General features: G+C 48.7%; 3 protein-coding genes across 4 annotated transcripts; all 3 read right to left on the minus strand.

The window, feature by feature from the left end:
• Positions 1–13,550: 13,550 nt before the first annotated feature.
• LOC149352384 (uncharacterized) lies at positions 13,551–29,389 on the minus strand. Its single transcript, XM_089581544.1, has 2 exons — positions 28,322–29,389; positions 13,551–15,267 (listed from the first exon to the last, which is right to left on the minus strand). Exons 1-2 carry the CDS (start codon positions 29,041–29,043, stop codon positions 15,210–15,212), a joined length of 780 nt encoding a protein of 259 aa, XP_089437670.1. The 5' UTR covers positions 29,044–29,389; the 3' UTR covers positions 13,551–15,209.
• A 9,677-nt stretch (positions 29,390–39,066) lies between these two features.
• On the minus strand, positions 39,067–74,340 carry LOC149352385 (calcium-activated chloride channel regulator 1-like). Of its 2 annotated transcripts, XM_089581545.1 has the most exons (13): positions 73,971–74,340; positions 71,151–71,418; positions 69,979–70,129; positions 66,294–66,414; positions 64,291–64,418; positions 57,595–57,712; positions 54,837–55,076; positions 51,588–51,872; positions 49,053–49,259; positions 48,736–48,870; positions 45,379–45,535; positions 43,234–43,545; positions 39,067–40,453 (listed from the first exon to the last, which is right to left on the minus strand). In XM_089581545.1, exons 1-13 carry the CDS (start codon positions 74,154–74,156, stop codon positions 39,315–39,317), a joined length of 3,447 nt encoding a protein of 1,148 aa, XP_089437671.1. In that variant the 5' UTR covers positions 74,157–74,340; the 3' UTR covers positions 39,067–39,314. The 2 variants fall into 2 exon arrangements, with proteins under 2 accessions (XP_089437671.1, XP_089437672.1); XM_089581546.1 differs by lacking the exon at positions 51,588–51,872.
• A 5,812-nt stretch (positions 74,341–80,152) lies between these two features.
• LOC149352386 (uncharacterized) lies at positions 80,153–96,825 on the minus strand. Its single transcript, XM_089575692.1, has 14 exons — positions 96,815–96,825; positions 95,938–96,032; positions 94,555–94,581; positions 94,061–94,090; positions 93,557–93,589; positions 92,247–92,294; positions 91,102–91,443; positions 89,937–90,083; positions 86,949–87,208; positions 84,867–85,000; positions 84,301–84,412; positions 83,177–83,338; positions 82,529–82,651; positions 80,153–80,302 (listed from the first exon to the last, which is right to left on the minus strand). The coding sequence occupies exons 1-14, from the start codon at positions 96,823–96,825 to the stop codon at positions 80,153–80,155; spliced, it is 1,674 nt and encodes a 557-aa protein (XP_089431818.1).
• Between the last annotated feature and the right edge of the window lie 16,388 nt (positions 96,826–113,213).

The raw sequence follows: 113,213 nt of genomic DNA on the forward strand, positions 1-113,213 counted from the left end.
TAGGCACTGACAGAAAAAAACGAGACACGACGGGCGCTGGCTAGTAGCGTTCGTGTAATCTTTTCTGTCCATGCTTGCCTGAAGAATTGTAGCATTATTTAGTTTCCATTGGATTAAACCCAGCGCGACAGCGAGTCTTGATAATGAGTGGCGTTTAAACAAGGCAAAACTATTCAAATGCTTTTTTTTTTTTTATTCGAGCTGTTTGCCATCAGGCATAATGAAAAAGGAGAGAAAATTATAAAAAGGAGTGCAAACAAACCTCGCTTAAAAAGCGGCACAAGTTCGTGATATAGCGATTATCTAGAGTCCACTTGGTATAGTCGTCTGCAACGTCCCATCGCAGGCCAACCTTTCTTAATAAACGTCGTCTCACGGAAGCTGTAGCCGGGCAAGTCCACAGCAAGTGTTTTTCATCACACAGGTCGGGCGCAGCACCACAATGGGGACACTTGTCTGTCACTTCGCTATTGCCGAAATACGCGACCATTGTTGCTAGCTAAAAGTGAAGAAAATTGTCAAAGAAATTTCTGTCTACAACCCGTATATTTTATTTTCATTACATCTTTTGACGCTGTTTCACGAAAACCTTGCCCATGAAATTAATTTGCGTGCTCTTTCTATGCGCAACGACACGACACTGGCAAATACGAGTGCCCCTTGTTCATTAGACAGACTGCTAGCAAACTGCTGCTCCAGTATGCCCACGGAGTACTTTATTTGAAAACGCCGGCAGAGATGCGACGAACGACTTAAGCGTTTTTACCGACGCTCAAGGGACACAAGTAATGCCTAGACATTTGCAGCATAGTCGTGTCTGTCAAACTTCTTTCTTTTCTTTCTTGTGTGGAATACGTTTCGCTAGCATGCAGTGGGCTCCAGTGGCAGGGCATCTGCAACGGGCTGGCATTTCTGAGAAACGTCCACGCCGCGGCTGGAGCTAAACGACTCGGTCGTAATAATCGCCGCTGCGCTTTCGCGTGTGGTCGCCGAAGCCAGGCGCTCTGCTTCCTTCCGTGCGCCTGGACCTGTCGGAGAGCCTTGTGGTGCGCGACGAGGAGGCGTTGGACCTCTTGGATGAGCGCAGAGACCCCGAGGGCCGGCGCTGCAGCAGTGGCTCCGGCCCGGAGGAGGCTGTCACCCTCTCGCCTGAGTTGTTCGCCCTGGACTCGGACACCACCGTGCGAATGCTTCGAGGCTTGTCCCTAGCTACGCTGCGAGGCATGGCGCTTGGGGCGCCGGAACTCGGCGCCCGCTCTTTCAGGGGCTCGAGGGCGATGGGTGCTTCACGGTCGGACGCCTTAACTGAAGGCTGCGCCGCCTTAGAACAAGTGTCTGGGGAGTCCATTGAACGCGTGCCCGAGTCCCCGGTCGTGGCGTTATTTGCGCCATCTTGACGCTGGGACAGGTTGGATAGTTTCTGGCGTAGTGCTCCCACGTTTCCTGGTGCATCAAATTTCCTCTGCTCATCGTAGGCATTAATGGGCTTATCGGAGCCAACAGCATTCTCGATAACGACGCAGTCAGTGTTACGGCGCTTGTCTTTCGACTTCCTGCGCCGTAAGAATATCAGGCACACGAGACAATTGATGAGGAGGACGAGCAAAACGAATCCGCCAGCTACACCGGCAACTACATAGTTTAACTGCTCCTCCGTGATGCGGTTAAAGTACAAAAGAGCCGAGGATGACTCATTGCCTTCCGTAGTCGTCTTCAGCAGTGGCCCTGCCGTGCTGTTGGACCCGCCCATCATGGAATCTGTTGACGCCTCATCCGTGCCGGTAGAAGTGCCATTGGTATTGACGTTTTCATCGGTACTCGTACTCGAGAGGCCTCCAATTACTTCAGTCACTACGTTGGAGATGTCGCTGTAGGGGTGCGCCACGTTCTTCGTGCGGAGAGCGAAAAAATAGACGGCAGTGTTTTCATCTTTGCCCTCCAGAAGCTGTACGGTGGCCCAGTCAAGATCTCCAGGCTGTTTCTGCTGGTAAAGTTTGTAGGGTCTGCTCGCGGGCAAGTCAAATCCCGCGCCGCTCACCGCGGGTAGCCTGGGACCCCGTCTTCCCGAGTGGGGGGGCGGGGGGAGCGAGGCTGGGAGAGAGCCTTTATAAGGCGAGACCGGGCAGGCTCGCGCTCTCTCGCTCCTGGACCAGCCCTGCCAAAAGGACCACCTGACCCAGCTGCCACGACGACGACCGGCCCCCCTGCCATGTGAGAATAAACCGTTTGTACGAAGTCCTGCCTCGAGTGACTGCCTGTGCGTCCCCGCGCAGAGGAATTGCCCACAAATAATGGCGCCCAACGTGGGGCCCGAAAACTACATAAATAACACAAGACCCCTAACAAATTTACAACACTGCACAAGTCGCTACCCCGCGAACATTCCGCCTGACCCGCTCCTTAACCCTATCGGTCCGGCGTGGCCCTGAACAAAGAGGGCCTGCCACGAGTCTGGCTGCACGTCCCAAAATCGGCAGAGAAATCGTCCACAAGGTGTTAATTAAAGCCCCACGTTGGGCGCCATTATTTGTGGGCAATTCCTCTGCGCGGGGACGCACAGGCAGTCACTCGAGGCAGGACTTCGTACAAACGGTTTATTCTCTGCCCTAGCACTACGTCGAGAGCGCGGCGCGATGGAGGCGCTGCCAGCCGACTTTCCAGTCGATGGCGGACTTCAAAGATCGTTTCCGCGCCGAGTTCTTGCCGCCTGATTATGAGCGCCGGATGCTGGATGAGCTCGCGTTGCGCACCCAACACCCAGAGGAAAGCCTCCTCGAGTACGTACGCGCAATGCAAGAGCTGTACAAGAGGGCAGACCCGACGGCAACCGACCGAGATCAGGTTGCGCGTGTGATCAGGCAGTGCCATCCACGCTTCAAGCCGTATCTGCGGGGCCGCAGTTTTACAAACCTCGAGGCCCTAGCGCAGGAGGCCAAGATCGTGCAGGCGGATTTACTCGCCGAACTGCGCTACCGGCCGCCCCCCAGGCCGGCCGAATCGCTAGAACCGGGATGCGCATGGGATGGAGGCCGAGAATGCCCTACTCGACGCGGCGGGGCCTGCGCCCCCTCCGCTTTCGCAGTACGCGGCAAGGCTCCGGGAGCGCCTGGAGGCAGCGCAGCGAGCAGCCCGTGAAAACCTCGATGTGGCGCGCATGGAGCAGGCGGATCAGTACAACAAAGGTCGCCGTCACGTCGTTTTCAACACGGGCGACTTAGTACTCAAGAGAACGCACCCACTTAGTAACGCAGCGCGCGGTTTCGCCGCGTCGCTAGCGCACAAGTGGGCGGGGCCGTACGAAGTTACGGCACGGACTACGCCGCTCACCTACCAGTTGCGGTTGTTGACAAACGGCGAAACCGCCGGTCCGGTGCATGTCGCTGATTTGAAGGCTTTCCACCTTCGCAAGGACGATGGCTGCGAAGCGGTGGAAAATCAGCGCGATGCGGCGATCTCACCCCCGGGAGGACGAGCAGGTAGCGGTGCGGTTTGCAACCGACGCTACAACCTGAGGACCAGGTAGCACCCGTGTCTCTCGATCAATTATCACTCGCAGTGCTCTCGCCCTCTCAGTATGTCTTCTAGGAAGCTCCAGCGGACCGACGCCCGTGGCTCGGACTCCAGAAGGCAAGGCAGACCACCGTCGAACGGTGGCCGCCATCAAGGCGCGCCACCCGGCTGGCGGCAGGAGCCGCGCGAGTGGCGCAGGTTCCACGGCCGCGGTGGCCCCCACCGCCCGCCAAACCACATGCCTAACCACTGGAGAGCACCTCCCAGTGGTGCAGGCCAACGCAAGAGGGCCAGTGACGACCAGGCGCAGGGCCCCCCTCAGCACCCAGCCGGCGCTTCGGCCGCCGAGCAGCCGCAACCCAAGCGGCCCAGGGTCCTGCGGCACGTGGCCACCTGGACCACGGTCGCCAACGGAGCGGCCATCTCTTACTGCGCGCGGTCCAGGTGGCGGGACCAGGCGCAGCCCCTTCGCGGCGGAAAAGCGCTTGGCGGCTGCAGCGCCTTCCCCCGCTGCGCCACTGCAGAGGGGCAGCCCGGAGGCGGCCCTCCGCATCCTCCAGTCCAGCCGCCCAGACCTGCTGTCCCCGGCGGCCGAGGAGCTGTGGAGGGCGCTGCCGGCAGGGCCCCCAGCGGAGCCAGGCGCCTCGCCCCCCCGGGCGGCTCGTGAGGAGCCCGTCCAGCCAGCGGTGAACGGCCCCCCGGCGAGCACCCCTCCCCCCTGCGACGACTCTATGGACCCGGACCCGGAGGTCATCGAACGCCTGCTGGCGGACCCCGGGACGGACGTTTGAGGGGGGGGGGAGATGTAGGGTCTGCTCGCGGGCAAGTCAAATCCCGCGCCGCTCACCGCGGGTAGCCTGGGACCCCGTCTTCCCGAGTGGGGGGGCGGGGGGAGCGAGGCTGGGAGAGAGCCTTTATAAGGCGAGACCGGGCAGGCTCGCGCTCTCTCGCTCCTGGACCAGCCCTGCCAAAAGGACCACCTGACCCAGCTGCCACGACGACGACCGGCCCCCCTGCCATGTGAGAATAAACCGTTTGTACGAAGTCCTGCCTCGAGTGACTGCCTGTGCGTCCCCGCGCAGAGGAATTGCCCACAAGTTCCAAGCCAGGCTGGCCGGCGAAATTATCTGACAAATGGCGCCGATCTTGGGAGTAACGAAGCTCGTAGCTTGAACCCGCACCTGCAGCGAAGCAGGGAAATGGAAAAAAAGGGAGAGAACTATCATGAGCAGTTGCAATTTCTGTGCACCGGTATATATCCGGTGAAGGAATCAAACTAATTTGCTCTTTATCTGTTCGACGAGCTTCGAGATGTTTTGTCAGGTGCTCGTGGATAGTAGCTTAACTCCTTAATCGATTTGCGAATCTCCCTGTCATGAGGTAAGCCGCAGTACAAAGCTGCAAGTTAATTTCGACCACCTAGGCTTCTGAAACGGGCACTGATGTCTCGGTAAAAGTGGGTATTTGTTTTAGGCCGCCATCATATACAGTAAAGCGGAAGACTGGGGCTAGTTGGTTTGCCATAATTAAGGAGCAGCGCACCAGAAAAACACAGACAGGAATAAGGGTCAAGCGCTTGTCCCTTAACTCTTCCTGCCTGTGTTTTGCTGGTGCTCTGCTTCTTAATTAATCATATACGAGGCTGTCGGGGCCTGGTATCGAACCCTGCAGTGTGATGTGACAAAACGCCGCGATTGCTGAGCCACAGCGTCAGGTATTTTCTTCTATTTTATTTTACATGGCGCATCGGTTCCCTGCTCTATTATTTGCGTTGCTGCAAGGTGGAATTTGTAAGACGAGGCATGAAGGACGCACATGCGTTCAGTCCTTCGAGCACATGCACGCACGCACGCACGCACCTATGCTCAGTGTATACAGTGCGCCGTTCCGCGTTCGGTGCTTTTAGACATTAAGACAAGGGAAATAATCGTTCAACTGTGAAACTGTGTGCTTCGGTTCTACAAGGACTAAAATGACTACACAGTAACTAGTGGAAAAAATTGGAGGGGACACTTAAGCTCCACCTTAAGGGTATGAGAGATATATCGTTCATGGATTAACGTCCGTATGTGCGAAAATGGTCATTTCTGGCATCCATAGATTCCTGGGAGTCCTCATATCCTTCCTGGCGCAGTGGTACAGCGGTTAAGCGATCCGTCACTGCCTTGCCATGGCAGGTGCTGGCACAGGTGGGGCTTGTGAGACCCAGGTTGCTTTTCCCGAGCAAACTTTCGCGACCAATCATTGATCTAACTTTTGCCTCCCACGGTGGTCAGTTTTCTCACAATGCGGTGGGCAGGTTGTGATGGCGCCATAAGGTGACGTGATCTAGTTGGCCCACCTAGATTGCTTCTCCAGGGATATTACGCGCACAAAGCCGACGCCGACGACGGATTTTTGTTTACAGATGCTCTTCATGTTTCATCTCCGCCTGACTGTACAGTCAGACCGGAATGAAACGCGAACAGGGCATGTCAAGAAAACAAAATATTTTGCCTGCCTACTTTCAGCTGAAGTGTACAACTAGCCTGATTCATGTGTCTGGGTAAAGGGCCTACTGAAATGCATAATCAAAATTAGGTTGTAAAGGAATATCTCGCTGCAAAGCAGAAATGTATGACATATGCGTGTTCGCGTTTCATTGCGGCCTGACTTTACATCAATATTTGGCCCAAAATTACATAGCACAGCTGCAGGATTATCTCTCTATTTTGCATTGTTGCTGTTATTTCACAGTTCACATTTTCTTTTACAGGCCACTTATCATTCACCCATTACTCGAAGGTGCAGTTTTATTCTGCTTTTGAGTGACCACAGCAAGTGGACAGACTGAAATCTGACTTGTCTTGGGCATAGTTTGAATCATGTACAACTTCACCTCTCTTTTCTTTTGACATTTCTTGAAATAAAAGTGCTGAAAAGGACGGAATCGAGTCAGTTACTTCTTATAAGAACATTGGCTTTTAATTTTTTGTTATTGAGACAAGAAAAGAAAAGTTGCTTTATCGGGCTGTCCATCTCTCATGTCAAATCAAGGACATGTAACTTTCTTCTGCTCCACAAAAACAATCTCTCTTGTCATGATCTAAAACTTGCTTACAAGAACCCCAATATGAATTGATCAATTCAGAAGTCAAGCTAATGCATCCTATTTTCATCGCAGTCACATGAACTCATTTGTAGCATGCCAATATCGCGGTGCCACCCTGTCTTGAGGCACTAACTCCTACTAACTCCACTAACTCCATTCACCGCCAGAACTAACCTATTTAAATACTCCTTCTTCCCCCGCACCGTAACTGAATGGAATGCTTTGCCTATAACAGCACTATGTGACATTGACTCCATTGAAGAAATAGGAGATTGACGCCATCTAACTTATTTGCTTTGTGTTTCGAATTTTATTTCAGTATTTTATTTTTGTATATTCATTTTGCACTGTATTGCCCCTCCTGCTAGGGCCCAGAAGGGCCTGCAGTATTCTGTGAATAAATAAACTATGCAGAGGGTGTGAAAAGTGCTCCATTTTATCGTTATAGGCATCGCTTTCTGTTTGTTCAAATTTGTTCGTGATGCCTGTCTCAATTGCTGTGCTGGAAATCATTTTTTTAGAGTGTAAGCTCTACTTCACGACCAAAGCTGCAAAAGCCGTTTCATCGCGGAAGCCTGACCTTCACACTTTATGTTAAAAGAATAAAAAAAGCTTATTTGACCTCAGCATCGCAACAGCCATGGAATGACACAGAATGGTCGCGTGCAATGCTGGCAGTAATAATTGACTTATACTGACTAGAACTTTGTCTTGAAAGCAGCAGATACAAGAGGTTTTTAGAATGTATAAAAAACAGCAGACATTTATCGCAATATGAATGGTGTAAAATAGCTTATGCGCAAGGCACAGGAAAATTTATCAATGCCTTAAACAAAAAATTAGGTGCTCCTCCCATTTAAAAAATTGGCAGTGGTTTAGCTCTGGTTGAACCTGGAGGATTGCGAAAGCAACGAGGAGAGAGAGAGGCAATGGAGAACGCGCGGCGGCACCCCTGAGTCACCCGCGCAGCGACGGTGGCGGCACGCCAGATATATGCCGTGTGACGTGACTGCTCCTCGCGCATGCGCAGTATGGCCTTTCGTCAGCTCCGCGAAATGGCTCGGCAACTCGCGTAGTGTTGCTTTCGCAACAAAAGTAATTTATATAATGATCCAGATTTCATTTCACATTTCATTTATACCTGGAACTTGCTCGCTCGAATGCTGGATGAAGACATCTTGGTATACATTTAATTTTACATGAGTCAACTATAGCTGTTGTATTTTATACCCCAAAGAAACTTGAATTGCATCACCTTGAGCTCTCACTGCAAATATTTCGCAAAAACATTTACGGGCATCTACGGGACGCCCACAGAACGTGTTACGAATCACATTATAAATAACAATAATCAGTATCCCATAAAAACATCCTCACAACGTTCATCAGGCGCACACGGCTCCTCACGCACTTCCAGAAACAATTTGCGGACGTCCCACCAATCTACACTCCAACTCGTGGATGTTGAACCAAATTGTGACATCCCTTGGAGATAAGTGGTTGGATGGGTAGCTTAACATACCAGCGGTGCTGACAGTAAACAGAGTACCTTAGAAACAACAGAACATTGCAGGGCCAACAAGAGCATCAGGAAAAAAATTTCATGTTTGTTTTTGCTGTGTTTATTTTAGCCTCTCAGGGATAGGTAACAGGTGCTTTGAAGGCGTTGAGTGGAGCGCCCTACCATCTCGGAGAGGGGCAACGTTATATATTGGTTTCTTTGGCTGATGGCGCTCGTAGTGCATTCGTACGGTGCCGCATGTCTGGCTATCCGCCACTCATGCGGTGGTGCACGTTCTGAAGGGGCGGAGCATGGCACGAGTGCATGGAACTGTGTGTGCCACCGTGAAAAACGATGGTGGTGTTCAGTGCAATTTCATTGTGCAGCGCGTGCTAGCAGACTCCTCAAGCAACACGTACGACACTGGCGATGTATCATTGTGCCAATATGCAATATCAGAGCAGAATCATTGTGCCAATATGCAATATCAGAGCAGATAGAGAACACATTATGCCCTTGTAACACTGCCACTACCTCCCCTTATTCCCTTACTTTCCCTCACCTACTGAAGTCCTTGGCATTGCTTGATCTTGGCAAATAAGCAATGGGCCTTGGCGCAACAAGCGCTCTTTTTCACAGCCTCGAGTGACATTTTTAACACGAGACCCCGTGCTCCAGAAAATCCAGTGTCTACTTTGTGAGCGAAAAATCACGAGCATGGCTCTGGCAGTTGCATGGTCCCCAGAGAGCAACCTAGAAGGCAGGTGGTCGGCCACCTAGGTCGCGTGACCTTACGGCGTCATCACAACCTGCCCACCGGATAGTGAGCAAACTTCCCACCGTGGCAGGTGGCACTTAGTAATTGTTTGCTCGGAAAGAGCAACCTGGGCTCCACAAGGCTCCACAAGGCTCACCACTGGGAGCAACTGAAATCGCAGAGGCGCATCACTTAACCGCTGCACCACTCTCTCAGGACAGGTACGAGAACTCCTAGGGATCTATGAGTGCAAAGTAGAGAATGACCTTCTGCATATATATGGGAATTAACTCACGCTATCGCGTCATGCGCTTAAGGCGGAGCTTAAGTGTCCGCTCTAATTTTTCCTGCTCCTTCTCCAATAAGTATTATTGTTCAGTTATCACATCCCATGCATACATAGTGTATGGCTAGAAAGGGTAACATCTCGATTTTGCCAGATATGTTGCATCGGATGCCGAATAGCAAGTACGCAGACAGCAGCATCGTGATAGCGTGTCCTTGCGTCTACTACATACCGTATTATTAACACCGTGCCTCTGGAATAGGCATGCCTGCCACATATTTTGCCCAGTGGAGCACTTAAGGTGGCGGTTCCACTGCCGCCATCTTGCGAGTAGTTCAGATTTTGCCGCCAGGCTACGACACTGATCCATGACTGCCGTGTCTACCCGTCTTGCCCCCGAGTGGCCCGAGACTGGTTTTGGTTGAGATGTTGAGATGTGTGTCCGATCCTTATGTGTCCGGACCAGGGGGAGCTAGTCTCCATCGCCAAAGCATCGGTGAAATCTACTGGAGTCCTGAACTGAGGACCCCATCCACAATCCGCTCCGATCTCCTTTTACATAAATGTTTATTCTCTCTCTCTCTCCAAATTTGAAGCAATGGGTTATATATCGTTGGAGAGAAGTGTTGTGAGTAGGTGGAAGCACAACACGCTCCTTTCGGGAACAAAACCCCGCGCACACTGTGCTAATGAAATAAACACAAAAAGGCCCTTTAGTGCTATTTATTTAAAATATGTGCACCCCGGCAAACCGACGCTTCCGTCCTATCTGACAGCACCTAGTGGCGGGTTCTTTGTTATTTTTCCTCACATTTCTCCTCCTTCTGTCAAATGTCTCTGCCCTTTGAGACCTGCTGAGTCGCGTAGCTTGAAGGCTGCTGGTGCTAAGGGGCGGTCACATGCCAAGCACACCGACCTCCATGCGAGTCTTCGAGACATCTTCCTGGCCGTCTGGGGTTTCGGCTCGAAACTGACTGGCGGCGAGGTGGAGAGACCGGCCCAGCCTGTCTTCAGCCGCTCGCAGAGGAAAGCGCAATGTGAGAGCTCGTTGCATTTCGTGGGACTCACTGGTATCCGTGCCAATGGTGTTTGCTGGTACACGGGTGGCTGTGAGCGAAGCGGCGTCGGTGGGCGGCATGCCCTCGGTGGATGCCATGATGCAGGTGCCGTTGGCCGTGCTGCCACCGCGGCCACAAATGGTGCCGGCCGCGGTGGAGTAGGAGGCGATGGTGGTGGCGGCAGCGTTGGAGCACAGATGTGGCCCCACCGGGACCGCCCGCAGCTGAATGGCCTGCGCCAAGGACCCTTTCGCTGGCGCAGCCACGGGCAGCGCTGAGGCAGCCTGGAGTATCCGCCTGGTGCTCGGCAGGCTCCTATCGCAGCTACCAAACGTACCGGCAGCGTTTTCAAACGAGGACGGAGGAGGTGTCGGAAAACGCTGCCGTACTGTTAGAATGCGCTTCTTCTTCTGGGTCCGTGCTTGCGCGTGGCGGTGCGCGAGGAACTCAGAGTCTAAATGCGCGCAGAAACTACCGCCGCGCCGCATAAGACGCAAAAAGAATGAAGTGACCCGCCTCCGTGAGTAACACGCCGACGAATGACGAGTCTAATGCTCCCTTACAGCTTGGTTCGGGTGTCCACCGAGATGTGAGACAGTTACTGCGCAATTTCCTTCCCTCAACAACCAATTTCTTTCAATTTTTCCGATGCTGGAGGTATTCGGTCAGAAAGGACCATGCACGGGAAAAGATTGGTTTTGCCAGGTTCATTGATCATATCTTATGCAGCCACCGACTGAATGGACCATGCACGGGAAAAGATTGGTTTTGCCAGGTTCATTGATCATATCTTATGCAGCCACCGACTGAATAATGCAACGAGGGCATTGCTATTAGAATGAAAGAAGCGACGTCAATGAATCATCATCATTATTTCTGCTCTCGTTCGCGCCCTTTATTCTTATTCTTTAAGTGCGAGCGCGCCCATGGAAGACATCGCAAACAGGAGCATCCCAGTCTTGCTAGCGTAATCAGCCACTGCAAGCCACGTGGGGCAACAGTGCATGCCCTACGGACCTGCGCTTCTTATACGAAGGCACTACAAAAGGTGCGCAGGTGCTGATACGCAAAGCTCACACCGGTGCTGCGCTCGCAAAGACGTACTTGACCGACAGCATGAACTGCCCAGCAAACCAAAAACCTCTCAGAGACGTCCAGCTAGACGTCTCTGAGAGGTTTTTGGTTTGCTGGGTGCACTATACCTGCGCCACTGATCTGCCGCTGGACCTTATTTCTGCCCGCCATCTCCTATAAGGCTGCAGCGCGTCGAAACCTCGAAGGAGACAACGTTTCGACCACACTACCTGTAATCTGCAAGTCTGGCTCGTACCGGAAAGCGCCGCACACGCCCAAGAGTCGCTGTTCCCTCTTGAGGACGTTGGCGCGCATTCCACTGGCATTAATTTATCACCGGGTGACAGTCAGTCACTCAGTCAGTCTATTCGCCACATGGTGTATCTGGCACAAACTCATTCATTCATTCATTCATTCATTCATTCATTCATTCATTCATTCATTCATTCATTCATTCATTCATTCATTCATTCATTCATTCATATTACCCTAAAGGTGCACCTGCACTGTCCAATTTTACTCCACATTCAGCAGCGAAGCTGGTTAAAACTGCGAGAAAAGCTGCATAAAACGCCTTTATGTGAGACAAATCCATAATCTGGTGACGTTCAACAGGGCACAGTCATCGCTGTCTCATATGGTACTGATTTTTATAGGGTGCCTCGTTGGCATCGAGGCACCCTATGATTTTTATGAATTCGACAGCCACGCTGCGGTGATTCCTCGAACTAGTCCGAGGAGTATTGGTACGCGCGCTGAACAACGCTGTTTCCTCCGTCGCAAGTGCTTGTGCAAAACGGACGCAAAATGGCAACAGATGAGTCAGGCTGCGCCTGGTCTACGTATTCAAGCATGCTGAAAAAAACAAGAGGGTAGGCGTATTACCTTTACTGCACTGCCGTCTCGGAAAAAACGGCGAAAAGTGCACGAGCGGTGCGCCGCAAAGCAACAGGGCGCGCAGGTTCCTGCCTGGCGTGGCCGCGACGACGGACAGCAACGAAAAACGCCCCCCCCCCCCCCCCCCCCCAATCTGCGAGCTCCCAGTTTCAAAGGAAAAAAAAAAAAACATACAGGACCCTTCCATAATTCTCTCAGTTGGTCAGTTAATTGGCTCCTAGTACATTTGCCATGAGGCGGCGCTCGTGAAGGACGCGCTCGTTATATGACTAGTACGCGGGGCTACTACATGCTTCACCGGGGCTCATTAAGACGTTGTTGTCCGAGTTTTCCTGTAACAATATACCTTAGGAGTGCTGCTATGTTGTATGGGTGTTCGTAAGCTAACCGTATAGAAGAGCCTCTATAATTGCGTAAGTTTTATGGTGCCAGCAGCAATACACATAAAGCATGAGAACAGGAAGTCTTCCCGCTGCAGCGAAACGCAGCCACCAAGCCTATATTTCTAAATAAAAGATATGGCTAGACTAGAAGGGCCTATGCAAACACGAGGCGCTATTTGTTCAAAAACATTCCTGAACACACGACTTGGGGCACATCTCAAGCGTGAAGGGTTGGTTCTGTGCGCGAGTCTCTGTAGTGAGCTAGACTAATGGCAGGCTTCATTACGGCACGAGTGTATGGTGATTTGTTATCCACTGAAACTGGGTGGGGGATATGATATTCTAGTTCGATTTGATTCTGATGATTTTCGCAATTCGTTATTGCTCAATGCCATCGCTTTCGCGGGAGTCAGTTATTCAGACGGGCGGATGATAAGAATCTAATTGAATCGAACAAATAGCATTGTTTCAAAGCAGCCTTACATTAATTGCATGCCTTCCATCCATTGCTTGCAAACAGAGAGCACAAAACACGGTTGATTTCTCCGAGAAAACAACGCGTGGAGATGGCGACCTCGTTGCTCTCCCTTTCCGCCTGTACATGCGATTAGAAATCTCCATTCATATCTTTTCTGGCCGGAATTAAAAGCGACAATTTTCATGAACAGGAACACAAGCTATTGCGCGATTTTACCATCACCGCTTGTTATTAACTGGCGTAGTTTATGGGTTCATATCATGTGCTTACGCGTAGATGCCGTATGTTATGCTCCAACAATATCGAATAGCGTGTGTGCTCATGGTCGTTTCAGTTTACCCGTTCACATGTCACTCCGCATTGATAGCACCCGCGTATAAAAAGTTCTAACCAAAACTCAGTGTTTATTCTTCGGATAAGCACTGACAGAAAAAACAAGACACGACGGGCGCTGTCCAGTAGCGTTCGTGTAATCTTTTCTGTCCATGCTTGCCTGAAGAATTGTACTATTATTTAGTTTCCATTGGATTAAACCCAGCGCGCCACCGAGTCTTGATAAAGAGTGGCGTTTAAACAAGGCAAAACTGTTCAAATGCTTTTTTACTATTACCGAAATACGCGACCATTGTTGCTAGCTAAAAGTGAAGAAAATTGTCAAATAAATTTGTCTATAATCTTTGGCCCAAAGTGAAGTACCCGTATATTTTATTTTCATTACATCTTTTGATGCTGTTTCACGAACACCTTGCCCATGAAATTAATTTGCCTGCTCTTTCTATGCGCAACGACAAGACACTGGCAAATACGAGTGCCCCTTGTTCATTAGACAGACTGCTAGCAAACTGGTGCTCCAGTATGCCCACGGAGTACTTTATTTGAAAACGCCGGCAGAGATGCGGCGAACGACTTAAGCGTTTTGGGCCGACGCGCAAGGGACACAAGTAATGCCAAGACATTTGCAGCATAGTCGTGTCTGTCAAACTTCTTTCTTTTCTTTCTTGTGTGGAATACGTTTCGCTAGCATGCAGTGGGCTCCAGTGGCAGGGCATCTGCAACGGGCTGGCATTTCTGAGAAACGTCCACGCCGCGGCTGGAGCTAAACGACTCGGTCGTAATAATCGCCGCTGCGCTTTCGCGTGTGGTCGCCGAAGCCAGGTGCTCTGCTTCCTTCCGTGCGCCTGGACCTGTCGGAGAGCCTTGTGGTGCGCGACGAGGAGGCGTTGGACCTCTTGGATGAGCGCAGAGACCCCGAGGGCCGGCGCTGCAGCAGCGGCTCCGGCCCAGAGGAGGCTGTCACCCTCTCGCCTGAGTTGTTCGCCCTGGACTCGGACACCACCGTGCGAATGCTTCGTGGCTTGTCCCTAGCTACGCTGCGAGGCATGGCGCTTGGGGCGCCGGAACTCGGCGCCCGCTCTTTCAGGGGCTCGAGGGCGATGGGTGCTTCACGGTCGGACGCCTTAACTGAAGGCTGCGCCGCCTTGGAACAAGTGTCTGGGGAGTCCTTTGAACGCGTGCCCGAGTCCCCGGTCGTGGCGTTATTTGCGCCATCTCGACGCTGGGACAGGTTGGATAGTTTCTGGCGTAGTGCTCCCACGTTTCCTGGTGCATCAAATTTGCTCTGCTCATCGTAGGCATTAATGGGCTTATCGGAGCCAACTGCATTCTCGATAACGACGCAGTCAGTGTTACGGCGCTTGTCTTTCGACTTCCTGCGGCGTAAGAATATCAGGCACACGAGACAATTGATGAGGAGGACGAGCAAAACGAATCCGGCAGCTACACCGGCAACTACATAGTAGAACTGCTCCTCCGTGAAGCGGTGAAAGTACATAAGAGCCGAGGATGATTCATTGCCTTCCGTAGTCGTCTTCAACAGTGGCCCTGCCGTGCTGTTGGACCCGCCCATCACGGAATCTGTTGACGCCTCATCCGTGCCGGTAGAAGTGCCATTGGTATTGACGTTTTCATCGGTACTCGTACTCGAGAGGCCTCCAATTACTACAGTCACGACGTTGGAGATGTCGCTGTAGGGGTGCGCCACGTTCTTCGTGCGGAGAGCGAAAAAATAGACGGCAGTGTTTTCATCTTTGCCCTCTAGAAGCTGTACGGTGGCCCAGTCAAGATCTCCAGGCTGTTTCTGTTGGTCAAGTTCCAAGCCAGGCTGTCCGGCGAAATTATCTGACAAATGGCGCCGATCTTGAGAGTAACGAAGCTCGTAGCTTGAACCCGCACCTGCAGCGAAACAGGGAAATGGAAAAAAAAGAGAGATAACTATCATGATCAGTTGCAATTTCTGTGCACGGAGATAGTTCCGGTGAAGGAATGAAACTAATATGCTCTTTATCTGTTCGACAAGCTTCGAGATGTTTTGTCAGGTGCTCGTGGATAGTAGCCTAACTCCTTAAACGATTTGAGAATCTCCCTGCCATGAGGGTATATTTTACAAACACAGGTATAAGACATCCTTTTTTTGCAGCTTTTGCTTTTGTACCGCATGTATATATAATTTACCTTGGGGTGGTGCATACACAACAAACACTATAGACAACACACACAAACACTATAAACACCTAAACACAATGAACTATTTACATATGTCTATGAACATGCTGAGATGAGATATTTACACATGAGAGCGGCGTCCGCCAGGTGCCGCATATTTGGTTGCCGTCATCACTACCGCCACCAGTGGCGCCGTATATATACATAGTATATATAATGCTATCGGCGCCATTAATGCGCACACATAGAGAGTGTACATATATACATTAATGAATGAGGATGAAGTACATAAGCATGTTACATACACTAGAGCACCACACTGACGCATGTACAATGTGATATATACATGCGTACACCGCTACCGGCTCAGAGGTACACCCACCCTACCCTAACCTCCGCCAACCTGGGTCACCATCACCGGCTCCCCATTGGTGATCCACCGGCCATGAGGGAGGCTGCAGTACAAAGTTGCAAGTTAATTTCGACCACCCGGGCTTCTGAAACGCGCACTGATGTCTCGGTAAAAGTGGCACCATCTGTCGGGCTAGTTGGTTGCGATCCATATGTATCAGCAGCGCGAACACCACACAGGAAGAAGAAGGAGAAGAAGGTAAAGAGCCAGCGCTCTTTACCTTCTTCTCCTTCTTCTTCCTGTGTGGTGTTCGCGCTGCTGATACATATGGTAAAAGTGGGTTTTTTTTGTTAGGCCGCCATCATATACTGCAGTAAAGCGGAAGACTGGGCTAGTTGGTTTGCCATAATTAAGGAGCAGCGCACCAGAAAAACACAGACAGGAAGAAGGGACAAGAGCTTGTCCCTTAACTCTTCCTGCCTGTGTTTTGCTGGTGCTCTGCTTCTTAATTAATCATATACGAGGCTGTCGGGGCCTGGTATCGAACCTGTGATGTGACAAAACGCCGCGATTGCTGAGCCACAGCGTCGGGTATTTTCTTTTTTATTTTACATGGCGCATCGGTTTCCTGCTCTATTATTCGCGTTGCTGCAAGGTGGAATTTGTAAGACGAGACATGGAGGACGCACATGCGTTCACTCCTTCGAGCACATGCACGCACGCACGCACCTATGCTCAGTGTATACAGTGCGCCGTTCCGCGTTCGGTGCTTTTAGACATTAAGACAAGGGAAATAATCGTTCAACTGTGAAACTGTGTGCTTCGGTTCTACAAGGACTAAAATGACTACACAGTAACTAGTGGAAAAAATTGGAGGGGACACTTAAGCTCCACCTTAAGGGTATGAGAGATATATCGTTCATGGATTAACGTCCGTATGTGCGAAAATAGTCATTTCTGGCATCCATAGATTCCTGGGAGTCCTCATACCACTTCTGGCGCAGTGGTACAGCGGTTAAGCGATGCGTCACTGCCTTGCCATGGCAGGTGCTGGCACAGGTGGGGCTTGTGAGACCCAGGTTGCTTTTCCCGAGCAAACTTTCGCGACCAATCATTGATCTAACTTTCACGTCCCACGGTGGTCAGTTTTCTCACAATCCGGTGGGCAGGTTGTGATGGCGCCATAAGGTGACGTGATCTAGTTGGCCCACCTAGATTGCTTCTCCAGTGATATTTTGCTCACAAAGCCGACGCCGACGACGGATTTTTGTTTACAGATGCTCTTCATGTTTCATCTCGGCCTGACTGTACAGTCAGACCGAAATGAAACGCGAACAGAGCATGCCAAGAAAATAAGATATTTTACCTGCGTATACTTTAAGCTGAAGTGTACAACTAGCCTGATTCATGTGTCTGGGTAAAGGGTCTACTGAAATGCATAATCGAAATTAGGTTGTAAAGGAATATATCGCTGCAAAGCAGAAATATATGTCATATGCGTGTTCGCGTTTCATTCCGGCCTGACTTCAAGCCCCAACTCCAACGACACTTCCTGGGCGTACGCGCCCAGCATCGGCGCTCTTCGCGTACGCCGGAACGGGCGTCGAAAAGAGGCATGCATTTCCATGTTCCTGATGCTGGCTGGCTCCCTGTCTCGAGTCGAGGGAAAGAATTTCAAGCCGCGAAGAAAAAGGGTTGGGGGGCGCTGAAAGGACGAATTAAACCGCGAAGAAAAGTTCGGGGAACACGAAGCTATGAAGAAAAGAGTCCCCGAGAGCCCCGCTTCCGACGCGTGCGCCAGCGCCTGTGCGCTGGCGCCGATATCTAGCACGGACAGATATCGGCGCCTCGCCGAGGTTCGCTGGCGTCTCCTGCAGTGCGCATGCGCACAGCGGTTCTGGCGTACGCCAAGTGCGCCGACGCTGAGCGCGTACGCCCAGGAAGGGCCCTTGGAGTTGGGGCTTAATATTTGGTCCCAAATTACATAGCACAGCTGCAGAATTATCTCTCTATTTTGCATTGTTGCTGTTATTTCACAGTTCACATTTTCATTTACAGGCCACTTATCATTCACCCATTACTCGAAGGTGCAGTTTTATTCTGCTTTTGAGTGACCACAGCAAGTGGACAGACTAAAATCTGACTTCTCTTGGGCATAGTTTGAATCATGTACAACTTCACCTCTCTTTTCTTTTGACATTTCTTGAAATAAAAGTGCTGAAAAGGGCTGAATGGAGTCAGTTACTTCTTAAGAGTATTGGCTTTTAATTTTTTGTTATTGAGACAAGAAAAGAAAAGTTGCTTTATCGGGCTATCCATCTCTCTCGTGAAATCAAGGACATGTACCTTTCTTCTGCTGCACAAAAAGAGTCTCTCTTGTCATGATCTAAAGCTTGCTTACAAGAACCCCAATATGAATTGATCAATTCAGAAGTCAAGCTAATGCATCCTATTTTCATCGCAGTCACATGAACTCATTTGTAGCACGCCAATATCGCGGTGCCACCCTGTCTTGAGGCAACTAAGCAGAGGGTGTGAAAAGGGCTCCATTTTATCGTTATAGGCATCGCTTTCTGTTTGTTCGAATTTGTTCATGATGCCTGTCTCAATTGCTGCGCTGGAAATCATTTTATTAAACAGTGTGCTCTACTTCACGACCAAAGCTGCAAAAGCCGTTTCATCGCGGAAGCCTGACCTTCACACTTTATGTTAAAAGAATAAAAAAAGCTTATTTGACCTCAGCATCGCAACAGCCATGGAATGACACAGAATGGTCGCGTGCAATGCTGGCAGTAATAATTACATTATACTGACTACAACTTTGTCTTGAAAGCAGCAGACACAAGAGGTTTTTAGAATGTATAAAAAAACAGCAGACATTTATCGCAATATGAATGGTGTAAAATAGCTTATGCACAAGGCACAGGAAAATTTACCAATGCCTTAAACAAAAAATTAGGTGCTCCTCCCATTTAAAAAATTGGCAGTGGTTTAGGTCTGGTTGAACCTGGAGGATTGCGAAAGGTGGTGGTAGTGGTTTATTTAAAAATAAAATAAAAAGTGAAGCAAAAGAGTGTTGCCGGCCGCGGCAATTGCTATCTAATATCTTAAGCACCCGAGCTGCAGCCGGCGGAAACGAAAGGGAAAGGGAGAGGATAGTGAGGAGAAGTATAGAGGGGAGCGACAGCAAGAAAGGACAGGGGAGAGCTTTGTACACTATTTACAAAAGATTGCGAAAGCAACGAGGAGAGAGAGAGGCAATGGAGAGCGCGCGGCGGCACCTCTGAGTCACCCGCGCAGCGACGGTGGCGGCGCGCGAGATGATGCCGTGTGACGTGCCTGCTCCTCGCGCATGCGCACTATGGCCTTTCGTCAGCTCCGCGAAATGGCTCGGCAACTCGCGTAGTGTTGCTTTCGCAACAAAAGTAATTTATATAATGATCCAGATTTCAGTTCACATTTCATTTATACCTGGAACTTGCTCGCTCGAATGCTGGATTAAGACATCTTGGTATACATTTAATTTTACATGAGTCAACTATAGGTGTTGTATTTTTTACCCAAAAGAAACTTGAATTGCATCACCTTGAGCTCTCACTGCAAATATTTCACAAAAACATTTACGGGCAATCGCGAGACGCCCACAGAATGTGTTACGAATCGCATTATAAATAACAATAGTCAGTATCCCATAAAAACATCCTCACAATGTTCATCAGACACACACGGCTCCCCACGCACTTCTAGAAACAATTAGCGGACGTCCCAGCAATCTGCACTCCAACTCGTGGATGTTGAAACCAAATTGTGACATCCCTTGGAGATAAGTGGTTGGCTGGGTAGCTTAATATACCAGCGGTGCTGAGAGCAAACAGAGTTCCTTAAAAACAACAGAAAATTGCAGAGTCAACAAGAGGATCAGGAAAAAATTTTCATGTTCGTTTTTGCTGTTTATTTTAGCCTCTCAGGGATAGGTAACAGGTGCTTTGAAGGCATTGAGTGGAGCGCCCTACCATCTCGGAGTGGGCAACGTTATATTGGTTTCTTTGGCTGATCGCGCTCATAGTGCATTCGTACGGTGCCGCATGTCTGGCTATCTGCCACTCATGCGGTGGTGCACGTTCGAAAGGGGCGGAGCAGGGCACAAGTGCATGGAACTTTGTGTGCCACCCTGAAAAACGATGGTGGTGTTCGGTGCAATTTCATTATGCAGCGCTTGCTAGCAGACTCCTCAAGCAACACGTACGACACTGGTGATGTATCATTGTGCCAATATCCAATATCAGAGCAGATAGAGAACACATTATGCCTTGTAACGCTGCCACTACCTCCACTTATTCCCTTACCTTCCCCCACCTACTGAAGTCCTTGGCATCGCTTGATCTTGGCAAATAAGCAACGGGCCTTAGCGCTACAAGCGCTCTTTTTCACAGCCTCGAGTAACATTTTTAATGCGAGACCCCATGCTTTAGAAAATCCGGGTTCTGCGTTGTGAGCGAAAAATCACGAGCATGGCCCTGGCAGTTGCATGGCCCCCAGAGAGCAACCTAGAAGGCAGGTGGTCGGCCACCTAGGTCGCGTGACCTTACGGCGTCATCACAGCCTGCCCACCGGATAGTGAGCAAACTTCCCACCGTGGCAGATGGCATTTAGTAATTGTTTGCTCGGGAAGAGCAACCTGGGCTCCACAAGGCCCACCACTGGGAGCAACTGCCATCGCAGGGCAGGGGCGCATCACTTAACCGCTGCACAACTCTGCCAGGACAGGTATGAGAACTCCCAGGGATCTATGAATGCAAAGTAGAGAACGACATTCTGCATAAATATGGGAATTAACTCGCGCTATCGCGCATACACTTGGGGCGGAGCTTAAGTGTCCCCTCTAATTTTTCCTGCTCCTTCTCCAATAAGTATTACAGTTCAGTTATCACATCCCATCCATACTTAGTATATGGCTAGAAAGGGGAACATCTCGATTTTGCCAGAGATGTTGCATCGGACGCCGAATAGCAAGTATGCAGACAGCGGCATCGTGATAGCGTGTCCTTGCATCTACTACATAGCGTATTATTAACACCGTTCCTCTGCAATAGGCATGCCTGCCATATATTTTGCCCAGTGGAGCACTCAAGGTGGCTGTTCTACTGCCACCATCTTGCGAGTAGTTGAGATTTTGCCGCCAGGCTACGACACTGATCCATGACTGCCGTGGCTACCCGTCTTGCCCCCGAGTGGCCCAAGACTGGTTTTGGTTGAGATGTTCAGATGTGTGTCCGATCCTTACGTGTCCGGACCAGGGGGAGCTAGTCGCCATCGCCAAAGTGTCGGTGGAATCTACTGGAGTCCTGAACTGAGGACCCCATCCACAATCCACTCCAATCTCCTTTTACATAAATGTTTATTCTCTCTCTCTCTCCAAATTTGAAGCAATGGGTTATATATCGTTGGAGAGAAGTGTTGTGAGTAGGTGGAAGCACAACACGCTCCTTTCGGGAACAACACCCCGCGCACACGGTGCTAATGAAATAAACACAAGAAGGCCCTTTAGTGCTATTTATTTAAAATATGTGCACCCCGGCAAACCGACGCTTCCGTCTATCTGGCAGCACCTAGTGGCGGGCCCTTTGTTGATTATTTTCCGTCACATTTTCTCCTCCTTCTGTCGAACGTCTCTGCCCTTTGAGACCTGCTGAGTCGCGTAGCTTGAAGGCTGCTGGTGCTAAGGGGCGGTCACATGCCAAGCACACCGACCTCCATGCGAGTCTTTGAGACATCCTCGTGGCCGTCTGGGGTTTCGGCTCGAAACTGACTGGCGGCGAGGTGGAGAGGCCGGCCCAGCCTGTCTTCAGCCGCTCGCAGAGGAAAGCGCAATGTGAGAGCTCGTTGCCTTTCGTGAGACTCACTGGTATCCGTGCCAATGGTGTTGGCTGGTACACGGGTGGCTGTGAGCGAAGCGGCGTCGGAGGGCGGCATGCCCTCGGTGAATGCCATGATGCAGGTGCCGTTGGCCGTGCTGCCACCGCGGCCACAAATGGTGCCGGCCGCGGTGGAGTAGGAGGCGATGGTGGTGGCGGCAGCGTTGGAGCACAGATGTGGCCCCACCGGGACCGCCCGCAGCTGAATGGCCTGCGCCAAGACCCTTTCGCTGGCGCAGCCACGGGCAGCGCTGAGGCAGCCTGGAGTATCCGCCTGGTGCTCGGCAGGCTCCTATCGCAGCTACCAAACGTACCAGCAGCGTTTTCAAACGAGGACGGAGGAGGTGTCGGAAAACGCTGCCGTACTGTTAGAATGCGCTTCTTCTTCTGGGTCCGTGCTTGCGCGTGGCGGTGCGCGAGGAACTCAGAGTCTAAACGCGCGCAGAAACTACCGCCGCGCCGCATAAGACGCAAAAAGAATGAAGTGACCCGCCTCCGTGAGTAACACGCCGACGAATGACGAGTCTGATACTCCCTTCCCAACAAACACAAAACCTCCTCAAAATCTCCCAAAAATGACCCATCGGGACATCTGGAATCTCCCCAGGAGGTGCTCATTTTTCCCGAACACATCTAAAAAACGTCCCCACAACTAGCAATGTCCAAAAAGTAGTGCGTCCCATGGAAAGCCCCAAAAGGTTAATGCTCGATTTCTCGGCTCTGGTTCAATAAAATTATTCCTCCTTTTTCATGCAGCCTGCAGGCGTTCAAGCGCACATATGTGTCAAATTTCAGGTGCACACTTACGTTACAGGTGGTGTAATCCACCTTTCCACTCGTCTGAATGCGTGCTGGCTCGGCCGTTCTGCACTTATCCGTTTACGTGAAATGTCCTAGCATTTTGCACACAAAGGAAATATGAACTCAAAAAGTAACCCGATTTGGCCCATATAAGAGCAAATAGCAGCGCTATACAGAAGTAATTTCAGTTTACTAGCTGTGCTCTTAGCAAGAATTGCATCCTGTCGTCCACGCCGGCGACCGCACCATACACCCCCACAATCAAAATGTATTCATGTTTCAGTCAAAGAAAAACAATACAGACCGAATTGAAAGTCCGTGCCGAACAAAACTTACGTTCAACGGCGCAAATCTGAATGAATACAAACAGCAGACGCAAATGTATGCACCATTTCATACACAGTGTACATAACACTACGGCGCCATGCATATAATGATGGCCACTTTTTTCTCCAGCCCTGAGAAATCTGCAATATGAAGCAAGTAAAACAGAACACAGGCTGAAAGTTGATGCACCTTAAACGAGCATTCTAAGGGCTACAAAAGAAGATATGCACAAGCAAAAGCAAACGTATGTAAAGAGCAACTTAGGTGACAAAAGAAAAGACGAGATGGGCGTACGCTGCAGACACGCAGTTTCAGGTCACGGATTTTCTTCAAGTTGAAACCCCCCTCACGCTTAGAGACTCGGAGCAAGCTTCAGCGACGTGTTATCAAAACAGAAAAAAAATATTAGTTCTACTAGGCTAAAATAAAAAAAATTGCGAAAAGGACCTGCAGTATGCTTAAATAAATAAATAAATAAATAAATAAATAAATAAAAAGCACACCTTGACGACGTTGCCTACGGAAATCCAGGGATGAAATACAAGGCTGCAACAGCTGAAACCATAAATTAAACGCGGCTTCTGTCCTGCGCCTTCTCGCAGCACAGCGAGCGCTCAAACATACGCATTACACCCTCGTAAAGATCCTGGGAGTTTTATTTTCTTGTGACTAAGTGTGGGGATAAGACTGCTTGGAGCCAGGCGGGAAGGTGAACGTGCTCAGGTACGTGCGGTGGCGCGCTGCATCCATGGTGCGGCAGACCGCGCATGCGGCACAGTCCAGCTTGGGAGTCGAGATCAAGGCACGATTAATCCAGTGGGAGAGAGTCAATATAACCACGCGAACACTGCACAAACTATACCGCTGCGGCAGGATGGCTGCGCGGTGGCGAAGTAGGTAGAGCAGGCTAATCCATGGGCACTCGCAGAAAGAGAGTGGTGGGTCTCCGAAGGTCCTTCCCGCCTCAGACCGTAGTAGACGGCCACGCTGCCACCACCAACGTGCTGCAGTCGTCCGGTGCGCTGATGAATGCAGGGTGCGTGCGAGGAGTCACCTATTGCCACGGACTCCGCTGCCGCGAACACCGCCTCGAACAGCGGCATCAGTAGGGCCGTGGAGCTGCGCAAAGAACTTGCGATGCGCCGCCGCGGCATCAGTTCCAAAAGGAATGGTGTGGGCACGCCGAGGTGCGCGGGAAAACTTCCGTGAATTCGTAGCTAAGAAGTCCACGACAGCCCAGTTGGCGCAGTGACGAGAGCAAGAACTGCCGCGCGCTGGGGCTTGTGCTCGAACGTCTCGGGCAGCGCGAATAAGCGCGCGCAAAATGGCGTCCGTCCAGCGAGGAAGCCGGGCGAGCGACGGGAGGCCATTACTGCACTTCTGCTAGAAAGCGGCACAGCGAGGAGTGCCGATAGTCGGAGACGCCTGGAGGGACCACCACATAATGTTGAAGTTGGGCGCAAGCTGGGAAAACGCTAGAAGACGTGAAAGCTGGCGACCGCCGCTGCCGGCGGCGCGATGAAAATGCAGACCGCCGCCGCCTGCCTGAAGCATGGAGCCGAGGGCCCACGTGCGAGAAACGCATGCGCCGAGAGAGATGCGGGTTAACCGTTTCCTTCGGCTGTTCGAATGAAACTGGTGTTTCATCTCTCAAAACGTCGAGTGCAAGAGGAAAACCTTCTCTCCCCGCAGCTTGTGGCGCGAGGGAGAGAGAAAAGAGAGCGAGCTGTCAATTTTTATTTCTTGTTGAAAACCATTGGTCCCGAAAAGGTTATACCCAGTTACCTTCCTGGGACCAAAATGCATTAATTCTTTTTTGTTGCTGCTTAAAATTCTCGAAAGAACGTTTCTAGACCTTTAGTGGGAGCACTGCCTTTTTTCTTGTGTTTCTATGTCTTGCCTCTATGATCTGGAAACATTTGATAAATGCTGTACTGGGACTGGGACATTCCATCCTTTTTTGGAGTTTCTGAGGAGGTTTTGTGTTTGTTGGGTTAGGGCTTGGTTCGGGTGTCCACCGAGATGTGAGACAGTTACTGCGCGATTTCCTTTCCTCAAAAACAAATTTTTTTCAATTTTTCTGATGCTCGAGGTATTCGGTCAGAAAGGACCGTGCGCGGGAAAAGATTGGTTTTGCCAGGTTCATTGATCATATCTTATGCAGCCACCGACTGAATAATGCAACGAGGGCATTGCTATTAGAATGAAAGAAGCGACGTCAATGAAGCATCATCATTATTTCTGCTCTCGTTCGCGCCCTTTATTCTTATTCTTTAAGTGCGAGCGCGCCCGGGGAAGACATCACAAACCTGAGCATCCCAGTCTTGCTAGCGTAATCAGCCACTGCAAGCACGTGGGGCAACAGTGCATGCCCTACGGACCTGCGCTTCTTATACGAAGGCACTACAAAAGGTGCGCAGGTGCTGATACGCAAAGCTCACACCGGTGCTGCGCTCGCAAAGACGTACTTGACCGATAGCATGAACTGCCCAGCAAAGCAAAAACCTCTCAGAGACGTCTAGCTGGACGTCTCTGAGAGGTTTTTGCTTTGCTGGGTGCACTATACCTACGCCACTGATCTGCCGCTGGACCTTATTTCTACCCGCCATCTCCTATGGGGCTGCAGCGCGTCGAAACCTCGAAGTGGCCAACGCTTCGACCACACTACCTGTAATCTGCAAGTCTTTCTCGTACCTAAAAGCGCCGCACACGCCCAAGAGTCGCTGTTCGCTCTTGAGGACGTTGGCGCGCATTCCACCGTCATTAATTTATCACCGGGTGACAGTCAGTCACTCAGTCAGTCTATTCGCCACATGGTGTATCTGGCACAAACTCATTCATTCATTCATTCATTCATTCATTCATTCATTCATTCATTCATTCATTCATTCATTCATTCATTCATTCATTCATTCATATTACCCTAAAAGAGCACCTGCACTGTCCAATTTTCCTCCGCATTCAGCAGCGAAGCTGGTTAAAACTGCGAGAAAAGCTGCATAAAACGCCTTTATGTGAGACAAATCCATAATCTGGTGACGTTCAAGAGGGCACAGTCATCGCTGTCACATATGGTACTGATTTTTATAGGGTGCCTCGATGCCAGCGCCGCAGTTGAACGGCGGCGCTGGCATCGAGGCACTTTATTATTTTTATGAAATCGACAGCCACGCTGCGGTGATGCCTCGAACTAGTCCGAGGAGTATTGGTACGCGCGCTGAACAACGCTGTTTCCTCCGTCGCAACTGCTTGTGCAAAACGGACGCAAAATGGCAACAGTTGAGTCAGGCTGCGCCTGGTCTACGTACTCAAGCATGCTGAAAAAAAAAACAAGAGGGGAGGCGTATTACCTTTACTGCACTGCCGTCTCGGAAAAAAACGGAGAAAAGTGCACGAGCGGTGCGCCGCAAAGCAACAGGGCGCGCAGGTTCCTGCCTGGCGTGGCTGCGACGACGGACAGCAACCAAAAACAGCCCCCCCTCCCACCCCAATCTGCGAGCTCCCAGTTTTAAAGGAAAAAAAAAACATACAGGACCCTTCCATAATTCTCTCTGTTGGTCAGTTAATTGGCTCCTAGTACTTTTGCCATGAGGCGGTGCTCGTAAAGGACGCGCTCGTTATATGAATAGTACGCGGGGCTACTACATGCTTCACCGGCTCATTCAGACGTTGTTGTCCGAGTTTTCCTGTAAAAATATGCCTTAGGAATGCTACTATGTTGCATGGGTGTTCGTAAGCTAACCGTATAGAAGAGCCTCTATAATTGCGTAAGTTTTATGGTGCCAGCAGCAATACACATAAAGCATGAGAACAGGAAGTCTTCCCGCTGCAGCGAAACGCAGGCACCAAGCCTATATTTCTAAATATAAGATATGGCTAGACTAGAAGGGCCTATGCAAACACGAGGCGCTATTTGTTCAAAAACATTCCTGAACACACGACTTGGGGCAAATTTCAAGCGTGAAGGGTTGGTTCTGTGCACGAGTCTGTGTAGTGAGACTAATGGCAGGCTTCATTACGGCATGAGTGTATGGTGATATAGTGATTACTGAAAGTGGGTGGGTGATATGATATTCCAGTTCGATTTGATTCGGAGGATTTTCGCAATTCGTTATTGCCCAATGCCATCGCTATCGCGGGAGTCAGTTATTCAGACGGGTGGATGATAAGAATCTAATTGAATCGAACAAAAAGCATTGTTTCAAAGCCGCCTTACATTAATTTCATGCCTTCCATCCATTGCTTGCAAACAGAGAGCACAAAACACTGTTGATTTCTCCGAGAAAACAATGCATGGAGATGGCGACCTCGTTCTCGCTTTCCACCTGTACACGCGATTAGTAATCTCCATTCATATGTTTTCTGGCCGGAATTAAAAGCGACAATTTTCAAGAACAGGAACACATGCTACTGCGTGATTTTACCGTCACCGCTTGTTAATAACTGGCGTAGTTTATGGGTTCATATCATGTGCTTACGCACGTATGTTGTGCTCGATCAATATATCGAATAGCGTATGTGTTCATGGTCGTTTCAGTTTACACGTTCACATGTCACTCCGCATTGATAGCACCCGCGTGAAAAAATTCTAACGAAAACTAAGTAGTGTTTATTCTTCGCATAGGCACTGACAGAAAAAAACGAGACACGACAAGCGCTGGCTAGTAGCGTTCGTGTAATCTTTTCTGTCCATGCTTGCCTGAAGAATTGTAGCATTATTTAGTTTCCATTGGATTAAACCCAGCGCGGCAGCGAGTCTTGATAAAGAGTGGCGTTTAAACAAGGCAAAACTGTTCAAATGCTTTTTTACTATTACCGAAATAACCGCCCATTGTTGCTAGCTAAAAGTGAAGAAAATTGTCAAATAACTTTCTGTCTATAATCTTTGGTCCAAAATTAAGTACCCGTATATTTTATTTTCATTACATCTTTTGACGCTGTTTCACGAAAACCTTGCCCATGAAATTAATTTGCGTGCTCTTTCTATGCGCAACGACACGACACTCGCAAATACGAGTGCCCCTTGTTCATTAGACAGACTCCTAGCAAACTGCTGCTACAGTGTGCCCACGGAGTACTTTATTTGAAAACGCCGGCAGAGATGCGGCGAACGACTTAAGCGTTTTGGGCCGACGCTCAAGGGACACAAGTAATTCCAAGACATTTGCAGCATTGTCATGTCTGTCAAACTTCTTTCTTTTCTTTCTTGTTTGGAATACGTTTCGCTATAGCATGCATTCAGTGGGCTCCAGTGGCAGTACATCTGCAACGGGCTGGCATTTCTGAGAAACGTCCACGCCGCGGCTCGCGCTATACGACTCCCAGGTCGTAATAATCGCCGCTGCGCTTTCGCGTGTGGTCGCCGAAGCCAGGCGCTCTGCTTCCTTACCTGTCGGAGAGCCTTGTGGTGCGCGACGAGGAGGCGTTGGACCTCTTGGATGAGCGCAGAGACCCCGAGGGCCGGCGCTGCAGCAGCGCCTCCGGCCCGGAGGAGGCTGTCACCCTCTCGCCTGAGTTGTTCGCCCTGGACTCGGACACCACCGTGCGAATGCTTCGTGGCTTGTCCCTAGCTACGCTGCGAGGCATGGCGCTTGGGGCGCCGGAACTCGGCGCCCGCTCTTTCAGGGGCTCGAGGGCGATGGGTGCTTCACGGTCGGACGCCTTAACTGAAGGCTGCGCCGCCTTGGAACAAGTGTCTGGGGAGTCCTTTGAACGCGTGCCCGAGTCCCCGGTCGTGGCGTTATTTGCGCCATCTCGACGCTGGGACAGGTTGGATAGTTTCTGGCGTAGTGCTCCCACGTTTCCTGGTCCATCAAATTTGCTCTGCTCATCGTAGGCATTAATGGGCTTATCGGAGCCAACTGCATTCTCGATAACGACGCAGTCAGTGTTACGGCGCTTGTCTTTCGACTTCCTGCGGCGTAAGAATATCAGGCACACGAGACAATTGATGAGGAGGACGAGCAAAACGAATCCGGCAGCTACACCGGCAACTACATAGTAGAACTGCTCCTCCGTGAAGCGGTTAAAGTACAAAAGAGCCGAGGATGATTCATTGCCTTCCGTAGTCGTCTTCAGCAGTGGCCCTGCCGTGCTGTTGGACCCGCCCATCACGGAATCAGTTGACGCCTCATCCGTGCCGGTAGAAGTGCCATTGGTATTGACGTTTTCATCGGTACTCGTACTCGAGAGGCCTCCAATTACTACAGTCACTACGTTGGAGATGTCGCTGTAGCGGTGCGCCACGTTCTTCGTGCGGAGAGCGAAAAAATAGACGGCAGTGTTTTCATCTTTGCCCTCCAGAAGCTGTACGGTGGCCCAGTCAAGATCTCCAGGCTGTTTCTGCTGGCCAAGTTCCAAGCAGGGCTGCCCGGCGAAATTGTCTGACAAATGGCGCCGATCTTGGGAGTAACGAAGCTCGTAGCTTGAACCCGCACCTGCAGCGAAGCAGGGAAATGGAAAAAAAGGGAGAGAACTATCATGAGCAGTTGCAATTTCTGTGCACCGGTATATATCCGGTGAAGGAATCAAACTAATTTGCTCTTTATCTGTTCGACGAGCTTCGAGATGTTTTGTCAGGTGCTCGTGGATAGTAGCTTAACTCCTTAATCGATTTGCGAATCTCCCTGCCATGAGGGAAGCCGCAGTACAAAGCTGTAAATTAATTTCGACCACCTAGGCTTCTGAAACGGGCACTGATGTCTCGGTAAAAGTGGGTTTTTGTTTTAGGCCGCCATCATATACTACAGTAAAGCGGAAGACTGGGCTAGTAGGTTTGCCATAATTAAGGAGCAGCGCACCAGAAAAACGCTGACAGGAAGAAGGGTCAAGCGCTTGTCCCTTATAACTCTTCCTGCCTGTGTTTTGCTGGTGCTCTTCTTCTTAATTAATCATGTACGAGGCTGTCGCGGCCTGGTATCGAACCCTGCAGTGTGATGTGACAAAACGCCGCGATTGCTGAGCCACAGCGTCGGGTATTTTCTTCTTTTTTATTTTACATGGCGCATCGGTTTCCTGCTCTATTATTTGCGTTGCTGCAAGGTGGAATTTGTAAGACGAGGCATGAATGACGCACATGCGTTCACTCCTTCGAGCACATGCACGCACGCACGCACCTATGCTCAGTGTATACAGTGCGCCGTTCCGCGTTCGGAGCTTTTAGACATTAAGACAAGGGAAATATTCGTTGTGAAACTGTGAAGATATAGCTTCGGTGCTACAAGGACTAAAATGACTACGTAGTGATGTGCTCGGTGGAGCCGGACCCGGGGTCTTCACCGCATTAGGGCGAAGCAGCCAGACTACGGAGGGAAGCCTTTGGGAGGAATAGCAAAGCTGGAAGGTTTATTTTACATTTTGTACAGTAGCAAGTAGACCAAAGTCAGAAAATGGAGGAGGATGATCTGGCACCCCACAGATGGCTGCTTAAATGCAGTTCAGATTCCCCAGGCACCCAGCTAGGGAATCTGATCTCTGGTTGAGCGTCCAATGGGCCGCCAGCGTCTTCTTAGGCTCCGCCTTCCCCACGTGGCACCGCACACCGCACAGACACACACACACACACACGGGCAAGGAGGAACTTGGCGTCTCTGAGTCGCGAACTGTTTGACCAGGCCCGAAGGTCGTTCGCTGCTGAGTGACGATCCTGATCGATGGGGACGCGAGCGCTGACCGCTCACACCGGTGACCTCTTCAGTTCGGTGGAAGGGACAAATCAGCCGTGTCGCCCCTCCGCCTTGTCTGCTGCCCAGTGCGCACGCGGGTAATGAGTTAGCGGCGCCATGCCCCGCCGTCGTCGCCACTGGGTCTCGTCCGTCGGTCCACGGGCAGTCCGGGAGAAACACCGCGCTCAGCCTTCCCGGCGAAGCGGATTAGACGCCTTTGTGTACGCCGACGCCGTCGCCAGTAGCTGCCCCACGCAGTGTCTCTTTTGTCTCCCCCGAACAGCAGCGCTTTCCGTCGCAGTAGCCTGATGACGCCGGACTGGCTCGCCTGTTTCCGCTGCCAGTCCCCATGAGCGCAGTTCGGCACCAGAGCTGCAGTCAGCATCGCCGGCGAAGGGAATTACAGCCTTTGTCCGCCGACGCCGTCGCCAGAAGCCGCCACCAGGCACCCTTTCCTTGCGTCTTCTCCGAAAAACAGCAGCGCTTTCGGCCGCATACCTGACGGCGCCTGTCTGGCTCGCCGTTCTCCGCTGGCTGGGCCTCCGATCATTACAGTAGTAACTAGTGGAAAAAATTGGAGGGGACACTTAAGCTCCACCTTAAGGGTATGACAGATATATCGTTCATGGATTAACGTCCGTATGTGCGAAAATGGTCATTTCTGGCATCCATAGATTCCTGGGAGTCCTCATACCAATTCTGGCGCAGTGGTACAGCGGTTAAGCGATGCGTCACTGCCCTGCAATGGCAGGTGCCGGCACAGGTGGGGCTTGTGAGACCCAGGTTGCTTTTCCCGAGCAAACTTTCGCGACCAATCATTGATCTATACTTTCACCTCCCACGGTGGGCAGTTTCCTCACAATCCGGTGGGCAGGCTGTGATGGCGCCATAAGGTCACGTGATCTAGGTGGCCCACCTAGATTGCTTCTCCAGGGATATTTCGCTCACAAAGCCAACGCCGAGGACGGATTTTTGTTTACAGATGCTCTTCATGTTTCATCTCGGCCTGACTGTACAGTCAGACCGGAATGAAACGCGAACAGAGCATGTCAAGAAAACAAAATATTTTACCTGCCTACTTTCAGCTGAAGTGTACAACTAGCCTGATTCATGTGTCTGGGTAAAGGGCCTACTGAAATGCATAATCGAAATTAGGTTGTAAAGGAATATCTCGCTGCAAAGCAGAAATGTATGACATATGCGGGTTCGCGTTTCATTCCGGCCCGACTTTACACCAATATTTGGTCCTAAATTACATAGCACAGCTGCGGGATTATCTCTCTATTTTGCATTGTTGCTGTTATTTCACAGTTCACATTTTCTTTTACAGGCCACTTATCATTCACCCATTACTCGAAGGTGCAGTTTTATTCTGCTTTTGAGTGACCACAGCAAGTGGACAGACTAAAATCTGACTTGTCTTGGGCATAGTTTGAATCATGTACAACTTCACCTCTCTTTTCTTTTGACATTTCTTGAAATAAAAGTGCTGAAAAGGGCTGAATCGAGTCAGTTACTTCTTATTAAGAATATTGGCTTTTAATTTTTTGTTATGGAGACAAGAAAAGAAAAGTTGCTTTATCGGGCTATCCATCTCTCTTGTCAAATCAAGGACATGTAACTTTCTCCTGCTGCACAAAAACAGTCTCTCTTGTCATGATGTAAAACTTGCTTACAAGAACCCCAATATGAATTGATCAATTCAGAAGTCAAGCTAATGCATCCTATTTTCATCGAAGTCACAAGAACTCATTTGTAGCACGCCAATATCGCGGTGCCACCCTGTCTAGAGGCAACTAAGCAGAGGATGTGAAAAGTGCTCCATTTTATCGTTATAGGCATCGCTTTCTGTTTGTTCAAATTTGTTCATGATGCCTGTCTCAATTGCTGTGCTGAAATCATTTTTTTAGAGTGTAAGCTCTACTTCAAGACCAAAGCTGCAAGACCCGTTTCATCGCGGAAGTCTGACCTTCACACTTTATGTTAAATGAATAAAAAAAGCTTATTTGACCTCAGCATCGCAACAGCCATGGAATGACACAGAATGGTCGCGTGCAATGCTGGCAGTAATAATTGACTTATACTGACTAGAACTTCGTCTTGAAAGCAGCAGACACAAGAGGTTTTTAGAATGTATAAAAAACAGCAGACATTTATCGCAATATGAATGGTGTAAAATAGCTTATGCTCAAGGCACAGGAAAATTTACCAATGCCTTAAACAAAAAATTAGGTGCTCCTCCCATTTAAAAAATTGGCAGTGGTTTAGCTCTGGTTGAACCTGGAGGATTGCGAAAGCAACGAGGAGAGAGAGAGGCAATGGAGAGTGGGCGGCGGCACCCCTGAGTCACCCGCGCAGCGACGGCGCGCCAGACATATGCCGTGTGACGTGACTGCTCCTCGCGCATGCGCACTATGGCCTTTCGTCAGCTCCGCGAAATGGCTCGGCAACTCGCGTAGTGTTGCTTTCGCAACAAAAGTAATTTATATAATGATCCAGATTTCAGTTCACATTTGATTTATACCTGGAACTTGCTCGCTCGAATGCTGGATGAAGACATCTTGGTATACATTTAATTTTACATGAGTCAACTATAGCTGTTGTATTTTTTACCCCAAAGAAACTTGAATTGCATCACCTTGAGCTCTCACTGCAAATATTTCACAAAAACATTTACGGGCAATCGCGGGACGCCCACAGAATGTGTTACGAATCGCATTATAAATAACAATAGTCAGTATCCCATAAAAACATCCTCACAATGTTCATCAGACACACACGGCTCCCCACGCACTTCCAGAAACAATTAGCGGACGTCCCACCAATCTGCGCTCCAACTCGTGGATGTTGAAACCAAATTGTGACATCCCTTGGAGATAAGTGGTTGGCTGGGTAGCTTAACATACCAGCGGTGCTGAGAGCAAACAGAGTTCCTTAAAAACAACAGAAAATTGCAGGGTCAACAAGAGGATCAGGAAAAAAATTTTCATGTTCGTTTTTGCTGTTTATTTTAGCCTCTCAGGGATAGGTAACAGGTGCTTTCAAGGCATTGAGTGGAGCGCCCTACCATCTCGGAGTGGGCGACGTTATATTGGTTTCTTTGGCTGATCGCGCTCGTAGTGCATTCGTACGGTGCCGCATGTCTGGCTATCCGCCACTCATGCGGTGGTGCACGTTCGGAAGGGGCAGAGCAGGGCACGAGTGCATGGAACTGTGTGTGCCACCATGAAAAACGATGGTGGTGTTCGGTGCAATTTCATTATGCAGCGCGCGCTAGCAGACTCCTCAAGCAACACGTACGACACTGGCGATGTATCATTGTGCCAATATCCAATATCAGAGCAGATAGAGAACACATTATGCCTTGTAACGCTGCCACTACCTCCCCTTATTCCCTTACTTTCCCCCACCTACTGAAGTCTTTGGCATCGCTTGATCTTGGCAAATAAGCAACGGGCCTTAGCGCAACAAGCGCTCTTTTTCACAGCCTCGAGTGACATTTTTAACACGAGACCCCGTGCTCCAGAAAATCCAGTGTCTGCTTTGTGAGCGAAAAATCACGAGCATGGCTCTGGCAGTTGCATGGTCCCCAGAGAGCAACCTAGAAGGCAGGTGGTCGGCCACCTAGGTCGCGTGACCTTACGGCGTCATCACAACCTGCCCACCGGATAGTGAGCAAACTTCCCACCGTGGCAGGTGGCACTTAGTAATTGTTTGCTCGGAAAGAGCAACCTGGGCTCCACAAGGCTCACCACTGGGAGCAACTGCCATCGCAAGGCAGAGGCGCATCACTTAACCGCTGCACCACTCTCTCAGGACAGGTACGAGAACTCCCAGGGATCTATGAGTGCAAAGTAGAGACTGACCTTCTGCATAAATATGGGAAATAACTCGCGCTATCGGGTCATGCGCTTAAGGCGGAGCTTAAGTGTCCGCTCTAATTTTTCCTGCTCCTTCTCCAATAAGTATTATTGTTCAGTTATCACATCCCATGCATACATAGTGTATGGCTAGAAAGGGGAACATCTCGATTTTGCCAGAGATGTTGCATCGGACGCCGAATAGCAAGTATGCAGACAGCGGCATCGTGATAGCGTGTCCTTGCATCTACTACATAGCGTATTATTAACACCGTTCCTCTGCAATAGGCATGCCTGCCATATATTTTGCCCAGTGGAGCACTTAAGGTGGCGGTTCCACTGCCGCCATCTTGCGAGTAGTTGAGATTTTGCCGCCAGGCTACGACACTGATCCATGACTGCCGTGGCTACCCGTCTTGCCCCCGAGTGGCCCAAGACTGGTTTTGGTTGAGATGTTCAGATGTGTGTCCGATCCTTATGTGTCCGGACCAGGGGGAGCTAGTCTCCATCGCCAAAGCATCGGTGGAATCTATGGAGTCCTGAACTGAGGACCCCATCCACAATCCGCTCCGATCAGCTTTTACATAAATGTTTATTCTCTCTCTCTCCAAATTTGAAGCAATGGGTTATATATCGTTGGAGAGAAGTGTTGTGAGAAGGTGGAAGCACAACATGCTCCTTTCGGGAACAAAACCCCGCGCACACGGTGCTAATGAAATAAACACAAGAAGGCCCTTTAGTGCTATTTATTTAAAATATGTGCACCTCGGCAAACCGACGCTTCCGTCCTATCTGACAGCACCTAGTGGCGGGCTCTTTGATTATTTTCCCTCACATTTCTCCTCCTTCTGTCAAATGTCTCTGCCCTTTGAGACCTGCTGAGTCGCGTAGCTTGAAGGCTGCTGGTGCTAAGGGGCGGTCACATGCCAAGCACACCGACCTCCATGCGAGTCTTCGAGACATCTTCGTGGCCGTCTGGGGTTTCGGCTCGAAACTGACTGGCGGCGAGGTGGATAGGCCGGCCCAGCCCGTCTTCAGCCGCTCGCAGAGGAAAGCGCAATGTGAGAGCTCGTTGCCTTTCGTGGGACTCACTGGTATCCGTGCCAATGGCGTTTGCTGGTACACGGTTGGCTGTGAGCGAAGCGGCGTCGGTGGGCGGCATGCCCTCGGTAGATGCCATGATGCAGGTGCCGTTGGCCGTGCTGCCACCGCGGCCACAAATGGTGCCGGCCGCGGTGGAGTAGGAGGCGATGGTGGTGGCGGCAGCGTTGGAGCACAGATGTGGCCCCACCGGGACCGCCCGCAGCTGAATGGCCTGCGCCAAGGACCCTTTCGCTGGCGCAGCCACGGGCAGCGCTGAGGCAGCCTGGAGTATCCGCCTGGTGCTCGGCAGGCTCCTATCGCAGCTACCAAACGTACCGGCAGCGTTTTCAAACGAGGACGGAGGAGGTGTCGGAAAACGCTGCCGTACTGTTAGAATGCGCTTCTTCTTCTGGGTCCGTGCTTGCGCGTGGCGGTGCGCGAGGAACTCAGAGTCTAAACGCGCTCAGAAACTACCGCCGCGCCGCATAAGACGCAAAAAGAATGAAGTGACCCGCCTCCGTGAGTAACACGCAGACGAATGACGAGTCTAATGCTCCCTTACAGCTTGGTTCTGGTGTCTACCGAGATGTGAGACAGTTACTCCGCGATTTCCCTTCCTCAAAAACCAATTTTTTTCAATTTTTCTGATGCTCGAGGTATTCGGTCAGAAAGGACCATGTGCGGGAAAAGATTGGTTTTGCCAGGTTCATTGATCATATCTTACGCAGCCACCGACTGAATAATGCAACGAGGGCATTGCTATTAGAATGAAAGAAGCGACGTAAATGAAACATCATCATTATTTCTGCTCTCGTTCGCGCCCTTTATTCTTATTCTTTAAGTGCGAGCGCGCCCATGGAAGACATCACTAACCTGAGCATCCCAGTCTTGCTAGCGTAATCAGCCACTGCAAGCACGTGGGGCAACAGTGCATGCCCTACGGACCTGCGCTTCTTATACGAAGGCACTACAAAAGGTGCGCAGGGGCTGATACGCAAAGCTCACACCGGTGCTGCGCTCGCAAAGACGTACTTGACCGACAGCATGAACTGCCCAGCAAACCAAAAACCTCTCAGAGACGTCTATAGCTGGACGTCTCTGAGAGGTTTTTGGTTTGCTGGGTGCACTATACCTGCGCCACTGATCTGCCGCGGGACCTTATTTCTACCCGCCATCTCCTATGGGGCTGCAGCGCGTCGAAACCTCGAAGTGGCCAACGCTTCGACCACACTACCTGTAATCTGCAAGTGTTTCTGGTACCTAAAAGCGCTGCACACGCCCAAGAGTCGCTGTTCGCTCTTGAGGACGTTGGCGCGCATTCCACGGGCATTAATTTATCACCGGGTGACAGTCAGTCACTCAGTCAAGTCTATTCCCCACATGGTGTATCTGGCACAAACTCATTCATTCATTCATTCATTCATTCATTCATTCATTCATTCATTCATTCATTCATTCATTCATATTACCCTAAAAGTGCACCTGCACTGTCCAATTTTCCTCTACATTCAGCAGTGACGCTGGGTAAAACTACGAGAAAAGGTGCATAAAACGCCTTTACGTGAGACAAATCCATAATCCTGGTGACATTCAAGAGGGCACAGTCATCGCGGTCTCATATGGTACTGATTTTCACGAAATCGACGGCCACGCTGATGTGATGCCTCGAACTAGTCCGAGGAGTATCGGTACGCGCGCTGAACAACGCTGTTTCCTCCGTTGTTGCTTGTGCAAAGAGGACACAAAATGGCTGCGCCCGGTCTACGTACTCAAGCATGCCGAAAAAACAAGTCGGGAGGCGTATTACCTTTACTGCACTGCGGTCTCGGAAAAAAAACGGTGAAAAGTGCACGAGCGGTGCGCTGCAAAGCAACAGGGCGCGCAGGTTCCTGCCTGGCGTGGCCGCGACGACGGACAGCAACCAAACCCCCCCCCCCCCCCCCCCAATCTTCGAGCTCCCAGTTTCAAAGGGGAAAAAAAACATACACGACCCTTCCATAATTCTCTCTGTTGGTCAGTTAATTGACTCCTAGTACTTTTGCCATGAGGCGGCGCTCGTGAAGGACGCGCTCGTTATATGAATAGTACGCGGGGCTACTACATGCTTCACCGGCTCATTCAGACGTTGTTGTCCGAGTTTTCCTGTAACAGTATACCTTAAGAGTGCTGCTATGTTGCATGGGTGTTCGTAAGCTAACCGTATAGAAGAGCCTCTATAATTGCGTAAGTTTTATGGTGCCAGCATCAATACACATAAAGCATGAGAACAGGAAGTCTTCCCGCTGCAGCGAAACGCAGGCACCAAGCCTACATTTCTAAATAAAAGATATGGCTAGACTAGAAGGGCCTATGCAAACATTCCTGAACACACGACTTGGGGCACATCTCAAGCGTGAAGGGTTAGTTCTGTGCACGAGTGTCTGTAGTGAGCTAGACTAATGGCAGGCTTCATTACGGCACGAATGTATGGTGATTTGTTATCCACTGAAAGTGGGTGGGTGATATGATATTCTAGTTCGATTTGATTCTGATGATTTCCGCAATTCGTTATTGCTCAATGCCATCGCTATCGCGGGAGTCAGTTATTCAGACGGGCGGATGATATTAATCTAATTGAATCGAACAAAAAGCATTGTTTCAAAGCAGCCTTACATTAATTGCATGCCTTCCATCCATCCCAAGCCAAGCTCTCTGCCTTCCAAGCAGAGAGCACAAAGCACGGTTGATTTCTCCGAGAGAACAACGCGTGGAGATGGCGACCTCGTTGCTCTCCCTTTCCGCCTGTACACGCGATTAGAAATCTCCATTCATATCTTTTCTGGCCGGAATTAAAAGCGGCAATTTTCATGAACAGGAACACATGCTATTGCGCGATTTTACCATCACCGCTTGTTATTAACTGGCGTAGTTTATGGGTTCATATCATGTGCTTACGCGTAGATGCCGTATGTTATGCTCCAACAATATCGAATAGCGTGTGTGTTCATGGTCGTTTCAGTTTACCCGTTCACATGTCACTCCGCATTGATAGCACCCGCGTATAAAAAGTTCTAACCAAAACTAAGTAGTGTTTATTCTTCGGATAGGCACTGACAGAAAAAAACGAGACACGACGGGCGCTGGCTAGTAGCGTTCGTGTAATCTTTTCTGTCCATGCTTGCCTGAAGAAGTGTAGCATTATTTAGTTTCCATTGGATTAATTAAACCCAGCGCGGCAGCGAGTCTTGATAAAGAGTGGCGTTGAAACAAGGCAAAACTATTCAAATGCTTTTTTACTATTACCGAAGTACGCGACCATTCTTGCTAGCTAAAAGTGAAGAAAATTGTCAAATAAATTTCTGTCTATAATCTTTGGCCCAAAGTTAAGTACCTATATATTTATTTTCATTACATCTTTTGACGCTGTTTCACGAAAACCTTCCCCATGAAATAAATTTGCGTGCTCTTTCTATGCGCAACGACACGACACTGGCAAATACGAGTGCCCCTTGTTCATTAGACAGACTGCTAGCAAACTGCTGCTCCAGTATGGCCACGGAGTACTTTATTTGAAAACGCCGGCAGAGATGCGGCGAACGACTTAAGCGTTTTGGGCCGACGTGCAAGGGACACAAGTAATTCCAAGACATTTGCAGCATTGTCATGTCTGTCAAACTTCTTTCTTTTCTTTCTTGTTTGGAATACGTTTCGCTATAGCATGCATTCAGTGGGCTCCAGTGGCAGTACATCTGCAACGGGCTGGCATTTCTGAGAAACGTCCACGCCGCGGCTCGCGCTATACGACTCCCAGGTCGTAATAATCGCCGCTGCGCTTTCGCGTGTGGTCGCTGAAGCCAGGCGCTCTGCTTCCTTCCGTGCGCCTGGACCTGTCGGAGAGCCTTGTGGTGCGCGACGAGGAGGCGTTGGACCTCTTGGATGAGCGCAGAGACCCCGAGGGCCGGCGCTGCAGCAGCGCCTCCGGCCCGGAGGAGGCTGTCACCCTCTCGCCTGAGTTGTTCGCCCTGGACTCGGACACCACCGTGCGAATGCTTCGTGGCTTGTCCCTAGCTACGCTGCGAGGCATGGCGCTTGGGGCGCCGGAACTCGGCGCCCGCTCTTTCAGGGGCTCGAGGGCGATGGGTGCTTCACGGTCGGACGCCTTAACTGAAGGCTGCGCCGCCTTGGAACAAGTGTCTGGGGAGTCCTTTGAACGCGTGCCCGAGTCCCCGGTCGTGGCGTTATTTGCGCCATCTCGACGCTGGGACAGGTTGGATAGTTTCTGGCGTAGTGCTCCCACGTTTCCTGGTCCATCAAATTTGCTCTGCTCATCGTAGGCATTAATGGGCTTATCGGAGCCAACTGCATTCTCGATAACGACGCAGTCAGTGTTGCGGCGCTTGTCTTTGGACTTCCTGCGGCGTAAGCATATCAGGCACACGAGACAATTGATGAGGAGGACGAGCAAAACGAATCCGCCAGCTACACCGGCAACTACATAGTAGAACTGCTCCTCCGTGAAGCGGTGAAAGTACAAAAGAGCCGAGGATGATTCATTGCCTTCCGTAGTCGTCTTCAGCAGTGGCCCTGCCGTGCTGTTGGACCCGCCCATCACGGAATCTGTCGAGGTCTCATCCGGGCCGGTAGAAGTGCCATTGTTACTGACGTTTTCAGCGGTACTCGTACTCGAGGGGCCTCCAATTACTACAGTCACTACATTGGAGATGTCGCTGTAGCGGTGCGCCACGTTCTTCGTGCGGAGAGCGAAAAAATAGACGGCAGTGTTTTCATCTTTGCCCTCTAGAAGCTGTACGGTGGCCCAGTCAAGATCTCCAGGCTGTTTCTGCTGGTCAAGTTCCAGGCCAGGCTGGCCGGCGAAATTATCTGACAAATGGCGCCGATCTTGGGAGTAACGAAGCTCGTAGCTTGAACCCGCACCTGCGGCGAAACAGGGAAATGGAAAAAAAAGAGAGAGAACTATCATGAGCAGTTGCAATTTCTGTGCACGGAGATAGTTCCGGTGAAGGAATGAAACTAATATGCTCTTTATCTGTTCGACAAGCTTCGAGATGTTTTGTCAGGTGCTCGTGGATAGTGGCCTAACTCCTTAATCGATTTGAGAATCTCCCTGCAATGAGGGAGGCCGCAGTAGAAAGCTGCAAGTTAATTTCGACCACCTGGGCTTCTGAAACGCGCACTGATGTCTCGGTAAAAGTGGGGTTGTTTTTTTTAGGCCGCCATCATATACTACAGTAAAGCGGAAGACTGGGCTAATTGGTTTGCCATAATTAAGGAGCAGCGCACCAGAGAAACACAGACAGGAAGAAGGGACAAGCGCTTGTCCCTTAACTCTTCCTGCCTGTCTTTTGCTGGTGCTCTGCTTCTTAATTAATCATATACGAGGCTGTCGGAGCCTGCTCTCGAACCTGTGATGTGACAAAACGCCGCGATTGCTGAGCCACAGCGTCGGGTATTTTCTTCTTTTTTATTTTACATGGCGCATCGGTTTCCTGCTCTATTATTCGCGTTGCTGCGAGGTAGAATTTTTAAGACGAGACATGAAGGACGCACATGCGTTCACTCCTTCGAGCACATGCACGCACGCACGCACGCACGCACGCACGCACCTATGTTGCAGTGCGCCGTTCCGCGTTCGGTGCTTTTAGACATTAAGACAAGGGAAATAATCGTTCAACTGTGAAACTGTGTGCTTCGGTTCTACAAGGACTAAAATGACTACATATTAACTAGTGGAAAAAATTGGAGGGGACACTTAAGCTCCACCTTAAGGGTATGACAGATATATCGTTCATGGATTAACGTCCGTATGTGCGAAAATGGTCATTTCTGGCATCCATAGATTCCTGGGAGTCCTCATACCACTTCTGGCGAACGCAGTGGTGCAGCGCTTAAGCGATGCGCCGCTGCCCTGCGATGGCAGGTGCTGCCACAGGTGGGGCTTGTGAGACCCAGGTTGCTTTTCCCGAGCGAACTTTCGCGACCAATCAGTAATTTAACTTTCACCTCCCACGGTGGGCAGTTTTCTCACAATGCGGTGGGCAGGCTGTGATGGCGGCATAAGGTCACATGACCTAGGTGGCCCACCTAGATTTCTTCTCCAAGAAATTTTCTCTCACAACGCCGACGACGGATTTTCTACCCAGTAGAAGCCGTAACGTTCTCGCGTTAATATAACAGGGGTGGTACCTGGCGTCTCGTTCCAAAAATAAACACGCGCACTTATTGCCGTAATATTCAAGAATTATCGTTATTCTCTTCTCTTATATCAATAAATTATTTCTAGCAGACCTAACCCCGGTACTTAACACTACAGGCTGAGAGATGATTTCACGTATATTTCTTTTTCCGTGCCCTGATAAAACACACTCGTCTTTATACACGGCGTTTCACCTAAGACACCTAAGATTTTACACAATTTTTAAAAATAGGCTTTTTGAGTTAGAAGAGCGCTTTTTTCGGCATAGCGTTGTCAGCGGTGTAGTACGTCAGCATGTCGCTAAGACATGCTAAGTGGCAGGCTGGTTAAAGAATATTCAATAGTTAACTTTTTAATGATTACTGTTAGGGTCCTTAATTATCGAGAGGAATGTAGCCCACCGTAAGTAATATCCATATCAGTTTTAGAATTTCGAGAACGATGTTACCCTCGACGCTGTGGCCCAACAAATTCTGGCTGTTTCGACGAGTTACGTGCACTAGAGAGGTTGCTTTGCCTGCAAGCTTGCGGGAGCGCGTGTATTTTGGCGCGATGGGGCAAAATTTGTTCGGATTCATTTCGACCGCCTCGCGATCTTTAACGTGCGATGGAGTTCGGGTGCTTTATTGAGGAACGGGACGATTATTTCTGCGTTGTTTGCGCAATCACCTCAGAGCTGCCGCTGTCACATATCCTCAACAGATATTGCGCCTTCAGGCGTTTATTTTTCAACAGTAGAATTTTTTTAGAGAGGTACTTCATGAGCAGCGAGCGATTGTATCCTACCATTCAGGTGTTATAACTTGACATCTCAAATAAGTAAATCAAAAAGAAAATATCGTTCTTCATGTTTTGTTCTGGGCGAGTATTTAATGAGACTCATTTAATTCGATTCTGTCCCAGTTTTTTATGAACTGTCGCACAAAGCGACACCTTCTGGTCTTCACGACGCAGGTCCGCTCGATCCAGCGGGTGAGCGCGTAGGTATTCGATCGAAATAAAAAGTCGAAGCGAGTCACTTTTGCAAAACATCAGTGAGATCAACTGTTCAGTATTTAAAACTCATGTGTCATCACAGGCGCTAGGTGTGATAATTTCCGGGCCTTATGTATGTTCAGTAAATAGCGCCACTCCTCTCCCTCAAAACTGAAACCGGATTACATCCAACCGAATTATGCCTCATCTGCCACCGTGATAGTCGAGAATCACGTGCGCGAAATGAATATTTCTTTTCCGGATTGGCCACCATTGATCTACGAATATACCCGGCAGCTGCACCTGTTGTTGCTTCGATATATACATGAATTGACCTTTTGGACTACGTACTCCCTTCGGTCCTCCCGCAATGAATGTGCGGGTTCATTTCCTTCCCACTGGCGATTCGTTCTTTTCTATTCTTTTGCCCGTATAGCCCGCATCGGAGTAATGGTATTAATATATGGAATGAAATGATTGCCAGGACAGGCATACCTACAGGCATGTCTGCAGAAACTGGCCTTACCATCTCCGCTGTCGTACTCGCTTCCGGGAGCCGTCCACTGCAAGGTGACGTTAGGCAGCTGGACGCTGCTGACACTTAGGTCACGGACAGTTCCCGGCGGAAAGTGCACGCCGCCTTGGCCAGCGTAGGCAGAGGACCAGAAGGAACCGACGAACTCCGCCCGTTGAAAGCTGGCAGCGATGCTGCCGTTGGAGCCGGCGGGCAGCGCATGGCTGCCAGTGGCAGTCACGAGAACGCTGTACCAGCCGCTTTGCCGCGATGCAGCCAGGAAGTAGCCGCTGTACACGCCGTCTCCCTTGCTCACGTCAGGTTCTGCGTAGCGCAACGAAAGTACCCTTTCACTGTTAGGGCCAAAGTCTTGTGACCCGCAGCACTCTTTTCCATCTCTTCCTGTTTCAACATAGCATGTGTGGAACCGAAAGCCAAGGTACAACTCAAAAACGGTATCAGAGCTAGAGTTACGAACACACGTTCTCTAAGACAAATCTGGCCGGCGGCCGAAGTCACGAGGTGTGCAGTTGTGAAGTAGTTTCCGCTCTCTTTTCTCTGCGGACGATCCACCCTGTTCGAACAGTGTGCAGCGGCCTTCGGGAGTTGGCAGGAAGCTGAAGAATTGAGCGTCTCTAGCATTCGCTGTTATTCGACCTTCGTTCATGTCCTAATGCTGGTGTTTTTAAGGGCTAAGTTTCCTTATGCGGAAATATTGGTTTGGTTTACTGGGGTTTAACGTCCCAAAGCGACTCAGGCTATGAGGGACGCCGTAGTGAAGGGCTCCGGAAATTTCGACCGCCTGGGGTTCTTTAACGTGCACTGACATCGCACAGTACACGGGCCTCTAGAATTTCGCCTCCATAGAAGTTCAGCCGCCGCGGCCGGGATCGAACCCGCGTCTTTCGGGCCAGCAGCCGAGCGCCGTAACCACTGAGCCACCGCGGCGAGGCTGGAAATATTGTTACTAGCACGATGCCGCTTACAGCAGAGCACGGACGTTGCCCTGCAACGAGTAACAGTTGTGCTGTGCCTCACACCTTCAAACTGTAGCTTCTGCGCAAGGCCCCCGACCCTCTACCATGTGGTCTGGAATGCGAGAGCATCCTCAACCCACCCATTCATAACCGATCTGCTGCCCAGTCACAAGTCTCCGCTGGTACGCCGCGCGCGTAAATATAATGAAAGAGGCCGAGAAAAAAGCTGCTTAAATTCAACTTGAGAAGCCCTCGACCCCCTTTAGAAGCGGCAGCACGGAGATCCACTGCATGTAAAAAGCACTTGAGTGGTTTCGGAAGGGAATCAATCACACAAATAATGAGCATAGGAAATGCTTAGGTTGCTTTTCCCAGAAAAATAATATACGGCTGGCATAGTGAAAAGACACACAGGACAAACGTATCGATTGACATTTGGTGAAATATAACAAGTACAGCAGAAAAGTCTTAAATTCTGAAGGATTCATATCGCGGACAACAACGCCTATTTTATTCAGGGAATTTAATTTCAGCGCAACGTGTACTTTAGGCAGATATATTCTGACAAAAGTTGGCGACTGCCACCGGCGTAAAATTATCTACACTTCCAAACTTCTCCATACTTCCTGAGATGATGTCGTGTTTGTTACTGAGACAACGATTTTACGGCTGCGCTGCATCTGACTGACAATAGCTGTTATTTTTCAGGTGCCTTGTGGATATAAATGCGCGCTTGTCTTTCCAAATAAAATGAAGTGACAGTCAGCGCCTCTGTGTCTTAAACGCTTCTTGCCTGTCTCGTCCTTTGCTCTGTTTTTCTGCAAGTTTGGGATGCGCAAACAACTATTCCAAACTCAAATTTTATTGCCCGAGCAGCGTCCGGAACTCACGGATGCTTTTGGTGCCGCCGACTTTTTGAGACAACCACACCTTGCGCATGTATCAGCACAGCGCTGAGCTTCCAGAGGTTATTTAGAACGCTGCGGTATAACACTAGGAGGTCATTAAAATAGAAATCCTGTTTATTAGAGTGAAAAAAACTGTTTGTGTTTCTTTTCCTCTTCTCCATGCTTTCGGTTATTTTCTCTGCTGAACTCTTCAGAGGTAAACTTGGCGTCCCAGGACAGCGTCACGGACAGTGTACATGTGGCCACACAATGACGTACCCCGTGCGACGTACCCAGAAGTCCGTTGTCCCGAAGTTGGACGACTGTAGTGGTTACAGCGTTCTGGGCTACGTGGTAGACAACTGCCTCGACACGGGCTCCTTTCACGGGTTGTTCGCCGTACAGGAGCTCGGCGTAGATAACTTGCGGAACCGCAAACGGCACTTCTACCTTAGAAAGAAATGCACAGATTTGAGTTCCGGAGTGCACAGACCATGCCGCTGAATCTGTAATACTTTATGAAAGGCCACTTTCATCAAAATACACAGTAAAAAAGAAACAAAAGAAAAAGAGATAGGGCACGTAAGAACGCAAAGAAAGCTCTTTGAAAAGTAGAGCCCAAGGGGTTTGCTTCTAGGCCATGCTGTGTGACTCGTTATGTATCGGCAGCTTTCCAGATCTCTTGAAGGTGAGTCCAACTCTCGTCCCCGCCTCTACGCAAGTTAAGCCTTCCATGGCTGCTACACGGGCCCCGCAGCAGCACAGCTTGAAGCAAACACCTTGGTCTCTTTACTTTTGGCAAAGGCTGTGCATCAGACCATGTGCTTTAGCATATACGTCCTGGGAAAAACTGTGAGCCTTCTTAATTATCGCTACAAGAGACGCTCAACTGAGAAATCTGAATAGATAAGTTTGGACGGTGGGATGTAAATATCAATTGTTTAATGTCCCTAAACGACACATTGGCTACGAGAGACGCCGAAGTGGAGAGCTGCGGATTAATTTATATCACCTGCGATTGTTTAACGTGCGCTGGCATCGCACAGCACACCGGCGTTTTTGCAGTTCACTTCCATCTAAATACGGCAGCCGCGGTCGGGATCGAACCTGCGACCGTGGGATCAGCAACCGAATGCCAAATTCACCGAGCCACCGCAGAGGGTCCGACGGTGTGATCCGTGGTTGTCGATTTTATTTGTGATATTGGAGCGTCGTTTTCTCATACGTAAGTTCATTTGCACCAGAGGACAACTGCATTATGCGCGACGTGTACAACCAAGGTGATGTGAACGGGTCATATTCGCACTGAATTACGCAGATTCTGTATTCCCGATCTTCAAAGGAACCCTGAAATGATTTCGATGGGCATATTCTAGTGCAAAAGGTCTGTAGAGGTGTCTGCGTGGGTATTCTAGTCAAATTTTAAAGCTCTGCATGGAGCCTATAATTTAGTAATAATTTTTTAAAAAATGGCTGCTCGCAGTACCTGGCAACCAATTAGGGCGACTCACATCAACACATGACCCCTACCTCGATGACGTCAGTGGGCAGAAGCGCCAGCCTTCAAGCTCGCCCCGTCTGCCCACTGACGTCATAGGGGAAGGGGACGTACGGTGAAGTGTGTCGCCCTAATTGGTTGCGAAGTGCTGCGAGCAGCAATTTTTAAAAATTATTGAAGAAGCGTAGCTTGTTGGGCCAGTTGGTGCATGGTACGTAGAAAACCGGCGAAAAGGACGCATTCACTAGGAGGAGAAGTACACAGGACAACGCTGGAATTATTATGTCTATTTATAGGCTCCACGAAGAGGTTTGAAATTTGACTCGAATAGCCACAAAGGCCACCTCTACAGATCTGTTGCACTGAAATATGCCCATCAAAATCATTTCAGGGTATCTTTAAAGGAATATAAAAACCGTGTCTTCAAATTTTGTTTGTTTTTTTTTTTTTGTTGGTAACAGTGCTCTGGGCCATATAAATGGCAGAACGGGAGATCTGCCCGATAGGGCTTTATATATTTTATTATAGCACTCATTTTTTTAATGGACATTTGGTTTCGGTTTCTCTGCACTGTGACATCAAAGGCCAGTACACAAGTGGCGTACTCTAAAAAAACTGTGACGCATTCTCTGCTTCGCTGCTTGCTACGAGAACACGTGATCACAGCATACGACGGGGTGGCCAGCGTCACCGTTTTCTGCGATCGCTTTGTGTCCGCTCTTTTAAAAGTGAGACGATGGTTGAACTATGCCCAAGCGCGAATCATTGATACGGGTGAATGGTTGCGTTAATCCTATCCAGTGCCGAGCTAGTTTTACAGAACTTGTGGGCTTCTCATCAGGTGGCGCAGAAGTGCTGGAAACTAGCAGCAGACTTTTCATGTCGCTTTTCGCCGGGTGAAGTGTTTCTCTTCTAACCTTCAAAGCATAATATCTATTCTATCTTTAAAAAAAAAGCAAAGATGTAAACAGTTTAATGCGTGTGGCACGCGCATTAAACCGGCTGCCATGTGGCGTTCGATCGTTAAAACATTTGCAGTAATGCTTGCTTATGGGAGAAAATGGCGATGTCCTAAATGAGAGCAGTGGACTACGAAGTATACCACAATACAAGACACTACTGTAGGGTACTGGTCCTTGACTTGATGCAGGCGTGACACTTCACAACTCTTAACAGCTTGTAATCTTGCAGTCAACGATTACTCTCTAGTCAAATCATCGCAATGGCACTTAAATAAATAAATGCGTTGCTCGGTATTGCTAGTTCACTGCAACATTGTACGAGTACTGGAGCCAGTGCTGAGCCGGTAGCTTTTCTTAGCAGTTAAACACATAATATAATTACATTCTAACACTACGATCCGAAAACGATACGTAGGTTTGCTGATAATATTCATTACGAAATGCTCAATGCATGCATGCACAAGACATGCGCCGGTCCAGAACTACAGCTGAGTTCTGCACAGAAGCCTGACCTGGCCGTCAGTTTCATTCTGGCCTCGCGAAGGGCTGTAGGCGTGATGGAGCAAGGTCTAATTGGGAAGTGTGGGGCGTTATACTGGTCCGAGGCCGGGTCGCACTGAGCCTCGTACAGGCTTTTCGCGTGCGACGCGAGAAGCCATAACGCAGGAACTAAGTTCAGCGAACCTAGACGAAAGCCGTAGGAGAAAGATAACGGCCTCAATGTTGTTTTCTTTACGACGCTTTTACTGACCGCAGCAGATAACCGCATGATTGGGACTGCGGCAAGAGTGCAGTGACGGCGCCAAGCAGAGGCGAGGGGTGACGACCGCCACCACAAATATGGCAAGCCGCACAAAATATTTTCTGAGCGCTTCCTTCACACCTTGGCAAGGAGGACATTTCGCGATAGTGAAGCCCGCATTAAGCTCCTTCGCTGGCGAGCGAGTATGCGAAGCTCGCACCGCTGCATTTTTTTCAATTTATTTATTTTATTCTTGTGGAAAGCAAATTCTCACACAGGTGTCACAGGTGCCTGAAATTTTATTCCTCTCCCCCCTGCTGTTTATTCCCGCCACACGCTAATGTCCTGGTACCGTCCTTGCAGCAGTTTGGGTGGAAGTTAGAAAGACATAGACTTTCCGAAGTAAAGTGGAGCATAGAAGAAAAAAAAAAGAAAAAGAAATGCGCACTTTCTTTCGTCGGAACCATCCACGTAGACGAACTCGTGGCTCTTGCACAGATCCGCGAATGCTGGCCATGAACGAACAGCGTTGACTGCTTTTCCGTGCCGTCAACGCATATGGAACGCTCACGATATCTGGATCCTGCGGGTCGATGGGAGTAAGTCGATACAGACTCTCTGATGAGAGGAAAAATCATAAATAGAGAGGAAGAGAGAGCATTTATCGTTTATCAGGCTCTAACTGAGAAGCGACTCATCCGCCTCTATAGGGCAAAAGCCTCGTTCACAAATACAAAATGCGTTTATACGCGACAAGATCCGCACCTCTGGAAGTTGCTGTTCCGTGGCGAACATGGACATCTTAACCCGGTAGGATGGCACCACCGTCCCGTTGAACGTGACATCGCTTTCTTCAATGCTGTACACGTCTGGGCAGGCGACGATGAACGAGAGCACGTTAGATCCGAATGACTTGAAGTTGAAGGTGCCTGTGACGCCATCTTGAAGAAGCACATCCGTCCGTTGGAAAACCTGCGATGAGTTGCAGCAAAAACCATGTACGCTTCTTTTTAAATGCGTGGAGAGGATTAAGAATGGATTTCATGTTTTTGTTTTTATAATGCAACAGTTCTGCGTCCTTCTGCTCCTTCACCTGCATCGTCTGACACACACGCACACGTACACGCGCACGCACGCGCACGCGCACGCGCACGCACACGCACACGCACACGCACACGCACACGCACACGCACACGCACGCACGCACGCACGCGCGCGCGCACACACACACACACACACACACGCACGCACGCACGCACGCACGCACACACACACACACACACACACACACACACACACACACACACACACGCACGCACGCACGCACGCACACACACACACACACACACTATCTGACCCTGAATAAGGAAAGCGATAGCTTTTTCTGGGGTGAAATTAAACGAAGACGAGGGCTCTGATGTTTGCTTGTTCTGAGCAGTCTGCGATCCTGGCCGCTAGAGGATCAAACTGTGAAAATGTCGCATTTTACAGTGACAGTTACGGCACTTACGTTTAGCGATGCTAAACTGAGGGACTGAAGGATTGGCTATACGCGCCTGGCTTCAGGGCTTCACCCAACGGCCGAATCGCGCAGCCGGAGGTTTTGTCTTTACATCGCTTGCTCATAAAAATGCGAATTAAGGACTTCGCCTAATTTTATAGTTATCTTACTAGATTCCGTTTTGCCTCTTTTCATGTACTATCGCGCTCAATATGAGTTGCAACGCGCGGTCATCGACCGGGGCTCGTTCCGTGGTGTGCCTCCTCCAAACAGTCGCTCGGAATTCTGGGAGAAACTTTTTCCTGAGCGGGGGTGCTGTTGTTTCCTGGAACAGCAGTTTCTCCCAGAATTCCGAGCGACTGTTTGGAGGAGGCACGCCACGGAACGAGCCCCGGTCGATGACCGCGCGTTGCAACTCATATTGAGCGCGATAGTACATGTGTTCGACATCTAAACGCGAGTTACGCGCTAGATTTGTGCGTCTTTTCGAATTCTTTGGAATTACATGGGAGTAAAGTATGGTTGGTTGGTTTATGGGGTTTAACGTCCCAAAGCGACTAAGGCTATGAGAGACGCCGTAGTGGAGGGCTCCGGAAATTTCGACCACCTGGGGTTCTTTAACGTGCACTGACATCGCACAGTACACGGGCCTCTGGAATTTCTCCTCCAAAGAAATTCAACCACCGCGGCCGGGATCGAACCCGCGTCTTTCGGGTCACCAGCCGAGCACCATAACCACTGAGCCATCGCTGCGGGCACGAGTAAAGAATCGTCTGTGCTGTTGTGCCGAGCGCATCGTCGGTGGCGTCGGCCGTACCGCCTTACAGATCTGCGATTGCCCGGTTGGCCGTCTCACAGGCCCATTTTCTCTCAGTGCACATGCCCCATACGCTCCGCCGCGGTGGCTCAGTGGTTACAGCGCTCGGCTGCTGACCCGAAAGACGTGGGTTCAATCCCGGCTGCGGCGGTCGCATTTCGATGGTGGCGAAATTCTAGAGGGCCGTGTGCTATGCGATGTCAGTGCACGTTGAAAAACCCCAGGTGGTCGAAATTTCCGGAGCCCTTCACTACGGCGTCCCTCATAGCCCGAGTCGCTTTGGGACGCTAAACCCCCATAAACCAAACCAAACCGTCTCACAGGTGACTGCCAAGTTGGGCAGCTCACAGGCAACTGCCCGGTAGGGCTTCCCACAGGCCCGTTTTGGCGTCTCTCAGGTGACTTCCAGGTTGGGCGTCTGCTCTCGCTGAATATACACCAACTAAGCCTCAAGCTTAGCTTAGCCGGTCTTTCTTTTTTTAATTGCTAGACCCCTCGAAAGGCGCGCGGCATCGCTGCGCCGGCACAATGTGTGGTTTCAGTGGTGCATCTTCTCCACCGGTGTTTTGTGACTTAATCGGAGTCGACTTCCGAAGCTGCACTTGGCGATCGCTCTGTGTTGTGTCTCTTCATCTCTCCCCCCTCTTGTGTCCCCTCTCTTGTTAGTGTCCTTGTTGAGCCGCCGTTCATTTCATCATGCACCAACTCGCCCCTCAGGCCATTCTTCTCTTCATCTCTGTCCCGTCTGTCCCGTCTGTCGCGCTGCAGTTATGGGTCACCGTGAACACCAACTCGCCCAACACCTGGTATTGTCTGTACTTGGCGCGGACCGACTAGCAGCGTAACGTCATCTTCGGGCACAGCGTCGAAAGAGTTCTCGGCGATGAGGAACAGAAGGAACGCGGGAATTTTACGAGGCGTAAATGGCGCCCTATTCCTGCGATAGAACGCGACTTTATGAGCAGCGCAGCCCGTGCCTTGCCTTGACCACGTCTCCATCCAGGTCCGCCGTTGCATGGTGGGTCGTGTGCAAGGCGAGGTCCACCAGAGCCGCCATGGTCTCCTGGCTCGCAGCTGTGGGCACCATGAACAGCTGGCTATCTCGGAGTGCCGCCGACCTCCAGGTGGAGTCCGGGGGAGCGCCCGTGTCGAACAAGATCAGAACGAGACGCACCGTGTCCGCAGCGGCCAGCGCGTCGATGGCTGCCGCAGTGGCCGAGCGGCTGTGCAGCAACGCAACCACCGTTGTGGCTTCGTTCTGCGCCACCTGGGTGTTTCAAAGCTCCCATCAGGTTGTCTGCCTTAAAAATAGCTTTCCAGCTCGCACGCCGGAAGCAGTACACGAGGACCGAGTCGCTATGGCTGTCTGGCGATGGCTGCCTGATATCATCATCATCAGCCTGACTACGCCCACTGCAGGGCAAAGGCCTCTCCCATGTCTCTCCAATTAACCCTGTCCTTCGCCAGCCGCGGCCACCATATTCCCGCAAATTTCTTAATCTCATCCGCCCACCTAATTTTCTGCCGCCCCCTGCTACGTTTGCCTTCTCTTGGAATCCACTCCGTTACCCTTAAGGACCATCGGTTATCTTGCCTTCGCATTACATGCCCTGCCCAAGCCCACTTCTTCCTCTTGATTTCAACTAGGATATCATTAACGCGCGTTTGTTCTCTCACCCACTCCGCCCGCTTCCGATCTCTTAACGTTACACCTATCATTTTTCTTTCCATAGCTCGCTGCGTTGTCCTTAACTTAAGCTGAACCCTGTTTGTTAGCCTCCACGTTTCTGCCCCATAGGTGAGTACCAGTAAGATACACCTGTTGTATACTTTTCTCTTGAGGGATATTGGTAAACTGCCATTCATGATCTGAGATAACCTGCCATATGCGCTCCACCCCATTCTTATTCTTCTAGTTATTTCCCTCTCATGATCTGGATCAGCTGTCACTACCTGCCCTAAATAGACATATTCTCTTACTACTTCCAGCACCTCGCTACCAACTGCGAACTGCTGCTCCCTTGCTTGTTGAACATTACTTTGGTTTTCTGCATGTTAATAGCAATAGCCGTATTTACACCGTCGAAGGCATCGTCTTGTGTGCTTTTTCCGTTGTGCTCTCCGTAACTTTTGAGCTGACGCTTAGGATATATGCTCAAAATGGCTCAGTTCCAGCTTATTTTGCATCAAATTATAAGACAAGTAAACTGTCCGCGAATTGGCCACAATCAAACGGCTGGTGCGGGGAAAAAAAAGCGATTGGAGACTCTCTGAAGAGTTATCTCTGCCATGCGTTAGCACGCGTGTCTACATGTATACTGGCCAGCGAAGCAAGTATTATTAGGTATTCTTTATTAATAAATTAACAATGGAAGGTAAACACGCTGCTAGCCGCGCCATTTGCCATTGAAACATGAAGCACCTGAGCTGCGGCTAGCGCACGTAAAAGGACAGGAAGAAGGAAAGAAAGGGGAGAGCGATAGAAAGAAACGATAGGCCGAAGCAACACACGGAGTGAATAAGCTGCAGCTGAAGCGTCAGCGTCCTCTTCTTTCCGGCGTCAGTCAGCGGCTTACCTCAGCTAACTCTTCGCAACATTTTTACGCCGGCTGACGCCATAACTGGCCGCATACTCAATTCAGTACATTTCTTCAACGTCATGGGGATGTTGGATGCTCCGACAAAAGGCCAGTGTAACGACTTGACAGAGGTCGATGCACCCTACAAAGACTTGAAAATAGTATCATATTCGCGCACACGAAAATTGCAACAAAGCCCTTGCAGCCAAAAAAGCGAGCACAATCCCAATGACATAAAAGAATCTGCAGTATCTACCTTTAAATAATTTCGGATACATGATAGAAAAAGTGTCCTACAATAACACTTTCTCTGAGTGCATTTGACCAGCGCAGCTATGTGGGCTTTTGCTAATCCTGATTTTGCTTTTTGCGAATAAATGAAAATATTACACCAACGCCTCCGCGGAACGCACTCGAAACTCGAAAAGCTCCTCGCTGCCGTTGAAGTTACCAGTCACGTGACAGTGGCGTCACGATCGCGTGGTGTGTTACGTCAACGACGCCGCTCTCATCACCAATGAGTCACTAGCAGTTTTATGCACTGTAATAAATGTGTAATAGTGTAGTACAACATTTCGTGACCATAGTTTGTGCGGGTTTTTGGTACAAACTATCTAAAAGCGGTGTGTGCAGTGTACATCAGTGTTTATAGTTTAATGATGAGAGGCCTATAATACAATAGTTATTTTGTTCAATGCTTGCTTTATACCGTTTTAAGAGTACAGTTTCATACAGTTGTGGAAAGGGGGTGACGCCAAGTGCCGCAGAGATCGGTTCGGTACGTTCCAATCGCGGAACATTAATAATATTTCGAAAAGTTTGCTTTAGAAGTAGGTGCAGCCGTTTAATATTGCTGAATGACATAGTACCCCATACAAAAAAAAACAATAATTAGCAACAGAAGAAAACAGTGAATCGTAGAGCATCTGCTTAATGCTCTTGAAAATTAAATATCGCAGTCGGGACAAAATAACAGCAACCCTCGATAATTTGCCGTCAACCATATCACGTGTTCATCCCACAGCAAATTAGCACTAAAAATGGCGACTAGAAATGCTGCAGCAATTCAAATGAGTAATGAGCCCATCCTTAGGTAAAATGGCGGGTGTACACGAGCTTATTACGAGGCCTGAAAAGCTTGGTTTTTTTTTTCGAAGTATATAATTAGTGAATTAAATTCGGACCATTCTTGAAGCAGGTGTTAACAATATGAGGCTTTTTGCTCGAGCTCTGGCACATGTGCAGCTCTGAAGCATAGAGCGGTATCGTCTGTGTAAGTGGCAGAAGCTTGCGTACATGACTGAGGAGTTCGTCTGTGAACCTCTTTTTGAACTGCATGTTCTCCGCCCCTATGGGAACTCTAGAGGCTTGCAATGGGCTTTTTTTACGCATTCAGCCGCACTTGCCTTCAGAGACCGCAGCCCACCCTCCGCGTAGTACAGCCAGGCTTACTTGAGTCCTGCCTTTAGGAAGCTTAAGGAAGCCTTTAGGAAGCTGCAGGAAGCTTAACCCTTCCTGCCTTTCCCGTCTGCCCTTCTCTACTCGTTCTGTTTGTATCTCTTCCGATGTCAGTTGTTACGAACACTGTTCTTATCATTAATTATACCAAAACTCGTCTAAAAGAATTTCCCTTGAAAAAAAAATGGCCTCACCTTCAGAATACTTCTAAAAGCGCTTTCGACGCCAGGCTCCACGCAGGTGTACTTGATGTTCCTGTCCAACTCTCGGAGGTACTCCCACCGAGCCTGCCACGTAGTATTATTACTGTCAAAGTCAGGTTCGGCAGGAGCGCTCACGTTGCCGCCGTCCAGGAGGACCAGATTCCACCGCGAAGCGCGCGGTGCGGCGTAGAGAAAGCGTCGCAGCCCTTCATTCGCCGACGCCATGATTTTCTGCGCCAGGAGACCAGTGAGCCGCATTCAGGGCAGAAATTAACCGTAGTGGTCGTCACAGCTCAGTTGGCATGAGACACTGCAGCATCTATAACAGGGCGAGAGCTTATTAAAGGCAAAACTTGATCAACAGAACTCACGTATTGCTATACGGTTTATGTAAAAATTAAAAATTTTATGTCTGCTCGCCCCGGCACCTAACGCTTGGTTGATCCGCTTTGAGCTATCTTTTCAGTACGTGGCGATATTGCGTTCACTGTGCGTTTGTCGTCTGACAAAAGCTGTATGGACAGACTCAGTTATGCAGGGCGTGCCATAAAAAATGAGCCAAGGGTTATTTCCAAAAGCTGGTACTTGCTGTGGAGTTGACATTCAAACAGTACTGCCGGCGGTCCGCTAAAGAATGCAGGACGAGTTTTTTTTTTATATGGCGCTAACTTCATTAACCAGTTATGATTAATTAATAAGTTAAGCACTGGAAAACTATTAACCAGAAAGTTGCAGCGCGCGAAAGGAAGCCCGTAGTAGCGTAGCTAGGTTTATTATAAACTGTAGTTTCTCAACTTGCTCCGAACAAAGCGCGCGAAACACCGTTGCGGCAGAGGATTGTTGACGCTTGTCGCGAGCAGCCGCCGTGGTGGCTCAGTGGCTATGGTGCTCGGCTGCTGACCCAAAAGACGCGGGTTCGATCCCGGCCGCGGCGGCTAGAATTTCTTTGGAGGAGAAATTCTAGAGGCCCGTGTACTGTGCGATGTCAGTGCACGTTAAAGAACCCCAGGTGGTCGAAATTTCCGGAGCCCTTCACTACGGCGTCTCTCATAGCCTTAGTCGCTTTGGGACGTTAAACCCCACAAAACCAAACCACAAAACCAAGCTTGTCGCGAGCAGATAGCGAATGCGGCGGCGCCAACTTGCACCGATCAAGGAGAGAGTGTTCCATGCGCGGCATGTACGCGCTGTTGACGCTGCTTTTATACTAGCATTGGCGTTCTTTTCCAACGGCGCAAAACGTTTCTACTTCAAAGGTACGCTAGAAGTATATTATGCCAGTGTGAATTCCTTTTGAGGCCCTGAAACTTTCCGAAAGAGATTTTTCACTGGTCATGAACAGTTCAAGATATGTAAAGTTATTATTAATAAAAGTTGAGAAATACTCACACCAACTTCGCTCCCTGCTGCTAATTCTTCGCCTATCAATCACCGCTGAAGAAGGGACTGCCTTAGACTCGAAACGTTGGGCTTAAAATATATTATTGGCTGGTGTGAGTATTTCTCAACTTTTATTTCGAACCCAACCAGACGGACTTCCGCGGAAGATGTTCTAGTTCAATTTAGTAACAACCCTGTATTCCAGAAATAAAAAACGCCCTCAGTACATTCAAAGCACCTTGAAAAACATTCGAAATTCATTACGACTGTTCGGAGGCTCAAAGCTAACGTACTACGTAAGTATGTACAGTCATCGGCAGAAGTCTGCAGCATGCGGGTTCGCTAAAAAAAAATATTTCTGCGTGATCCGGCCGACTGCTGGTCAATTAAAAGTATTGAAGCACTAGGAGAAATGCGGGCTTCATCATCTGGAAGAATACTAGCTGCATGACTAGTGTTGCAACGCAGAAACATTTTTTTTTCGCGATTGCGCATCCTGCAAACTTTTCTGCATGACTGTGCATACACACATAGAGCAAAGCGAATCGGATTCTAAGTTACAGCGTTTTTGTATGCAACGCAGCGCGCGAATGCAATTGCATGGGCGATCTAATTGATGATTGTGGTTTGGAAGTCGCCAGTATTACATTTCCTTCACTTCACAGTAGCTGTAACACAACTTTGCGATGCTGTCAAGGGCCTCTACGTACCTCTGCTCCTGCTTTAAGCGCTAACGTTATACCTATATGTTTCAGTCCCACGCGGCAACTGCCATGAAAGCTGCGCTCTCTCTATACTTTTCGGAAGGGCTTTCGCGAACCATGAACTCGTTATGAGACGTCTGCTGGGACTTATGAAAACAGTTTTGTGAAATGTGTTAAAACATTCAGGAAGAGGCCATTTAGGCATAGTTGCTCAGCCTGCTGTCGTTGAAATTCGCTTTGCAGGTGACGGTAACCGCTCTCTCAGATTTTTTTTCATTACGATTTTTTTTCACGCGTACGTGAACGCCGGTGGACGTTTCTTTTGTGTGTTTGTATATGCACGCAACTGGAGCTTAGTGAACCGGAGGCATGTCCCGCTGCCGCTGTGGGCACGCCTCCAGTATTTTTTTTTTCTCAAATGCTTATGCGAGCAATAACGAATAAAGGCACATGATTTATTCTTGAGGCATTGAGAACGAATGCAGGGAACAAGATGTGAGCGCTAAAGTTAAAGGAACAAATGCAGAGACCGAGAGTGCCTAAATGTTTCATTATCGTCACCAGACGCTATGCGTGCATTGTAAGACGCAACGCAAACGGGAGGCTGAATGAACTAAACCTTTCAGTATAGTGGATGCTTTTGCGAATAGGTCGTCGGCACTTACGGTGTATGTTTGGGTCGTCAAATCAGGTGCGCATGCCTGCACAACGTAGAAATATCGATGCGTCCGTGGCTTGACGTAGTCGAATAGTGTGGCCGGCTGGACGGATAGACTTGGAGCACTGTAGGAGAGGGATTTAGAAGTCATTCGAGCATTATCTACAGCTGCTCTGTTATTATTGTTACTATCACCACTTAGGTCACTGAAAGGTATCACGCGCTGCCTACCTCGCCTCACAAGTAGAAGTGTTCTTTGAAGTGCAGAGACGAGTAATAGACAGCAGGAGTGCATTTGAAGGTATGGGAGTGTCTGGAAGCTTAGAAATGAGATATGCTGATTCCAACTTCTGCACTGTGCCTATACTATAGCACGGGTCAGTACAGAAACTACTTGATTAAGATGCGCTAGAGAGAAGCACAAAAAAAGAATAAATATGAACATGTCTGCAAAAGCGGTGTACAAAATGCAGACCACGTTTCCGCGTGCATGTGCAACATATATATATATATATATATATATATATATATATATATATATATATATATTGTAGGGGTGCGTTTATTAGGCGTCCTCAAGAGACCGAACCGCCGTGCAGGATCTGGCAGCGTAGACGGGCGTAGCCAGCACCAAGAGAGCGGGGCAACTTCGTCGTCGTCAGGCGCAGCGTAGTGTCGGCGCATAACTTCGTCGTCGTCAGGCGCAGCGCAGTGTCGGCGCATGGCGGTAGCGGAACCTGTCACAGTTGGCACACTACAGTTTCCCCCGGGTGAAAAGGAGCCATCCTGGCGTCTTAAGGGGAAGGAAGAACAGAGGGGTCGTAGTACGGCTTCAGTCGGTCGACGTGGACGGTTTCGCGGCCACGGCGACGCAAGTCCGCAGCGGGTGCAACAGGCTCAACAATATAATTGACCGGAGATGTTTGCTTGAGAACCCGGTAGGGACCATGATACCGATGCAGCAGTTTCCGCGAAAGGCCGGGAGTTGTGGGAGGCACCCAGAGCCACACAAGGGAGTCGGCAGGGTAGGAGGTAGAGGCCGCGGAAGTGTCGCGGTCATGTTTTTGCTGCCACTGGGTCTGCGTGGTAAACGAGCGAGCAAGCTGGCGGCATTTTTCGGCGTACCTGGCAGCGTCGGACAGTGGCGTGGACTCGGAAATGTCGGGTCGGTAGCGAAGAAGAGTATCCATCGTGCAGGGGGGCTCGCGGCCGTACAGAAGAAAGAAGGGAGAGAATCCAGTGGTGGTTTGTGTCGCAGTGTTATATGCGTAGGTGACGAAGGGAAGAACTTGGTCCCAGTTGGAGTGGTTGGCGTCGACGTACATGGACAGCATGGCACTGAGGGTTCGGTTGAAACGCTCGGTCAGGCCGTTGGTCTGAGGGTGGTAAGACAAGCGGTTCGATGGATAATGCGGCATTCCTTGAGGAGGGCCTCAAGAGCGTCAGACAGGAATACGCGTCCACGGTCGCTGAGCAGTTCTTGAGGAGCACCATAGCGAAGAATCAGGTTCTTTAGAAGAAAGGAAGCCACGTCGCGGGCGGAGGCAGATGGTAATGAAGACGTTTCAGCATAACGTGTGAGATGATCCACGGCCACGATAATCCAGCGGTGACCAGCGGGAGTGGGAGGGAGGGGGCCGTAGAGGTCTATGCCAACGCGGTCAAACGGGCGGGCAGGGCAGGGTAACGGCTGCAGTGGAGCAGGCGAGGTGTGAGGCGGACATTTACGCCGTTGACAGGATGGGCAAGATCGCACAAAGTGGCGAACAAAGCGGTACATGACACGCCAGTAGAATCGGAGACGCAGACGCGTATAGGTTTTCAACACGCCGCCGTGGACACACTGGGGGTCCGCATGGAAAGCGGCGCAAATGTCGATGCGTAGATGGCGCGGGATCACTAGGAGCCATTTGCGTCCGTCGAACAGGTAATTGCGACGATAGAGGAGACCGTCCCGAATAGAAAAGTGACGGGCTTGACGTAAGAGTGAACGGGACGAATTATCAGTCGTAGGACTCGAAAGGAAGTTAATAAGAGTGGCGATCCAAGGGTCTTTCCGCTGCTCGGTGGACATGTCGGCAGGGGCAAGCGAGGACAAGTCGTAAGCAGACACAGGAGCAGGCGATGAAGCACTAGGTAGTGGTGAGCGGGAAAGAGCGTCCGTGTCATTATGCTTGAGGCCAGAGCGGTAAATGACATGAATGTCATACTCCTGCAATCGCAGAGCCCAGCGAGCTAGGCGGCCTGACGGGTCTTTGAGAGAGGCCAGCCAGCACAGGGCATGGTGGTCGGTTACTATACAGAACGGGCGACCGTAGACATAGGGACGAAATTTTCCAATGGCCCAAATGATGGCCAAACATTCTCGTTCGGTAACAGAATAGTTGGCCTCCGCTTTGCTCAAGGTCCGACTGGCGTAGGCGACCACATATTCACGGAAGCCAGGTTTGCGTTGAGTGAGAACGGCACCCAGTCCAATACCGCTGGCGTCAGTGTGGATCTCAGTAGGCGCAGTCGGGTCAAAGTGGCGCAGGATGGGAGGCGAAACCAAAAGGCGGCGCAAGGTGTCGAAGGCGTCATCGCAAGCAGGCGTCCAAGCGGAGAGGTTGGAGCTGCCTGCGAGTAGCTTGGACAGAGGAGCGATGATCGTGGCGAAATTCAAGATGAAGCGACGGAAGTAAGAGCAAAGGCCAACGAAGCTACGGAGCTGTTTCAGTGAGGTGGGCTTCGGAAATTCGGCAACTGCACGAAGTTTGGCGGGGTCCGGAAGAATGCCGTCTTTAGAGACTACATGTCCTAAAATGGTGAGTTGTCGGGCAGCAAAGCGGCACTTTTTCAAATTCATCTGGAGCCCAGCGTCAGTAAGACAAGTCAGAACGCGCTCGAGGCGGATGAGATGAGAAGAAAAGTCCGCAGAAAAGACGACGATGTCATCGAGATAGCAAAGACCCACTTGAGTCCACTAAGGATAGTGTCCATCAGGCGTTCGAAAGTTGCCGGGGCGTTGCAAAGGCCAAACGGCATGACGTTGAATTCATATAAGCCGTCAGGTGTTATGAAGGCAGTTTTTGGGCGATCAGCGTCAGCCATGGGCACCTGCCAGTAGCCTGACCTCAAATCCAGCGAGGAGAAATACTCAGCTCCCTGCAAGCAGACTAGGGCGTCATCGATTCGTGGCAGGGGATAGACGTCCTTGCGTGTGATGTTGTTGAGCCGGCGGTAATCAACACAGAACCTGATGGAACCATCTTACACAACAGGAGACGCCCAGGGACTGTGGGAGGGCTGTATGACACCCCGACGGAGCATGTCGTCCACGTGATCAGAAATCACGCGGCGCTCAGAAGCGGAGACACGATAGGGGCGCTGGCGAAGAGGGGCGTGTGTACCGGTGTCGATGGTGTGCGCAACGACAGACGTACGGCCCAAGGCAGTCTGAGGAAGATCGAAAGAAGAACTGAAGCGCTGGAGGAGGGCGACGAGTTGATCACGTAGCGCGGGTGGAAGGTCGGCGTCAATGGCACGGTGGAAGACGTCGGAGGGCGGTAGATCATTCTTAACATCACAAGAGCTGAGCACATCGACATCGAAGGAAGCGGTGGTATCAAGAATAGGGTAGGGAAGGCAGGAATCAAGTTCTTCAATACGCCCGAGGCATTCACCTCGGAGCACTGCTAACGGGCACGAAGATGGGTTCGAGACGTAAATTGCACTTTGTCCATGGTCGATCGTCAGAACAGCAAAGGGAAGCAGGAGGCAGGGATGGCGGGAAGCGGTTTCGGAAGGCGTGAAGAAAACAGTTGAATGAGGGACGCCGACACAGGAGAGCGGCACGAAGGCAGCAGAAAACGGAGGAATGTCGGTATCAGTCGCGACCACAAGTTTGGCAGACTGCGTAGGTACGTCGCAAAAGGGAGCGTCACACAGCGGAGAAAAGGCGATTTCAGCTCGAGCGCAGTCAATAACGGCACGATGAGTCGAAAGGAAGTCACATCCCAGGATGATGTCGTGTGAGCAGTGAGACAGCACAATAAACTCGATGGTGTACAAAACATCTTGAATGAGGACACGGGCCGTACATGCGGCTGAGGGATGAATGCGCTGTGATGAGGCGGTGCGAAGCGAAAAGTCAGAAAGTCGGGTAGTCACTTTGCGGAGTCGGCGGCAGAGAGCTTCACTTATGACAGATACTGCAGCGCCCGTGTCGACGAGGGCGAGAACCTTGGCACCTTCCACGAACACTACGATTACATTAGCGGGACGACACGGAGGACTTGAGGAGTTCGAAACAAGCGCAGTTCTTGCCCCCGGAACTGCGGCTGTTAGTTTCCCTCAAGCGCGGAGCTAGAACGTCGCAGCATCGGAGAAGGGGAACGGCGTCGAGGGGAAGGCGATCGGCGAGTGGTGTAAATTTGGCGATCAGGGGAAACAAAGGGGGGACCAGGTGGCCTTCTCGGCGAGGATAGTTCGGCATCGTACGGGTAGGATCGCAGATCAGGTCGAGAAGGCGGAAGGCGCTGGCGGCAAAGCCGCGCGACATGGCCGGGCATACCACAGGCGTAACAGATGGGTCGGTTGTCTGCAGTACACCAGGGATTGGTAGGATGTGGGCGAACCCTTGAGAACGGAGCTTGAGACGGGGGCTCAGACGGCGGCGGAGCACGGAAAGAAGGGGCGGCCTGGTAGGAATCGGGTGCCGGCGTATGTCGTAGCCTGGCCATCGCTTGGGCGTACGTCAGGGGTGCTGTCATAGGCGCGGGCACAGGGCTGGACGGTAGCAGATCAGCGACTTGGTCTTGCACGACACGGCGAATGGTAGGAGCCAAAGACGGGGTCGAGTCAGGAACTTGGCAGACGGGGTCTTGAAAATGGGATATGAGGGACAGCTGGCGAGCGACCTCTTCACGAACGAAGGCTTTGATTTGGTTGAGAAGAGGGGAGTCCTCAGGAGTAGTACCGCCCAGGGCCAGTGTGGAGAGGGCTTCGTCGCAGACACCGGCACGCCGTGTAGAAGCGCGCTGCTTGCGGAGCTCGTCGTAGCTCTGGCAAAGCTTAATAACCTCAATGACGGTGGTGGGATTTTTCGCGAGGAGCATCTGAAATGCGTCGTCAGCGATGCCTTTGAGGATATGGTGGATCTTGTCCGCTTCTGGCATGGCGGCGTTGACGCGTTTGCAGAGGTCAACGATGTCCTCAATGTAACTTGTGAAGGTCTCGTCGGTGTGTTGAGCGCGGTCCCGTAAGCGCTGTTCGGCACGGAGCTTGCGCACCGCAGTGCGGCCGAACACTTCCGCAAGGCTCTTCTTAAATACGGGCCAAGTGGGTAGGTCCGCCTCATGGTTTCGAAACCAGAGCTTCGCCACGTCCGTGAGATAAAAGATGACGTTACTCAGCTTGATAGTGTCATCCCACTTGTTATAGCTGCTCACTCGCTCATACGATGACAACCAGTCGTCAACATCTTGGTCGGCAGTCCCACTGAAGAGGGCAGGGTCACGCTGCCGGATGGCGCCAGAACAAATGACGGTGGTTGAACTGGCCGCCGGTGTTGGGGCAGTCTCATCTGGCATGGTTGACACAGGCGGCAGCGTACGGCTCCGGAGTTCCAGGTTGGTAGGGGACGTACCCAGCACCTCCACCAATTGTAGGGGTGCGTTTATTAGGCGTCCTCAAGAGACCGAACCGCCGTGCAGGATCTGGCAGCGTAGACGGGCGTAGCCAGCACCAAGAGAGCGGGGCAACTTCGTCGTCGTCAGGCGCAGCGCAGTGTCGGCGCATGGCGGCAGCGGAACCTGTCACAGTTGGCACACTACAATATATATATATATATATATATATATATATATATATATATATATATATATATATATATATATATATATATATATATATATATATATATATATATATATATATATATATATATATATATAGCCGGTGTAAGTCCCTTTCCGGCGCTTTTTGCACTGGCAACTACAAACAGTGAACGTTGTATACACTATGAAAATAATTTTTGTTCGCAGGCGTAGTCAAAGCGAACGCCAAACTGCAGAAACCTGATAAAGGCAGCTCGTTACAAGCTGATGATACCTGGTGTATGGTGCTTGACAACTTTGTTTGGTTCATTCGCCTCCTACGCTTTTGTACAGTTACATCTACCTCTTTTTTTATGTTATAGATTATCTGAGCTGTTTTGTTCAGTGTGGTATCTAAATGCTGATTGCAGCTACACTTATAGGTCCGGAACCATGGTTTCATGGATGCTCTGTATTTTAGGCTGCAAACTGACTCAGTATTCTCATTAGAATTGGGCATTTATTAATACTATAAATAATAAATTGTAATTCTTGACTGCTCAAGAAACTTTACGGAGCCTAAAATCACGGTTCTAGTTTTGTAGTCCTTATGTTGGCACTGTCGTTCGCAACCGTACTGTTTTATGAGGGGATGAAGAGCTACTAAGTTTCTTGGACCGTTCAGGGATATTTGTACGTTTTAACCTTTCAGCTATCGCTGTGCGTAATAGCAACGTTAGAAACTGCCTGTGTTTCAGCCTGTTGTTTCTGTGTTTTGTTCGGAACTCAGTCGTGCTGCGGACACAGCGCTTCCGATGTATCGCTTAACTCGAACTACGGTAACCTATAGGACAGGGTCGTATCATGCTAGCGCTTCCAGTTTAGCTACGCTGAGCTAGTGCACTCACCTAGGCGAGTAGTCGGGAGAATCTCTGATTACTTCCCAGACGCTGCGAGCCTTGCACAGCGCGTTGTGCTTGGTGGGTGCCCACCGCAGGTGAATGTGGTTCCCACGGGCATCGCAGAACTTCTGCACCTGAAATGAGGCATGCATTGAGGACCGGTACGTTTCTCAGGAGGGCTATGACGTGACGGGGATTCAGAAACTCTTTTATGCAATCCTTGTGCTGCTGCTGGCAAGTTATTAAAACTTTCGTCGCTAGAAGGTAATCACTTGATCTGAAGTATAAAAAGCGTTTGTCTTCACGCTTCTCAGGTAGCATCGAACTTTAGAATAATGCTATAAAATTGCTGCGTAAGTTGCAGTAATGTTACCGTTAGATTGTAGCGGTGCGTTAACGTTAAAAATTAACAAATAACTTTATATGTTGCGTGGTAAATATTAGTAGAACGTTCAAACTAAGCATGCTAATGCTGCGCTCGAAATGCTGCGTTAATGCTTAGATTATAAGTATAATATTACAAACTGTAATGTTTTCACGATGTTCAAATATATAAGCATAGAAACATTAAATACTTTCAACCGTTATGTATCAGCTTTTCTCGCTGTTCGTGCAGTAATGATGTTTTTAAACTAGCAAAACTTAGCAAGTAAATATCTCAGATGGAGTCTGCCACAGACTGCATGCACAGCTGCAAAATATGATTAGGAAAATTTGCATATTAGCCATCCACATCTGCCACTTTTGGCACCCTTCAAGGCTGGCTATATAAGCTTCAGGTCATGCCATGGGTTAGGTGAGCGTGTGAGATGCATCGGTCGTGCTGTATTGTGGTGCGTGTCACCCTCACTGCCCATTGCCCCTTAAAAAGTCTTGATTGAAGCTGTGGCGGATCACAATTAGTGGGTCTTGCCTTGCAGGAAGGGCTACTTTGCCATTCTAACGAAAGTCGATGCTACATGTTGTTTAAACGTTTAATCCAGGTTATGAAAAAGATATTTCAACGTTTATTTGTAACGTTTCGGAAACGTTAGGAAAACAGGACGTTAAGAACAATGTGTTAAGTTTGACCAAAATAAAAAAGTAACATTGTTCTAACTTCTCGGTTCTATCTGGGCGACGACCATTCTATATATCTGCATGCATTACGCATATTGTATGGCTCACTAACTTCTGTTGCGATAGTTGTGCTTTATAGGGAGTGCCATTCAAGAAGGACCTTCACTTCTGGCCCAACTCGTTTTTTTTTCGTTGACATTCAGAGTTAACCGATGTTCTATATATAGCCTTTAACCTTAAAGTTTTTGAACCTTTTGATTTGCACTAATTCTTAATCGCTAGGTCAGCAACGTAGAGCAGGTAATTTCGTAGATAAACGGATGTCCGGTTCTGTGGTCTATGTTGAAGCGTTGAAAGTGTAAAACAAAATGTTGCCTGAAATGACGCAACATATTCATAGCCTTCCTACCATCGGGAAACGGCGTCGAAGGCTGTTTCACATGCTTATTGTCAGAAAAAAAAGAAGAAGCGATTTTTAATGTCTGGTAAGCGGCCCTCGTTCTCGTTGTAGGCGCCTTGCGACTGAATCAAATTGGCCGCGGAAATGGAATCGGGGCAGTCGCGGAGGCTTGTGAAAACGCTGAACGATGATGGCGTTGCGTGCCCTGCGACTGCCTTGTATTTCTTCCAGGGCAATCAAAGTATGTAAATCAGTCTTTGGTCCTACGCTGGTACATCAGGGGACGAATTTCGGATTCGCCTACCTGCACGTATGATTCGTGATTCGCCAGCGCCCGTACACTGGCCAACCATGATTGCCAGAACTCCGACAAGATACTAGCCAACGTGACACGCAGAAAGCCTTGCGAATCTGTAGTCAATCGCTTAACTTCTGTATGCGGGAACAATTCCATACATCGCTTGCCTAGCGCTGAGACCGTTGTAGCAACTTTCTTCTGACCCTGCGCAAAGATAACTTGGCACGCTTCTTGATAAAACGTAATACGTGCCTTCGGTATGCTGGGCGTAAACATCAGCGATGACGCAGGCTCGCTGGCTGACTGGAAAATTTGCTTGACGCTCACATCTTTTTTCGAGCACTCCAGGATTCCATCCATACTTTTTTGAGGTCTGGAAAGGAGAGGACTCTCTCACAAGGAATAGGGAGTCACGGGTGCGTGCGCCCAGCATTACCCGCAGGACACAACCCAGTAGAGGACACGGAAAGTCAAAATTGCCTTCTGAATGTCATTGTCTTTGATTTCACGTCAAATGGTTAAGGACGTCCTCTGGGCCAGAAAATTAAGGAAAAAAAACATGCACGTACATGAAAGCTATAGGCACAAAACGTGAGACGCCTCCAGAGCTTTGCTTCAGGGTTTGTAGCACGTAGTAACGCAAGCAATGAAACATACCCATGCATTGCAGAAGACCATAAGGTGGCACAGTAACTCTGCCGATTATGTTTTGGAATGACCAGTAACTCGCAATTTGTTCTTTTTTCTAGAAATAGAGAACTCTTGTTCTTAGTGATCCTTCGAGCTGGAAGTCAGACTTGTAGGCGGCTCCAATGAAGCTTTTCAATGCAGCTGGTATTCTCCGGGACTCCAGATAATTAGTGCCTCGTGCCAATGACATCATTGCTGTTCTGAGGACGTGGTGATGTGGCGTGAGGGGATTTTTTTAGACGTGCTGCAATCCGAAGCAAAAGCTTCTTATGAACGAAGAAAAGCCAGTAAGTTTCGATGAGGACATTTTGCGTCAGTAGAAGAGATTTAGTGATCGCTTTATTTCTTAAAGCAAGCTGCTATTCCAAATTTCTCGAGTCAAGACCTTTTTTTTTTCGTAATTGTACCTTTTGGAATGAGCACCGTGGAGAATATAAAAGATGCAAAATTACACCCAGTGTATATTTGATCACATTATCGATTAAACACAAACTACTAACACAAAAATATCAATACATAAACGCTACCTAAAGCTTAATATATTAAGGAGAAGGCAATATGTGGGTATAATCCTACTCCCCCAGACCCCAAGAGAACGACAGGACATAACAAAAGCAAAAAAGAAAAAAAAACAAATCTTCCTCATCCCAAAACCAAAGGAGGAATTGATTTTGAAGGTTCCCTTGTCCTCAATCAATTCCACATTTTACTAAGAAACAACGCAAAATCTTGGCCGAGACTCTTCTGTTCGGCGTCCTCGCCGCAGTTTCTGAGTAGCACATTTATGCGTTGAGATCGGGTATCAAATAGTTAAATCCCTCGCAGCTGGAACCGCAATTTAACTGGATTTAAATGAAAAATGAATAGTGTTTGAGTCACTTAACAACTCAATTTTTATGGACTTTTGAAACCTCGTTAAGAAAGCGCGCACAATTGTTGGCCATCGAGACGCCCTAACATTAGGAACGGAATATGATGGCTGATAGTGCTCCCAGACCCCTCTGGAAGCGCTACCAGACCCGTAGACGAAGAACGCACGAATCCGCATGCTGATGGTCTGAAGTCACGCCGCGAGTATCGCGCTTAGTCGCGCTTGAAGCCACATCCATACACAAACCCAACGGGGTCGATGGTGAGGCTTTGCGCGCGTCAGAAAAATGCGGGGCCAGGGACGAGCTCAGGGATCCCTGCTCCGCAGTTTTCTTTTGCACGCTTTAGCTGTACAAAAAGCTGATGCTTTGCATTCCTTTCCTTCTTTTTGCTTTGATGTAGTGTTGACCATCAAGTGCTGATCGAGACTGCGAAAACGAAAGAGAAGCGATGGCACTGACTGCTTCACAGAAAGTTAACTACTATACATATTTCTCCTCTGTCAGTCTCGCAGCCTCGGTTATGTGCAGCTCTCCCAGAGTAGTTATCAAAGTTTCGTGCACAACATTAAAAATTTGTCCTATTGAGATGCGAACGTGCTTTATAAAATTTTCGTACCATAAGAGATCGAAAGTTAGTCGTTCTTTTTTATTTAATGCGATAGCATTAGGAGGGCCATGGAGACGAATACCGACCGGCGTCGTCGGCGTCGGTGTGAAGCCTCCACCCGCCAACCATGGCAGGTGGTGTTTAGAGGAATCGTCCTCTCTCCACCTGCCAAACGCCTCACTATTTCCTCCCCCTCTCCACTTGTAGGAGACACGAGGGAGACTCCGGTCGAAGAATGACTCGACAAAAATGAAACTGACTAAGAAGCAAATGACTGTGACAGCAGTAGCTGACGTAGAAAAAGGCCGCCTTCTGAAGAGCTAGCTGTGCGAAAATGAGGCTTGCGGTATAGCTGTTCCTTCTCGCATTGCTTGGGAAGAGCAACCTGTGTCTCACAAGCCCCATCCGGAGGCGCGGACATCAAGGCACCCTAATCGGTGACTGAGTGCCGCATCCGGTGGAGTGCCGCATCGCTTAACCGCTGTGCTGTTGCGCCGATAGAGGTATGAGGACTCGCCGCGATCTATCAATATGACATTTTGCGCAGTTGCGTAGTCGGAAATTGGGGAGTGAAAGACAATGGAGTCATAATTGGAACAGCATTAAATTTGGAATAGATTGGCGAGTGAAAGAAGCATGCTATCGCATTTCCTCCGCATAAATCGAAGTGATCGCCCCTAAATTTTTCTTTTTTTTATTGCAAAAGCAATACTGCTTGCACTTTCACGCCTTTGCCGTGCCGCGGCGGTGACCACCATTGACCTTCATTTGACCTTGATTGCATTAGATTGGATTAGATTGGATTGGACTGGACTGGTGGACTGGACTTGATTGGATTGGATTAGATTAAATTAGATTAGATTATATTACATTAGATTTGATTACATTGGATTGGAATGGAATGGAATGGAATGGAGTGGATTAGATTGGATTGCATTGGATTGGATTGGATTGTATAACCATGGCGTAGGTACGGATATTGCTTTCGCAATTACCGGGCTTAACCAAGCTAAGCGACAGCGAATTTTTTTTCGTTGTGACCGCTTGATGCACGCACCGAGAAACGAGGCATATTTGTAAAACTGGAACGTTATTTACCTGCAACACTGTTCCCGACTTTTCTCCTTTCTGAAGCACCCATTATCGCGGTTCAAGTCTCCACTTGAGTTCATGTTAATTGCGTGAGAGGCTGTATATTGAAATATTTTCGCACTGGGAGAGCTTAGTTGCCACAGCTGTTACAAACGTGTGCTAAGATTAATTATTTGAGAATTCGAAAATTAGAGGGACGAAAGAAATAGTGCAGTGTACATTAGAGAGACACTGGGGACAAATTAAAGTTGGCCTGTATAGATACTGTTTTGCGTTCTACTCACAATATCAGTGAAAACGGAGATTTTATATCCAAGAACAGAGCAAACAGCTTAATACAGGTGTCGCCATCACCCGCCGATTTGGAAAGTAAAATACGTGCGGCGACGCTACACTGTTTACTGCAGCAACACTATATAAAAAAACACTAACGCTCAACACTTTACCGTTGCTCACCGTTGCTCCATTACTCCCAAGTCGGGCAGCCATTTGCCAAGTGAGCCACTTGAACTCATCACTGTACGCTGGAGTATAAATGGGTTTACGCAGTAACACAAAGGCGTCATTGTGAAGAACTTTACCACCGCCACCACTGCGTCCCATTCAAGGCAAAATAAAACAAGTTTTTGCGAAGGAAGGAATGCAACCAACAACAAAATAAAAAGAAACTGGGTACCGTGCAGTGACGTTCGTCGTGTAGCAGCCAGTGGGGCGCCAGAAAGATCCATCGTAGAAGCACCACTGCGGCTTGGAACCGAACGCCGTCTCTTCAAACACCCCGTAGCGAAACTGTGCCCAGCTGCGAACTACGGATGACGCTGCCGTGTCTGCACGAAATTCAAGGTAGAAAGAAAAATTATACATTATTGACCCTCACTGGCACTGCCCAAGTTTATTCGTGTTTAGGTTTTCTATCTCGTGCATGACTGTCGTCCCTCCAGCCGAGCGAGAAATCGTTAACAGGGGCGACAACACGAACAGCCCGACGTTGATTCAGTTTCTCGTGTACCATGGACGTGAGCCGAAAGGTTACTTGAGCAGAAAATTTTCCTTCTTACAACCCTCAAAACATGGAGGGAGCTAGACCTCTCTGCCTACTGGACTACAAGCCACGCTGTGTTCCCTGCTAATTGCATACACCCCATACCCAACAATTCTGGACAAAAGCATTTATGAATGGGAAAAATTTTGTGAACGCTATTTTTTTTCCTATATTATAAGATCTCACTGTAGCAATAAATATATCCGCCCACCTCCCGTCGACGGGCTTGAATTTTTTGGCTATTAACGTTCCTGATATCATCAAAAGCGTTCTCCATTGGTTTATATGGAGGCTTTAGCTGCTTGATGCGAGCAAGGAAAAAAATTCAAAGAAAGATTTTGCTACACCGAATGGACCATTACCTTCAATAATTACATGACAGTATCTTACAATTTTGCAATATTCCAAACTTTTGTCCATATAATGCTGGACATGGTGGCATCTGGGACCATACCCCTCGACTGGACTGGCGTCAAAGGGACCAAGCCACACGATGTTGCTGCTGCGAGAAGAGTTTGTGAAAAGTAACCACCATCGTGTATTTCATGCAGTCATAGAACGTGCACCCCAATGACAACGACAGTGTTTCTTCGTCGAAATTTGTGCAAAAACTAAGGCTCAAAGAGAGGAAGTCATAAGCTAGCACAGTGTTTCGCAGACTTTTTCTTGTGTACCAAGTCACCGTGCATCAACTGGCCATTCATACATTCGTCTTCTTTGTCCTGCGTGTAAGTGTGCTGTTGAAGAGACCTCCGAGCTAGCTTGGCGATGTGCGCATTTTGACCAAGAATTTTGCTCTCCCTTACCAATGTCCGCCGATGAGTCGAGGGCGCTCAGGGGCAACGCCACGAGGTCCCCCCGCTCTCCGCAGCCCCTGCTTTGTCGAGCCTTGCATTTGCTGCCGCTTTTGGTGAGCACAATGTGGGCGTCATGGAAAAGTTCCCAGGTGGCGTCTTGGAGCAGCAGGTTGTGAGGCGTATTCATCTCTGGTGGAACGAGCACACGTATGCTCTTGAAGTACCACTTCCCGTCGGACGCTTGCAGAAGCTTGCCTGATGCACGGCGAAGCAGCCTCTGTGGTGCGCATGAATTGAGCGAGCACGAGGAAATAAAAGAGAAAATAAAGAGCGTAATTCAGAACCTTCAAGAAGAGGGCGCTTTAAGGTAAAGTATGCTATGGTGCATAGATAGCTGTCACACACTTTTCTTCCATGCGTTTTCTTTTTTTGAAAATAAGACCAAACGCTAAAAAGCATGCATCCTTATAGATAGACTCAGTTCAAAAAACTGCGAAAAGACTGCAGATTTTCTTTTTTTTTTTGCCAGTGGAGCACGAGGGACCAAAGGCTCAGTTTATTTTTCCCCGGAGAAATTTTTGCAGCAGTGACTTCAGGTTAAAATTGAAGAAAATGAAGCAGTTTTGTTACCCAAGCGCAACGACCTTTCTTTCTTTTTTCGATTCTTAATTGGGTATTAGTGGGGAAAGATATTCGGTGGGAAGTATTCGTCCAGTAATATTTTAGCAATTAAACTGCAGCTAAAACGTTATTAATATGGCGAGGAAAAATCGTGAACTGGCAAGAACCACAGCGACCATTTCTGTAAGAGCTGTAAATAGAAGAGTCGTTGCGTGTCTCCAAGAAGCACAAGCGGTTTCACGAGACCTCACATTTAGCTTGTCAAGCAGACCTAATTTACTGCGCGGCTGTGGCTGATACTTTCTCATTCCCGGTGCCCTTCGAGCTGCTCTTTGATGTCCAAGGACGCATTTGATCCCAGAAGACTGGGTGCCTTTTACGTCGTTAGATGACAGGTACAGTTGTCACCACAGAAACGGAGCAAATTTATGACAGCGTTCTGCTATTTTGTGCTGGGAAACTCTCAAGAACATATTAGTCGGAAAAAGCCAAAGCCGAACCGCATTTAAAATTGCTTTGTTCTATCAGCCATGGCAGCTCAGTCCTACGGATCGGCAAAAATACAGTACAAATATTCCTCTTTGCAAGGCAGTTCTTACATAACCTGAGCCCATAACCTACGCTATTGAATTTATTCTGTGACTCAGTGCAGCCCCCTCGGACAGCTGCACTGCGGCGCGCATTCCGCGAAAAGATAGTCTCTGAAAACCGAAAGCTGCAGCAGTGCGCCATCGTCACACGACACGGCATGCTAAACAAATCGCCAGATCTACCCTCAACTACAGTCAGTACATCTTCATATCGATTTCGAGAACGTATGCAATGGGTAGGATTTGCTGGCTTGCTCCTGAGCCCACGCTGTTCTAGTGGACATCAGGCCTCGCACTCTGCTGTTCCAGCACGCTGGCCTTGAACTTCAGCTAGGCTTTCAACTTGGCCTGCCTCGAAGTGAGGTCAACTGATACATGCCGATTGTGACTCGGCGCTGTATTTTCATACCACTAGTTCTAATCATGCGACTTGCAGCTATACCTATATGCCGCCTGTGGCAGCGACACGACCATCGAGCACATTGCTGTGCACCCCGCTCGGTGTGGATAGACAAGCGCTGTGACGTGCGCATTGGTTAGCATGACACTCATTCGCTGACGGAGAACGGGCTCCTTGAACAGTGGGCCATCCCTGAAGGCCTGCGCATTCGCCGCTTCATTACCTCAGAGTGTCGAGCTTGAGCGACAAGCTTCGGCAGTGTCGTGCGCTTCTTCCTTCAGCATTCTAAGCCATACCTCTTTCTGTTCTCTCTCCCCCTTTTGCTTGCATCTTCCTTTCCTCCCGTGCAGGGTAATCAACCAGGATGCTTATCAGGTTAACCTCCGTGCCTTTACTTTCTGAAGTTTATCTCGTCTAATTGAAATAAGCCTTATTATGGCTTGGCTATGGCGTTTCAAACTCCGCATATTGACCTACCCATGTCCAATATTCTTGGACAAAAATTTTCAATATTGGAAAACTGTCAGGAAATACGGCAGATAATAGACCATTCTTCCGATGCGTCGCAAAATCTTTCTTTTAAGATTTTTCCATCGCCCGCACCGAGCAGCTAAGACTGCCATAGAAAACAAATAGGGAACGCTTTTGATGATAGCAAAAACGTTAATAGGAAAAAAATGCAGGCCTGCGGACGGGAGATCTGCGGATATATTGATTTTTGTTGTGAAATCTTACACTATATAAAAAATTGCGTTCATAAACCCTTTCCTGTTCAAAACTACTTTTGTCTATAATTGTTGGGTGTGAGATGACTTCAGCATGTGCTCTACTTTCATTGCTTTAATGAGTGAAGGTAGTGAAAAAATTATCAATTTATTTTTCCACCAACAACAGCGCCGAATAACGTTCCATGAAAAAGCGTAATTTCATTTCTCTGTACAAGCAGGCAACGCAGACTAGAAACATGCTCCTTATCCCCTAATCAGGAGGATATCTATATGATAAGACCGATGCTGACCTTGCTCAGGCAGTGCATTTTTATACGACAGCTTGCCGGAAGTGTTGTCTATGGCGTGAATCGCTGCGAGAGAAGGGGTAACCGATCGTTGAAACTGCTGGAAAACTGAGCCTCAGTAGACGCATACACGGAGCCGGAGAGCCACGAAGAGATGGATCACACGAAATTCCCATGCCTTCAGGCAGGGTGGACACACTTACCTCCAGCTGGCCGAAGAGTTCTCCGGGATCCCTCGGTGCGAGGCCATGTGGCAGGCGCACAACAATGTCCGTGTATCCGTTCCCTTCCAGGCGAGGCGGCTGGGGCTTAACGGCACCAACTGCAGTCCCTCGCGGCAAACAGAGCACGGCAAAGGCTGCGACTCCGACAGCCAACATCGATTTCATGTCTGCTGAACGCTACTCAGCCGTCGGATAGTTTCCTTAAAAGTTTCGATAAGAAGCCGTGTGCGAGAAGAACTCCAGGTATGGTCCGAGTACACTGCATGCTGCTCGTGCTGCCGTGACGAGCCCGTGGGGCACCGTGCCGTTCTGCGATGCGCCCTTGCCAGGCCTCGCGCGTATGACAATACGCTTATCGTCTTATCAGGCGTACTCGTGTTGTCGGGGCAACCACGGGCCGGGAGAAAGCCGTTGCGTGGCGTGTAACCTGGAAAGCGCGCTACGTTCTTGCTCTTTGCACAACGTACGCCTTGGCTCTTATCCCCGGGCTGACGACGTTCCCCATCGCCTTGGTGAGCCAGAGATGGTATGTCAAGTTAACGGGCGCGAAAGCAACAGCGCTGCAGGTATACGTCATGCATACAGAAAACACAGAAGCAGCAGCGCTTTAGTCGCACCCACTGTGGGATTCCATCAGACAAAGATCACAACAGCAGGACTATAAACGGGCTACATAGAGACGAGAAAAAGTCCACTGACGAATTTAAGGTTTTCTCATTGAGTCTGTTGACTTAGGAAACTGAAAAACAGTAAGCTCATATTCAAAATTTGGCTTCATAGATATGTTTAAACGTCGGTTCGACGAGTGACAGCAAAAGTTTTTGATCACTTTGCGAAAGAATTAAACAAGACGATTTTTCTTCCGAGGCTTGTTTTGTGAGCTCACTCCTAAGTGCTGAAGAGAACAATCTAAACAGCCAACAGACGCATGTTGTCTATCGCCACCGCCGAAAAAAAAAGTGGCGAGTCTTTTTTCATTCTTGAGAACTAAGTTGTCCAATTAGTTGTCCAACCAGCTAGCCCACCAAATTCTACTGAACCAACTAGCCCGACAAGTTCTATTGTCTAACTGGGTTCGGTTTAAAAATACGCTTGGGTTGTCTATTTCCTTTTCTGCATGTAAAAGAGCTGATAGGAATCAGTGAATATGCCAAGTTACAAAAACACAGGTTACAGTCAGTCCTCGGCCGGAAGTCAAAATTTTAAGCATTTTTCTTTTCTCAAGCGTGCCACGAGCTGGCAAAATCAAGCTTACCTTACCTGCGCCGCTGACTGCCATGACAGAAGTGTCCCCAAAGGCAGAACACCGAATCTTGGCGCGTGACCTAAATAAAATTCGACCATATTACTGCTGTAGAGCAGAATGACGTAACTAATCATGTACTTAATGCAGTAAATTTATGCGGTTTAAAATATGCGGAGGTAAAAGTTTACACCATGTAAATGTGCTGGCAAAAAGGTATGCTGACAACCTTAAAAACAATCGTTAAGCCGAAGGCGCTGCGGGGTAAGCGGCTGCCTAGCACCTGCGCTGGGCATCGCAGCTCGATGAAGCTGCTGCACTATGGATAAGGCAGCCGGTTGGAGTTCACTGCTTGACTAATTTGCATATCAAGTTTAGGCGAAACGAGAGGCTGCTCACTCAGCACCGCTCATCCGGGACAGCCTTAAGCTGGCGGCACGTTGTGTTTTCTTTGCACGCTTCAACCTGATACGCCTCGACGTACTTAGGTAGCTCTTAGTATTCAAGTTTCGCTCCGTATGCAAGGTTGCGGTAAAAAAGATCCGACCATTTTTATTCCAAGAGCCGGCGTTTGAAGAGAAGAGCTGTAATACTTGAGGGAACTTTGGCAGAGCAAGGCGCAGTTTTAGACCTGCGGCTAAAGGCTCTCGTTTTGACGTCTTTTGACTCGGCATGGAATAATAAAATAAAGCTATGGGTGGTCTCTCCCCATCGGTTAATTTTGTATCTATTCTTCCTCCCTTTTAAAATTCATCGCCTACCTTGAAAGCTAACGCATCTTACTCCCTTCCATTCCACCCGCAATTTAACCTTCCCTGTCATATACTTTTTGAAAATCCTTTTGCTTTCTACCAGCTCAACCGCTGAAGGAAATAGAGTGCGTATCGTTAGTAAACTGCTCATGATGCGTCTACTTTAACCATACGTGCTCTTCAATATGGAATTGAGACTTGTAATAAGGCTATAGAAAGAAGACTAGTGCAATTTGAAGCCAACTTCAAAAGCATTTTGACGTGAATCAGGAGTTACCGGTTCGCAATAACTTTTCATACTTAAGTACAGAAGGCTGTGCGCTGCAGTGACCAAGCATCTAGATGACAGCGAAGGTTACTATGCTATGTACTGAAAAACCCCGATTTGTTCCCGCCTCTCTGCGCCTCCCCCACCCCCCCCCCCCACCCACCATAAATGAAGAAATGGAGTAAACTATATATGATAGAAAGACTTTGGTTTGGTTTATGGGGTTTAACGTCCCAAAGCGACTCAGGCTATGGGGACGCCGTAGTGAAGGGCTCCGGAAATTCGACCGCCTGGGGTTCTTTAACGTGCACTGACATCGTACAGTACACGGGCCTCTAGAATTTCGCCTCCATAGAAATTCAACCGCCTCGGTTGGGATCGAACCCGCGTCTTTCGGGTGAGCAGCCGAGCGCCATAACCACTGAGCCACCGCGGCGGTATATGTTTGTGTGTTATATTCATTTTTTCTTGGAGAAATTCGATCGCCGCGGCCGGGATTGAACCCGCAATCTTGTGGCCAAGTGATGAACGCAGAGCCACCACGGCAGGTCAAACATAAGTTTTAAAATATCCATAAGTTTTGAAATATCAGACACACTTTCTCATGCCTTTGTCTTTTCTTGTCGTTGCAAATAACATCGCTTGACGGCGAGTAAAAACGTTGAGCTCACGCCAATGTTTACAGTGAAAAGGCATCGTTTTAGAAGAAGAGCGAGTTGGGTGAGTTTGTACCAGTTCATTATGAAACAACAAAGCGAAGAAGACGGGGACAACAGTGAAGACGACAAAATGAGCGCTTACTCTCAACTAACATTATTTGACTTGAAATGCAATTTATACGCATGAGCGTCGGGAAAGAATTGCGTGTAAGAAGGAACGAGTATAGTGAATAGTGACAGATAACAAACAACATACAATCCACTGAGCCCTCAGCTTGTGTCCAGGAATGCGAGCTGTTTATCTGTAAGAACTATTGTGGCCTCGCTGATGCACTTGCCCCGGTTTTTTTTCGATATGATATGATTCCATAACTTCTCGCGTGGTTTGATCCCTGTGTTTATGCAATACTATTGCTGTGTTGAAAAAAGGGGAGCACCCGCTGCACGTGAGACAGTGCTTGACAATGTGGGAATGTGGGTGGTTATTTTCGACATTTTTGTTGTATTCTCGAAGGCGTGAGTTCAGACAGCGTCCAGTCTGCCCTACGTAAATGGCTCCGCATGATAAACTGACGTGATACACTACGCCTTCCTTGCACGCAACGAACTGCTTCTCATGGCGTACAGATCTTGCGTGCACCTCGGTTCGGTGCTTCCAGCTTATGATGCACCTTTGGACATATGCGGGCCAGTTTCAAGGGAGCGTACAAAAGGATATCAACTTTATACCGTTTCGCCACGTTCTTCAGCCCACGAGAGAGGCGGTGCACGTAGGGAATGGCGGCGAATTTAGTACTTTTATCCCTGTTGCGTTGTTGGCTGGTGTGGGAAAAACTGCTACTTACTCCTTTAGCTAGCTCACCCGAGATGCGCGCCAATAGATGTCGGGTAGTCTACTTCCGTTAATTTAGTCACCTGGGCTTCGAAGCTAATGTCCATCAGATGGAAACACGATTTCTTCAAGGAATTCTGGAGGCACGACTTCGCTATGCAATGTTTAACTATCTTGGAGTGCCCTGAGTTCAAACCATGATCGGTTTAATAGACCTTGTGCTATAGTGCCAGCAGACATGGTTTTCTTCCACTTTCATCCTTATGTATAAATATTTCAGGAAATCTTTGGTGGTCTCAAATGTAAATTTCATCCCTGAACCACATTCCTTAAATACTTTCAGGATGTTAATCATCCTAGAATCGAAATGGGAACGGTCTGCAAAAATCAGGTAATCGTCAAAATATCTGGAAGTTTTATGGTGTAGCCCAACTAATTCAAGTTCCAGGGATCTATCTGCATAGCTCAGAAAAATTTCACTTAGCATTGGGGCCACACATGAGCCAATGCAAACTCCAGCTTTCTGGGTATACAATTTGCCTTCCCAGCCAACATAGGTGGAACGTAGAAAAAAAAAAGGGGCAGTTCGAGAAAACCGTCTAAGGAATCCCACATCTGTCTGTGAAGGAATACTCGACATTATCCTCCGTGATACAGATGCGTACACACTGTAATAAACTGTCCCGGGACAGTGAATAATAGAGGTCTTCCACGTTCCACGTCTATGCTGAAAACATTGCATGTGGTCGGGTTCGTATCTTTTAGAAATTTGACGAGGGCGTCCGAATTCGATATGAACATAGAGTCGTCGATGCGAAGACTTGAAATGTGATGCTGTAGGAACTTGGAGACATTGTGTTGCTATGTGCCTTTTTCTGAGACAATAGCTCGGAACGGGACGTGCTCCTTATGCGTTCTGACGGCGAAGAAAATCTCAAGGTGAAGACTGGTGGCGCTGTTGACTTGTGCCCACAACTTTTCTAGATTAAGATTTGCTAGGAGAGCAAGAGCTTCCTTCTTGACCGCGGTCTCTCTGACGGAAACGTGTTCGAAATTCTTGACTACTGCTTCTCTTGCTTTACTTCTGAACATAGGTTTGCCAAAAGCCCCTCATTACTGAACACATTTGCCTGCACTGACCCACAGCGTGCTCGAAATCTGTTCAAAACGACTTCCTCCTCAGCCGTATTGCCTGAAACATAGTATGTGGAGCCTCGCTTGTTCTCTAGTTGCTAAAAAGTATCAATCTGAACCTGCGTCATATACAGCTCAATCGCGCAAACGGGGCTCGGAGTGGTGTGCTTCCCGCGTCGTACTCTGACTACTCATGACGGCCGAAATAGTATAGAGTCTTCAAGTGGCATGACTGAAACTTCCATTTCCACTAAACTTTGCCCACCAATTCTGTTAAAGACAGAGGGGAATTAAGGGTTCCAACCACATCCAAAGCAATCGGTGACATGTCAATCGTATGACTCTGGCATTGCGGGTTCGGGGAGCGATGACTAAGGTTTGAGTATTTGCGGGCATTTAGTCGCCATCAGTGCTATTCAGGGTGGAAAGAAAAGCTAACCAATGAGATGAGAGCGAAAAAAAGCGGCACATGGAGGAAAAAATGTAGGATGCAGAGATCGGGCCCCACATACTACCGTATAATGCCCAGCTCCGACCATTACGTGTCTATGCACGTGGAGCGCGTCGCTCATGTACTGCCCGCGAGTAGGAGGTGAGCTTTACGCTATGTAGACAGGTCTTAATTTAGTCCGAGGTTTTTCCCTTCAAAACCCTCGGCATGAAATATGACGCGAGCTCAGTTTAGAACTTCGGGCCGCTGTACCAGTAACAATGAGATCAATTCTGACAGCCGGAGACTGCAGGCCAGCACACTAAGGAGTCATGACGAGGTTAAGAGCTGCAGAATCAAACTGTTGATCATTAAAGTGCGCATTTGCGTACGGGGGTTGCACGCAAGATAATACACTGAAAAGAAAATGACTACGCAGAGCCTCTGGTACGAGGGTTTTAAAAGCGAACCCGTTAGCGTTCTTACCACTGAACTGTCGTTGAATGTCAGTTGAGAGCACCTCACTACATGTAAACTGGGTCTATAGATTTGAGGTGGAGTAGCGGAGGTTGGCGGGGTCAGCCCGTCACGTGGCCATACTCAGCGTTAGGCGGTGACAACCAACGCTCACTTAAGTGTATATATAGTGGTTTGGGAGCAGTGCTTTGTGACCCAAGACGTCTTCTGCATTCTCACCGCTGGCTCGCACCCCGTACGCCCTTTGCGGTACTTATGACCACGGGGGGCACCGACATATCTGTTTTCATAAAGACACGAGAGCAGCCTCCAGACGCAGTCAATAGCTTTAATAGCTTCGCCACATCCGGGTGTTACTGCTGTGGCTTAGACGAAGTTCCGCAGACACTTGGACATCATACGGAGCCTGGCAAAGCTGTTGCCGCATTCGCCGCGATAATCCTCATGCTCCAAGTAGAATGCAGCGAAGCCGATATCCAGGCCGTTGAGCTGGTACTCTCGCATCACGTCGTTCATCTGCAAAACAAGACGCCAGAGGTGGGGCAATGCAGACAACCGCGCAACCTGTGCACCGACACTCACAGACGTAATGACCAGCACACACATTTCCACTGCACTGCGGCTTGTGGATTGTTACTGCCACCGTCCTGAGCGAGTTGCAGCGTATAGACGCATTTACGCCTGACACGTTTGCCAGCGAGCGAATAGAGCAAGTTGACTGCGCACATGATCAGCCTTGCAACGTGGCACTGTGCGCATGTCTTTGCATCGGAAGCAGTGAAACACGCCTGCTTAAATTCGCTGCCGACACCACTGAAAGACCAAAAGTTTATATTCCTACTTGTGCGAATATTCGTTCAAAACGAGCAACGATGCGAAAAGCGAAGCGCTATAGGGGCGGCGCTGCGGTACGGCGCTATTTTCTAAAGATTTATAACTACAGCTGTTAAAAGACGAAACACTGATCTTGTGGGTTTCTACGTGGACACAGGCCACCACCCACCGCGGGTTCGAGCTTCGCGCGAGCCAAGGGCCCCGATCAGCCGTCACCACACACACACTGGGACACCGCTGCAGCGCACTCAACCTCCGCTGGGAGGAGAGCGATTCGCCACAAAGAAATAGGCCTCCAAGTTCACAAAGGAGACGTTTATTCACGTCGTCCTTCAGCAGTACACACACACTCAATCATCACCCCGTCCCGGGGGCGCGCGAGGAGCAAGGCTCCGCTGCGCGCACGAAGCGATTCGAGCAATGCGCGCCGCTAGCACGCCGCTGCAGGAGAATGTCCCCGCGGCAGTGCTGTGATCTCTCTCTCGTGTCGACCGTTGGGCCGGTTGCGAGAGAGAGTGGGCAATCAACGCAAGGTACGCCTGTCGGAGGTCGCTGGACCCCGCTGGACAGGCTCGAGCCGCTGCAGGTCAGAGGACACGTGCGGGCGAGCTCGAGTAAGCACTGGTCCGAACGGCAACGGCCGGCACGGACAAAACAGTAGCGTACGCACCTTACGCTGTCTCGGAGGGATCCCTCTCTCTGGGCCCCGCTCGGACGGTCGCGCCGTGCGCGGCCGCCCGTAGCGGGTCCCGATTTCCCGCCAAAAGGCGCCAATGGCAAAGGCCGTTGGGGAGCCGGGGCGGAGCTGTGGCCAAATGACAGTGATTAGTCACCTAGCCGCCTCTCCACCGCCTGAGGCGGGAGCAAGGGAAAGAGGAGAAACGACGCAGGAAGCCGGCACAGCCGCGCAAAGGCAACGGCGGAAAGCCAGGATTCCCACAATCTCCACCGTACGGGGTCGCAATAAAAAGCCAGAGTATACAACTATATAATGAAATTATACGCAAAACAAAATTACCTTTTGTCATTGATGACGGAAGAGAATAAACTAGCGCCACATCTCACTACATGAGAAGGGTGAGAGCTACTTATCAGTAATGGTCTCTGAGATCAGGCATAAAGGCAGACTCCGCAAAACCTGCCTGGGCCCTTCCGTGGCGTCTAATCTCGGAGGCCATGCATGCATAGTATGAACGGCCGCCACGCGAATGGACCCCGTCGTGGCGCTGAACCCTCCACGTCGCATCATCTCGCGTACACCGATCGCGGCAGCATCGCACGCTGCGTCGGTGTGGTGCCTGTTTTTGGAAACAGTCGTGAAAGAAGAGCACGGCGGGCCTTATTCGAACTCCGAGCTAAATATTCGAAAAGTATTTGAAAACTTGAGAACCAATTCGATTCATTTCGAATAATTTTGCACAGGTACAATTTGAATCGTCCGACGAATCGAATAGAAGGACATTCTATTCGCTAATCAGAATGCTTGAATATTCGCACACTCCTAAAAATCAGCGGTACAGAACCACTGGAACGATTTTCCGACTCATATGAGCAATGGTTTGCAGATTTCCATTGCAGTGGCTGTTGGGCCGCGTTGAATGACTGGAATGACATTTAGAGTTGCTGCAGCCCTCGACTGACCATAAATACATCTTAAAAATAAATGTATAAAATAAATAAATATCTAGACAAATTTGCATTGACCACGTAGCCTCCATTCAAAGGCAGAACTAAAACGAGAAACTCATACCACGCATTATTTTTTGTAACAGCAATGTCGTCACCGGACTTTACTGGTGTTCATACACACCGAAAGGTTAATAAAAAATCACATCCCCTCACCTTTCCTGTCGCAGCCCCCGTACCTTGTCTCTATATGCGTGTTCTTAAATCGAGGTGTACATTTACCTTGAACTCGATCACATCTGCCGTCTCAAAGGTGTCCACCACAGCTTTCCGCTCGTTGAAGCGGTACACGCCGATCTGAAGCTCGTCTTCTGCATCCTCGCCGAACCCAGTGGTGTTGCAGTACTGCGCGTTTCAAGCAGCCGACTTAGCGAACACTGCATGACATGTTTCCTCCTGTATGTTCATGGATGTGTGCACGCGCTCACATGAGGAACTCATTAGTGGTAGGGAAACTACCACCGGTACAGCTGCAAAACGACAGTATCATGACAATGTGAACGTGTCATGCACACTTTCCACCACAGCATACGAAGACTCGTGGCAAGACAAGCAGACATGATCATTCGGTGTTGCAGGTTTTGTTGTGCGCTAAAGTTGTTGAGTTATGCCACTTAAAGCCACATTCGCTGTTGTCTCGACTACAGCAAAACTGCGATGCAATAATAGCCGACGCTACGGATGTAGACATATTACAGAAGTTCAGGTTTTATATATGCACGATATAAAAAAGACTCTCCGTATTGTGTTGCAATTGCGTACTCATAGATCGTGAAATAAAAACACGCAAAAACCGGAATTAGCTGATACGCTATCGTGGTCTCTTTCTGTACGTGCGCGTGTTAGACGCAGTAAGCATGAAATAAATACCTCCTTAAAGGGCAGAGATATCATGTTCTTGCAGGGTCTTCGTATCTCTTCGATATCAGGTCCTTTCATGGTGAACCGCAGAAGGCTCATGCTTAATGACAGAACCAGATGGAAATCATCTTTGTACACAATCTGAGGCGTGAGCGTCCGTAAAGCGTCGTCCTGTTAACAAGGCAAAAGATGAGAATACAATTGGCAAAAACAGCCTTTTTTTTTTAAGAAGAAGAAGAAGAAGAACTTTATTCACATCACATTACATGATGCAGGAAGCCTGCAGAAAAACCTGCCAGACGCCAGCTTGACAGGGCCGCAGGCCCCCTTTCATTTGAAATGAACCACAAGACAGCACAAACATGAATTTCCTTTCTATGCATATGTTGTGTAACTTTGAACTCCGACTTTTACTTCACGAATTCTATACCTTGCATGCCCCTGCTCCGTTATAGTGGCTCTTCCAATAAATGTTAAGCGGCATGTCATTTCATTAACACTGCTCTCACAACTACAGTTGCAAGAGAGCCCTTATCCTATGTTTCGTATTCCTGATGTCTTTCACTGCACTCAGTCTTAGTGTCGATAGTGTCAATAGTTTCTAATAGACTTAATCATCAATGTTAATGCTACTACGCCAGTAAGCATCCAAAGGACCATAAAGTTAATGGAGAACAAAACAAACCTGCAATTTTTTTTTTGCTTTTTCCTTGCATTTTTTTCAAGAGATGCATATAATATAAAACGATGTGGCTCGACTACGCATCTATACTCGTTATGAATAGGAGGATGTACTTTCGATTAAAGAAACACTGGTGCCAAGGGTGGACTTATGGGTCACTCTCCGAGGGGGCGCTTGGGGAGAACGCGGGGGGGTGCACGCTCTCAATTGAACTATGTGTTTCGTTGATAATTTTCGGCCAAAAAATTGGGTTCAGCGTGGTTTTTCTATCTAAAATATCTCCCTTGAGAGGGGGGGGAGTTACGGTCGCCCTCCCCGCCCCCCGCATAGATCCGCCCCTGATTGGCGCCTGTGTGCTTTTAGTAACTGATGCAGGGTTGGAGACACCGGCTGCGTTCATTTTGCACTGAAACGAGTCTAGCTGCAGCAGTAATAAAATAGGCTAACTCACGAATGAGTCTTGGTCGTCCATTCCGGGGTAGTATCTGTTGGAAGGAAACACGCTGACACACGTCTTTGTGATCCTGGACACGTGAGTTTGGTAGATGAAGATGTCAACAAACCTGCAGAGAACCCAGAGGCGCAGAAGTGAGGCGTTGCTACAGAGGATTCATTCAAATATCTTGCAACAATTAACACTGCCTGTGGCAATGTGACTGAAGGACCAATATCGTCAACGCTAGCGCATCATGGGATCACAGAGATCGCAGAGTGTGTGGACGGTTTTTGGCTAACTTTTTTTTTCTTTTCAAAACAACATACGTCAGCGCCGACTTTGCGATATGCCCTGTATATGGCCTTACGCATATGGTCACACTCAGCACATACTTTCGGGTGCTTACGAAAGGGACAGACGTTTGCAGATCAAGAACTGTGCATTACAACAACGGCCACAGCTCAGCTCTGAAAGGGCAGGACTGCGTTTAAAAGAAGCGGCGGTATATCACTGTTTCAGCAACGCGGACAACAATGCGCGACGCTTCCCTTTAACATATTTGGTAACGTTCTGGCACTTACTGCAGAACGTTCTTGACTCTGTCCCGAAAGGCATCCCGGTTGGAGTAGAACATACCAAGTACACGCATGCCAAAAAACAAGCTTGGCTTCAGCCCTGATGGAACGCGAAGCTTGTGAAGCAGCTCGTGGAAGTTCTGCACGGAAGTTATGGAAGGACGTTGGCGGTTAGGTTTTGAAATTTAAAGCATTTATGAAGAATGAAGAAATATCTCGACAGTACATAAGGGATATTAAAATGATCTTAGTAAATGCCCTGAGAGCATATTAAGAAAGCGTCATGTTTTAGACATTCAGTACTAAAATCGCGTACGTTGGTGTGTACAAAAAAAAATATCGGATAGTTACCACTTTGTAACGCGCGATGCAACAATAGCTGTTAAGTCATAATATATATATCACAATACACTCAGGTAGAGAATATGAAAGTGTCTTCATATCTGTATAGGTTTAGAGCGCACTTTTTAGTCTCCACACATACTCAATATTCGAAGCAATGCACTCCAATTCGCCGTTCCGGGCGCGCGGCGCCCGGATCGTCGCCGTGCGCCTTCCTTCCTCCTTACAAGGTGCCCACTCTTCCAATCGTTCCCGAGGCAGACACCCTCTGGTTGCTCATTCCTTGCACTCGCCGTACTCTCTTCCTTCCACTGTACCCCTCCCCCTCTTTCCACGCTAAGTACCCTCCGAGTGGTTCTTATAGCAACCACTCACCGGCTATGCCAACTACTACAACTACTACTACTACTACTACTACTGCTGCTGCTGCTGCTGCTGCTACTACTACTACTACCGCTACTACTACTACTACTACTACTACTACTACTACTACTACTACTACTACTACTACTACTACTACTACTGCTGCTACTACTACTACCGCTACTACTGCTACTACTACTACTGCTGCTGCTGCTGCTGCTGCTGCTACTACCACTACTCCTACCGCTACTACCACTACTACTACTACTACTACTACTACTACTACTACTACTACTACTACTACTGCTGCTGCTGCTGCTACTACTACTACCGCTACTACTGCTGCTACTACTACTACTACTACTACTACTACTACTACTACTGCTGCTGCTGCTGCTGCTACTACTACTACCGCTACTACTGCTACTACTACTACTACTACTGCTACTACTACTACTACTACTACTACTACTACTACTACTACTACTACTACTACTACTACTACTACTACTACTACAGCGGCGCAAACCCAGGAACAGGCGCTAGCGGCTAGCGCTGTAAAAGGGGGCAGGTGCAATAGGGGAGCCACCTCAGCCTCCTTCTCAAAGAGTGGTACGAAAGTACGGGAAAGAGGCGAAGAGGAGCCTCCTTCCTTGACAGCCTTGGCCGCATCTATGATCACGTGGAAGTGTGTAATGTAACTGTATGGCTGGTTACTCTAAAGAAATTCTATGAGGTGCCCAAGAAAGTGTTCAAGCATTCTGGCTCAAGAAGGAGCAGCCACTCACGTTTCTGATCCTTACATTTCTGGACACCTGCCTCCGCTGCCATTTGAAGTTGCTAGCGGCAGCCCGTGAGCAGCCTTGTTAGAGTCGCTGTGTGATTTCGGGCAACGCAAAAGCTCTCATTCATATTTTATGTTCTAAAATTTTGGTTCACAGTGCGGCTCTCAGCCTGGTCTGTACAAGAAACTAAGGGAATTGGTCGGCTCTTGTGGGGTTGAGAATATTTTTCGAACTTGTTACCAACAGTAGCTGCATTGCATTAGACAGTGTCGTGCTGTATTGTACGATCGTACCTTGTTGGTACAATCGTATCGTACCTTTTTGTGAGAAACAACTGTCTCGGCAGCTAATTATTTGGGAATAAAAGAATCTTCGACGTCATTCGCGGGAGTTGGTGGAGGAAGCCAAAATCTAGGCTTTATTAAGGATCACGCCGCATGTTTGCAGTAACGAGCTGCCTGGGTCTAATGAGAACATGCCCTCATTGACATTATTTACGTTGGCAATCAAGATAGCGGCCGCGGGCATAGCTTGCCCAGCAGACGGCAGATCTACGTCGCTGTATCTTCGTTCATCGTATCGCATGGCGGCGCCGCACCGTGTAGAAGTCTAGGTAGTCGTTTGCTGTGTCGATGAAGTCGGCCGCCGTAGTGTGGACGTCAGCAAGGCCGAAGCTGGAGACGCCGTGGGCGGCGAGCAGCTCGTGCACATGCTGCGAGAACTGGTGCCGGTGCTCGCCCCAGACGCCGGTCTGCCCGGACATGGCCTCGGCTGCGTCCAGCGTGACACCCCAGGTGCAGCTGCCCTCGCCGCCGACAGACCGGGAACCACGAGTGTGCTCGAGGAACTTCTCGAATGCTGCACGGGCGGACGTCGTCTATTCGCGACCAGCTCACTATCGTCAAATGTTCTTAGTGCATAGCATTTTGAGAGACATCTGCCAAGTGGAGGCGGAAGTTAGATAAGAGTGAAAGCAATGAATGTTCTATCGTCTGTAGTAAAAGCCTAATTAAGATAAAAAGATAAAAACCTTTTTACCAACAGGTTCTGTGGGCCTTTGTGTTTCTGCACACTATTTCAGTCGTCTGTCGCCTGCTTTTATGTTCCCCGGAGTCTTGCATCAGTAATATTGCGCTTGGTGCATACAGACCAAGCAGTGCCGCCAGGAGACCAGGTTAGGCAATTGGTGGAAGCTTAGCTCACGCCTGACGACACGAGTAGCATAACTTGGGAGAATTCGACCCGTGTTGCATCCCATCGCATTTTTCACAAGCAGGAATCGGAGGTTTGTGGCTAGTATTTAATAGAGGCGTATCTGTGGGCAACCCTTTGAGATTGCGGTTGGCATGGGAGAAGGACGGCCCTGTTTGCGCGATCCACGTTTTGAGCTTTCTTGGTCTAATTAAGGTTTAACGTGATATTCGGTCAGAAAGCTTTCCCTCAAAGGGAGCTTGTCGCGCCCCTCTTACTCCACACTTGGAGCTTCATCTTTTGACGTCAATGAAGTCTTTATGGCAGGTGACATTTCGGTATAATATCATTTAATAGGGGCTGGCGAATATTACTTTTTTTGAAACCAGATCGCATACGAATAGTGTAGTTAAAAACTGAATCCAACACGAATCGAATAGCGATAGAACCGAATTGAATACAAATCTTATATTCTTACTGTAATTTGCCAGTTGGCGAATATTCGTTATTCGCGCGAAACAGTGAAGAGCTAGCGGTGGCGCATTGAGTGACAGAGTAAGCTGTAGGTGTGGAAGTACGAACACCGATTTCCACTAGATGACACGCAACTCAAAGTGAATATATTACCGTATACGACAATCTGAAATTGACGGGTTGATTTCTACGCGGAGTCGACCTATCTGCGGGGTGTCAGGTAGTTTCGGACAAGCCGCGGGTAGTACGCGATCACTCTCTCGGACGAGCGATAGACAGCGCGAGAGAAAACTTCCGGCTATTTCCGGATTGCGCGTCGAGTCGGAATCCGTAACTACAGGACCGGTGGCAGTTCGGTGGTTCGGTTTGCCGCTAGTCAGTCGGCCGCACGCTATGAAATATTTGGAGCCAAATTTTTTTGGCCAGTGAGGGCTGCGAGTTGGGGGGTTGACTTGTACGCAGCAATATACGGTAACTACATAACCTTCATGTCATATACGCATAGGAAAATTACCCTTTGTTACCGATGTCGACAGCGAACAAACTAGCGCCACATCTCAGTTTATGAGTGGGATGAGGGTTTGAGCCATGGGCTCCGATATCGGACATCGAAGGCAGTGTTTGCTAAGCCTGGTTGAACCCTGTGCATTTGCTCATGAAGGTCATATGTATAAGCATTATGAACGCTGCCACATGAATGGACCGCATCGTGACGCTGAACCCTCCTAACCGCACAGACCGATCGCGCCAGCATACTGTGCGGTGTCGTAGTGGGCCCTGTTTTTGAAACAATCGTTGAAAGAAAAAAAAACTACGGCGCGCCCGAATCAAACTTTGCGCCACTTATACGAAAACTATTCGAAAACTTGAGCACGAATTTGATTCATTTAGATTAATTTTGAACACGCACTTCATTTTGAACACTCATAACAGGCTTGATTCGTTCAGCGAGTTGAATAGAGGGACATTCCATTCGATATTCGAAATTTTCGAATATTCGCAGACCCCTATAGTAAAACGCTGAGAGAATTAGCTAATCCAACGGTTCGAGAACGAACCGTCGTCGAGAGTGTTCCATCAAGCAAAAAATAGACAAACAACGCAGATGCGGCGCGAGTTTTACGCAACAGCAGTGTGCGCATTGCCAAAACAAGTTTGTTATTGCCTTGACTGACATAAACGCTGAACTGCTGAAAAAAACTTGCGGGGCTTGTACCTGACTGACTGCCATTACCGCATGTCATATGTATTACGCAGTTCGACGACACAGGATCCTCAAAGCTGCTTTTGCTTCTAAGGAGGCTGAAGACCAGGCACGTAGCCGGAGAGAAAAAATTCAACTCCCCCTCCTTGGTGAAATTAGGCTTTCCTCAAAACTGCCGGGTAAGGCAGTGCTTTCATTGGCTATACATCACCCAGCAGTCTCGCCTCTCCAATATTACTATCAACTTTGGAAAGATGTGCCTGCTATAAACAATGCACCCAGTAGGTTATATATATAAGCGCCTTTTCACGAGGAAAATATTTATGTATGCATATAAAAGACGCAGCGATTAAACTATTGTCTCTATTCGTATAAGGTTTGATTTTAATAATAAAAAACACCCTCCTGATGACCTCCTGCTTCCAGTTATTTTGAGCCTTCATGCTGCTTCACCGTCCTCTTGACAAACCAAAAATTAGCCTTGGTTTTTTATTTCATTCAAACCTTATCGGAGCAGCGATATAGCTGCTGATGCAAAGATTTTGCGGGGCCTTGGAAATTAATTGTGAACGACGGCTTTTGTTCATGGCACAAATGTCTAGCCAATCAAACGAATGGAGAGCTTACGGGCCCCTCGCAACACTACTCAAAATACGGAAAACAGAGAAAACGGGTACGGTAAAAAACGATTTGCACCGTAGCCCGGCACGAACTCACTTTTCGGGTAAACGAAGCGAAGTCGACCTTTGGCATAACCGGCGAACGCGTAGATGACGTATTGGCAAATCCCTGACGGTGGCAGGGCGTCCATGCTTGTTGGAGTGTTGCCGGAGATGAAGCATACCAGGATTCGGGCCGTGAAACCTTGATGCAACATAACAAGGGTGAGAATTTAACACGTCTCCTGTCGGTCATGACAACTTCCACGACAACCAGCAACAGCGGTATTTTGTAAAACGTGAGCTCATTTGCTCGAGTTCATTAGCGCCACTAATGCAGCGTGTTACAGTAACTGCTACGATAAAATGCCACTCTCGGTAGTTCTTTCACTACTTTGCTCTCACAGGGTACCCTTATTACCTTTGCGTCATTTACTTTTCCATTTATTACACTCTTAATATATACACCATTACATAGAAGGGAAGGGCAAGACAGAAACAAAAAAACATGGCGAAAACAAGGCACGCAACTGCAACATACAAACGCAAGAAATACAAAATAGTACGAGGCAAAAACTAACGTCTAAGTCACCGTAAACAAAGAGTAAAAGAAAGAAAAACGGCAATTAACCACAGCCGAAGTGCAATTTCTCATCTATATACGGGCTAGTTTTATCAGGGCTAGTTTATCGGCAAGCGAGGCAGGCAGCTGGTTCCAGTCACGGCACGTTTTGTGACGGAAGGAATGAGTATATGTTGTGTGTTTTGGCGACGAACACGTCTGAATAACGATCATTTAAAACACCCTGAAATAAAAGAAGTAGGTTGAATGGAGCGCGATTTGAAAACGCATCCGCGGGATAAATTTAGAAAACACACACGCAAGAAACTTTTTGCGAGTGAAGAACTTAAGGGCGGATTTCGTGGCAGTTACAATAGACGTCCGACGATAGACGGAAATGATGAAATGTGAAGTTGTGCTGTTCATCTCAAGCAGAATCAGCATGGCCAGTTGGAAGCGGGTACCGCATGCAGTGAGCGGACAACAAATACAAGTCCTCTGTCCTACACTACCTTCATGCATTCTGTTTCCTTGATGCGGTCTCAACTATGCATGCCGGCACGACCACAATGACCTTGCGCATTTGGTTTCGCAGTGCGGGGCAAAACGCGAACGCGAAGCTGACAGGATGCAAAGCTGGTGGCATGCCGAAAGCGCTCACCACTCTTCGTGCTGGGCTTCGTGGATTTCTTGTAACCCGTCGTGGGAGTTCGGAGTTCGAGGCTGCGGTTGGCGGGGGCCCGTTGGTCGTGCGGCTTGTGCTCGGGAGCGGCCTGCTTCTTCCTGGCGGCGCGGCGCGGGTCCCCGGTGGACGTGACGTGCACCGAGTGCTGGGCATGCTCCTCGAGATCGAGCAGCATGTCCTTCTCATCCAGCAGGGGCAGCGGCACGGCGGGCGTGCTGTTCGACTTCTCCAGCGTGTGCGAAGGTACTCCCTCGTCCGTATCATCAGCGAACAGATCGCCACTGCTGTCCAGTGGGTCTTCCGGGTCATGGCCCCCGACTGGGTCATTAATGAGGGCAGCAGGGGTTAATTCGATCGAGACATACGCCGTACGATGAACTTGAATTTCCAACTCAAGGTAAAAAGAAAATATATTTCGTTTGGAACTTTTGTTTACTAATAGTAAATTTAGCTGTATAAGCTGGTGGCGGATTTCCAAGGGGCAACTTCTGTCGGGTGGTGCTTGTCCAAAGCCTCATAGAAGCGATGCACAGGCACCAGTGCTAAACTCTCTAGAGCAAATTAAGGCGCAATTGACTGTAGGTGTTTGCGTGGAGTCCAGCGGTGGTTGGTGCGTGCACTACACGCAGTTTGTAATTGCTCATCAGAGTGACGAGGGGTCAGGCCGACACTGGGTATCCTATGTATTTAGCCTCCGACTACGCTTCAAGGAATAAAGGCTCTCGGTTGGCCCCGCATGCCTTGCCAGTTGTCATATGCTGTCCGCACAACAAAAGTCAGGTCCTGGACACTTGCTTTTCTGTTCCCATTGCTTGTTAAAAATGTCCTGGGTAGTTCATTCTCTTCATACTCGATGAAGGAGTCTGCCGCAGTTGCTTTGCTGAGATTACACATGAGGCACTAACATTAAATTGTACTCGTATGGTATACGGGTTTGAAGGCGCATTTAACTATGAACAAATCCATGGTTTGACTTCGTTAGAAGATAATTATGACATCAGCGATAAAACCACGTTTCGCAGTCAGGAAGCAAGATATCGCTCGGGGTTGGTTTATTATAGTATTTTAACACGCAGAATTTGGTCGATCCGTTAGCTTAAAAGCATGCTGTTTTCACTTACTTGGTACAAGTGCCTTTGACTTCACAGGTGGGGGAAGCGTGTACACGACTGAAAACAGCAATGAATAAAAGTTTCAAGTGCCCGCAAACTTTGTAATTCGATTGTTGCAAAGCGCTGCAGATGAAAAGCGAAAAACTACGTCGCCGCGGTCTCATATTGGCTTTATTCTGAGATCGCACGCGTCCATGGCTTATATAGTTACGTACAGAATTTTGTGCTAAAATCGACTGCTGTCTCCTAATGCTCTCGCCCTAACGCTAGAAGCACGCCTATTTGACTGTTTTTTCATAACTTGCGAAAAACAATGCCCAATCCCAGGAAATCCGCGCAGTGTTAATGCATGTTGAGCTGAGCTTATGAGTGGACGAGTTCACAAAGCTGGGGCCGTGTTCCATAAACTGTCCACTTTAAAATGACCATTCCGTGTCCGTCTGGTCCTCTATAGATATTCCCGCGGCTTTCAAGCGTCTGTGGAAAGTGAACCGGCCAATGAGTAGCAGGCAACCGGAACTCACCGTTGGCTGCATATCGCAGCCAATGCCAGCCAACGGTGAGGTGGGTCGCTAATCACACAATAGCCGGGTCGCTTTCCACAGACGCTTGAAAGCCGCGGGAATATCTGAGTGACCAGTGACAGATGACCAGACGGACGCAAAATGGCCGTTTTAAAGTGGACAGCTTATAGAATACGGCCTGTGCTTCTCCGAGGTTGGGAGGGTTCCTTGTCTACTGAACCGAACTCCTCAACAGGCGCCGCGGCGCGTGGATCAGGCAGTGGCAATTCTTATCTGCTATAGCTTTGTCAATTCGGCCTCTGATCAGACGTAGGTAGCTGTAGCTTCCACAGCACTGTCGTGTTTTGGTGGAAAGTGCATTTGCTCATAACAGGACTAATTGCACATATAACTATAGAAGTGTAGAGACGACATATACAGAGCTGTGAGGTGTTGAGTGTGCGCAGTGGTCCCAGGATCATTATCACTTATGGCGTATGAATCACTGCCTAAAACGAGGCTATTTATAGTGCGCTGCTCGTCAGTCTGCGCTTTATAGTCGGCATTGCAGGGCCACACGCACTTTGTGCATAATTTATATCACCATAATGATAGCGTCTTGAAGTGCCTGCGATTTGATGACAATGAATCAATGATCGGTAAGCCACCGATAAAAAAATGATAAAAGGTGATGCAGCAGGCTCCGTCATATCCATACATACTAGTTTCTGCTATGGGACTTCCCTGGCGTTCATATGCGTTCCTTTTTTTTTTCAGTACACAAGAACGGGTAAATGGAGTAGCTGATATGCTTACCCGGAGGTTCCGTTCGACGTTCAGCAGCAAAAGCTCAGGAGGAAGAAGAAAAAAGCTCGTTCTTAAACTTTGCGCGTACCACAGTAACAACATTTCCATCTTTTTGTTACAATGTGTACGTTCTTCTACATGAAAACTTTGCGTAAGTTTTGAATAAAAAGTCAAGCACAGCGCGTCTATTAAAGCTGAAACACAAAAGCAGATGTGTTGCACCAGCTGCAAAAACTCATAAGCTACTCGTTGTTTAGTTCTTGCCTTGACAAAGTTATTTTGCACTTCCGACTCTCGAGCCCACCATTGTTTAGCTACACGTTTCAAAGCAAAATGGTTGGGGTTAATAAGCGTGCATAATCGCCTTACTCAGTTAATTTTGTAATCGAAAAGTGCTGCCAGCCGTTTCAGTGATGCATTCGACAATAAAGCATCCAGTTACTGAACACAGGCGGCACTGCTTCGCCAAAGCGTTCCTGTTGTTTGTGCCGGTGCATAGAACAATGTTCTTACCTATGATATGGTCCGCGGTAGCTTCCTGCGCTGTGAACGCGCGGAAGAGAATGGAAGCTTTTAAAGAAATGCGTAGGCATTCATAAGATGTGATGCGCCCCATCTGCGTTAGCAGTATTGGTTATACATTTCGCTTTTATATTGATCGTCTTCCCATCGCCTCTTAAAATTTGATGAACTCCAGAGGCTACGTTCTGAGCCATTAAGGCATCACTGTCGGAAGACAAACACAAGGCAGTTTCCCTTGAGCCTACACTTGTGCTGTATATTTTGATACCACACTTCATATAAAACATTTAATCTTGATTGCGCTTTCTCTGATATGGCCATGGGCTCCTTTCTCTAATCGACGGCTGTACTGCGTGATTCAAGGAATCACACGGCATTTCGTAATTTCGTAATTATGCACAACCGCTCAAAGCGCTCAATGTCACATCTTCGCACTGCCCAATTTACTGCCATGCACTACTGATGTCTTGCGATGGTGCACTTACATACTTGCGGTGGTTCTCCACCCTCTGCTGAAATAAATGAGAGAATGATTAAAGTTCAGCACGTCGGTTGGAATTTAAGTAAGTCCGTGGTAAACCTTTCGTACGACGTTGGTAAACGAATGAACGCATTCGAATGGTCGCGCTGTGAATTCCACGTAAAATACCTACAGGAGTAATGCACGAGATGGCAGCACTGCGCAGTCCGCTGCGCGAGGAAAAGACATCGCGAAGTAGTGGGTGGCTCATCAGTATTGTACCGGTTTGAATGTTGAGTTGACAAGAGTTAGAAATAGTACCTGAGTCTGCTTCAGATCAGTTCTCCTACAACAACGCCAAGACAAAGTGGCAAAACCCTGCGAGAATGCACGATATTTCGCGTGAACTCCCGCGGTGGCGCAGTTTCGCGAATGATGAGCCATGGTCAACGAAGCGAGAGCCTCTGCTTCTGAACGAAGCGAGGAACTATAGCACTAGAGCTTCTCAGAAAATATTCGGACAAAGTGAGAGAAAAAAAATTTAACAAGCTACCGGGATGTTCAGCTTCATCAGCAATCCGGGGTTTAAGAAATATCTTAGAAAAGGGAAAGTTGTGCGCACAGTTGAAACATTTCAGTTATGAAAAAAAAAAACAAGCTCCTGTACATTGTATCGTTCCTCAAAGGCAGGTTTCAACCCATTGCCATTTTTTGTGTCGCACTCTCGCTCTTGACGGATATTAGAAAGCAGAATTAAAACTTCGATCGAAATCGTTTCAAATAAAGCACCCAAGTCTCTCATTTCCGTGACTACCAGTGCATTTGAGAACACAATCGATAAATAAACGACCTTTGCTTACGATCAGACATGTGTGCCGTAACATGCCGAACAAGTGCAGCAGCAGGGTGCTACGGCGAGTTCAAGCAAGGATTTGCAAAGAGGGAACGCACCAAAATGGACTTGCTTTCTCCGTGCTTGACTAAGGCTCTGGCTGCACGTCAGCACAGAAGTATACGGCGGGCCGCTCACAACGAACGCATGCAAACCCACCACGAATTGTTCCTTGAATGGAAAGCACCTTCGAGAAGGTTCTCAAGCCGAAAGCAGGTAACACGCCACATTCCCTGACTACCAGACACACTCAAGGACGCAAACAAAGCGACGCATGAGATGAAGAAGTAGGTCTTGAAATCGCACAGATATGTTTCTACAGCGTTATATGGCAAGAAATGCGGAAGTCTAGAAAATATAGCCGCAAGTTCTTTGTGAAATAATATAGTACTTACTGCCGCGAATAGAGAATTCCACGGTCCTGTACCCAACGCGTACAGATCACCACGCGCTGTTTCTGTACCGTGGTGCAGGCGAGCCCAACACGATAAAAAGAAACGCAGTTACGATGCGTACCGTAGATGGGCAAAAAATGAACCGTGGCGACGATGGATGCCAGAAGGAGTAGCGAGAGGCCAGCGCTGAAGAATACATTTCTCTTGTACTTGGGGCTGCAAAAGGTAGGGTGGGAGTGGCGTAAAACACGACTTCTCAGTGTAAGAGGTCAGAAAAACCGAACAGAAAAAACAACAACAAGAAAGTTGCCTGCGGCGAGCAGGATTTCGTGAATTGTTGCGTTTCTTTATTTCTTGAAGGCGGCGAACATAAAGCAAGGCGTATCAATCTTCAATGCAACCTAACGGCTTCAATTTGGTGCAACACTATTAAGTGTAAACCTACCGATGCGGAAGCAAATGCATTAGGCGGTATTTCGAAGACACGTACAGTTGTTCACACACCTGTCTATATAGAGCGCTCGAACGGCGCGCTCTGTTGTGCATTTATGATGATCGCCGCTGTATGGCGGGACCGATACAGTTTTCAAACGCAGAAGGAGTTAGACACAATCCATGGGAACGCGCATGCATGATAAGGCCAGGTTTCGAGCCCTAGCCCACTTGTAAATGACAAAAGTGTACTCCCCGGTGTGCAGTGAGTAGATAGGTGTGCGGACGACTGTATACGAGTCGGGCAGCACGACCAGAGCAACGTGTAGTCGTTTCAAGATGCAGTTCCTGCTGTTCTCTAATGACCATGGACACGAACCTGCAGCTTGGTACTGCTCTTGCAACCATGTGAAAGTTATTTTTGAAAAAAAAAAATGCAGCAAGAGGGCTGCGTTACGAGTTCTAGCGCAGATTAGCGCAGATTGGACATGAAGCTTGACTGAGACAAAAGGAGTTTATGGTGCAAACAAGACTAAAAAATAGAGCCATACAAGCCATAGATTTACTCTGTCTCCATAGCCGCAAAGCAAAGCGGGAAAAAAATGAACCGTAGCGAGGACAAAAACGTCCGTTTTGACTGAGCAGAACATCTCTGTGATCAGTATAAAGTTACGCACCTTCTTCGCGATGGAGGGCTGTCAACCGGTACCAAATGATGCAAATTTATTTTTATTGTCCGTTTACTATTCCACACGACACTGACTGAAATCACGAACTTCTCGGGGAAAAAAAGGGCTAAAAATCGAATATTGCGCACGAGGTCAAATGTGAGATTCGCTAACGCCGTTTCTGCATCTTGACAAATATGAGATTAAAAACGGTTGTGCTCAGAGATATAAGCGTTGAGAGAAGGGCAGAATGACCCAAATTGAGTTCTATGGATTCGACATACCTCCTAGCCGTCTACGCTATCACTGATACTCTGTATAAGGCGATATTAGCCGAGATGAGTGCGAGAAAAACAATGGCCGCAATTGTGACTATTTCATAGCTCTCTAAAACGTTGTGTTGTGTTGTGTTGTGTTGGGTTTAATGGCACATAGGCAACTAAGGCCATCATGCGCCAAGCACAAAAAAACGTGGTAGCCCACACGCCGCAGGTATTATCCATTTAGTCGCGCCTTTTTGAGGTCTCATGAGAGCCGCACGCTTGCGCCCCGTTGTAAGTGCTGTCGAAAGGGACCGTACACGACTTGCCCTTCGGATGTGCGCACGCTCCTGTCAGAGAGGTAGAGTATTTTTTTTAGCGCAGTTGTTTGTGTAATATTCAGAGACACTACACCAACAGAATTCGATCAGCTGCTCCGGAACACCGTCACGAGCATTCCATAACCTCATCGCCGATTTTTTCTTCGCTGTCCACTGCCCTGTTCCGGACTTCAGCACTGCCCTGTTCCGGACTTCAGCCAGTCACAGAGCTCTTCAATCAGGCACAGGCAGGTGGGAGCGATTTGCTGAGCTCTGAGCACCTAATGCTATGACACTGCATGGGCGGATCACCGCGCGGTGGGCGCGTGAAAATTTTGGCCTTGAGCCTCTGTGATGTAAAAGTTGCTGTCGCCGGTGTGCACACAGGAGTTCGCAACTGTACTTACGGTTCGCTGGCCCATCGGTTGCGAACGAGCCCTTTACACAACTTGTAATGATAGGTGACAAAAGCGTTGCTTTTAAAACCGCGTGGGAAGTCAATGCGCAGTAGTCCTGAGTGCGCAGGAGGAAGGTATACTTACTCCGGTGCGTTGGGGTCAGCTAAACAAAGAAGGAAAGGAGCGCAGAGGGTTGTCGTTAGTAAGGCCCAATTTGTGCAACTGTATTATTATTTTCGGTGAGGACATGTGCTGTCTTATTCCTCATCGACGCTTTTTGCTACTTTTGTGCTTGAGTCTGGACAGTACAAACCAACCAAAACCGAGGGAGGTCTCGGTTTTGACGAAGGTCTTGTTCTTGACGCTTATGCACTGCGTTTTATTTAACACGGGAAGGGAATTTAAGTTTATTGCAGTCGCCGACATCGAACCCAGATATTTCGAATTATTGTAAATATTGAATACACAGGTTATTTCCTTGGTAATCCTGTGTAAAAGTATTTAGAAGCCGCGCAGTATATTGAATCGCGATTTCGCCGGTCGTTCGATATATCGAACTGCCCTCCGCGTCCGTGCAAGTGGAGGTTCTCCTAACGACTCTCTTTGATCCCTTTCCGCGCGCAGGGACGGGTCGGTTCTGCGGTCTTGGGCGCCTGTATGCTGGCAGAGTTCTGTATGCTGGCAGAGACGAGGTGAACGTCTTGCGATCTAGAGGGTGGCCTTCGGTCTCTTGTATTCACTTTCCACGCCACATCGCTGCCGTGCGGTGAAGTCAACCTAACGAACTGAAGCATAGCGTTATACGGTCGGCGGGATGCACGCCTTTTCTTTCCGTGCTTCGCTGCCGAAGGCGTTCGGAAACCTCTCCAGTGTTCCTTCTCCTCCGCCCATTTCCACTGCTCGGCAGGCGCTTTCAGGGATCAAGTGCAAGCACTAAGGTACAATCAGGTGACCTCGTGTGTCACCTTTCAGCCTGTTCACAGACACAATTGTACGTTTTAACTCCATCGCACCTTAATTTCGATTAGGGTTAATTCTATTTATAGTATATACTGGTAACAGGATTCAAAATATGTTATATGCAGTTGCTAGTTCCAAAGCACCGTCCGCAGCGGCTTCGATGCGAAGGAGCCTAGACCTACCAGCGAGAGGTGCGCTACCAGCACACCGGCGGGCGGAACGTCTCGGCAAGAAGCGCGTCACTGGTATGGGTGCAAATATATTCTCGCTTCTAGGTCACAAATAAGCTTATAAATTACCATGTTTTATATATAGAATTATCGTTATATAGAACTGTTTCGCGATTCTGTTCGGGTTCGATATATTCGTGTTCGATTGCACATATTACATTCACGTTGTTCGACACGCCACTTGTGCGAACCACTTGAAAACTGGCTCAAAACATGAGGCTTAAGCCGAGGTGCTGACATTCGCCTGGCAATACAATTAGCTACTCAGCTAAGCTGAACTAGTTTACTTTATCCATCAATGTGCACGCATCCAACTCTTGAACAGGACCACACGCGCATCGAATTGACGACTGTGGAGCGGCCATGAGAAAGCGAGACGGCGAAGCAGGCCAGGATACGCGCATCCAAATGGCATGCACTTTGCACAATACGCGCACAGGTGCAAAGTGCATGCCGTTTGCAGCCTGCATGTGTTACCACTGTTCTTTGTGACAAAGCACTGTAGGACCGTTAGCTAGCGCTCGAATGCTACTTTTAGACGTGTCTGGATGTAGGCTACAATTCATGCATACGGTGTGTAGTATATAAATCCAGTACTCATATTCATGTTCAAAAATTCAAAACTTATGGCAGCCGCACATATCCCCGATTTTAAGCATGGTTATCTGGTCACGCTAGCGTTAGTTACAGGAGTAACGCGCAACTGACTGATCAAAGTTATTGCAACTGCGACCAACAGGTGTGAAGAAATTAGTTATGGGAACTAATTTATATATTTAGCCCTTAAGTGCATAGTTTTCAGATACATAGCATAGTCGGAGGCAGTAGTCTCAGATGTCCAGTTTATTATTTAATGATTGCGGAACAAACATGTCTCTTCAGTTAGGCTGCATGGGGGTCAGTTTCCCATACGCCCTAAGTTCCCGGCCCAGTTGTATACGAATTGGTCGGCAAAGCATTGTTATTACTGCTTCTTTACTTTTAGTCGGTCGGTGCGTTAGCCGCTGTCAGATTTGATGCGCTGTAGTCTTACATGTCAAACAGTCGTTACGCGTCCCGCCACGGTCAGCGCATGCGATTCGCCTGGTGCGTAAACAAGAAGACCAAGTGCAGCAAGCACTGGAGACGGACTTCTAGAGGCACATTAACGCCTGAATTACTTACAAGTTACTACTGCTTCATGATAGCAAAAAGTACATAAAAAGGACATGAGACACACGGGAAGGCCTTCATAACGATAACCGCAATATATAGACTGAAAAAAAAAAAAACAAGGTAAGACGAAAAAGAACAGAAAAATGAACCAGAAAAAGATGAAGTAACGCCATGCCCGCGTAAATTAAGCTAAAGATAGCGGGAAAAGTTCACTAACATGAATTTTCTGTAACTTATTACAAAGATGGGAAATGTCTTTGGTATAAACTGGGCGAGTGAACGAATGCTTACACTGATGCTCATTGCGACAGTCGGCGAACGCGTCCTAATCTTTCGAGATCATGGCGTTTTCCGACGACACGCGTCTAATCACAGAAACACACTCTCCCACGTGTCCTTCAAATGGCAGCCAAATTGCTGTCCTTTTCCGAAGTGAAGGTGTTTAATGAGCTTGAGTAGACAACCGTTGACCCTTATAAAATTTTTTTGGACAGTTTATCGACTGTCCATACACTTCTGTTTACTTTCTGTTTACTGTTTACTTTACTTTCTGTTTACTGTTTACACTTCTGTTTACTTGCACTTTATAGGCAGTCTATGACTGCCTATAAAGTGCATAGACTGTGCGTAGACAAATCCAAGAGAACATCCCATAGGCAATACAAATGGTATAGACAGTCTAAAAACAATCCATATATTTATGACCATACACTTTTAGTGCACTTTTGTCTATAGACAGTCTGTAGACTATGAATAGACAAAAATAAATATCTATAGGAAGACAACAGAGTCTATAAGAAGTCTATAGACTGTCTGTGGATTATTTTTATCAGGGAACATCGAGATTCTCGCACGCAGCAATCACGGAGCAGTGAAATTTTGCGGAGAGTGCAAAACTGCGGAGAGCGTGGAAGACATGAGCGGTCTTCCACGGGACAAAACGTTTGGCGTGCTGTTTTGTCGCAGGCGGGGGCTGAGGGACTAGGGCATTACAAACTCTTCTGTGACTTACGTTTTTGCGGTACAGCTTTTACTTTAATAGAGTGCATGGAAAAAAAGGTGTTTATCCTCAGCACTCAGCACGTGGCTAGGACAACAATTTGGGATCTGTTACAACTTTGGGTTGGACTTTCGCTTTTCATTTATAAAAAAAATTCGCAGATTTTTTTCGATATTTATTTCAGAACGCAATTTAGCTTCTTTTTCGGCGAATATTGTTTGCGATAGAAAAATTAGTTTTTTTCGGTGACATATGTGCCACCACTTTGCGTTCAAAATTCACATGTAATTTATCTTTGCTTGTATTTTACCAAGACCAGTTTATGTACAAGTAATTAACGCATAAATGATCGTATTTGGAGCAGTGGTTGCAACATGCCATACAATCCCCGTAAAAAAAATGAGGCAGTTAAGTGATCGGGTCATAAGACAAATAGCTGGTGTGTAAAAACTGAGTTGCGCAGAAATCAAATAAACATTTAAAAAAAACAAGTGGCGCGACAAGCGAGAAACACACACATGCACTTGTTTCGCTTAGGCAAATAGAACCAGGCCTTTTTGTCTATTCGCCTCTATGTCGCAAAAAATATATCCGATTCGTTGCTCGCGACACAGTGCTCACTCTTTTACTCACTAAACGAACTACGAGAGCAGCAAACGTTACACAAGAACAAAGTTCCGGTTTGGAAGGGAAAAAAAAATGTCCGCAAAAGCAGTCGAGAAGGAGCCAGAGGGCCTTCGATCACGTAGTCCGCATGTGACGGCAGTAATGGAAGTTCCGCTGAACCGTTGCTGAAGCCAGAACGTGACGCTTTTTCAGGACGCTTGTGCGTGGTTTTGAGTTAAAGGTGGTTTGTTACGGTTACACGCATCAGTATCCCCGCATGTCGTCCGATAACTCCGTAACCAAGTAAAGGCTCTGATAAGGTGATGACAGCATGTAAGCAGAATGAGCTACACTGGTCGGCGAGCCATGACCAGGTGATGGAGCATCTCGGTCTGAACCCGGCGTGTGTCCTAAGTAGCGGACCATGGCCTGAGAACATACAACCCCACTACTTATTACAGCGATCCTGTCGCCTCATCGCATTCCTGCAGCTTCCGGACTTTTCTCTCTTGTGACCAACTGTAATTAATGCCAAATAGCCAGCAAGCCGTGGCGTGCATTTCAAAGATACTGAGCTTTATCGGTTAAAACCAAATTTGAAAAAAAAGAATACGGCTTATTCCTCTCGTTTTTTTCTTAAACAAAACTGCAACAATTACTTAAAGCATATAGGGTATTTTTATTCAACTCGTTATAATAGTTTTATATAAGAGTCTATAAGGCATGTGTTATGCTTACATGACATGGCGTCTTCAACCGAGATGCTCAGGCTACCTGCAAAACATTAATAGAAAAAACCTAAACGTTCAGAAATGGCGCCTTCACACGTACCGTGTGCAGTAGAGTCGAAAACTACCAGCGTATGATCCAATCGTAGCGAAAGAACCTCCCAATAAAGTGTCGCTATCACGCCGATTGCAGCTGTAATCACGCGCCCTCTCAGGCTCGCTTGCCAGGCGCACATTGCAGTGACCGCACTGGTATTTAGCCACCTTGGTACACAATGCCAGGGTACTTGTAAAAGCGTGCACGAGCGGCTAACCTTACATTTTTTTTTTTGTTTTAGAAGAAACGATGTGGGCTGTTCGACTGGCGTGCCGTTGCCAATTGCTGTAGAGCAATATTCGGCCCGTGACCGTTTGGGAGAAGCTTCTGTAATAATAATCTTTCGAATAGTCTTCGCCGCCCTTTGAGAGCATCGTCGCGTACGCGAGCTATATGAGCTGTGGCAACGACGACCGAAACATACTCTCCCTGCATACTCAATTCTTACATGCATTTTCAGCCGAACCCGGGATGAGCGTTCGTTCAAATGTTATTTATCGCAATCCTGAAACGCTTAAGGTGATCGCTAATCAGCAATAAAAAAGAAATAGGACTAACATAACAGGAAGCGGGATCTTCAGGGGTCATTTCCGCAGCCCGTGCAGTCGATTTCGCCATGTCCAACCCGGTGGTGGCCCAGGTGCCCGCCGTGGGAAGGCACGCAACGCTAGTATCGGCATGTTTACGCGCTACACCGGCAACTCCGGTTCGTTCCCTAAGCCCACGGAGGACACCGCGGTAACCGCGCCCGCAGAAACTGGCCCTAGACTGTCGAAAAATTGAGAGCCGAGCGTCTTACCTTCCATGATGATTCGTATCGGCGAGTTAGAATGTTCTTCTTCGCTCTCTAGCTGAAAGCACGAGCGCGAAAGAGCAATATGCGCATGCACAAAAAAAGGCAAAACAGGGAACAAGTGTATGAAAATTAAGGCAGTTAAAAAGACAAAAGCGGTTTTTGTTCTTGCTTTATATTTTTTTTTATCGCTGCGTTGATATTTGCATTTTTTGAGGGCAACGTGCATGCAGGTCACAGGTAAACTATCTTTTACGCAGTTCAATGCAGAGCACGAGGATACGGACAGCACGGCCAGCTTTTGTTGGCCGAAACGCGGCTTGCTCGCCGCCTGCCTGAAATAAGGGCTTGTTTATTACAAGTACGCCGCAAAAAGCGTAACACAGTGTCCTTGTCTAACACGCATTATGATTTTAGCCATGGATCTACACCGAGGCATTCGCCACAAGCAACTATAAGACAAAGCCGATTCCTTTGCAAGAACCTTTGGCAATATAGAGCGGTACGCCTCAGTACTGATTTCGTAGGCACTTTAGTTAGAGTATGAACCGGCCCTTGCTTCGGTTGAGATTTAGCACAAGTTGAAGCGAGGGGTAAGCAATATCAGCAGGTGCTAGGGATGTGTAAGCATTTGAATGAATACTACGCAACCGTTACCTTAGAGCATGTACACAATGTCTCTGAAGGTCACATCCTAAAATACCCTATAATATTGTCATAAGCACGAACGGGGCCTCCTTCAGCGCTTGAAATCATGAAACGTTTTTGTGGCGATTACCTTGGGCATTACTATGCACACTAATTCAAATACCCGTTAGATCGCGAGTCTGCGCGAAAAAGGACGCCGAGCCCCTCTGTTCAGCTACCCACGAGTCCGTGCCCAGATGCGTGGAAACCGGGCACGGAGAAGGAAGGCTTTCTGCCTTCTCCTAAAATTACTTCAATACACTGATCTAGACTCCAAATGGGGACAGTGGCTGCTGACGACTACAGTGGGTGCTTGTGTGCGCGGTGGCGCAGTTCTGCCGAGCCATAGGTCTGTGCCTGTAACTCTCGTACTTAATTAGTATTTTAATGTCACTAGGGTCGAGCATTTGCAGGTAAAAAATAAATGACAAAGATTTAGCGTGGTTAGGCCAAATGCCAATTAGGTGCGCTTGCACTGCAGTTTGGCTTCGGTTTCAGTGTTCCAGTTTTACTAGAGGGTACTGCCCTGAGATGGCAGGTGCTGCCACCGGTGGGGCTGGTGAGACCCAGGTTACTCTTCCGGAGCAAATTCTAGCGACCAAAAATTAATTGAACTCCCCACTTGTCACGCTGGGCAGTTTGCTCACAATCCGGTGGGCAGGTTGTGATCACGTCACAAGCTCCCAGGGACTATATAGGTGGCCCACCTGCCACCCAGGGGGGCCACCTAGGGCAGGTTGCCCATGACTGAGTGGGAACACAGAGCGTCCTCAGAGACGAAGGCTAAGTGGCTGAGTGGAAGCTGTCGTGCTAACTCACTAAAAATCGCAAGGCCAACCCCACCTATAGCTTATAACACCCTCAACCTCGATACGATACAACTGTCATCGCGCAAGGTGCATCGCCGGCTGCTGGCGCTCATGCACGTGCCTGCTGCAGGATAACTCTCAGGTGTATTCACAGAGACATATTTTTGTTGCTCAGAAAGTTGTATAATCATGCGCTTTGATTTTTCCTGTTCTGAAATAGGCAATGAACGAAATAAGGCGCTGTTCGCGACGCAGCTGATGCGCTAAATATTTCGACTGCAAGCAGATTGACAAGTTGAACTTTATTTGGAGTTCTAACAGTCATCATTATGTTGTGTTGAAAACCGTCGCAAATATGAGCTTAGCCATGAGGAGTACGAAATTAGTGCAATGAAATGCACGCTTGCTACCAGCAGCAACACGCAAAACGAGCAAATTATGTGCATCGATTGCTGTTCGCAGAAAATGACACTTAAGCAGCGCAAAACAAGGATGATACCAATAATAGCATTCGTCATCTGCGTCATATCTTGAGCTGCCTCACACGCGCACCGGGAAGACCTAAAAAATCTCGCAACATTAAAAAAATGTCGCTTCGGTGGCCGCATGCTCACAGTTCTCCACCACATCGTGTGCAAAGATGGCGCTCTGCATGATCCTGACAAGCTGCGAGCCGTTGCTGACTTTCCAAAGCCCACCTTTATATCAAAGTATTGTGAAGCCTCGTGGACCTTTGCTCCTGTTTTCAACGTTTTGTTTGGAATTTCGCCTCAATCATAGCTCCCTTTTCACAGCTCCTCAATGGCACCAATAATCTTTCCTCTTAGACACCGCCCTGCGAGTACGCCTTTGCAACGCCGCGCCGCGTATACTTCATAGCTACGACCCAACTGCCCCAACGGAACTGCACACCGACGCCCGCGGTACGGGCCCAGTGCGGTCATCGCCCAGTGCAAGCCTGGTTTTTCTTCATATGTTGTTGCCTACGCTAGCCATGCTTTCACCAAAGCGAAGCCGAATTACTCCGTTACCGAAAAAGTGTTTGACAAAAGTGTGGGCCATAACAAAGTTCCGCTTTTACTTGTACGGCCACTCTTTCGACGTCGTCACTGTCCACCATGCCCTCTGCTGACTAGCTTCTCTCAAGGATCCGTGCTGTGCATGCGAGCTTCAAGAATTTGACGTCATTTCGTGTACCGCTCTGGCATCAAGCGCTCCGACGCTGATGCTCTCTCCCGACCGCCGGTGCCTTCGTCAGCAAAATTTTCCCCCAAGCGCCACACTCCATCGACAGCACTGACCTTCTCGACAGCACTGGCCTCCCGAGCAGCGAAGAAGTCCTTGGATTTCTTCCCTATTCAATATTCTCTGTGCACCTTCAACGGCTCCATATACGCGTGTGCTCCGCCGCCAAGCTTCACATTTCTCCATCCGGACTTGTCTTCTTTACCAACGGAACTACATTCTGATGGCATAAAATGGCTTTACTTGTCTTCCCACAACACCTATATCTCCGTAGTTTGTGCCAGTCATCACGCTGACGCGCAGTGCGCTCACGCTGGCGTTATGAAAACCTAAGTTACAGTTTGGCACGCCGCTGCCCTCTCTCGTGCGCAGCCTGTCCGTTCAGGGCGGGACTACAGCGTTCCACTTGCAAACAAACGGCTATAGGTGTGATTCGACCGCACTCTTGGTGACATGCTCGCGATGTATACCATTCGCGTCAAATTAAACGCGAACAGAATAACTGAAATGCGAGCACAAGAACACAAATATTAACTGCTAGAGAAGAAGTAAAGGAAGGTTCAATTAATATTTTTACGCAGTAGTCTTCGCACCACTGAAGGGCAAATTAAATGCTCTAGTATCCGGTCTCCTTCAACTGAAACCTTTTGGTTCTGCTGTTCCCGTTCCAACTATAGCGTTTGCACTTCATTTGACACAGACTGTGCGTTGCCTCCAATCGGTTCACCTTGCACCAAGTTCAGCTATTTGTAACTTTTGCGTATAATACTGCCCATAAGCGACAAAGGGTTTCTCCCCCTTTCTTCCCCTCATATGTCCGTGAACCATCCGGTACCCTGGACCCATTTTACCCTACCATCCTGATTCGTTTGAATAAACTGCTAATGCAGTGCTGGCCCGCACCTTTACCACCGAGACAAATGGGCACCGCAGAGACCAACACGGCAGCGACAAACCTGCTCCAGCGATCCCTGACGGCACATTCGTTTGGCTTTGGGTACCTGCCAGCAGCAAACTTCCATGACCCTCATTTGGCAAGTACCACGGCGCTATCGAGTCGTTCACCGTACATACGCCTCCCGTCAGCTACCTCCCCGTTCGAGCCAGTCACGCCACCCTCGTACCAATGCCGCCGCGGTCGCGAGGTTGTCCGTTTCAGTCTTTTGAAACCCTTCTGGAGCCATCTGGTCGTCTCTTCGCTGTGAATCGCTAGGATGGCTGCACCTTTGCGCGTGGGCCATTGTAATGAAAACTGTTTGTTTGGTTTACTGGGGTTTAACGTTCCAAAGCAGCAAAGACTATGAGGGACACCGTAGTGAAGGGCTCCAGAAATTTCGACCACCTGGGGTTCTTTAACGTGCACTGACATCGCACAGTACACGGGCCTCTAGCATTTCGCCTCCATGGAGATTCGGCCGCCCCGGTCGGGATCGAACCCGCGTCTTTCGGGCCAGCAGCCGAGCGCCGTAACCACTGAGCCACCGCGGCGGGGAGTGTAACGAAAACTATGAGGAGCATTAGGCGCTGCTGCGCTTCGTCGCCATCGCTGGTCGCCCGTGCGCGAGATTCGAGCTGGAGCTGTTGGCCCCCGTTGATTGTTCTGCACGGCCTTGTCCTAACCGCTGCCTGTGTTGGTCGCCGTGCATGATGAATAAATTCCCTAAATAAAGACGCGACGCTTAGTGTGTAAGAAGGCAATTGCATTTCTCTTCCTCAATCGTGAGAAAAAAAAATAAAATTTGCAGCCATTTACGCAACGGAGGCTGTCTCAGTTTAATGAAAATTATTTATTCTGTGGCGCCACCACATCATGGGGTTCTTGTCGCTGTCTGTATTCAGTGGTTCTCGTAAGACGCCATTTTTGTTGTAATTTTTTGTACGTACGCAAAATAAGAAAATTGCACAAGGAAAACGTGAAAGTGGTTTTTGGTTTCTTTTGGAGATGTGGATGGGAGTAGTTTAAGCGTCCCCTCATTCCTTACGACCCTCTGGCACAAGGCAGCCCTAGTCGTCGTCGGGCTTTTGAAGCGGAGCACTCTGGGCAAGAAACGCAGGTCTGCAGGACTGGTACAGTAATCTCAAATTCTATCCCGTCTTCATTCTTTTCGCCCTATGTCATTGGTATAAGTCAAGCCACGCTCCATTATCGTAAGTACTGGTCTCTCGATGGGTTGGATAATAAAAATGGAATGAAACAGAGGGGGAAGTATCGTCAGAATCATGCGAGCGCAGTTAAAAAATCAAGGAGATAGTCTCGTTAGAACTACAAGCTCGTACAGGCGAAACAAGACTGCTGTACTATCATTGAAATGTGAAGCTGAGTAAGACGGGAACAACTCGGACAATTCCGTCCCTGATTTGCTCACACCAGCTGGAACTTCTACAAAGCTGCACAGTTTTTGTAAGGCGAGGTATACGCTCTTTCTCACATTTCGTAGGCACTAAAGTGGACGCCGTAGCTGGCGTAAGCTAACTATGGGCCATATTATGCCTTTTGTTTCGTTTTTTTCCCATCTGGTCGTGACATCAATCGTAACGAAAGCAACAGATGCAGGGGAAGCGAACGACCAATCACAGCGCCACCTCTCCAAGCGCCTCCACATCCAGCCCGGCCGTGTCTCACGTGGACCACGCTCCACCACCTCGTCGCGCAACCACCGCACAGTATTTATTTTTCCACTAGACAGGGTTAGTGCCGCAACAGCTAGTCAGGCATGTCAAATGCGTCGTCGTGCGTAGGCGCCAGTACGCTAGTGCGGTATCGAAGTGGGTGCAAGCAAGTGGCATCACGGTCGTGTTTCTTCTGTCGAGGCCAGTGTGACGTCATCTTCCATGGCGTACGCAGCCAGATGCAGCCACCAATGACAAAGGACTGAACGAAAGAAAGACGAAACGAAACGTTACAGAATACGGCCCTAAGGTTCGAATTCTCTCAAAGTAACATGCGCGTTTTATCGCAGCGTGATTGAATGGCAGTTTTGCTATCACACACTGGGCCTTTGCGATTACAGGAACTGAGGAACGCGAGTCAGCCACAAACCATTTTTACGTGCGAGATGCTTTGCTAGTTCGACCCCTGATTTGCGTCTCCCGATTGAGGCGGCCACCTACCAGTTCCATCGACGGCGTTCTTCGTGGAACACATCGTGTGCCAAAAGGTGAGGTCGACTTCTAAGCAGCTGCTCTTTTCAGGTTGAGATTAAGGATGTGAGCATTGAATCAGCGGAAATATTATCTCTTTTTTTAATACAGCTTCAAAAGTCTGGCTCCAGTATACTAGTAAAAAAATTGTAATGCATGCACTTGACTGTTGTGTACTCAGATACGAAACCACAGCATTCGGCTTTGGTTCTTCGAGCTGGATAGAACGCTCTGATAACTGCTGAACAAATTGTTGCTAACCATTGCTTACAACTCCTCTGTCGCGTCATCTGATCACCTTTTCCGGACGCTGAAACTTGCTTCGTGTCACTCACCTTTCTGCATACGGCTGTCATGAGACCTTTTTGTAACTCGGAGTTTAAGATTGCCTATGCTGCTCCCTGCGTTTTGATTAGCCAGCGCTGGTTTCAGGTCACCAATTCCAATGCCAGATTTCGATGAGCAAGGCACTGTACTTATGTTACCGAATTTTATAATAGACTTCCTAGCGAAGTAAAAGAAGCCAACAGCCACAGAAACCAAGGAGCATAGGGGATGTCTCTTTTTTTTAATTTGTGGTTTTTTTATCACTGATGTATTAATAAAATGAGAATAAAAAACAACCACGTGCCGCCGGTGGGATCCGAACCCACGACCTCCGAATTACGCGTTCTTATCTCCCTGATAAATAAAAAAAATTATATGTTATGTTCAAGAATTTCGTGAGGTCTAAAAGTGTGTAATATACTGTTGTGACTTAGCAAGGAATTTTGCAGTAAGCGCTTGTGTACATGAGAGCAAGCTGCCGGGCTAGTTGGTGAAGCATGTTAGATAGAGTTGAGCGCAAATAAATGGACAAGGGACGAAGTAAGGGACACAGAGACGTACACATAGCGCTCGTGTACGTCTCTGTGTCCCTTACTTCGTCCCTTGTCCATTTATTTGCGCTGAATTCTATCTAACATGCTTGTGTACATCATCCGCATAGCCAACGTGCCAGCAAGTTTCTGGCGTTGCTGGGCCAAGTAGCGCAAGCCCTGGTAGGTGTTGACTGGCCCACATTATTTTATATTTGTACGCTGTGTTGGCAGCAAAAGTTATTATTATTGGTGGCCGGTTTTGCTGCATTGATTTCTTTGGGTGTTCAATAAAGATGTTGTTGTTGTTATTATTATTATTATTATTATTATTATTATTATTATTATTATTATTATTATTATTATTATTATTATTATTATTATTATTATTATTATTATTATTATTATTATTATTATTATTATTATTATTATTATTATTATTACCATGATGGTTCATCAACGAAAACGCGCCCGGCAAATCGGCCATAAATCTCGTCTGACAAGCAAAATATGCAGAGGGCAGAAGTTTTGTCCTCTGCTCCGCTATGTTTATTTATTTAAAGTGAAAGGAGATTGGACTGGGCTTCCGCCTATATCTGAACGTTCGACAAAAAACCGAGAGGTGTTTTGCTCTATTTCCGTCTTTTCGAATGCTGTACAAGAAGTGAGCTTGCCTTTCGCAACCTTTTCTGATGTTTATCGGTCTTGCCTGCCGCTGCAGACAGTCAGAAAAAGCAGTTGTTTGGTTCTGTTAGATTATGAACACGCCGAGATCTCGTAGACAACAAAGTGAAGGGTACGTTTAAACGGTTCGTCACATCAGTGCAGACATGCTTACCGTAAGCTATTCCTCGTGGCGTGGACCATCCTGCTGGAAGCACGTAGTCCTGCGGCGCGCCTGTAGGCGTCGCTGCGTGCGCTACTCAGTCCAGCGGTGCCGCTCACGCGCTGTTGCAAGGCCGCAATCCCTTACGCTGCAGAGCCCGCAAGAATAAAATTTCCGAAAATCTAACAGCTTACATAGCTACTACTAATGAAGGGCTGCAAAATTTCTAGTTCCAATGAGGCACATGGAATATCTGAAACGTTAGCTATTTGATTCCAGTTAATCAACGTGTAGTTAAAAAATCTTAGCTGTTTTCGGGCAACTGGCATTCGCCCCTTGGTTACAATGTTATGCCAAGGAGAAAGTCTTTTAAATAGAAGAAGCTATTTTTAAATATTCCTAAGTGTCTTCAGTGAAACACCCTGTACACTTCACTCTGCGAAGCGAAAAGAGCACAAATATTAATTAAATAGCATTGAGATGAGAGCGGTGCCGCAATCTGGCTCTTGGCATTACCGAATCACCCTCTCTTGCGCAAGTAAAAGACCACTACACTGCGTTCAAGCGGATCCTTGACACTGCGGTCTGCATGGGAATCAGCCTTCCAATGCGGAAGCGAAAAGGGCTCTGGATGGCGCTACGCACGTGCTTTTCCCCCACTCAATACCGGATTCCAACTCCTTTATCTCTGGAGTTAGGCCAACACTATCGCAAGACACCTGTCTCTCTGAGACTGTCGCCACAGCCACCACCACAGGTTTCATTGCGACAGGACGTGTAGGTCGTGGCGTGTGTTCCGATGTTGCCATACCACTTTTTGCAAAGTCCAAAGGCGAGTCTATAACTGAATCTTATGAGACGTTCGGTTTCTTCAGAGTAGGATTTGAGCCGTATCGTTGGCATAAAGAAGTAAAATACTTCGTGTCTGCCCCCAGTACAACGGGACGAATGACTGGCATTGTCCGCCTATTAAGGACCGACTTCACAACAGGCCGTTGACTCGTTGCGTCCTGCTGTATAGGTTGCTCGACCGGATTTCAGGTCCTCTAGGCCCTAGCAGGATGCAGCACGTGTCTTGACTAGAAGCTGGGATTAGGCTCGTGGCGCATATGCACATATGTCTAGGTGTCTCAATCGTCAGTCACTATGAGCCTCTTCTCCGCGTCTGCGCTTCTCTTCTACGCAGAACTACTGGCAAGCGCGATACGGCTGGTCGGTCTCTCTCTCACGATTTCCTTATTGTGCTTCCTGTGGACGGTGCGGCACAACTACTCAAGCATTTTAGAGTTACCTGAGCGGGTCCGCTAGTCGCACACTATTCATAAGGCGATTACATGCGCGCCGCCATCTTTCCTCACATAGGCACGCGGCTATGGCTTTCTAGCCATAGCTTGTATGGCTGTGGCTTGTTAAACGCAGAGCGTCCAACGCGCGGTGATTGCATCCAGGTGGACGGGTGGGGACGGGGGGACGACACGCAGCTGTGGAAGCATCCCAGGATTAAGGGACACACGTGTTAAGGATGCGCTGGGGAGTCTGGGGCTGCAGCAAGATAGCTCCAATGAAGGAGAAAGAGAGAGCCCACTAACACTCCCGAATCCTAGCGCAAAAAGCATTTCGGCGTCCAGCAGACGCCGAGATGACAGGAATATTTTTTTCGTCACCAGACTTAGTCCTCACAGAAAATCATAGGTGCAACAGCGTCTCTCATAGCCTTAGTCGCTTTGGGACGTTAAACCCCATAAACCAAACCAAACCATAGGTGCAACAGCAGCCTTGATAAATCTATAAGTGCCGCGAAAGAAAGGGTCTCTCAAGTAAGCTCTCTTGCCAAATTGCAGCCGGTCGGCAGGGAGAACCTTTAGTGTTGACCTGGATAACAATCAATAAAACGGCTTAGTGTTTACGCTTTGCTTCGTAACGCGCTAAACTCAGCGATGCTGGCGCTGTGTCTTTGCTTGATTTGACTCTTAATGCAGTAGCGTTCGTCCTACTGAAAATCCGGAGTCATCGATGGCGTTGTGAGCGAAAAACCCCCGGAGAAGCGACCTGGGTGAGCCACTAATAGGTCACGTGACCTTGTGTCGTCATCCCAACCTACCCACCGGACTGTGAGCAAACTGACCACCGTGGCAGGTGGAAGTTAAATTAATGATTGGTCGCGAGATATTCCTTGGGAAGAGCA

Source organism: Amblyomma mixtum, chromosome 3 (genome assembly GCF_055824585.1).
Source record: "Amblyomma mixtum isolate Tamu chromosome 3, ASM5582458v1, whole genome shotgun sequence".
In the NCBI taxonomy this organism is placed as follows: domain Eukaryota; kingdom Metazoa; phylum Arthropoda; class Arachnida; order Ixodida; family Ixodidae; genus Amblyomma; species Amblyomma mixtum.

Bases quoted from the DNA above. Each gene is read 5' to 3' on its own strand.
- LOC149352385 (XM_089581545.1), bottom strand. From the start codon at position 74,156: ATGAAATCGATGTTGGCTGTCGGAGTCGCAGCCTTTGCCGTGCTCTGT. The intron at 49,260-51,587 runs GCAAGGCACGGG...AACTCATCGCAG, and splicing joins TGGATGGAGACGTGGTCAAG to GTTTTCCAACGGACGGATGT. The intron at 40,454-43,233 runs GTAAGGCCAGTT...GTTTCGCCGCAG, and splicing joins CGAGTACGACAGCGGAGATG to GTGCGGGTTCAAGCTACGAG.
- LOC149352384 (XM_089581544.1), bottom strand. From the start codon at position 29,043: ATGGGCGGGTCCAACAGCACGGCAGGGCCACTGCTGAAGACGACTACG. The intron at 15,268-28,321 runs GTAAGGAAGCAG...GTTTCGCTGCAG, and splicing joins ACCACAAGGCTCTCCGACAG to GTGCGGGTTCAAGCTACGAG.
- LOC149352386 (XM_089575692.1), bottom strand. The intron at 94,582-95,937 runs GTACGCATCGTA...CATTTATTTCAG, and splicing joins TCATTTTTTGCCCATCTACG to CAGAGGGTGGAGAACCACCG. The intron at 90,084-91,101 runs GTGAGCGCTTTC...TGTTGCATCAAG, and splicing joins GAAGCCCAGCACGAAGAGTG to GTTTCACGGCCCGAATCCTG.